The 126,961-nt window shown below is 38.6% G+C and overlaps 6 protein-coding genes, 1 long non-coding RNA gene and 1 other non-coding gene across 10 annotated transcripts; 4 read left to right on the plus strand and 4 right to left on the minus strand.

Moving 5' to 3' along the window:
* Positions 1-30,589: 30,589 nt before the first annotated feature.
* On the plus strand, positions 30,590-35,950 carry LOC130729238 (factor of DNA methylation 4). Its single transcript, XM_057580915.1, has 7 exons — positions 30,590-31,754; positions 32,424-33,339; positions 33,571-33,752; positions 33,878-33,946; positions 34,029-34,313; positions 34,983-35,198; positions 35,511-35,950. The coding sequence occupies exons 2-7, from the start codon at positions 32,424-32,426 to the stop codon at positions 35,742-35,744; spliced, it is 1,902 nt and encodes a 633-aa protein (XP_057436898.1). The 5' UTR covers positions 30,590-31,754; the 3' UTR covers positions 35,745-35,950.
* Positions 35,951-37,011: 1,061 nt separating this feature from the next.
* LOC130729239 (expansin-A6-like) lies at positions 37,012-39,221 on the minus strand. The gene is made up of 3 exons (XM_057580916.1): positions 38,935-39,221; positions 38,528-38,846; positions 37,012-37,812 (listed from the first exon to the last, which is right to left on the minus strand). Exons 1-3 carry the CDS (start codon positions 39,092-39,094, stop codon positions 37,503-37,505), a joined length of 789 nt encoding a protein of 262 aa, XP_057436899.1. The 5' UTR covers positions 39,095-39,221; the 3' UTR covers positions 37,012-37,502.
* A 20,518-nt stretch (positions 39,222-59,739) lies between these two features.
* On the minus strand, positions 59,740-63,295 carry LOC130719249 (uncharacterized). The gene is made up of 7 exons (XM_057569884.1): positions 63,287-63,295; positions 62,747-63,195; positions 62,538-62,629; positions 61,884-62,459; positions 61,313-61,667; positions 60,620-61,161; positions 59,740-60,098 (listed from the first exon to the last, which is right to left on the minus strand). The coding sequence occupies exons 1-7, from the start codon at positions 63,293-63,295 to the stop codon at positions 59,740-59,742; spliced, it is 2,382 nt and encodes a 793-aa protein (XP_057425867.1).
* Positions 63,296-87,558: 24,263 nt separating this feature from the next.
* Positions 87,559-91,400, minus strand: LOC130729240 (RHOMBOID-like protein 1). Its single transcript, XM_057580917.1, has 6 exons — positions 90,747-91,400; positions 90,372-90,535; positions 90,041-90,204; positions 89,659-89,918; positions 88,199-88,325; positions 87,559-88,012 (listed from the first exon to the last, which is right to left on the minus strand). The coding sequence occupies exons 1-6, from the start codon at positions 91,061-91,063 to the stop codon at positions 87,896-87,898; spliced, it is 1,149 nt and encodes a 382-aa protein (XP_057436900.1). The 5' UTR covers positions 91,064-91,400; the 3' UTR covers positions 87,559-87,895.
* A 594-nt stretch (positions 91,401-91,994) lies between these two features.
* TRNAG-UCC (transfer RNA glycine (anticodon UCC)) lies at positions 91,995-92,066 on the plus strand. The gene has a single exon. It is a non-coding gene; the product is annotated as a tRNA-Gly (tRNA).
* A 4,270-nt stretch (positions 92,067-96,336) lies between these two features.
* LOC130719256 (uncharacterized) lies at positions 96,337-97,723 on the plus strand. Its single transcript, XM_057569890.1, has 2 exons — positions 96,337-96,835; positions 97,152-97,723. The coding sequence occupies exons 1-2, from the start codon at positions 96,337-96,339 to the stop codon at positions 97,721-97,723; spliced, it is 1,071 nt and encodes a 356-aa protein (XP_057425873.1).
* A 1,887-nt stretch (positions 97,724-99,610) lies between these two features.
* Positions 99,611-108,328, minus strand: LOC130729241 (uncharacterized). Of its 2 annotated transcripts, none has more exons than XR_009015915.1 (3): positions 107,871-108,328; positions 100,384-107,128; positions 99,611-100,228 (listed from the first exon to the last, which is right to left on the minus strand). It is a non-coding gene; the product is annotated as an uncharacterized LOC130729241 (long non-coding RNA). The 2 variants fall into 2 exon arrangements; XR_009015916.1 differs by having other exon boundaries at positions 100,368-107,128.
* Positions 108,329-114,877: 6,549 nt separating this feature from the next.
* Positions 114,878-120,730, plus strand: LOC130729243 (telomere repeat-binding protein 5-like). Of its 2 annotated transcripts, XM_057580919.1 has the most exons (11): positions 114,878-115,227; positions 115,936-116,027; positions 116,263-116,460; positions 116,563-117,436; positions 117,541-117,756; positions 117,849-117,902; positions 118,000-118,079; positions 118,438-118,679; positions 119,124-119,450; positions 119,715-119,778; positions 120,286-120,730. In XM_057580919.1, exons 3-11 carry the CDS (start codon positions 116,380-116,382, stop codon positions 120,445-120,447), a joined length of 2,100 nt encoding a protein of 699 aa, XP_057436902.1. In that variant the 5' UTR covers positions 114,878-115,227; positions 115,936-116,027; positions 116,263-116,379; the 3' UTR covers positions 120,448-120,730. The 2 variants fall into 2 exon arrangements, with proteins under 2 accessions (XP_057436902.1, XP_057436901.1); XM_057580918.1 differs by lacking the exon at positions 115,936-116,027.
* Positions 120,731-126,961: the final 6,231 nt, after the last annotated feature.

The following is a 126,961-nucleotide window of genomic DNA, read 5'->3' on the forward strand; positions in this document are numbered from 1 at the left end:
GGCGATGTTGTTTTTCATCCAAGACAAGAAGAAGATCTGCCTTCCCTACTTCCTGTTCTCCTACTTGAAGGAGTGTATCCGGAAGTCTAGGACTACTGCCTCCATCAAGTCAGCAATCAAGTATATCCCTTTTGGGAGACTGTTGTCTGATCTCTTCATTGAGAGTGGCCTCATTCAAGATCTGGTCAATGCTGGATGTACAGAGGATCTGACCACCATTGTCAGTGATGTCTTCACTGCGAATTCTCTAAAGAAAATGGGCCTAGTCAAGAAGAAGATTGCTCCTGCCCATGAAGACACATCTTCTGAAATCAGAAGTAGAAGGGTGCCTCTGAATGACTACCCTCTGTGGACACAGGCAGACAATCCTGAAGCCATTAGGTGCTATGTTGAAGACCTAAGGGCTCAAGGCTATGAAATTGATCTCGATGAATTCTTCAGCAGACTGCCGCCAGCTCCAGAGTTTCCTTCTCCTACCAAGAAGAAAGTTCAGAGGAAGATGATCCTAGAAGAATCTTCTGAGGAATCAGATGTCCCTCTGACCAAAGGGAAGAAGGCTGGTCAATCCAAGAGAAAACATGATGAAACCAGCAAGCCAGATGATGGTGATGATGGTGATAATGAGGATGGTCCTCCTTCTCCTAAGAAGAAGAAGAAGCAGGTTAGAATAGTGGTGAAGCCTACTCGGGTGGAACTAGCTGCTGAAGTGATCAGAAGGATTGAAACTCCTGCCAGAGTGACAAGATCATCAGCACAATCAAGTAAGTCTGCAGTTGCTTCTGATGATGATTTGAATTTATTTGATGCACTCCCCATCTCTGCCATGCTCAAACACTCTTCAAATCCACTCACTCCCATTCCTGAGTCCCAACCAGCTGCACAAACCACCTCTCCACCACATTCCCCAAGGTCTTCATTTTTTCAACCTTCTCCAACTGAAGCACCTCTCTGGAATTTGCTCCAGAACCAACCATCTAGGCCAGATGAACCAACCTCACCCATTACCATCCAGTACAACCCATTAACTTCTGAACCCATCATCCCTGAGCAACCAGAGCCTAACCAAACAGAACCTGGACCCAGAACCTCTGATCACTCTGTCCCAAGAGCATCAGAACGTCTGGCTCCCAGAACCACGGATACAGACTCTTCCACAGCCCTTACACCTGTATCCTTCCCAACAAATGTTGCTGACTCTTCTCCTTCCAACAACTCTGAATCCCTTCGAAAATTCATGGAAGTTAGAAAAGAAAAGGTGTCTACCTTAGAAGAATATTATCTCACTTGTCCAAGCCCTAGGAGATATCATGGCCCTAGACCTGAACATCTAGTTGACCCAGATGAACCTATCTTGGCCAATCCTTTACATGAGGCAGACCCTTTGGCTCAACAAGCTCACCCTGCCCCTGACCAACAAGAGCCTGTTCAACCAGAACCTGAACCAGAACAATCTGTGTCTAACCACTCCTCAGTTAGATCACCCCATCCTCTGGTTGAAACTTCAGAACCTCACCTTGGAACCTCTGAACCAAATGCTCAAATGTTTAACATTGGCTCTCCACAAGGTGTCTCTGAAGCTCACAGCAGCAATCACCCAGCCTCTCCTGAAACCAACCTCTCTATAATTCCTTACACTCACCTCCGACCCACATCTCTCTCTGAGTGCATCAATATTTTCCATCATGAAGCTTCATTGATGCTACGCAATGTGCAAGGTCAGACTGACCTAAGCGAGAATGCTGAACATGTGGCTGAAGAGTGGAACAGTCTGAGCACTTGGCTAGTGGCTCAAGTTCCCGTTATGATGCAGCTACTGAATGCAGAGGGAAGTCAGAGGATCGAGGCTGCAAAGCAAAGGTTTGCTAGAAGGGTGGTTCTTCATGAACAAGAACAGAGACATAAGCTACTTGAAGCTATTGAAGAAGCCAAAAGAAAGAAAGAACAAGCAGAAGAAGCTGCACGTCAAGCAGCAGCTCAAGCTGAACAAGCCAGATTAGAGACAGAACGACTTGAAGCTGAGGCTGAAGCTCTTAGATGCCAAGCACTTGCACCCGTAGTTTTTACTCCTGCCGCTTCTGCTTCCACTCAAGCTCCTCACGCTGCTCAGAATGTTCCTTCCAGTTCTACACAGCCAAACTCGTCCAGACTCGACATTGTGGAACAACGTCTTGACACTCATGAGTCTCTGCTGATTGAAATGAAGCAAATGATGATGGAACTTCTGCGTCGATCTGATAAACCCTAGCTTTAGGATCTCTTCGTTTTGATTTTTTTTTCTTTTTCTTTACCTGTGTTTTATTTCGTTAACCTCTGGTTCTTTCTCGTTAATCTTTACTTTGCTCGTTTGTGATTATCTATGCATATATATATATCTGACATTATGTTTGCAAATTTTTTTATTATTCATCATAACCGCTTTTACATCATACAATTTTTCTTTTTCCTAAAATCCTAGAATGGAGGATCCCTCCTCATTCTTCTGCACTCCTGGCGCTGCTCTGACCTCTCCTTCTCCAGACGCTCCAGTGCATACTGGATGTTGTTGAGCCTATCTTTTAGCTCATTCCTCTCCAGAATCTCTTCTGCAGTCTTGAGCTTCTTTTCCAAGATCTCTTTTTCTTCCAGCAGCTTTAGTTCAAGCTGGCTGAGTTCTTGCACCTCCTCCACGAAGGCAAGAAATTCCCTCAAGTCTCTCTTCAACTCTGGACGCAGGTCCTCCTCCAGCAGTGTCCGTGTTAGCTCTGAGATGGTTGTTGTACCCTCTGGATGCCTAATGTTGAGGAACAAGTCCTCCTCAAAGGCTCTCTTTCTCAGCTCCTCTAATGCGATCATGTATGATGCCATTTTTCTCTGGTATGATGTTGTGAAGCTTACCCCTTTCTCCAACGCTTTATATAGGCTTCACTTTCTCTCTGAAAGTTAATGCTCCTACAGTTTCTCGAGGTTAAGTTCTTGGTAACTGATCCTTCTCTTTACTCTTTTGGCCGGTGGTAAACCGTTCCTCTTGTGCATTAACTCTTCTGTTTATTTCGCCTAACTCTGATTCATGCATCGTTTTAATTTTCTTTAAACTTAGACCTTCTCTAAGGGGGAGTACCTTGTACTTCAAGCTAAGTTTTTCACACCCCAAGCTTTTTGCTTATGACAAAAAGGGGGAGTAAACCCAGTTTTTGATGTGTAAGATGTGTTAGTGTGATTTATTTTTCTTTTGGAGAATTTAAGAGTTCCACCTTTATGACCATAGATGTGTCACTGGGCATATACAAGGAATACATTTCACTTCTTATGAAGTGATTTTTGTTTGACTCTGATACCCAAGACTCTGATACCTTGTCCGTGACTCTGATTACTTATGCGCTCTGATTACTCTATTTTCATCTATGTCATAAGTTTTTCACTCTGAACTCTTATATCATTTAGCTCAGAATCTAGACTTTACTAACGTTTTCATCAAGTATTAGATTCAGGGGGAGCTAAGCTCAGAATCAAGCAGTGACTTGAATTCAGAATGAGCAAGATAAACTATTCACATCAGGATAAGTTTTATTCTATATCCCTAAACTCTGAGTGAATTCGGTTTATTGTTTAAGAATTGTTCATCAAAAATCTTAGTTTTGTCATCATCAAAAAGGGGGAGATTGTAAGATCAAGTTTTGATCTAGTAGTACAACTCTATGTTTTGATGATTACAAGTTAACCTTTTGATATGAACAATTGTGGTACTCTAACGTGTTTTTCTGAGTGTGCTATTTACAGGCTCTGACCTCTATTTAATCTCACACAAATCAGAAGCACTGTGCTTAAAGAGTGTCCCAAGCAACGCTTTCGCATTCACCATGTTCAGTATGAACAGTGGAAAAGCTTCAGAAGTTCTGAAGTTATACAAACTCTGATGTGGACTCAGTCACTAGAAGTTCTGAAGATCCAGAAAGTCTGATAACCAAGAAACACTGAAGGCTCAGATATTCTGATGGTGTAGAAGAATCTGAAGATCCAGAAGCTGATTAGTGAAATTCTGATGTCCAGAAGCAAGATACTCTGAAGACCATGTACTTCCCTCTGAGTTCAGAATCAGAAGAAACAATGGTCAGAGGATCTGGGCTTTCCCTCTGACTCTGATCAACCGGCTTCACAAGTTCCAACATGAAGCTTTCCCCTGATCAGAAGTCTCCTAGGTTTAAAGGTCAAGTCGCTATCCAAGTACAAAAGCAACTGTACCTTCCTGACGACCTACCTAACAGTCTCAGACACAGCAGAAGCTGGATTTTCCAGAACTGCCCTCCAACGGTAGCATTTCCCATGCAACGCTCAACCCTAATCCTTGGAGTATATAAAGAGGCTGAAGACTGAAAGAAGCGGCTAGAAGCATTCACATACGCGCAAGACAAATTCAAATTCTTCTAAGCTTTCTTTCATCTGAAATTCATTGAGTTTACTATTAGCTTTTTAGAAGCAAATCTCTTGTAAACAATTCTTTGATAAACAGTTTGTTTAGTTCCTTTAGGAGATCAAGGTTGATCGGATCCTAGAGAAGACTAAGAGAGTGAATCTTAGTGTGAGCTAAGTCAGTGTAATTGTTAGTCACTTGTAGGTTTCAAGTGCAGTTGTAACTCTTACCTGATTAGTGGATTGCCTTCATTCTAAGAAGGAAGAAATCACCTTAACGGGTGGACTGGAGTAGCTTGAGTGATTTATCAAGTGAACCAGGATAAAATCCTTGTGTGCTTTTCTATCTCTTATCTTTAGCACTTAAGTTCTCGAAAGATTTGTCAAAATCTTTAAGGTGGAAGCTTTATCTTGAAAACGTTATTCAAACCCCCCCCCCCTTTCTACCGTTTTTCATACCTTCAGAAGATACAACGGTCAGAGGATATGTGCTTCCCTCTGACTCTGATCAACTGGCTTCACAAGTTTCAACATGAAGCATTCCCCTGATCAGAAGTCTACTAGGTTTAAAGGTCAAGTCACTATCCAAGTACAAAAGCAAATGTACTATCCTGACGACCTACCTAACATTCTCAGCCAGAGCAGAAGCTGGAATTTCCATAACTGCCCTCCAACGGTAGCATTTCCATGCAGCGTTCAAACCCTAATCCTTGGAGTATAAATAGAGGCTAAAGATTGAAAGATGCGGTTGGAAGAATTACACACGCGCAAGCTATATTCAAAACCTTCTAAGCATTCTTTCATCTGAATTTATTGAGTTTACTATTAGCTTTTCAGAAGCAAAGTCTTTGTAAATATTCCTTTCTTAAACAGTTGTTTAGTTACCTTTAGGAGATCAAGTTTGATCGGATCCTAGAGAAGACTAAGAGAGTGAATCTTAGTGTGAGCTAAGTCAGTGTAATTGTTAGTCACTTGTAGGTTTCAAATGCAGTTGTAGCATTTACCTGATTAGTGGATTGCCTTCATTCTAAGAAGGAAGAAATCACCTTAACGGGTGGACTGGATTAGCTTGAGGGATTTATCAAGTGAACCGGGATAAAATCCTTGTGTGCTTTTCTATCTCTTATCTTAAGCACTTTGTTCTCGAAAGATTTGTTAAAATCTTTAAGGTGGAAGTTTTATTCTGAAAACGTTATTCAAACCCCCCCCCCCTTCTACCGTTTTTCATACCTTCAGACACAGCTTCGGCGAGACGAAGTCATGTAAGGGCGGTGACGTCAATGCGAGAGTATGAGGCTCCATTTGGTTTCCATCACCTAGATATCGTGATATCATCAGCCGATTTTGAGGGAATCAAAACACATAAGGACGATCCAATGGTGGTAATGGTAAGAATCAACAGCTTCAATGTGCGTAGGGTTCTTTTAGACCAGGGAAGTTCTGCAGACATTATCTACGGTGATGCATTTGATCAGCTGGGTTTGACAGACAATGACTTGATGCCATATACTGGGACTTTGGTAGGTTTTTCATGGGAGCAAGTTAAGGTGCGCGATTACTTGGATTTGAACACGGTTTTTGGTGTTCATGAAAACGCCAAGCTTCTGCGTGTACGGTATTTAGTATTGCAGGTTGTGGCATCCTACAACGTCATTATTGGACGGAACAAGCTCAACCGTCTTTGCGCGGTGATCTCGAGGGCTCACCTGGCGGTGAAGTACCCTCTGATCTGTGGAAAGGTGGGAAAAATCGCAGTTGATCAAAGGAGAGCGGGGGAGTGTTATAACAACTGTCTTAGCTTATATGGAAAAAAGGGGGCGGGCGAGGGACACAGGTGCCACGAGATTGAGCTTTTGGGAGGCGAACAAGAGGGTCCAAGCGTGCAAGATCAAGAGAAGGACGGACCAGGAAGGCTAGAACAGATGATCGATCGAAAGATAGAAAGGCTGAGAAACGGTCAGGGTCAAAGAAGGCCCGGGGGCAAGACAGGAACGGACGGACAGTTCACGGATGCGCATGCGGAAGAGCGCTGGGTGAATGTGATAGCAGGTTTAGAGGAGTATAAGTTCAGCAGAGGCGTGCTCGCAATCAAACCCAGGCTCACGACCAATCAGGAAAGGCGCCTGGAAAAGCTGATAAAGGACAATTTTGACCTCTTCAGTTGGAGTCAAAAGGACGCGACGTTCTGGAGATTGCCTAGATTCAGGAAGCCAACTTTTTTTGGGACAGGACGGAAAGAAGGAAAGGATAAGGGGGCAGCGGAGCAACAGGGTTTTCAGCGCGGGGGTAGAGAGCAGAAGGTAGGGAAAAGGAGCCCGACTTGCCACCGCGCGGATAAGAAGAAGGGGAAAGCGGGGTATTGGAGACCCGTGGGGGCGACAATTGTTAAACCAAGGGCAACTAAGCGCAGCAAGGGAAAAGTAAGATAGGTGAGGACCCGCGCTACCTCGGGGCGAGCTGGCGGAGGGATCAACCCTACTATGACAACGACTGGGAGGCGAGCACGTCAGGGACAAAAAATGAGGAGCTTGGCGTGGTGCTCTAATTTGGGAAAAAAGCCAAGGGCAGGAGCAAGGATGCGGCGAGAAGGCGGAAAAATTAGGATAAAAATAAAGATGCACTCTTTTTCTCCATTGCGGAAGTTTTTTAATGAGGCATCCCTCAATACATGTAAAATCTCATTTTACAATCAAATACAAAAAGGATATTCTCAGCAATACTCCTAGCTCGACTGAATTATCACGGTCGCCCGGTGGGAAAATTTCCCTGAAGGTGGCGATCCCAACACGACCTTGATGTCTGAGGATCGCTCCGGAAAGTCCGGCGCGAACCGCTGCTACACGATTAGCAACTCAACCAAAACGTCACGGTTGCCTGGTGGGAAAAATTCCCTGAAGATGGCGATCCCAACACAACCTTGAGGTCTGGGGATCGCTCCGGAAAGTCTAGCGCGAACCGCTGATCACTTGTTGGCCATGTGTGCGGATAAGTTACTTATCCCAAAAGTCTCCCCGAAATATGGGCGAGCAAAACCTCCCCGAAATATGGGCGAGAACCCAAAGCTAGGCTAAGTCTTGGGCAACCTATATGGCCATTGGGCCCCAAGCAGTCATAAGTCCTCGCCAGGAATGTGGAGGAATTCGGGGACTTGAATCAGAAAAAAGAAGGAGGTGGTGACTAAACTTAATGAGATTGAAAAGAAGGGGGAGGAGGCTCCTTTACAAGCGGCTGATCTAGTTCAAAGAAAGGAATATGGTGCTGATTTTTGGAAGATATCGAAACAGATTGAAGCTCTAGCAAGGCAGAAATCACGAATTAATTGGATTAGAGAAGGAGATGCAAACTCCAAGTTATTTCATCTCATGATGAACTTCAGGCTTAAGGTTAACTCATTTTCCGGTCTCAATATAAATGGAGTTTGGAGCGAGGATCCAGTTTCAATGAAACAAGGGGTTGCAGATTTTTTTAAACGGAAATTCAGTGAAAATCATTGGGGCTCCCCCAAACTAGATGGGGTCCCATTCAATATGTTGACCCATACCCAATCCCGCGAGATGGATGTGGTGTTTTCTCTAGCTGAGATCGAAGAAGCTGTTAAGGGGTGTGGGGGGAAGAAAAGCCCAGGTCCCGATGGAGTAAATTTTAAATTTATCAAACAGTTCTGGTCAGTTTTGAGAGATGATTTCAAGCGCGCGGTGGATGAATTTTATGCCAATGGTGTTTGGCCTTGTGGTATCAATGCTTCTTTCATATCTTTAATTCCTAAAGTTGACTCCCCTCAAGGTCTCCGAGATTTTAGGCCAATTTCATTGGTGAATTGTCTGTACAAGGTGGTTGCTAAAGTTCATGCTAATTGGTTGAGGAGGGTCTTGCCAACATTAATAGATGAATGTCAGTTCGCGTTTGTAAGGGGCAGAAATATGCTTGATAGTGTACTCATTGCTAACGAGGTGGTTCATGAAGCGAAAAGAAGTAAGAAAGCAGTGTTTGTTTTGAAAGTGGATTATGAAAAAGCGTATGATTCGGTAAAGTGGGATTTTTTGCTTTATATGATGCGTAGGATGAATTTCAGTGCAAGGTGGATTGGGTGGGTTAAGAGTTGCTTGGAATCCTCTTCGGTTTCGGTGTTGGTGAACGGGAGTCCTTCAGTGGAATTTAGAATGGAAAAAGGAGTTCATCAAGGGGATCTGCTAGCTCCATTTTTATTCACCATTATTGGAGAGGGTTTGAACGGGCTGATGAAACAAGCAAGCACTTGGGGAAATTTTCTAGGTTCAAATTCAGACCTGATTCAGGGCCTACTGTCTCACTTTTACAATTCGCGGACGACACGCTATTTATTGGAGAGGCTTCTCTTCAAAATGCTTTTACTGTTAAGAGCATCTTGCATTGCTTTGAATTAGTGGCAGGCCTAAAAGTGAATTTCCATAAAAGCAAGGTGGCAGGGGTTAGCGTGGATGGTCGAATTTTACAGAGCATTGCTGCATTGCTGAATTGTAATCAAATGTCTCTCTCTCCCCTTCGTTTATCTCGGTCTCCTTGTGGGGGGAAATCCGAGCAGATTATCATTTTGGGATCCAGTTATTCTTAAGCTGCAGAAAAGATTGTCTAAATGTAAGCAAAAATGGCTCTCTTTTGGTGGTAGAGTTTGCCTAATCAGGTCTGTGCTTTCTTCAATTCCGTTATATTTTTTATCATTCTTCAAAATGCCGGTAGGAGTTATTAGTAAATGCAATAGTATTTTAAGGAGGTTTTGTGGGGTGGTGCGGATGGGTGTCAGAAAATCTCTTGGGTAAAGTGGTCAGATATTTGCAAACCAAAGAGGGAAGGCGGTTTGGGGATTAAAGATTGGAAGGTATTCAACTGGGCGCTTCTTGCTAAATGGAGGTGGAGAATGCTGAGCGACAAAGGCAGCCTCTAGTGCAGAGTATTGGACGCTAAGTATTCACGTTCTGTAAAAAGAAGCGACTCAAGGTGGTGGAGGGATATTAATTCAGTTTGTTTCGGCTCTGGTCAGGGCAACTGGTTTAACGAGGCTATCTGTCGCAGAGTAGGTGATAGTAGTGAGGTGAGGTTCTGGTTTGATGATTGGACAGGGGGCGGAAGCCTTAAAGAGAAGTTCCCAAGGCTTTTTAATCTCTCTTCTCAACAAAATGACACTGTCAGTTGTATGGGGGAATGGCATGAGGGTTCATGGGAATGGAAGTTGTGCTGGAACAGAAATTTGTTAGAGAGGGAGCAGGTCAGATTAATTGAACTCCAAAGATGTTTTGCTCGCTTTTCACCAAAGGTGGGGGTTCCAGACAGATGGATATGGATTAAGGAGGGTTCTGGTACTTTTTCGGTATCTTCTGCTTATGAATTTCTGTCTGGCTTCTCAGTTGGATCCTACGAAGGCATATTCGAGTTACTATGGGCCTCCAAGGCCCCGTCAAATTCAATAGCTTTAGCCTGGAAAGTGTTGCTCAACAAGATTCAGACGAACTGAGAAAAAGGAATGCGCTTCCAGCTACTGTTGATGTTTCTTGCGCTGTGTGCTTAAATGCAGAGGAATAAATCGCTCATCTATTTTTCAGTTGCCCGTCGAGTTGGTATGTTTGGAGCGGAATTTTACGATGGATTGGCTCAATTGGGGTGCTTCCATGTGATGGAAAATTTCATTTTATTCAGTTTTTGAACAATTGTTCGGGGAATAAATCGTGGAAGAGAGTTCTTTCTCTGATCTGGATAGCTACGGTTGGAGTGATTTGGAACACTCGTAATGGTATAATATTTAATGAAGAGGAGGTCGATTGGAATAGGCTTCTTGATTTAATCAAATACAAGGTGTGGTTATGGATAAAAGCAAAGGATGTCAATTTCAGCTATTCCTTGATCGAATGGATTTCAAATCCTGTTTCTTGTGCTGATGTCTTGTAAGCTGGTCAGTTTGTTGTGTAGGGCTATGTCTACATGTTTTGCTCCTTCTTAGAGTATTCACGATTTGTTGTGGGACTGTTGGCAATTTGGATTTTGCTGCTAAATTATGGTTGATCACTTGTGGTATCATGGATTTGGGAATCAGAAATTTTTAGGAATATATTAATTGCTGGTTGTTGGTGCAGGAACTTTAAGGGGCCGTAATTTGCTGGTTGATTGGGCCTATTATGGAAATTTTGTTGCTGGTTGCATACTATTAAGCTGAAGTATTTTGCAGGAGGATTTGCATCTGTAACTAGTTGGAGTTTTATTCAAATCATGGTGGAGTTTAGTTACCTTTTGAGACTTAATCATGCTGTAATGGGGACTTGTCCAGTCCCATTCCTTATTGTTGGGGTCGTTGATACTATGGTTTTGGGTGGTAGAACTGTGTCTCTGATTTCATTAGTCGGAGGGTTTTGTAATTTCTTCTTGGGGGCGTCATCTTGGCTTTCTAAAATTTGTACTCTTTTTCCTTCACCAGGTTTTTCCCAAGGGGGTTTTCCTGGTAAGGTTTTAATGAGGCATGTTTTATTAAGCTTGCCTCCAAGGGGATGGGGGGTTTTTCTTTAGCTTTCGTGCTGTAAGTTCTTAGTTAGTTGCTTCTTTTTTCTTTACTATTCTTTCTCTTTGTATTGGGTTGAAGTACCCCTTGTGCTTCATTCAATATATTCTTTTGGCTTATCAAAAAAAAAAAAGTCCTCGCCAGGACAAAACAGGCAAGGCCACACCTGGTCTTACGGGAAATACGGTGTGAATAAAGCCTCGGTTCAAAACTGAGCAAAAGTCCTAGCTTTCTATGGCACACACTCAAAATCGCTACACGACGACTAAACCCAAAGGTGTAAAATGAACGAATGGAGAAAATATAGCAGCGCGATGAATAAAATAAGACAAGTGAAACTATAGCGAAATTTTGTTCATGAAACGCAAAACAACATTAGGTACAAAGGGGTAAGGAAAAGTCAATACATAATATTCAAGTTACATTAACATTCTTCGTTTTCCCTTCGTTTTCAGCAGCCGCAAAGTATGCGGCGTCGAAGCCAGGAGGATCTTCAGGGCCGACCAAACCCTCGGGGTAATCTTCTTGAAGGCTCCCATTCCGCTGAGATCTATTCCCTCATAAAGGTACTGGACCTGGGCTTTGGCGAGGAAAAAACTGTGATTACGCTCCTCTACAGCCTCAGCAGTAGCTTCGACCTCCAGCCTCGCTCGAAGGGTTTAGGCCTCAGAGACCGCCCGGGTCTCCATTTCCGCAATGGCTTTGATTTTTGTCGCGAGTTGATTCTTCACGTTAGCGAGAGTCTCATTCGACAGCGCCAACTCGCTACGCAGGGACGCTATCTCCTCATCCTTGGCGATACAGGCGGCCCTACTCACGGCGATTGCCTCGTTCTTCGCCTCCAACTCCTTCTGCAAATCGTCCCGCTCGTCCTAAAAATCCTCCATTATCTCTTCACAAGCGGATAAGTCGGCCTCGCGACCGTGCATCTCGATTCCCGAGTTGGTCAGCTTAGTTACTTGGGTCGTCACCTGAGTCAGCAACCTGTCATGCTCTCCGTACGCCTCAAGTGTGGCGAGACGATACTTTCAGTCTTCTAGCGGAGCTTTTCAACTGCAGTCGCAGAGGCTGAATCCTGGGATAACGGGGCAAAGAGACACCCCGCACGACGGAGGCTTGAGATGGCTTCTTCTGCCACGCCATCAAGGTCGGAATTCTCAGTTCCTCTCATATTATCAAAGAACGGATCAGACAACATGAAGTCGACGGGAGTAGGTTGCTGGTTTGGAGGGGAGTTTTCTTCCTCGGCAACGTTTGGATGAATGATGGCAGGAGAACAGGGGCGAGGGGAAGGAGAGACAGTAGAAGCTTGGTCCTTGTCATTATGAGCCGTTTCGTGGGTTGGGGAAGCCCTGGGAGAGCTTACCTCAGCTTGTTGGGATGCGTGGACAGAAGAGGATGTTGTTTGAGTAGGATCGGGAGCGGCGTCCTCAGAGACACCATGGCCAATGGGAGTCTCTTTAAGAATTGGCGAGGTTTCCACCTCACTGCCTTTGGGGTCCAGTACGTCCTTGCCCGCCACATCCTGGCGAGAAACAGATGATTTGACGGTTTTGACCCCATTGGTCCTCTTTTTCCTCTTCTTCAGCAGAGGGGGGGCAGCCAAAGTTTCTCCGTCGGAGCCAAGGTCAGCTTCTTTGGATTTGTGGGAATCTTCCGCCAAAGAGGGAAGAGTGGTGTTGATGGAAGAACCCGGCGCCGGCTCGTCAGTCACCGATGGAATGACAGCATCCTGCGCGGGTTCGCTAGACCCAGGAGCTGCAGCGTGTGGCATCGCCCCGCCGGCCTCAAGAGAGAGCGGAGGCGGCGCAGGCTCAACTGATGCAGATCCGCGGAGGGGGCGGTGGTACCGGCGTCCGCAGCAGTGTGTTTCCTCTTACTTCCGTTGGTGTTGAAGACGGGAGGAAATTCGAAGGTTTCGGCGGCCAGAGCACGCTCCAGTTCGGTTTTAGTGAAGTTCATTCCTCCCAGGAATGAACCAAGGGTGTTCTTGCGAGCGGCCTCGAGCAATTGGGAGCACTCAAGGACTAGAAGCCCAACGAGAAAGTTAAGGATGATTTTATCTCCATCACTCAGCGACGCATCTGACGGCGGCAGAACATCGCGAGGGCTCTTGGTCCAGTAGAAGGGAAACAGGGCAGTCCCGTCCCGAAGGGTGAAAGCCTTAGCATAAGTGGGATGCACGGTTATGCGGAAATACCGGCGCCCGGGTCCCATCTTGACGTTGCTCTTGTAAGGGTGGAGACGTTGGCGGCCTGTGCGTGATTTCAGGGAAACCCACCCTAGGGTTTTGGTCTTTAGAGACTTTGGCTCCACGGCATAGAAGTAAAAGAAATGGGCGGTTTTTGGTTCAAGGCCAATGGCATCGCAGAGAATCTCAAAACAACGAACGAAAGCCCAGGCGTTCTGATGTAGTTGGCAGGGGGCCACGTTGATTTCCCTCATGACTTGGCAAAGGAAAGGGGAGAAAGGCAGTTTGATTCCCAGATCAAGGAACAAATATTCATAGACATAAAAGAAGTGGGGTCTCTCCATACCATGATCGACCGCACGATGCTGCCAGGGTCGGCGAATCGATAGGCATCTCCCCGTAACAAGAACTTCCTCGAGAGATTTCTCATAGCAAAGCCCACCAACTTGGCGGGCCAACTCAGTAACAGACTCATCAGAGGACAATTCAGAAGTTTGGCAAATGGCCTTTTGGACGGGGGATTTATCCGCAGACCCTGGGAGGGTGGCAAACACCCGGTGCCAGAAAGCGGTGATTTCCCCCTCGCCCAGGGGGGGTCCTCCGCAGGGAGGAAGGTCAACTGGAGGCGGAGGTGTAGGGGCTGTGTTTCGGGATCGAGAAGATTTTTTAGTACGGCATGGGGAAGTCATTATTGTCGAAGGAGAAGAGTGGAGTGTGTAAGATCAAGTTTTGATCTAGTAGTACAACTCTATGTTTTGATGATTACAAGTTAACCTTTTGATATGAACAATTGTGGTACTCTAACGTGTTTTTCTGAGTGTGCTATTTACAGGCTCTGACCTCAACTCAATCTCACACAAATCAGAAGCACTGTGTATAAAGAGTGACCCAAGCAACGCTTTCGCATTCACCATGTTCAGTATGAACAGTGGAAAAGCTTCAGAAGTTCTGAAGCTATACAAACTCTGATGTGGACTCAGTCGCTAGAAGCTCTAAAGATCCAGAAGTTCTGATAACCAAGAAACACTGAAGGTTCAGATGTTCTGATGATGTAGAAGACTCTGAAGATCCAGAAGCTGAATAGTGGAAACTCTGAAGTCCAGAAGCAAGAAACTCTGAAGGCCATGTTCTTCCCTCTGAGTTCAGAATCAGAAGATACAATGGTCAGAGGATCTGTGCTTTCCCTCTGACTCTGATCAACCGGCTTCACAAGTTCCAATATGAAGTATTCCCCTGATCAGAAGTCTCCTAGGTTAAAAGGTCAAGTCGCTATCCAAGTACAAAAGCAAGTGTACCTTCCTGACGACCTACCTAACGTTCTCAGCCACAGCAGAAGCTGGATTTTCCAGAACTGCCCTCCAACGGTAGCATTTCACATGCAACGCTCAACCCTAATCCTTGGAGTATATATAAAGGCTGAAGATTGAAAGAAGCGGCTAGAAGAAACTAGCAAGAAGCAATACACACGCGCAAGACCTATTCAAAATATTCTAAGCTTTCTTTCATCTGAAATTTATTTAGTTTACACTCAGCTTATTTAGAAGCAAACCTTTGTAAACACCAACCTCAAACAGTTGTTTGATTTTCCTTAAGGGACCGGGTAGGTCAGTATCCTTAAGAAAACTAAGAGAGTGAATCTTAGTGGTGATTCCTTTAGGAGATCAAGGTTGATCGGATCCTAGAGAAGACTAAGAGAGTGAATCTTAGTGTGAGCTAAGTCAGTGTATTGTTAGTCACTTGTAGGTTTCAAGTGCAGTTGTAACAATTATCTGATTAGTGGATTGCCTTCATTCTAAGAAGGAAGAAATCACCTTAACGGGTGGACTGGAGTAGCTTGAGTGATTTATCAAGTGAACCAGGATAAAATCCTTGTGTGCTTTTCTATCTCTTATCTTTAGCACTTAAGTTATCGAAAGATTTGTCAAAATCTTTAAGGTGGAAGTTTTGTACTGAAAACGTTATTCAAACCCCCCCCCCCTTTCTACCGTTTTTCATACCTTCAATTGGTATCAGAGCGCAAGTTCTGATTACCACACCTAACAGTGTTCAGTGATCCGGGCCGGTGTGAAAAACAATGGCTGCCACCACCAGTGAAACTCAAAGAGATGGTTACAACGCAAAGCCTCCTATGTTCGATGGTCAAAGGTTCGAATATTGGAAAGATAGACTGGAAAGTTTCTTGCTGGGTTTCGATGCAGATCTCTGGGATATTATTGTGGATGGCTATGAGCGTCCAGTTGATGCAGATGGCAAGAAGATCCCAAGGTCAGAGATGACTGCAGAACAAAAGAAGCTGTACTCACAACATCACAAAGCAAGAGCAATTCTTCTAAGTGCTATTTCCTATGAGGAGTACCAGAAGATTACCGATCGTGAGTTTGCTAAAGGCATTTTTGATTCTCTGAAGATGTCTCATGAAGGAAACAAGAAAGTCAAAGAATCAAAGGCATTGTCTTTGATCCAAAAGTATGAATCCTTCATCATGGAGCCAAATGAGTCCATTGAAGAAATGTTCTCCAGATTTCAATTGCTTGTAGCTGGCATACGACCTCTCAACAAGAGCTACACAACAAAAGATCATGTCATAAGGGTCATCAGGTGTCTTCCTGAAAGTTGGATGCCTTTGGTGACTTCAATAGAGCTCACGAGAGACGTTGAGAATATGAGTTTAGAAGAACTCATCAGCATTTTGAAATGCCATGAGCTGAAACGCTCAGAGATGCAAGATCTGAGGAAAAAGTCCATAGCCTTGAAATCCAAATCTGAAAAGGCTAAGGTTGAGAAGTCAAAGGCTCTTCAAGCTGAAGAAGAAGAATCTGAAGAAGCATCAGAAGATTCTGATGAAGATGAGCTGACTCTGATCTCGAAGAGACTCAACCGCATCTGGAAGCACAGGCAGAGCAAGTTCAAAGGCTCTGGAAAGGCAAAAGGCAAGTATGAGTCTTCAGGCCAGAAGAAGTCTTCAATCAAGGAAGTCACATGCTTTGAGTGCAAAGAATCTGGGCACTACAAAAGTGATTGTCCAAAGTTGAAGAAAGACAAGAAGCCAAAGAAGCACTTCAAGACCAAGAAGAGTCTGATGGTGACATTCGATGAATCAGAGTCAGAGGATGTTGACTCTGATGGTGAAGTCCAAGGACTCATGGCCATTGTCAAAGACAAAGGAGCAGAGTCAAAGGAAGCTGTTGACTCTGACTCAGAATCAGAAGGAGATCCAGACTCTGACGATGAAAATGAGGTATTCGCTTCTTTCTCTACCTCTGAACTGAAACATGCTTTGTCTGATATCATGGATAAGTATAACTCCTTATTGTCTAAGCATAAGAAGCTGAAAAAGAACTTATCTGCTGTTTCTAAAACTCCTTCTGAACATGAGAAAATCATATCTGATTTGAAAAATGATAACCATGCTTTAGTTAATTCTAACTTTGTGCTTAAGAATCAAATTGCTAAGTTAGAAGAAGTTATTGCCTGCGATGCCTCTGATAGTAAGCATGAATCTAAGTATGAAAAGTCTTTTCAAAGATTCCTAGCTAAAAGCGTGGATAGAAGCTTAATGGCTTCAATGATCTATGGCGTAAGCAGAAATGGAATGCATGGCATTGGCTATTCTAAACCAATTAGAAATGAGCCTTCTGTGTCTAAAGCTAAATCCTTGTATGAATGCTTTGTTCCCTCTGGTACCATATTGCCTGATCCTGTACCTGCTAAAGTTGCTAAACATCCTCTTAAAAAGGGATCTTTCTCTATGACTAAATATCATGCAAATATTCCTTTAAAATATTATGTTGAGACACCCAAGGTGATCAGAACCTCTGGGGTAACTAACAAAAGAGGACCCAGAAAGTGGGTACCTAAGGACAAGATCATCTATGTTGCAGATATCCTTGATAGCTCCACTGAAACACCAATCATGGTATCTGGACAGTGGATGCTCGCGTCACATGACGGGAGAAAAGTGTATGTTCCGAGAGCTGAAACTTAAGCCTGGAGGCGAAGTTGGCTTCGGAGGAAATGAAAAGGGTAAAATTGTTGGTACTGGTACTATTTGTGTAGATAGTAGTCCATGCATTGATAATGTTTTATTGGTAGACGGCTTAACACATAACTTATTGTCTATAAGTCAATTAGCTGACAAGGGTTATGATGTTATATTCAATCAAAAGTCCTGCCGGGCTGTAAGTCAGATCGATGGCTCTGTTCTGTTTAACAGCAAGAGGAAGAACAACATTTATAAGATCAGATTATCTGAGTTGGAGGCTCAGAATGTGAAGTGCCTTCTGTCTGTTAATGAAGAGCAGTGGGTATGGCATAGACGGTTAGGGCATGCCAGTATGAGAAAGATTTCTCAGCTGAGCAAGCTAAACCTTGTCAGGGGCTTACCCAATCTGAAGTTCGCTTCAGACGCTCTTTGTGAAGCATGTCAGAAAGGCAAATTCACAAAAGTCCCTTTCAAGGCAAAGAATGTTGTCTCAACCTCAAGGCCGTTGGAACTTCTGCATATCGACCTTTTTGGACCAGTGAAAACTGAGTCTATAGGTGGCAAGAGATATGGGATGGTTATCGTTGATGACTATAGCCGCTGGACATGGGTAAAGTTTCTAACCCGCAAGGATGAGTCTCATGCTGTGTTCTCTACCTTCATTGCTCAAGTGCAAAACGAGAAGGCTTGTAGGATTGTGCGTGTCAGAAGTGACCATGGTGGAGAGTTTGAGAATGACAAGTTTGAGAGTCTGTTTGATTCCTAAGTCTTCTAAGTGTCTATTACTTGGTTATTCTGATAGATCTAAAGGTTTTAGATTTTATAATACTGATGCTAAGACTATTGAAGAATCTATTCATGTTAGATTTGATGATAAGCTTGACTCTGACCAGTCAAAGCTAGTTGAAAAGTTTGCAGATTTAAGCATTAATGTTTCTGACAAAGGCAAAGCTCCAGAGGAAGTTGAGCCAGAGGAAGATGAACCAGAGGAAGAAGCTGGTCCCTCTAACTCACAAACTCTGAAGAAGAGCAGAATCACTACAGCTCACCCTAAGGAATTGATTCTGGGCAACAAAGATGAACCAGTCAGAACCAGATCTGCCTTCAGACCCTCTGAAGAGACCTTGCTGAGTCTGAAAGGATTGGTGTCCTTAATTGAACCCAAGTCCATAGATGAAGCTCTTCAGGACAAGGATTGGATTCTGGCCATGGAAGAAGAACTGAATCAATTTTCCAAGAACGATGTTTGGAGCTTAGTGAAGAAGCCTGAGAGTGTCCATGTGATTGGAACGAAATGGGTATTCAGAAACAAGCTAAATGAGAAAGGAGAAGTAGTCAGAAACAAGGCAAGGCTAGTTGCTCAAGGCTACAGCCAGCAGGAAGGAATAGACTACACTGAAACATTTGCTCCGGTAGCAAGACTGGAGGCAATTAGACTGTTGATCTCCTTCTCAGTAAATCACAACATAGTTCTACATCAGATGGACGTAAAGAGTGCCTTCCTAAATGGTTATATCTCAGAGGAAGTATATGTTCATCAACCCCCAGGTTTTGAAGATGAAAAGAAACCAGACCATGTGTTCAAATTGAAGAAATCACTCTACGGTCTGAAGCAAGCTCCCAGAGCATGGTATGAGAGACTTAGCTCATTCCTTCTGGAGAATGAGTTTGTAAGGGGTAAAGTAGATACAACTCTTTTTTGCAAGACTTATAAAGATGATATCTTAATTGTGCAAATTTATGTTGATGATATTATATTTGGCTCTGCTAATCAATCTCTATGCAAAGAATTTTCTGAGATGATGCAGGCTGAATTTGAGATGAGTATGATGGGAGAATTAAAGTACTTTCTGGGAATACAAGTTGATCAAACACCAGAAGGAACATATATCCATCAGAGCAAGTACACTAAAGAACTTCTGAAGAAGTTCAATATGCTGGAATCTACAGTGGCCAAGACTCCAATGCATCCTACATGCATTTTGGAGAAAGAAGATAAAAGTGGTAAAGTATGTCAGAAGCTCTATCGTGGAATGATAGGTTCACTTCTATACTTAACTGCATCTAGGCCAGACATATTATTTAGTGTTCACTTATGTGCTCGTTTCCAATCAGATCCAAGGGAAACCCACTTAACTGCTGTTAAGAGGATCCTAAGGTATCTGAAAGGCACCACTAACCTTGGCTTGATGTATAAGAAAACATCAGAGTATAAGCTTTCAGGTTATTGTGATGCTGATTATGCTGGAGATAGAACAGAGAGAAAAAGTACTTCTGGAAATTGTCAATTTCTGGGAAGCAATCTAGTCTCATGGGCAAGCAAGAGGCAATCAACCATTGCACTATCAACTGCAGAGGCAGAATATATCTCAGCAGCAATATGCAGCACTCAGATGCTCTGGATGAAACATCAGCTGGAGGATTATCAGATCCTTGAGAGCAATATCCCAATTTATTGTGATAACACTGCTGCAATCTCGTTGAGCAAGAATCCTATCTTGCATTCAAGGGCAAAGCACATTGAGGTAAAGTATCACTTCATTAGAGATTATGTGCAGAAGGGCGTACTTCTTCTGAAGTTTGTTGATACAGACCATCAATGGGCAGATATCTTTACAAAGCCCTTAGCAGAGGATAGATTTAATTTTATTCTGAAAAATCTAAACATGGACTTTTGTCCAGAGTGAAGATGGATCAGAACCTCTGACTATGATACTTCTTGATCAGAAGATGTCTAGTCCAGAAGGTAACTCAATCAGAGTGTGTGTGCCCACTGGTACTGACTCTGAAGCTGAGACAACAACACGTGTGTCAGAATTTCTGATGCATAATTCCTTGTGCCCGTGTGACAGTCTGTTATGAGTGCGTGTAGATATGCTTATCTCATGTGTGTGATTGTGTATTTTACTGTTACTATCTATCTTTAATTTTCAACCGTTGATCTTAAAGTGCTTTTTGAATCAACAACGGTTATTTGATAAAACCCACTATACACACACGTTCTCGTTCACTTCCGGTTTTCACTCTCGCACTCTCTGCTTTTCAAAACCGCCTCTTTCGTGATTTCTCTCTCGATCTCTCTTCATCCTTCAAACTTCATCTTCTACCTCAAACCTTCAACCTCTTCAAAATGGTAAGACAAACCAGAAGATCTACTGCAGATACACCTCAGTTCCCTCACATGGAAGTTGGTTTGGCAACGGGTCAAAGGGGCTCTGAGAACCCGGCACAAGAACAAGTTCAAGCTCAAGAGCAGTTTGTTCCTATTGCAGAACGGGGCTGTGCCGTTCACTGCGTATTTGCTCCTGAGGAACTCCAAGTCCTGGCAGAATGGAGATTCAACCTCGACAACCTGGCTGCAAATGGGTTTGATCTTCGTCCTGAAGTCCAAGCTCAAGGTTGGGGAAACTATTTCAATCGACTTCGAGGACCGGTGTATGAGAAATTGGTAAAGGAATTCTGGAAGCACGCAGACTGCGATGACACTCAGGTGGTCTCTCACATTCTTGGCAGGAAGATCATTATCACTGAGAAGTCATTCGTGAATCTGCTACGAGCAGAAACTGCTTATGGGTATCGGTTCCAACTGACGGAATCGAAGCTGAAACCCAGCACCAAGGACATAGTCAACAAGGCCCTGTACACCACTTTCAAACCGGGCAAGACAAGTTACAAGGTGATGGATCTTCACCCCAAACTCAGAATCTGGCACAAGATCCTGCTCAACTGCATCAATCAGAGACCGAAGGGCAGTTCCCCAGATTACATCAACTTCAACCAGAAGGCGATGCTGTTCTTCATCCAAGATCAGGAGAAGATCTGCCTTCCCTACTTCCTGTTCTCCTACTTAAAGGAATGCATCCGGAAGTCTCGCACCACCGCCTCCATCAAGTCTGCAATCAAATATATCCCTTTTGGGAGGCTGCTCTCAGACTTTCTCATTGAAAGCCACTTGGTGCAAGATTTGATCGATGCTGGTTGCACAGAGGATTTGAGCACAATTGTCAGTGATGTCTTCACTGCAAACTCCTTGAAGAAGATGGGCTTAATCCAGAAGAAGATTGCTCCTGCTCATGAAGACTCATCTTCTGAGATCAGAGGAAGAAGAATGCCTCTGAATGACTACCTTCTGTGGACTCAAGCAGACCATCCTGAAGCCATCAGATGCTATGTTGAAGACCTCAGGGCTCAAGGATTCGAGATTGACCTTGATGATTTCATCAGCAGACTACCACCAGCTCCAGAGTTTTCTTCTCCTCCCAAGAGGAAAGCTCAGAGGAAGATGGTTCTGGACGAATCTTCTGAGGAATCTGATGTCCCTCTGGTCAAGAAGACAAAGAGAAAGCCTGATGATGGTGATGATGATGATAGTGAGGATGGTCCTCCAAAGAAGAAGCAGAAGAAGGTCAGAATCGTGGTGAAGCCTACTCGGGTGGAACCAGCTGCTGCAGTGGTCAGAAGGACTGAACCTCCTGCCAGAGTGACTCGATCATCAGCACATACAAGTAAGCCTGTACTTGCTTCTGATGATGATTTGAATTTATTTGATGCACTCCCTATTTCTGCCTTGCTTCAACACTCCTCAAATCCCCTCACTCCTATTCCTGAATCCCAGCCAGCCGAACAAACCACCTCTCCACCACATTCCCCAAGATCTTCCTTCTTTCAACCTTCTCCTACTGAAGCACCTCTCTGGAATTTGCTTCAGAACCCAACCTCTAGGTCAGAAGAACCAACATCTCTCCTCACCATTCCGTACGACCCATTATCTTCTGAACCAATCGTCCATGACCAACCCGAGCCCAACCAAACAGAACCACAACCCAGAACGTCTGATCACTCTGCTCCCAGAGCATCAGCACGTCCTGCTGCCAGAACCACGGATACAGACTCTTCAACAGCCTTCACACCTGTATCCTTTCCAACCAATGTTATTGACTCTCCTCCCTCCAATACCTCTGAATCAATTAGAAAATTCATGGAGGTTAGAAAAGAAAAGGTATCTGCCTTGGAAGAGTATTACCTTACCTGTCCAAGCCCTAGGAGATATCCTGGCCCTAGACCTGAACGTCTAGTTGACCCAGATGAACCTATCTTGGCAAATCCTATCCAAGAGGCAGACCCCTTAGTTCAACAAGCTCACCCTGTCCCTGACCAACAAGAGCCTATTCAACCAGACCCTGAACCTGAACAATCAGTGTCTAACCAATCCTCGGTTAGATCACCTCACCCTCTGGTTGAAACTTCAGACCCTCACCTTGGAACCTCTGAACCCAATGCTCCCATGATTAACATTGGTTCTCCTCAAGGTGCCTCTGAAGCCCATAGCAGCAATCACCCAGCCTCTCCTGAACCCAACCTCTCCATAATTCCCTATACTCACCTTCAACCCACATCTCTCTCTGAGTGCATCAATATCTTCTATCATGAAGCCTCTTTGAGGCTCCGCAATGTGCACGGTCAGACTGATCTCAGTGAGAATGCTGAAAATGTGGCTGATGAGTGGAACAATCTGAGCACTTGGCTAGTGGCTCAAGTTCCAATTATGATGCAGCTCCTGCATGCAGAGGGCAGTCAGAGCATTGAGGCTGCAAAGCAAAGGCTTGCTAGGAGGGTGGCTCTTCACGAACTAGAACAGAGAAATAAGCTTCTTGAAGCTATTGAAGAAGCCAAGAGAAAGAAAGAACAAGCAGACGAAGCTACACGTGTAGCAGCAGCTCAGGCTAAACAAGCCAGACTTGAGGCAGAGCGTCTTGAAGCTGAGGCTGAGGCAGAGCGACTTGCACCAGTTGTGTTTACTCCTGCTGCTTCTGCTTCCATTCCAGAACCTCAAGCTGCTCAGACTGTTCCTTCCAGCTCTACTCCGACAAGCTCATCCAGACTCGACATCATGGAACAACGTCTTGACACTCATGAATCCATGCTGATTGAGATGAAGCAAATGATGATGGAACTTCTGAGACGCACTGACAAACCTTAGTTTTTAGGATCTCTTCTTTTTCTTCTTTTTCGTTAACTTTGTTTTCCTTTTGTTAAACTCTGTTTCTTTTTATTTATTTATTCTCTTTTGTTCGTTTGTGATTATATATGCATATATATCTATATACTTATGTCACATATGTTTGCAAAAGTCTTTTTTATTCATTGTTCTATGTTTACATCATATTTCTTTACATCATATAATCTAGAATGGAGGATCCCTCCTCATTCTTCTGCACTCCTGGCGCTGCTCTGACCTATCCTTCTCCAGACGCTCCAGTACATGCTGGATGTTGTTGAGTCTGACCTTTAGCTCATCTTTCTCCAGAATCTCTTCTGAAGTCTTGAGCTTCTCTTCTAAACACTCTTTCTCTTCCAGCAGCTTGAGTTCAAGCCGGCTGAGTTCTTGCACCTCCTCCACGAAGGCAAGAAATTCCTTCAGGTCTCTCTCCAACTCTGGACGCAGGTCCTCTTCCAGCAGTGTCCGTGTCAGCTCCGCGATGGTAGTTGCACCCTCTGGATGCCTGATGTTCAGGAACAAGTCCTCTTCAAAGGCCTTCTTCCTCAGCTCTTCTAGTGCTACGTTGTATGATGCCATTTTCTTCTTACTGAAAATTATTCGAGGTGTGAAGCTTACCTTTCTCTCCAACGCTTTTTATAGGCTTCACTTTCTCTCTGAAAGTTAATGCTATTACAGTTTCTCGAGGTTAAGTTCTTGGTAACTGACCCTTCTATTTACTCACTTGACCGGTGGTAAACGTTCATCCCCTGCATTAACTCTTCTATTTATTTTCGCCTAACTCTGATTCTTACATCGTTTTCATTTTCTTTAAACTTAGACCTTCTCTAAGGGGGAGTACCTTGTACTTCAAGCTAAGTTTTTCACACCCCAAGCTTTTTGCTTATGACAAAAAGGGGGAGTAAACCCAGTTTTTGATGTGTAAGATGTGTTAGTGTGATTTATTTTTCTTTTGGAGATTTTAAGAGTTCCACCTTCATGACCATAGATGTGTCACTGGGCAAATACAAGGAATACATTTCACTTCTTCTGAAGTGATTCTAAGTTGACTCTGATACCCTAGACTCTGATACCTTGTCCATGACTCTGATCACTTATGCGCTCTGATTATTCGTTTTTCATCTATGTCATAAGCTTCTCACTCTGAACTCTTATATTTTTTTTTAGCTCAGAATCTAGACTTTACTAACGTTTTCATCAAGTATTAGATTCAGGGGGAGCTAAGCTCAGAATCAAGCAGTGACTTGAATTCAGAATGAGCAAGATAAACTATTCACATCAGGATAAGTATTATTCTATATCTCTAAACTCTGAGTGAATTCAGTTTAATGTTTAAGAATTGTTCATCAAAAATCTTAGTTTTGTCATCATCAAAAAGGGGGAGATTGTAAGATCAAGTTTTGATCTAGTAGTACAACTCTATGTTTTGATGATTACAAGTTAACCTTTTGATATGAACAATTGTGGTACTCTAACGTGTTTTTCTGAGTGTGCTATTTACAGGCTCAGACCTCAACTCAATCTCACACAAATCAGAAGCACTGTGTATAAAGAGTGACCCAAGCAACGCTTTCGCATTCACCATGTTCAGTATGAACAGTGGAAAAGCTTCAGAAGTTCTGAAGCTATACAAACTCTGATGTGGACTCAGTCGCTAGAAGCTCTGAAGATCCAGAAGTTCTGATAACCAAGAAACACTGAAGGTTCAGATGTTCTGATGGTGTAGAAGACTCTGAAGATCCAGAAGCTGAATAGTGGAAACTCTGAAGTCCAGAAGCAAGAAACTCTGAAGGCCATGTTCTTCCCTCTGAGTTCAGAATCAGAAGATACAATGGTCAGAGGATCTGTGCTTTCCCTCTGACTCTGATCAACCGGCTTCACAAGTTCCAATATGAAGTATTCCCCTGATCAGAAGTCTCCTAGGTTAAAAGGTCAAGTCGCTATCCAAGTACAAAAGCAAGTGTACCTTCCTGACGACCTTCCTAACGTTCTCAGCCACAGCAGAAGCTGGATTTTCCAGAACTGCCCTCCAACGGTAGCATTTCACATGCAACGCTCAACCCTAATCCTTGGAGTATATATAAAGGCTGAAGATTGAAAGAAGCGGCTAGAAGAAACTAGCAAGAAGCAATACACACGCGCAAGACATATTCAAAATATTCTAAGCTTTCTTTCATCTGAAATTTATTTAGTTTACACTCAGCTTATTTAGAAGCAAACCTTTGTAAACACCAACCTCAAACAGTTGTTTGATTTTCCTTAAGGGACCGGGTAGGTCAGTATCCTTAAGAAAACTAAGAGAGTGAATCTTAGTGGTGATTCCTTTAGGAGATCAAGGTTGATCGGATCCTAGAGAAGACTAAGAGAGTGAATCTTAGTGTGAGCTAAGTCAGTGTATTGTTAGTCACTTGTAGGTTTCAAGTGCAGTTGTAACAATTATCTGATTAGTGGATTGCCTTCATTCTAAGAAGGAAGAAATCACCTTAACGGGTGGACTGGAGTAGCTTGAGTGATTTATCAAGTGAACCAGGATAAAATCCTTGTGTGCTTTTCTATCTCTTATCTTTAGCACTTAAGTTATCGAAAGATTTGTCAAAATCTTTAAGGTAGAAGTTTTGTACTGAAAACGTTATTCAAACCCCCCCCCCTTTCTACCGTTTTTCATACCTTCAGAGTGAAGATAAGGTAAGATGCTACGGTAAAAGTTTTTGGCAGGATGTAAGGATCTCAATAAAGGGCGAGTGATGGAGCAAGGGGGATTTTAAAGCTAAAGTGGGCAACAGTTGGGAAATCGTGTCCCATCGTGGTAAGGTGGAATGATTACACTAGGAGAACGTGACGCGGTTTTTGGGGGAATGGGAACGGCATAATAAGTGAAAAATTGCAACCGTTGAAGTTCATTGGTTTAAATTCAAATTGGCAGGCTTTATTGTGATTTGAAGGGACATATCAAAGATAGTGGTTAAGATTTTGTAAGATCCGTTGGACTTTGTGTTATCCTAATGCGTTACATGTGGTTTACACGCGTCAATTTATCGTGGTCCACGGAGATCATTGCTGGAACAGGGCGAGGAATCCAAGCGCTATCGCCACAAGCCAACTTGTGGACTCATGGGATCAAAAGAATCCGCCGGGAAAGTCAAAGAATTAGTCTTAGGTTCTAGTTATCAAGCCATGTTGGCAATAATTTCAGGTCGTTAGGGTTTGGCTTTAGGTAACTTACTCATAATTGTCGCCTTGTATTTACTTTTTCTTTAAAAGACACACTCAGCTCTCATGCTTCGAGCTCGGTGTCTTGTGGACTGGGCGAGACCCTAGGGTCCCTCGCCTAGGCGCGCCAGCCTAGGGCGACGCGCGAAGCCAGAAAGTTGGGCCTTCTCCCTGAAGGCCCAACTGGCCCATTAGAAGGCGTTAAGGGTGTCAAGCCCAATCCTCGAATCTATAAATAGGGAGCGGTTACCAATTGTAAGGGACTCTAGGCTCATTTGAGAAATAACAACTTGAAATTCAGTTACTTTCTCTCTCTAAGCGGTTACGCTCTCACTCTCTCTAGATTCTCACTTCACGATCCTCTCACTATGGAAACCGTACCTCATCTTTATGTTCTTGGATATAACAAGTCTGAAGGCTCTGCATCTACAAACTTGGCATGCCAAAAGGCATGTCTCTCATTGCTGAGAAAAACTTGCCACCATATTCGACACATGGTGTGGTCGAATGACCCCAACAATTGCCTGTGAAGGCATTGGGGTGGTTGCACTATTGGTACTTGTTCCTACAACTTCTGGACCACTTGTGGTCGAAATGGGCGTGGATAATGGCATTTTTGCCATTACAGATGCAACCCCACTCTGCCCTGGTGTGCTCGTGCCAGGATTTGAAGTGGGACCATTGATCCCAACACTTGCTTCGTTTCAAGTTGAAGTCCCTAGATTCGCAACATTTGAACCAGGGGGAGAATTTCTGTGCCTAGTGTTCACCATGATGAGAGTCTTGTCACTCCTTAATTGCATAAACCAACAAGCACACACAAGTACAACTTTCACAAAGCACTTCGGCAAAAACTTAGTTTTCACAAAACTATCCCACTGGGCGTGCCAATTTGTTTACAGAGGTTTTTGATAAACAAATAAAAGAGAAGCGATTGTAAAGTTCTTAAATGAAAACGCTATCAGAAGTGAATTTGCAAACGAAAAATGAAAGTTAATGACAGTTTTTTATTAGAAAGAACACTGGAAGCAAAAGTGCAGGAAAGCAAAAGTAAGAAACTGAGAAATAAACTTCATTGCTTGAATAATAAAGTACAAAAAGTTGATTACAAAGCATGAACAAGAAATCGAAAACATGGTTAGTTCAAACAATCATGTGCTCAGTGGCAAACTCCATTAGCTCATTGAGTCTCATTCATTCGAAAATTTAGAGCTTTTTGAGTGTTTTTCAGAGGGTAAGATTGCGAACCCCTCTCTGTTTGCTAACTTTGCAATTTTATAGGCATTCTTCCACCACGTTTGCTCTTCTAGAAGTTGCCCACGATCTGGCATTTGCTTTATCGCTCGCAGTGCAGAGGCCACGTTCTCTTCCATCCCACGTTCTTGGCAGTTAAAAAGATGGTGGCGACCGTTGGTCGACATACCCGACTTTGCTGATGCGCTTGCTTTGTCGAAGACACCACCTTCTTTGATGGCGTCGATATCTTCACTTGCCTATTTTTACCCCTTGGTTGCACTAGACTTCCACACTTAACCATTTTTCCACTTTCTGCTGCTAGTCCCCCTCATGGCCATTCTTTGACACACATACTTCTTTAGCTTTATCGACAAGGTGAAATTTTAGGCCAACAACCCCACATGAATTTTTATTAATCAATGAAAGAGTGTTGCTATCATTTTTCTAAAACAAATTAAACATGTAAATTTTATGTGTGAGATAGCAACTACACAAAATTTACAAACTTCCATTTACCCATTTGCGGTTGGGTTTCTATACACATCATGAAGCATTATTTTAGTAAATTATTTTTTCGAAACATAATATTTTAGAGTTCTTGTGAGCATTTTCTGCTGCTATTTTATTTTAGTAAATTCAAATGCGAACTAATGTTTTCATGAGGGAAATCAAAGGAGTAATGGAAATAAGTCAATAACTAATAGAAATTGATAGTCTATCCTCCTTTTGACGCTCTGTTGTGTGCTATATCATGGAATCTTTGGAAATGGCGGAATTCTTTTGTCTTTGCACAGGAGCCATGGCATCATGGAGAGGTATTGCAGCGAATTTTAGTTGATGTCCAGGAGTTCCGGAGATAGGGGAGGATTACAACACAGGGAGATGAAGTGCCCTGTCTTGGCGGTACGTGGGTGTCTCATTACACTGATGGCAGTTGGCAACCGCGTGAGAGTAAAATGGGGAGCGGTGGTTTTATCCGAGATGGAATATGGAGATGGGTTTCCGGCTTTGCTAAGTCTCTAGGTGCTGGAAGTGCTTGGAAGGCAGAAATCATCTCGGGCTCGAGCACGCATGGGAGCTTGGCTTCCGTTCTGTAGCTTGCTATGTTGATTGTTTGGAGGTCCAACAGGTGCTAACTAGCAGCTCAGAGGCTCATGATCATTGGTATCGTGAAGAGATTTTGGCGGTGCGCGCGTTATTGGCGAGAGATTGGACAGTAACCATTGCTCATGTTCCTCACGAGCAAAATATGGTTGCAGATGCTTTGGCAAAGCTTGCTGCTAGTGAAAATTGGGATTGGAAGGTTTGGAGCACGCCTCCATCGTCAGTGGTGCCCCTGCTCTGTCAGGATGTAGTTGCTTAGTAGTTTTGTTTTTTTTCATCTTCCCTTTGTAACCAAAACAAAAATTCATGCCATCATTTACTATTACATCTCTCTCAACTACCACCTCATTTTTTCTCCAATCACAATTTTCACCAATTAGTTGGCCAGAAATTATTACTCTCTCTTTAATATAACTCAACATTAAATAAGAGTGTTTTAGTCAAATTATATCATTAATTAATGAACTTTTAAACTATGAGCATAACCTTAAACAACAATAGTTTTGCACGAAAGAGCAAACTTGTTCTTAAAAAGGAAAAATTATATCTCATGAGTCTTTTCCTCATGAAAGCCGAAAATAAATATGAAAGTAAAATTACAACTAATGGACGTACCTAGTTTATTATTTTTTTTTTTTGAAATTGACGTACCTAGTTTATTGGTACAAAAGGATTTGCACATTACAAGAATTTTTCCCAAGTAAAAATATGAATGTTCTTAGTTTCTTTACACACAAAAAAAACATTAAAGCATCTCACGAATGAAATTGCAATTAGCAAACACCAAAAGTTAGAGCTATGCCTATATGGAATCTAGTTACTATTTTTGGAGGGGATGTGGAGAGGAATAGAGTTTAAAACACTTGTTAAATTAAATGTACCGAAAAAATAAATACAGACCTTCCAAAATGTAAGTTGTTTTAGAATTTGTATTATATTTTAAAATATAAGTTGTTTTGCAAAACTAATGCATTTTTTCTTTCTTTCTTTCTTATATACTCTCATTTAATATTATATCTCTTAATTACCACCTTCAATTTTCACCTATCACAACTCTCACTATCCATTTAACCAATAATAACATTTATCTCTCCTTAATATAAACAACTTTAAATAGGGGTATTTCAATAAAAAATATTTATCAATTAACGAACTCTTGAACAATGTGTATAAGTACAACCTAAAATAACCTATATTTTGGAAATGGAGTAAGTTTTTCAATTAAAATTAAAACATGAAGCTTGACCTAATGATCTTTAAAATTCAATTTTGATTTTAAAAGGAAAGAAAGAAAAAGTACAGTAATTTTTATGTCATAATCTTAAAGTAATCTTTTTTTTTTGACAGCATAATCTTATATTATTATTATATACTATTAATTGTTTTGGGAAAAGGACAAAGTTTCGATGAGGGAAATATCAAAGGACGTGACTTAGAGCAACTCCAATGCTAAAGTTTCTTATTTGGTTTCTTACACACTATTCAGCAATATTCTACACTATTTCTGTGGGCCCGTATTGACACATCAGACTTAAGGAACTCCTAAGGAACTGAAGCAGATTTTGCTCCAACCCATGGTTTCTTAAATTACTATTTCAAGGGTCCCACCCGTGTCCCACCATACAACATTAATTTATAATATATATTTTCACTCATTTTAGATTTAAAATTTAATATTAAATCAATGTTATTAATATTTATAACAATAATTCTTTTTTGCAGTAATCTAATTTAAAAATAATTTTAATTTTCATCAATTTTTAATTTAAATTAAAATATTAAATCAATAATTCAATTTTAATATTAAAGACCGGTCAAACCGGTCACTTTTACCCAAACCCGTCTTAAAACCGGCTCCAGACGGTCAAAACCGGTCTGGAACCGGTCCCAACGGGTGGATGACCGGGTGAACCGGTCACCAGCTATAAAATCAAATCCCCCAACCTGTTGATGAAACCCTAGCCTCCATTCACCCCCTTCCTCTCACGCTCTCAATCTGCTTTTTCTTCCGTTCATGTCTTCTTCCTCTTTTCTTCTGAACTTCTTCTTCTTCTTCTCTTCCTCGCTCTGTCACTTCTTCTTCCTCCTCTGACTTATGGGTTCAAATCCTCTCTCCCTCACTTCTTCTGTCTCTCTGGCCTAAGCCCTCAACCGGCCACAAATCCGCCCCCAACCGGCCACCACCGCCACCAAACAGCCACCTTCCGCCCCCATAGCCCTTGTTTCATACGCTCAAAGGCTTTGAGCTCGCAAAGGAGCTTCCTTTTCCATCAAATCCGACATCCCCATCACTACCCGTCATCAACTTCACCAGATCGGAGCAAATCGGAGGTGGTTCCTTTTCCACCAGATCGGAGCTAATGTGGTTCCTTTTCCACGTGATCGGAGGAAAGGAGGTCACTTTTCACACATGCACTACAAGATTCGAGCTTCCATGAATTTTTATTTTCTCTGTAAAAATTTACTTTTCTGTTCTCTGTAATTTTCAAAAAATTAATGATATTGTTTTTTTTCAATTTCATGTCTTCCTATTATGTTCTGCATATCTGTGTTGGGTTCAATTTCATCTTCTTCTAGCCTTCATCTTCATTCTGTTGTATTCCCACGAAAATCAGTTGGGTTTTGGTGAGAGAAAAAATTATTTTTTAGTGCTAAGAAACTAAAAAGCAAAGTTCCTTGTGGAAGGAACTTTGCACTGTTTGTAAGGAACCAAACTGCCACCTAGATCAACTCCAACGCTGCCAAAAAAAATAAGAAACGGTTCCTTACACCAGCGTTGGAGATGCTCTTACAGTCTTACACCAATATGGAATGTTGAAAACAACCACAACCCAGAGAGACCAAGAGTCAAGAGTGCATTACGCACACTGCCACCATTTCATTTCTTCTCTGCACTGCGTAACAAACACTGAACCAAAATCCTCTCTCTCTCTTTCTCTCTCTCTCGTTTCAAAACCCTAATCCTCCAATGCTGGTGGTAGTGGTTGAGCCTCAACCAACGGCGGCGAAGTCGCTTCTTCGTCTTCTCTGATTCTCTCTATTTCTTGACCGTTTTCAACCACTTTTCTCTCCGAATCCCTCATTTTCCTCAACGTATCGTCAAACACCAATCTTCCACCACAAGGTAACATTTCTACTTTACTATTTCGTTGTGTGAATCGCCTTCATGGACATAAAAGGAACAAAAATCAGTGATGATGAACAAAATAGGAATATTATTCAGCTTGATCTTAGTCTGGTTGTTCCTTTAATTACTTGCTTTAATCAAAATTAGTTCTACTCAGCTGTTGTTTTTTTTCTTCAAGTTATGCTCTGTTGCTAGTTAGGGATAAGCATTTCACTTCATTCACTCTATTCAGTTTCTGCTATAGTAGATAAAAGTTTGTTCTGTATCAAATTCAAGTTTTTTTTTCCTTTGATTCAGTATCTACCTCTTGTTTATTTTGCTTTTGATGATTGACCTGTTCTTACAATGACTTCTAGTTTATTGTGAAGTACACTATAAATTGTTTTTCTTAAGCATATTGTGTGTGGGCTAAATGTGCATAAAAGGGAAAATCATTGATGATAAACTAACTTGGAATATCTTTCAGCATGATAGGCATCTTCTTTTTATTTTTATTACTTTCTTTAATTAAAATTAGTTGTATTCATTCAGTTGCTAAGTTTATTCTGCATTAGATTCAATATTTGTTTTTCCATGGCTTTGAAGTTACTTGGCCTAGTCTTAGTATCTTGCTCTTGTTGTCGTTGGTGTTTGATGATCAACCTTCTCTTACAATTTCATTTGCAGATGTCTCATAAATCAAAACGTAAGCGCGAGTCTGACTTCGATTACTACGAGGGCAGATATTATAAGGATTTGAAGGATGATTACTATCAATTGAAGATATCTGATTCAACGTATAGGTGTCCGTTCTGCGCAGACAAGCAGGATTACACTTTGCGTGAGATCTTGAAACATGCCTCACGATTTTCCAGAGGATCACGGGGCGTGAAAGATATGGCAAAACACTCTGCTCTTGAGTTGTACATTGAAAAGTATCTTGATGTGAAGCCTAGAGCAGAAGTTGTAAAGCCTACAACAGAAGCTGCGAAGCCTACCCCAGAAGCTGTGAAGCCTACCCCAGAAGCTGATAATAAAGGCCAATTATTTGTTTGGCCTTGGATGGGCATTGTTGCTAACGTTCCTACTGAATTTAAAAATGGAAGGTATGTAGGAGAAAGTGGAAGCAAGCTAAGGGACGAGTTTACACTGAAAGGATTTAATCCTTTGAAAGTACATCCACTATGGAACCGCAACGGTCATACAGGGTTTGCCATTGTTGATTTTAATAGAGAGATGGATGGCTTTTTCAATGCCATGAACTTTGAAAGGAGTTTTGAAGCAGAGCATTGTGGTAAGAGAGATTACTACATTACTAGACAGCGAGGGGATAAACTATATGGTTGGGTGGCTCGCGATGACGACTACCATCAGAAGAGTATAATTGGTGATCACCTTCGGAAAAACGGGGATTTGAAAACTGTTTCTGGAAAAGAAGCAGAAGACAAGAGGAAAACATCGAAGCTTGTCTCCGGTTTGGTTGATACCTTGAAAACGAAGACTAAGGAATTGGAAAACGTAAGGAGCAAATGTGATGAGATCAATGTGTCCCTGAACAAAGTGATGGATCAGAATAAGGAGATGACTGAATTTTATAATAATGGTATGTTAAAACTTAAACTGAACTGTTCTAGTTCATCTTAGTTTTCTTTTCATTCATTTGTTTTTAATATCAACTACCTCACCATGTGTCTCACTGAATTGAAAGTGAAACGCTCTGGTTGTTATGACTATTGTCGGAGATCTGTTTTACTTTGTGTGAATTGGTGTTGTTGCTTTGATGTTTTAATCTTTCATGGTAGCTTTCACAGTGTTTCGTCTTTTGTTCCATTAGAAACAAAAAAGATGCAGATGAGTGAACGTGATCGTTTGGAAAATATTCTGAAGGATCATGAAAAGGCCAGGTTGGAGCTCGAAGCTCAGAGGAAAAAACTTGATGACCGTGAGAAGGGTCTGCAAAAGCGTCAAGCACAAAATATAAATGAGAGAAAGAAACTAGATCTTGAGAAGAAAAATGTACTCTATCTTGACTGTTTAAATTTATGGATAAGGCTGTATTTTGTGTTGAATTCCCAGTACAATCCCCTCTTATTTTAATAGCTTCATACTGATGAACTTTGTTCTTTGTATTTTATGTGCAGAATGAAAAGGCAATAATGGAGCAAAATAAGGCTGATGAGAAGATGATGCATTTGGCTGAAGAGCAGAAGGCATGGAGTCTATTTTATTCTGTGTAAAGTAGTTAATCAGTTAACCATTATGGTTTTGACTAATTGTGGTTTGACATTGCAGAAACAAAAGGAGAAACTGCATAGAAAGATTCATGAACTACAAAGAGAACTCGATGCCAAACAAACATTGGAATTGGAGATTGAACGATTGAGAGGAGCTGTTCTGGTAATGAAACACATGGGAGAGGATGATGTGGACGAGAAGAAAAAATTGGATGCAATTAAAATGGAACTGCAGGATAAGGAGGAGGAATGGGAAGGAATTGAACAAATGCATCAAACACTTGTTATCAAGGAGCGCAAAACCAATGATGAGTTGCAAGATGCTAGGAAGGAATTAATAAGTGTATGCATGTTTTATCCGCATATAAATTTGAACCTCTATGCTTTTATTGTGCCTTTAGGTTTTCAACTCATCTAATGGTCTGAAAATCAACTCTGGGTGGTGAAGGTCTTCTCTAACTAATCTTTTTCTAAACCGTGATTGAGTGCTTTATTTGTGCAAAATACGTTATAATTTTAAGCATAAATTTAATTGAAATGCAAATTCATATTTTACTTTTAGCAGAGTGCCAAGTTTCAAATCATGAAGTTGGAATTATATTTGGGGTACTGACATAGGTGATTTGATTCAATAATTTACATTGATCTGCTTATATGTATTTTAGTGCACAAACAATACATTATTTGTTTTAACTCTACTTTCTAAAAACGAGGAATTGCAGTTTTTTATTGGTATTATCCTGTTCTCTAAATCTTGTGTTTGCTTGGTTCTCCTCTTTTTTCTATAAAATTTGGTACAATTCGGTCAGGTCTATTAAAGACCAGATTTTTGTTATTACCTTTTTAGTTAATTTGCAATATTATGCAATGCTTGTTCCACATAATGGATCTGTGGCTTACACTTTCTAGCAAAGTAAGCTCTAAAAATTCAGTTAGTTTGTTGGTGTTACTGTTGCTGCCCTAATTTTGTTCTTTCTATTTTATTCAAGTAATCTGATTTCCTTGTTCACAGAGTATAAGGAAGACAACAACAGCTCGGGCTAAAATTTTTGTGAAAAGAATGGGGGACCTTGATGGTAAGCCATTTATAAAAGCTGCTAAGAGAAAATTTTCTGGCGATGACGTGAATATCAAAGCAGTGGAGTTTTGCTCAGAGTGGGAGGATTATCTTAGAGATCCAAGCTGGCATCCATTTAAAATTTTAACAGATAAAGAAGGAAAATCCAAGGTAAAATGACTTCCAGAATAACAAGTGTTGAAAGGGAAGTTATGTTTTTATTAATAGGAACTTTTTGTGTTGTCATTTTTATTGCAGAAATTACCTGAACGCCTGCCTCATTATCCATGTTAAGTAATACTTTAAAAATATAATGCGTCATTTGGAAATAGTTAATAAGCATGGTAGGTTTTAGGGTGTTGATTAGAATTAAATTGGCTGAAAAAGGTGTTAGTCGTGTCTTAGCTCTTAGCTGGCATGTTTCTTTCCCTCATGTTCCCAGGCACCGAGCATGATCTGATGTATGTTGGTTATATTATTCAGGAAATCTTGGATGAAGATGACGAGAAAATCCGGATTTTGAAGGATGAATTCGGTGATGAGGTATATGAAGCAGTGACTACTGCTCTGAAGGAACTAAATGAATACAACCCTAGTGGTAGATATCCTATTCCAGAACTCTGGAATTTTGAAGAAGGAAGGAAGGCTTTGTTGAAGGAGGGTATTGAACATATACTCAAGCAATGGAAATCAAAACCAAGGAAAACACGAGGCTGAGTTTGGGTGTTTTGAATTGGGACCGACTTTTAAGCTCTTGCTCTAACATAATTGGATTTGGTTCAAAACTGAGATACGAATACTCAGTTATAGGATGACTGTTGCGTATAATACTGATTATCAGAATATGCATTTTTTTAGCAGATTATGTTTATGGTTTTTTGTGTTGATACTTGCAATGAATGAAACTTCAATATGGCTTCATATATCAGGACTACACTGCCGAGTCAGTGATGTCAACTGTCTCCCATTTTTTGTTGGGTAATTGAGATGGGAATATTGTAAAACTTTATTTGAGTTGGGACTTGAGGTGGAATTGCCTTGTGCAAAGATTTGGGTTGTGTGCATGCAGAGAGTGACAGCATCTGCAAAGAATTCCAACGGTCAAACCAGTTATGGAGCAGGGTTTTAATATGTATTCGAGAAGTGACTTTAGTCATATGCCCAATTTTTGGTTGCATTAATGACCCAGTATGGTCCTTCCCAGTCAAATTTTCCTTGTGATGAAATTGTCTTTTGATATTGGGAATTTTATTGGAGTGTGGCCTTTTGCTTTGCAGCTTCTTCTCAAATAGGGGCATTTTTGTTTGTCAACAATTCCAAATGATGAGATTACATTCCCATTGTTGGCATGGTTGATTTTGGACTCTCCAAGAGGGTTCGCTGACCTTGACTGTTATTATAGCGCCGACTCTACAAGGCAACTTGAAATGCCCCCAGTATTGGAATAGGAAGTGATCCTGTCCCTGCATAAAATGTGTTCAAATTGTTTGTGCCAACAACTAACAACCTCTTCTATTCTATTCAAGAGATTGCTCTAAAGGTAACTTTAGGTTGGCCGCTACCTAAGTTATTGTTAAATAGAGTCCCATTGTCTCTAGAATTCCTAATCTTATGATAGAAGGACATAGGAGGTAAAACATAAAAGAAAATCCTATTTACAGGATAGGAAAACCCTTACTAAAGAGAATAAAAAAAAATCTACTACACTGGATACAAAACCAACTATGAGGAGGGAAGCCCCTTATGGTGAGGGATGCTGAAATGTAAACTGTGCACTGCTTCTGTTGCAGGGCGGCAATGCCGGAGAGAAATAGCGTTCTGCTAGAGTGAAACAAATAAATGAAGTAAGATTTGATTTCAAATTATTAATTGTAGAGTATAGTAGTTGGGGTTTTTAATTTTGGTGATTGCCATTTAGTTCTAGACAATCATGCACCATCTGCACATCTCCTTCTTTCAAGTTTCAACAAACATTATAAAAAGGTTGAACTTGAAGAGCATAAATGTATTAACCATAACACACCTTTCTCAGATACATTGAGTATAACATCAGTTTAATAACACAACACTAATTAGCCGCGGGCTAACACTTTTGTTAGCCGCTTCAGCATTTCCTATGCTCTTCTTCTTTCCAAGTCTACAAAACAATACAAATTGAAATGCACAACCTCAAAGGCACGAACCCCAAAAGTCAACAAATTGTCACAAGAAAGCTGTCATTCACTCACTGGTTCTAGTTCACCCAATCCATCTATATTTTTAACCTTTCTCTCTGAACACATTCACAGTCTCCGAAACATCCAGTCAAAAAAGCAGCAGCATCTGCTACGAAAATGGGCGCCAGAAGGGGGTAAAATAAAACCGTAAATAGATAATTGGTGGGAAACCATGACAAAATGGAGTGTTGTGCTTTTCACATATTAATATTTTAAAATAAAAAAAGTGAAGTTGACTGGTGACCGGTATAGTGAGTTATTAGACCCGGAAATTCTTCCCGGTGAAAGTTTGACCGAATTGCCAATGTGCCGGAGCAATGTTCCAGGAGGTGGACGTGCGACGGTCGCTGGCGGTGACACGGAATGACAGGGCCTGGCCCACCAAAACGGCGTTTGACTGCCAATTTTGACCCCAGTTCCTACTCATCGGCATCCAACCGGTTCGGGTGCCCTTCACGTAGGTGCGCACAACATCCCCTGCACCCGCGACGTTGCTGATCAGAACTAGGTTGAAGTAACGGAAGCCGTTGATTGTGAACCTGATCCCACCAGGCTTCCTGCATGGCACCCTGCGTAAATATCAACCAAACCAAAACACTCATTAGTCATTTATCATCAATAGGGTATGGACCCATAAAGCAAAACAACCACCACTTCAAGCATAACTAACTACATTCACATTTCACACACCTTGCTCACAACTCACAAATATAATTTAAATATCTTGTTCACTGCTCTAAACATATTTTTATCAAACAAAAAAACCTTTTGGTTGACTAGGCTACTATATCTATGTTATTGAAAGAGATTGTTTCTCAACATTTCTCATTTAATATATAGATGATGTATCTTATGATAAAGGTGATGTTATGTGAAAAAATGAGAATAAATCACAACCGTTAGATTTAATCATAAACTGTCCAGAAAGTCACATAACATTTTTAAGTGATCAAATGATCACTAAGTTGTTTTAATCTTAATCATTCATGATTAAATCTAACGGTCACGAATTATTCTTATGTATATATTTCTCCTCTTAAGAAAAATCTCTCATATGTTAGAATTAATTTACTGACCAATAAAGCTATTCTATTGGTGAAAAGTTCTTCATTGGCGAGTGATTCAGTGACAAATCTCTCATATGTGAGTATCGTTTTCTTAAGCAAAACTTAATGGTTAGGACTAAAATAAATATTAATATTATATTTTTAGGAATTGAAAACTAAATGAAACCAACATTAACTAAATTTTAGAATCAGGAAAAGAGTGAAATGAGTTTGGTACCGGCGATAGGCGACGGGGACGATGCCGGCGCGGTACTCAGCGATCTTGAGGAACATGGGCATGGCGAGGTCAAAATGTGGGCGAGGAGGATTGCACCAGCCACCATTGTCGTTGGGGAGAGCGTAGTTCGGAGGGCAGAAGTTAGTGGCGGTGATGAAGATGGAAGGGCTGCCGGAGTGACACCACTGCTTGTCGTTGGCGCACTTGATCTCAAAGCAAGCACCGCAGCTCAGGCCACTGTTGAAAAGCGCCGTGCTCAGCGCCGCCGTGTTCACGCCGTACCCTTGGCTATACAAGTTTCCATACCCACATGCTCCACCTGAAATCAACAATGCCAAAATCAATTTATGTGTAGTTATGCATAGACATAAATTGAAAATTTAGCAACATGTTACAACATTACATACCCATGGTGCCTGAAGCATCAGAACCTCCATAGAAGGTAGCATGAGCACCTTGCCAAGCACCACCAGTGTAAACCCCTGGAATTCTAGCCTGAACCATCCACATTAAGGATATGAGTGAAGCCATGTAGAGGCAGAGCACTCTGGCCAGGAACACTGCCATTTCTTGTTTTCTTAGTTTTTTGCTCTCTCTTTTTGGTACCAAATTAAAGAAGAAAATTAGAAAAACTAGGACAAATGTGGAAATGAGAGAGAGATTTGATAATGAGGGTGAGTGGGCAGTGAGTGGGGGATGGAGGAGTAGTTATAGTCTGCAATGCAGGGGCAACATTTGGAAATCTCTCCTTTTTTTTTTTCTTTAATGCTACTTTTTTTCTTGGGTGAGGATTTTTCTTGGTCGGATTTTGGTTGAGGATTAAATGCCACCTTTATGTAAACATGAATATTTTTTCTTTGCATTCATATTAGTAACTCAGTGGCACTGCATTCTCCACACAGTGGATAACACTTTCCAATTGCATTTCCACCTGTTCGGTTCATTGTGGGCTCCATACCACATAACATAAAAAGGAAAATGATTAATTCATACAAAATAATTTTGAGGAGATTTTTTAGGTCTATGATGGATTAAGATTAAGGTGCTTGTTGTTGTACCTTAAACCAGATCAAGGTATGGTATCTAAAATGATTTGTATCAATAATATACATGATTTAATTGAATCATACATACTCTAAATGATGTGTATCAATAAAAAAACATGCTCTAAATTTTAAATGTTAATAGTTTTATCATTATTTGCAAAGTAATCCTCCATATAGTCCCCAACTGTTCTTCTTCCTTGCATTGCCAAAAATTTGTTTCAAAACAGAGGTGTCGGGCACCATTGTTCCCCGATCACGATCTCCAGATGTTTCCCTTTTTATCATCAATAAAACTTGATGGCTAAAACCCTATTTCACATAACTATAATCTACTAAATCACTTAATGCGGGTATTGTACCCAAAATAATTTTTGGGTACCACAGAATTCACCCCAATTATGTGTATCGTATATTTTTATAAATCTTAAATTTTATATTATTATCATTATTAGTAAAATAATATTTCAGATAGTTTTATCAGTTTTCTCTTCTGGAACACAAAAAAATTGTACTCTCGTAGATGCGTTGGAACATTCATCATTGTTTTCATCGTTATCTGCCACTATTTTCTGATGTCGTCATTTCTATTGTCAATAAGTATTGACAGTTAAAATTCTACCACACATGACAATCAGGGCCTGTCCCGACATTTTGGAGGTCCTGGGTTAATAATAAAAATGGACCCCTAAATTTTTTTTGGAGAAAGTTTAATGGGAATACTAAGCCAAAAAAGGTCTTTACAGCGGTTCGGACCTTTCGCCGCTGTAAAATAGTTTACAGTGGTAAAAGCGCTGTAAAAGATGGACTATTTACAGCGCTTTTTTGAGGAAAACCGTTGTAAAAAATATTCATTTTTTTTTTGAGGCCCCTTCTTTTTGGAGGCCCTAGCTGTGGGCCTGCAATAATCTACTGAATCACTTAATTAGTTAATTTTGATATTACAACAAATATATACAGAAATCACTAATTTTTTATTACTATTTTTTTAGTTTGTGAACTTGTAAGCATGCTTTATTTTTTGCATGTATATGTATGCCATTGATATTTTTTTATGAAATTAAACTATCTTTTCGAGTTTCTGAGATCATATTAAGTTGATAAACCTCTTACAATAAATTATTCTCTCTACACACCGCTTAAGGATTGAACCATCGAAAATATTTAAAGAGTTTAACTATCTACTAATTGTGGTAGATTTTATTGGTTTCTTTGATGATAATTTCCTCATTATCATCCATTGCACCTCTTAACTTTTAAAATACTTTTTTTTTCATGTGAGAGTAGTAAAGGATAGTGGGAAATGATCTAAAATAACGCGTAAAAAAAAGGAAATAAATGAAGGAATGGGAAAAAGGAGAAAATTAAGAACAGGAAAGACAGGAGAGAATGTGAAAAGGACAAATAAACGAACCATATCTTGTGAGAAATTCCTTTCTCCATTGACAGTCACAGCAGCAACTCTGGAATCAGCTGACTTTAATGAGGTGTACGTAAAAAACTTTCAATAATATACAGTATCTCCCGTTAATATTAGCTACTACACATGTTTTCATATTCAAAATGTATAACTAATTTATTATTAAAATATTATTATGAATTAACAGAAAAAATAATATAATTTCACAACAAATCATTCATTTCGTGCCAGCAAAACCTTGTGTACTTTAGTAAACCCTAATGATTTAATTTTGAAGCAGGGTTCATAAATAAAAAATAAATAAAATTTGTTCATAGTGTTTTTTTTTTTCGAACTCAATTTGTTCATCAGTAATGATATATACACACCTCATTTTTAAAACATTTCTTTTCCATCTCTTTTTGTTTCTATCTCTCTCATCTTACCATTTATCACATCTCATTCTTTCTCTCTCTTACTTTTCATTTTCTTTCTATCTCTCTCATCATTCCACCTCTTCCACCTCAAAAGAGAGGTGTGTAAGTAACATTATTCTTTGTTCATAGTGTTAAGAGGAAGGAAGTGAGATTCTGAGGCGTGATGTGCGGGGTGTGATTAGAGTTGGTGAAGCCATAATGATATAATTTATGACACAAATCAATCGTCAACGACAAAGATGTATGACGATGATAAAAAAAATGGTACTGAAGATATTTAAAATGTTTTTATAGTAGTACGTTAATTAAATAATATTTCAATTGCGCCTAATGCTATTTTTTAAGGACGAGGTTTTTCAAGTTAAAATAATTTAATTAAAAGGTGGTGGGTCATCTCCTCACCTTAATCATCGCAACGGTCAATAGTCTCTAACTGTAGGTGGGCCACACAAAAGTGTTTTCAGTTTTTCACCTTTACCACTTGTTTAGTTGAGAGAAAAACAATAGTAATATTTAAAAAAGGGTTAATTGCAACTTTGGTCTCTGACATTTACCAATTCCACGATTTTAGTCTCCACCTAATTTAGTTACACGGATGGTCTCTGATTTTGCTGACCGTCTGCAACATTGGTCCTACCGTTTATTTGTTTACGGAGTAGGTTTACGTGGATGGTTACTTAGCTAATGTGGAAGTCGAATTGGAGAGAGAAAGAGACCAGCAACTGATTCAACATTCTTTCTCGTCTCAAGGGACTCGTCCGTTCTTTATATCTTCCCTTTTCGCTCAATCTCAAGCACTTCGAAACATCTTCCTTACGATGCTCTGTTTTTTAAGGAGGAAGAGGGTAGAAGATGACCGTTGCAGGTCTCACGTGCTTCCCTCTCTCTTCAGTCCTTCATTCTCTCTCTAATTGGACATCCACGTAAGCCTCCTCCGTTAAAAAATAAATGACAGGACCAACGTTTTAGACAGTCAGCAAAGTCAGGGACCATCCGTGTAATTAAATTAGGTGGGGGACTAAAATTGTGGAATTGATAAATGTTAGGGACCAAAGTTGCAATTAAGCCTTTAAAAAAACAAAAACAAAAATGTTTTGTTTATGATTGTTTTCCACCTCCACATTAGATGGTACTAGTTCCGTAACCCGTACGTTGCACGGAAATTTTATGTTGTAATATTTTAATAAATAAATAATCTATTCTTGTATAAGACAACCCTGTAAAGATAGATGAAGAGAAAAATGAAATAAATAATTGTAATTGTAATTGTGTTGTGTACATCAAACATTTTCAAAAACTTCATTAAAATTACAGTATTGGTCTGTTGTTTGCCCGCCACATCGAGTATACAAAGTTTAAGACCTTTTCTTGAGCGTACTCTAGAAAGAGCTACATATAACTGACCATGAGTGAAGACGAGCCTCGGAAGGAAGAGTCCAACCTGAGATAGTGTTTGTCCTTTGCTCTTGTATATGGTCATAGCAAAGCATATTGCAATTGAAAACTGTCTTCTTCTGAATTTAATTGGAAATTTGGAATCAGAATGAACCAAGTCCATTCTTAAAATGTGCACTTTGTCATTGACATTTGTTCCCGTGATAACAGTTGCACCAATAAAACGTTCACAAAGTTCGTCCACAATTAACTTGGTTCCATTGCATAAACCTACTGCTTGGTCTATATTTCTCAAAAGTATTATTGGAGCCAACTTTCAATAAAAGTTTGTGGTTAGGCATTCTTGAACTTTTAGTGTCGTTCAAAAATTCGGTGGTAAACCACTCACCTTGAATTTCAGAATCCTCATCAGATCGTAAGGTAGAGTCGGAGCTCAGATATTCATGCTCTGGTGCAGCTATCATCCCAAGCATGTAAGTGTTTATCATTTCAACAGCCTCTAGTGTATGGGCCAATATTGCCCTATCTTGAAAGAATTGAGGGTCTTTCATTTTGTGCGCAAGGTCAGGATATGTATATCTAATCAATCCCATTAATGAGTCAGAACTATTTGGGATGAGCAGATCTGGCGGGATTTGGATATCGTACTCTCCTGCTCCGGAATCTGGATGGTTGTCATTTCCAATTTTAAGAATCCAATCTGCAAAGTCTTTGATTTCTTTTGCTTCTTCAGCCGTCTCAGCTGCGGTTAGGCGCATGTTCTTAGTCAATTTCATAACTTTGCAGTGTTTCCACAATGAGGAAGAGTTTACAGTAGATTCGACGATTTCCTGCCTACTACCTCTAGTTATTACAGGTAGTATTTGTCTAAAATCACCTCCAAGTGTTACTACTTTCTCTCCAAAAGGCTTATGGGTGTTATCTCATTTTTTGACCTCAATAAATCTCAGAGGGTAACGTCTAAAGCTTCGAAACAATACTTTTTCAACATTGGAGCTTCATCCCATATAATAAGACTTGTTTCAAGTAGAAGCTTTGCTCGTAGACTTCCCTGCTTTATATTACATGTCGAGGTCTCTGTAGCATCTAATGGAATGCAGAATTTAGAATGAGCTGTTCTGCCTCCAGGCAAGAGTAATGATGTTATGCCACTGGAAGCAACAGTAAGTGTAAGATCAAGGTTTGATCAGTGGTTGCATCTCTATGTTTTGATGATTACAATTAAGGTTTGTGATGATGAACAATTGTGGTACCCTAACGTTTGTCTTTTTAAGATGTGACAAACAGGTTCTGAATCTGACCCAAGCGTATTCGTTCAGAAGAAGAAGAACCAAGGGTTACTAAAAAGAGAGCTCTTTCACCTACCATGTTCGTTTTGAACAGTGGCAAATACTTCAGAAGCTCTGAAGATGGAAGCTCTCAAGAAGTTCTGAAGAACTCAAGTCAGAAGTTCTGAAGACCAGATGTTCCAGTGGAACGGTCCAGAAGCAGAAGACTCAAGTTCTGAAGACTTGCTGTAAGACCCAAGTTTTTAAGCTTAGAATAAGTGGAAGAGATTTCCATTTACGATTAGGCTTGATGTATCGTGAAAGGAAACCTGAACAAGAGTTTACCAAATGAAATAAATTTATGAAGGAGAAAGTTCAGGAAAGGTCAAAGGATCGTATCGAAGTCGATAAAAGTTATAGCACGATCGTTTTACGCTTAAACCTAGGTCAGAAACTCTAATATATAGCTAATTTTCATTTATAGGCACGATGGAAGTTAATTCCAAAAATCTTCAGAGAAATGTTAGAACTTCTCTTTTTCCATATATCACAATCGTTTCGAGGCGAAACTCTAGGATCTACGAACGTCCGATTCCAATCATCGGAAGTTTGCCGAAAACGAATCCCTGGTATTTCAAAACCCTAGAATTTCTCGACGATGAAGACTTTTTCTATTCAGAGCTTCAAATGAATATTCTACACGCGTACACCCATTTCTCTTGATGATTTTAATCTTTCTTCAGAAGGAAGTTTTCTATTCCGACATCCGATGCAAAAAGCAACTTATCGGGTAAAATAGTTTTATACCGACTATGCTTTAGTTGCCAAAAATACAAAGAGACCTCATTTTAGTTTTGGAATTCTTTCGCCAAAACATATCTATTAATTCACGGAGTATGACGCCGGAAAAATCAGATTCGCGAAACTTTCATTTTCCCGCGAATTTCCAACCTTTATATATAGCAAAGAAAGGAAGAAAAACTCAAATTTTCCTCCATTTTCTTCATCAAGGCCGCGAGTTCTACAAGGGAGGGAGAAGAGAAGATTTTCTTCATCGTTTGCTTGATCGTCGATCAATCAGTTGCTACTTCAAGGCTTCGAGGTATAGTCGCTAATCCTTACCTCTGATCGCTTTTTCCATAGCTTTTCTGTAGAGTTTTCTGAGCGGATAGTTTATGGGTTTTTGCAAAACTATCCTGAATCTTTCATTTCTGATTCTAAATCTCTTCCTTATGCGCCCAAGATCACTTCTGCTGGGTTAGATTTTCCGTTATGTCGCCGGAATCAATTTTAGCCTTAAATACCCATTTTTGGAGTTTTTGAGGTAAAGCTTCAACCTTTAGGCTAAAAACTATCGCCTTAGCTTAGTGTTAGTAGGATTAGTTGTCATAAACGTCGTTAGTAACGTCCCTGCAAAATTTGGTTTTTGGGATTTCAGTTTTGAAATTTCTAAGTTAAAAATCATGACCAAAATACCCCTGCGACAGTTTTTGATCCGATAATTTTTCCGAGTTCAAAATACCCTTAGTTACGGCTAATGAAAGCATAGGAACCAAGTTTGATCGAAGAAAAATCGAGCCCCACAATTGTGAAAAGTGGCCGAGCCCTATAGGGGAGGAGGGGGAAAATTCCTTTTCCGAAAACTTGTCCTTTCGCGCTAGATTATCGTACCTCGGAGTATGAACTACTTCGTGTAACCTTAGTGAGCATTGATAGCTTAGTTTCCGATAGATTTTGATAGAATTCTGTGGTTTTACTTTAAAGGTTCTTTTGAAGAATTTCCTGAAGATCAAGGAGCTCATTGTGAAGGAACGTTTGAGGAGAACGCTGGAATAACTAGAGGTAAGGGCAACTTACCTTACTAGCTAATGCTTTAGGTGTCGACGAATTCGACTTGATTTATTGTTTATGCACTTGTTTGTGATTGACTGGGAAAAGTTTTCTGAGGCTTCGGCTGACAATGTAGATGATTCATCTACTGAATGTTTTTGGAGATTGACTTACATGCTATGTGCTATGTGGGTAATCTAGGATGTGTGGTGCATGCCTTATATGCTAAGTGCTATGTGGTTATTGCTTAGTATGTTGATATATGGCATGTTGATTGATGGTGCTGAGTTATTTATGCTTTAGCATTGAAATCTGAGTTTCTGAATAGTGAGAATAGCGGGCAGGTCATGCCGATTTTATTTTGAGAGTTTTGGAGAAAGTTTGATAGGACGAATGAGATTCGGGACTTGTTATGGTGTTTTATGGATCGAGACATTCTCTGGTGTCATTTGGGGATTAGGAGATCCCGAGAACTGATAGGATTTGAGATAAGACTAAAAGGATACTATTTTGTAAAGAAAACTCATAAGACATTAAACAACCTCTAAATCTTCAAATAATGATAATAAACTCGAAAGGAAGCTTGGGATGCAAATCTTAGTTTTTGGAAAACGAGAAGTGTCGTCGGATCCAAGTGTTGAGGAAGTTGAGAAGTTTTGAGTATGTTGATACTCTTGTGCTGTTGGAGCAGCGGGGTTTGTTGGGCTATCTGAGGGATAAGCCGGGAAATTGATAGTTTCCGAGTATGTTGATACTCTTGCTCGTTGAGCAGTTTTGACCATCGGATGGAGATGAGTCGGATGATTTGGAGATCATCATGAGATAATGTTTATGCCTTCGGGTACAGTTTATGCCTTCGGGTACAGTTTATGCCTTCGGGTACAGTTTATGCCTTCGGGTAATTCGGACATCGACGGGGGATATGATCGACCGTAAGGTTAGGATCGACCTGTTGATTGTCGGGCATAGCGGAGGGAAAAGTCGACCCGCAGGGTTAGGACTGATCCGGCTATGTCAAGGTTGTAAGTGACACTCGGGGGTTATGGTCGACACAATGCCAGTGTTAGGACCGACTCAAACGTGCCCAGCCTATTCTTTCTGGAACCGTCGAGAGTGACGTTGCATTGACATATCATGCACTCTAATTGTATCGTTATGTGTTTTGATGAGTTGATGTTGATAAACATCGTTATGTGTTTTGATGAGTAGATGTTGATAGATATCGTTATGTGCTTTGATGATGGAATTGTACTAGAGTGTTGATAACATGCTATGTTTAAACCTTAGGGTAGACAATGCAGAACTTATATGTATATATATAACATATATATATCTATACCCCTTATACTTTACCTGTTGTCTTGTATTCTCTATACTATATTCCGTAAGTTGACCCTTGCGCGGGCTATCTGTGTTTGGGGGGCTATGTATGCCCTTTTTGTCAGATGTCGTCGATGGATTCTTTCGTGATTCTTCGTCATTCGGGGAAGACCCGGAGCGAAATGACTACTACTGAGCCTTTGACGTGGACCCGGACTTCATGCATGACCAGATGAGAGTCGATGATGGAAGTATGGGGGATGGGTGTTTAGAGTCTACTAAGGTTGGGTGTTAGTGTCCTAGCTCTGACTTATTCTTATTTTTGGAGGGCTTGTGTTGCTGACACTTGACCTATCATTTTGGGGATTGTACATTTTGCCTACGGGCGTTACACTTTTCTACTTTCCGTCACTGGAGGTTACTCGTGACGAGGTCGCTACTTACAGCGGGGGATGCTATATATATTGTATATTAGTTCTGTTGCCTTTCGCATTTGGGTTTTATTTAATTCAGTCTTGTCTTAGTTATTATCAAAAAAAAAAAATATTTACGTTTTTCCGCATTAAGTTTACTTTTGGTTACTAAAGTGACGCCACCGAAATCGGGGTGTTACACTTGCAAGAAGTTGGTTCTGAAGACCCAAGCTATTCTAGCTCTGACGATCAGAAGCTCTGAGGAACGTGTTTAGAAGCAGAAGTTGCAAGGTCAGAAGAATCCAAGCTTCAATCTGACGATGATCAGAAGCTTCACCAACGTTCTTCTGAAGCTCCTTGATCACAAGTCAACTGGTGAAAGGACAGGTCGCTATCACAGTACAACGTCGTACAAATCTCAGTCTGTCCGCCACCTACCTTGTACAGCCTAGCAGTCTGATATCACAGAATTACCACTCCAACGGATAAAACCCTAGCAACGGCTACATCACAAGTCTTGGAGTATATAAAGGCTGAAGAAAGAAGAAAGAAGCTAAGAAACTTTGTTGAAAACATTCAACATATACGAACCATTCTCTTAGCATTATTTCTTCACTATTCTTAAACATCTGAGTTTACTATTCGCTTGTTAGAAGCACTTATTGTAAACCCGAAACCTTTTACATCACATTGTAAAGTTCATCAAGAGACCAAGGTTGTCGGATCTTGAGAGAACTGAATCAAGGCTGGTTCAGTATTTAGCTACTCTTAAGGGGATCGGTAGATCAGCTTCTTAAGAGGATACTAGTGAGAAAATCAGTGTATTGTTAGTCACTTAGCAGGTTGCAAAGTGCAGTTGTAACACTCATTGATTTTAGTGGATTGCCTTCATCAGAAGAAGGAAGAAATCACCTTCACAGGTGGACTGGATTAGCTTGAGCTTTTATCTCAAGTGAACCAGGATAAAATACTTGCGTGCTTTACTTCCTATCATTCAGCACTTAGTTTTTATCTTTGAGTTTTGAAAAAGCTTAAAAGTATACCCGTGATTCAAAAACTATATTCAAACCCCCCCCCCCCCCTTTCTAGTGTTTTTCGCACCTTCAATTGGCATCTGAGCTCCGGTTCTGATTTTAACACCTAACAGTGTTCAGTGATCCAGAACCTTGTGTGAAAAACAAACAATGGCCCAAGCCAGTACTTCCGCTGACAACAACAACAACAACAACCAACTCAGAGCACCAATCTTTGATGGTGAAAAGTTTGAGTACTAGAAAGATAGAATAGAGTGTTATTTCCTTGGCACTGACCCAGATCTCTGGGATATGGTCATTGAAGGCTACACTGATCCAGTAGATGCTTCAGGAGTGAAGATCCCCCGTTCTGAAATGACTGACGCTCAGAAGAAGCGTTTCAAGGATCATCACAAGGCTAAGTCTATGCTATTCAGCTCAATATCATATATTGAGTATGAGAAGATCTCTGACAAAGAAACTGCTAAATCCATCTTTGACTCCTTGGTCATGACGCATGAAGGAAATGAAGAGGTCAAGGAGACCAAGGCTCTTGCTCTCATACAACAATATGAGCAGTTTAAGATGGAATCTGGTGAAACCATTGAGGAGATGTACTCAAGGTTTCAAACTCTGATTGCTGGAATCAGAGTGCTAAACAAGGGCTACTCTACTGGTGATCATGTCAAGAAGATTATCAGAAGTTTGCCTAAGGAGTGGAGAGCTTTTGTCACGGCCCTGAAACTCTCCAGAAATTTGAACTCGTTGAAGTTAGAAGAACTCGTGAGTCATCTCAGAAGCCATGAGATTGAACTCAAAGGGGACAAGCCTCAGAAGAAAGACAAGTCTATTGCTCTTAAGTCAAAGTCTGACAAAGCTAAAGCTTATCAGGCAGAAGAAGAAGATTCCTCTGAAGAGCTATCAGATGCGTCTGGTGATGAAGAACTATCTCTTTTCACAAAGAGATTAAGCAAACTCTGGAAGAACAGACACAACAAAGGCAAATGACCAAAGAAAAGTTCAGGAATATATGAATCTTCATCTGGTCAGAAGAAATCATCTGGAAAGGAAGTCACTTGCTTCGAGTGCAAGGAATCTGGACACTACAAGAGTGACTGTCCCAAGTTAAAGAAGGACAAGAGACCAAGAAAAGTTTTCAAGATGAAGGCTCTCATAACCTTTGATGCAACTGATTCTGATGAAGCTGAGTCAGAAGAAGATGAAGCTGTGGAGGCTCTGATGGCTACCACCAGCAGAGGTGGTGAAGCTTCAGAAGATGACTCAGACTCTGACAATGACGATGAGGTATTCTCTAATTTTTCTATATCTGAGCTAAGAACTGCCTTATCTGAAATAATGAAGAAACATAATGTTCTGCTAAATAAGCATAAAGAGCTTAAAAGGAAATATGCTGTTAAAACTAGTTCTTCAGAAGTCCATGAGAAGTCAGTCTCTGAACTCATGGAAGAAAACTATACTCTTGTTAATGACAATGCTGTTCTTCGTGCTAAAAATGATGTGCTAGAAGACCAACTTGCATCATCTGATGTTAAGTATGAGACAAAATATGAGAAAGCGTTTCAAAAGTTCCTTGCAAAGGGCATAGACAGAAGTCTTATGGCTTCAATGATCTATGGCATGAGCAGAAATGGGAACAGCGGCCTTGGCTACTTTCAATCCATGAAAGATGAGTCATCTGAGCCCAAACGCGAACCTTTGCATAAGCATTTCGTTCCCGCTGACACTGTCATTCCAGAAAAGGTTACACCAAAGGTGGTGAAACCAAAGGGAAAGTTTAAACTTGATATGTCTAGATATTATACTCAAGTTCCTCTGCATTATCCTCCTGTTGCACCCAAAGTTCCAAGAACTTCTGGGAAAACTAACAAGAAAGGACCCAAGATGTGGGTACCTAAAGCAAAAATTATTCCTGTTGCAGACATCTTATGCAGCTCAGTTAAGACACCTGTCATGGTACCTGGACAGTGGATGCTCGCGACACATGACGGGCACAAGGTCTATATTCCAAGAACTGACACCGCTTAAGTCAGGAGGAGATATTGGCTTTGGAGGAAACCAGAAGGGAAAAATTATTGGAAAAGGTTCCATAGGAGATGGAAAAATTCCAGTCATCAATGATGTACTTCTGGTGGAAGGATTATTTCACAACTTTCTCTCCATAAGCCAAATTGCTGACAAAGGTTACGATGTGATCTTCAATCAAACCGGATGCAAAGTTGTTAGTCAAACAGATGGATCTGTTTTGTTTTCTGGGAAGAGGAAAAACGATATTTACAAAATCAGATCTTCTGAACTGCTATCTCAGAAGGTCAAGTGTCTCATGTCAGTTAATGATGAGCAGTGGATCTGGCACAGACGCCTAGGGCATGCTAGCCTCAGGAAAATTTCTCAACTTAGCAAGCTAAATCTCGTCTGAGGATTGCTTCGTCTGAAGTATTCATCAGAGGCTCTATGTGAAGCTTGTCAGAAGGGAAAATTCACCAAGAAGCCATTTAAAGCAAAGAATGTGGTATCTACAACAAGACCCCTTAAGCTACTTCACATTGATCTCTTTGGACCAGTGAAAACTGAATCCATTGGAGGAAAGAAGTATGGGTTAGTCATTGTAGATGACTACAACAGGTGGACATGGGTAAAGTTCCTAAGGCATAAAGATGAAACACACACCATGTTTACCAACTTCATCACTCAAGTTCAGAAGGAGTTCCAAACTTCAGTGATCACTGTCAGAAGTGATCATGGTGGAGAATTTGAGAACAAAGCTTTTGAAGAATTGTTCAACTCTCAAGGAATCTCACACAACTTCTCATGTCCTCGCACTCCCCAACAAAATGGAGTTGTTGAAAGAAAGAACAGAACTCTTCAGGAGATGGCTCGCACCATGATGCAAGAATCAAGTATGGCCAAGCACTTCTGGGCAGAAGCAATCAACACTGCTTGCTACATCCAGAACAGAATCTCCATTAGACCAATTCTAGAGAAAACTCCTTATGAGCTATGCAAAGGAAGACAACCTGACATCTCTTACTTCCATCCATTCGGAAGTACTTGCTTCATGCTCAACACTAAGGAGCAATTGGGTAAATTCGATTCTAAAGCTTTAAAATGTTATTTTCTTGGTTATTCTGAAAGATCTAAAGGTTTTAGAATTTATAATATTATTCATCAAACTGTTGAGGAATCTATCCAGATTAGATTTGATGATAAGCTTGGCTCAGAAAAGTCAAAGCTGTTTGAAAGATTTGCATATTTAAGCATTGATTGTTCAGAAGCAAATCAACCAATGAAAAACCCAGAGGATGTTGCTCCAGAGGCAGAAGCATCTGAAGATGCTCCAACAACTTCTGATCAACTTCAGAAGAAGAAAAGAATAGTTGCTTCTCATCCAGAAGAACTGATCATTGGCAACAAAGATGCTCTCGCCAGAACCAGGTCTATGCTCAAACCTTCAGAAGAAACTCTTCTGAGTCTGAAGGGGCTTGTTTCTCTCATTGAGCCCAAATCAGTTGATGAAGCTCTTGAAGACAAAGGCTGGATTCTGGCAATGCAAGAAGAGCTAGATTAGTTCACCAAGAATGATGTATGGACCTTAATGCCCAAACCCAAAGATTTCCATGTCATAGGAACCAAGTGGGTATTCAGAAACAAGCTGAATGAAAAAGGAGAAGTAACAAGAAACAAGGCAAGACTGGTGGCTCAAGGCTACAGTCAACAAGAGGGAATTGATTACACTGAGACCTATGCTCCTGTAGCAAGGCTTGAAGCTATAAGGCTACTGATCTCCTTCTCAGTAAATCACAACATCATTCTCCATCAGATGGACGTCAAAAGTTCCTTCCTCAATGGCTACATCTCAGAGGAAGTGTATGTCAAGCAACCTCCTGGCTTTGAAGATGACAAACATCCAGAGCATGTCTACAAGCTCAAGAAGTCACTCTATGGATTGAAACAAGCTCCCAGAGCGTGGTACGAAAGGCTCAGTTCCTTTCTTCTACAGAATGAGTTTGTAAGGAGTAAAGGTGACAATACTCTTTTCTGCAGAACCTATAAGAATGACATTCTTATAGTTCAGATTTATGTTGATGATATCATTTTTGGTTCTGCTAATCCCTCCTTGTGCAAGGAATTTTCTAAGTTAATGCAGGCTGAATTTGAAATGAGCATGATGGGAGAACTTAAATACTTCCTGGGAATTCAAATAGATCAACGACCAGGAGTCACCTATATCCATCAGAAGAAGTACACCTTGGAACTTCTGAAGAAGTTCAACATGAGTGACTGCAACATCTCTAAGACTCCAATTCATCCCACATGCATTCTTGAGAAAGAGGAAGTTTCCTCTAAGGTTTGTCAGAAGCTCTATCGTGGAATGATAGGCTCTCTCCTTTACTTAACTGCCTCTAGACCTGATATTTTGTTTAGTGTGCATCTCTGTGCTAGATTCCAATCAGATCCTAGAGAGACTCACTTAACTGTTGTTAAGAGGATCCTCAAATATCTGAAAGGAACCACTAACCTTGGCTTGATGTATAGAAAAACATCAGAGTATACACTTTCAGGTTTTTGTGATGCTGACTTTGCTGGAGATAGAGTGGAAAGGAAAAGCACTTCTGGAAGCTGCCATTTCCTTGGATCAAATCTTGTATCTTGGTCAAGCAAAACACAGAACACAATTGCTCTATCAACTGCTGAAGCAGAGTATGTCTCAGCTGCCACTTGCTGTACACAAACCATATGGATGAAGAACCATCTAGAGGACTATGGATTGTCTATGAAGAAGGTTCCTATCTACTGTGACAACACAGCTGCTATCTCACTCAGCAAGAATCTTATTCTACATTCAAGAGCAAAGCATATAGAAGTAAAGTATCATTATATTCGTGATCATGTTCAGAAGGGCACTCTATCATTAGAGTATGTTGATACTGACCATCAGTGGGCAGATATTTTTACTAAGCCCTTAGCAGAAGATAGGTTTTTATTTATTCTTGAAAACCTGAACATGGATTTTTGTCCAGAGTAAGGTTTTCCTCAGAACTTCTGACCATGGTACCTCTGAAGTCATCAGATGTTACCTCTTCAGAAGTTACTCGATCAGAAGCTCTTAACCCACCGGTTAAACTTCTGTGGTAGGCAACAATACACGTGTCACTTCATTTGTGACATAGTTCCTTGAGTCGCGTGGTGTATCTGCTATAATGATGATGTCTACTCTTCTCTACTATGCTATTTTCAGACTATCTATTTTATAACCGTTGATCTTGCCTTTAATTTCTTAAAACTGTCAACGGTTACCATTAAACCCACTATATGCACTGTCACACACGATCTTCCACTCACTTACACTTACGGTTTTGAAACTCTTCGTGTGCATTGCATTCATTCATACTCCTCCCTCCAACATTTCCCCTTTCTCTCTGAACCCTAAACCTCACTCTCTGAGAATCATGGGCAAATCGAGGAAATCCAAGGTAAATGTTTCTGCTTCTTCCAAACAAACTGCCGAAGAACAAGAGAATCAAAGATTTGAAGAAGCACAGAAGATTCTGAATGCACCAAATGTAGTCACTTGTGCCAAGAAGGTAGAAGAACTGAATGTGTGCTGTGAAGCAAGAGTTGACTTCGACAATCTGGCTGAACATGGGTTCGACATCAGGGATCAGGTCAACTTACAAGGGTGGTCAGGCTACTTCAATAGACTTCGTGGTCCGATTTATCACAAATTGGTTGTAGAGTTCTGGAAGAACGCTGTCTGCAACGACTACTACGTTGTTTCTCATGTGCTGGAAAAGAAGATCGTAATCTCAGAAGAGTCCATTGCAAAGCTGCTGGGTATGGAGTTCCAGCAAGGTAAAAGGATTAATAACGTTGATGCAAATGTTCCTAGGATGAGGAACGTGGTCAACAAGGCGATTTATGACAACTGGGCTCTGGAGAAAACCAAGTACAACATAAAGGACTTGAAGCCTCAGATGAAGATTTGGCAGAAGATATTCATTACCTGCATTCACCCCAGAACTGGTGGAACTGATTACCTTAATGCAACTCAAAATGTAATCATGTACTACATTTCTAAGGGTGAACCTATCTGTCTTCCATTCCTTCTCTTCAATTATCTGAAGGAATGCGTTGAGAAATCAAGGACCACAACTGGTTCTGAGAACAAGAGGTTCATTTCTTACATTCCGTATGGAAGGCTGCTGTCAGATATCTTCGTCCAGAATAAGCTTGTTAAGACCCTGTCAGACCTTGGACTTCATGATGATCTGGCCATGTCTATTGGCGATGCTCTCATTGGAACAAAGTTGAAGAAAATGCAGATCATTGAGAAAGTTCAAGTTGCTCCCAGAGAAGACACTTCTGATGAAGTTCGTCAGAGGAACTACCCTATTGATGATTTTCCCCTCTGGTCCAAAAAGGATAATCCAGCATGCATTCTGGAATATGTGAGAATGCTCAGAAGACAAGGAGATCCTATCACTCTTGAGGAGTTTGTCAAAACACTTCCTGAAAGTCCTCCTAAGTTGGCAACAAGGAAATCAAGGAGAGCAACAAGCAGCAAGCCTTCAGATTCTAAGGGCAAAGGGATTCTGACAGAGGAACCTACAAAGAAGAAACCTACATCCAAGACTGTGGTCATCAGGGAACCCTCTCCTGAAAGACCTTCCAAGAGAACCTTAGTTCAACCACGTCAAGTGTCTGAATCTGAAAGCTCTGAAGACACATGGGAAGATTCCTCAAGCGAGGAAACTGAAGATGATGATATTCCTGTGGCTAAGAGAAGAAAAGTTACTCTTGAGGAAGAGGAAGATGAGCAGGATGACCATGAGATCATCCAGAATGTGCTTCAGGTTATAAGGGAATCTTCTGACGTTGAAGAATCAACTGATTCTGATGCTATTCCCTTAGTGAAGAGAAGGAAGCTTCCTTTGAGGGGTCCACTTCAGCAGAAAGAGGCAGAAGCAGAGCAAGCATCTGAACCTGCTTCAGAAGCACAACGGGAAAGAAGATCTAAACGCACTTCTGATCCAGCAAGGGCTGGAAATCTTACCACAACCACATCCATCAGAAGTCCAAGTAAGGTAATTACTGAAAGCATTAACTCTGATTCTACTTTAGTAGTTATTCCTGAACAACCCCTGCCTATATCTACCTCCATGCCTACCTCAAACCAAACAGCACCCACTCAAGCTGAAACACAAGCTGAAACACAAGCTGAACCTCAAGCTCCTAAATCAACCATCCAAACAGCTACCACAACCATCCCTTCCATTCCAATTTACACCTCTTCCACATCCATCCCAACTGAACCAGTACCTCCTTTCAATTCCTTCATTCAAGGTATTGTTCAAAGTGAGGCTACCCTGAGAACCTTAGTTCAACAATTCACTCCCAAGCCTACATCCACTTCACACACCTTCCTCATAACCCAGACTGGTGAGATCCCTGCTGAGACAGAAAAGGAAGATGATGATGTTCATATCCTTGTACCGCCTTTCAATGTGAAGCCTCTTCAACAAGTAGCTTCCAACTTTGAAGATCAGCTTCAAGAGGTTCCTGAGACATCCTATGTGTCCCTGTCCAACCACTCTGCAATCAACTCCCAGGATCTGAGTTTCACCTCACCTGAGAAGACAGTTACCTCAAGGCAAAGGCCAGACACAATCTCTGAAGCTGAGCACATGGATAAATCATATCACTCAGGCATAGAGAAGGACCATGAGATTGAGTCCACTCCTTCGGAACAACTCAAACCTGATAGCTCAAACGCTTCAAGCTCCAATGCTGTCAGAACTCCTCAGCCTGTTCTGACCTTGGCCACCTCCTTCCAACCTCAGAATCTTACTCAACTCATTCAAGGATTCTCTGAAGAGGCCACCAGAAGACTGAATTGGCTGTATCAGGTAACTAATAATCAGTTTGATGCCTCTCTGGTTGATGGTCTATGGTCTGCATTTGAAAGATGGTCAGAAGGCAAAGTTCATGAACTTCAGAAGCAACTTAGCAGGGAGAAACGACTAAGAGTTCATGATGCATCTGAGAGGGCCTATGAGCAAAGGCAGAGAGTGCTGCACAGGGTTTGTGAACCCTTGAGAAGAGCTATGGCAGAAAGATCATGTGTTGTCTCTGAATGCACCTCAGAAGATGCTGGAAGGCCTTCAGCAGAGGTTGAAGAAGAAAGCTCTGACGGTATAGTCATTCTGGAAGATGCAAATATAAATGAAGTTGAGCAGCAAGGGCCAATTCAAGTTGATACTGCAATGTCTTCAGAAGCTGAAGTTGCTGCTCATACACAAGCTCCAGAAGTTCCTACCTCAGCTCCAGCTCCAGAAGTTGCCATTCTTGCTGCCCGGATTGACAGGATTCAGGATGATCAGTAGAGGTTATTTCAGATGGTTGAGCAACAAGGACATGTTCAGAATGAGCAAAGCAAGCAAATTCAAGAGTCCTCAAGCAAAATGGAGGCAATCATGAAGTATTTAATGGACAACCTTCCCTCATCTTCCAAGCCTTGAATCCCCCACATCTATCATGCATGCATTTATTCATTATGACTGAATTTATTTCATGTTGACTGTGTTAATTTTTCATTCTCTGATTCAATGCACCGTCCATTTAGTAACTCCCATGCGTTTATGATTGATAAGTTTTATGCATGTTTTTCTGTTACTTTTCTTCTTTATATTTACTGCGTTCATCTTCCCCTTCACCATTCAATCCCATTCTCCTCCATTCATATCCATTCTCCTATCTTCTACATCAAAATGACAACTGTCGAATTGATTTCTGGACTCAAGACTCTGGTATTCAACCAAGTCCTTCCATGGAGTGTTAATCTCTCTTCTTCTCAGATTTCTCAAGCTCTTGAGAAGATTGAGAATCTTCTGAAATGCTGGCTCACTTCTCATCAGACTCACTGTCTTCAGAACCTTCAAGATGTTCTGAATGACCTCCTCCGTCTGACCAATCGCCGGAAGGACGTTGAAGATCAGCTCCAGGGCATTTGTATGCTTCTGGAATATGAAGAAGATCACAATGCAGCAGATCAAGAGGCTGTCCAGGAGAATGTTGCCTTGAAGGAAGAACTGGCTACTCAGTTAGCCTCAATTGATCAGGACATTCGTCCCCTCCACCTTCAACTTCTCTCCATGAAGAATTCTCGAGCCTTCCTATTTATCTAGGATTAGTCTTCTTCATTCCTCTCACTCCTCTGTACTTCTTCTCCATTCCGTAATAATAACATTTCTTATTTGCCTCACCCTCTTGTTATTGTTATTGTTGGTTTTGTCTTTCACTCTTTTTGATTATGACAAAAAGGGGGAGTACATAAAATGGTTTTGATAAATTTTTATATTATATAAAACCAGTAGAGGAGAACAAGTATCAATACTTATAGCACATAGATATTGTCAAGCGTCTCAGATAAGGAATACATTTTGTTCATATTCTGAACTAATCTTGCTTCTGACGCCTTATTCCAATTAAATCTGAACAAGACTCTATGTTATTATGTGATATACGCTAAGTTTTGAACCATCACTTCTGATGAGTATACATCCCTTCAAGCGTAAATTCTGATCACATAACCAGACTCCGAATCTAGACTATTCACCAATTCATCAAGTCATAGATTCAGGGGGAGTCAGGGGGAGACCCTAGCTCAGAATCAGGTGTCATCCCAGATTCAGAAAGAGCAATGCAAACCGTTACACAAGGATAAGTTTAATCTCTGATCTTTTCCTTCATGTGTATTCAGTTTATTGTGTAAAAATTGTTCATCAAAATACTTGTTTTGTCATCATCAAAAAGGGGGAGATTGTAAGATCAAGGTTTGATCAGTGGTTGCATCTCTATGTTTTGATGATTACAATTAAGGTTTGTGATGATGAACAATTGTGGTACCCTAACGTTTGTCTTTTTAAGATGTGACAAACAGGTTCAGAATCTGACCCAAGCGTATTCGTTCAGAAGAAGAAGAACCAAGGGTTACTAAAAAGAGAGCTCTTTCACCTACCATGTTCGTTTTGAACAGTGGCAAATACTTTAGAAGCTCTGAAGATGGAAGCTCTCAAGAAGTTCTGAAGAACTCAAGTCAGAAGTTCTGAAGACCAGATGTTCTAGTGGAACGGTCCAGAAGCAGAAGACTCAAGTTCTGAAGACTTGCAAGAAGTTGGTTCTGAAGACCCAAGCTATTCTAGCTCTGACGATCAGAAGCTCTGAGGAACGTGTTCAGAAGCAGAAGTTGCAAGGTCAGAAGAATCCAAGCTTCAATCTGACGATGATCAGAAGCTTCACCAACGTTCTTCTGAAGCTCCTTGATCACAAGTCAACTGGTGAAAGGACAGGTCGCTATCACAGTACAACGTCGTACAAATCTCAGTCTGTCTGCCACCTACCTTGTACAGCCTAGTAGTCTGATATCACAGAATTGCCACTCCAACGGATAAAACCCTAGCAACGGCTACATCACAAGTCTTGGAGTATATAAAGGCTGAAGAAAGAAGAAAGAAGCTAAGAAACTTTGCTGAAAACATTCAACATATACGAACCATTCTCTTAGCATTATTTCTTCACTATTCTTAAACATCTGAGTTTACTATTCGCTTGTTAGAAGCACTTATTGTAAACCCGAAACCTTTTACATCACATTGTAAAGTTCATCAAGAGACCAAGGTTGGTCGGATCTTGAGAGGACTGAATCAAGGCTGATTCAGTATTTAGCTAGTCTTAAGAGGATCGGTAGATCAGCTTCTTAAGAGGATACTAGTGAGAAAATCAGTGTATTGTTAGTCACTTAGCAGGTTGCAAAGTGCAGTTGTAACACTCATTGATTTTAGTGGATTGCCTTCATCAGAAGAAGGAAGAAATCACCTTCACAGGTGGACTGGATTAGCTTGAGCTTTTATCTCAAGTGAACCAGGATAAAATACTTGCGTGCTTTACTTCCTATCATTCAGCACTTAGTTTTTATCTTTGAGTTTTGAAAAAGCTTAAAAGTATACCCGTGATTCAAAAACTCTATTCAAACCCCCCCTTTCTAGTGTTTTTCGCACCTTCAGTAAGAACAATTAGTCATTTGGATCTAAGTGACGCCGATAAAGTGTTCCACACAAAAGTCTTTCCAGTTCCACCATATCCATATAAAAAGTAGAAGCCTCCTGAGTTTGACAACACAGATGTGACAACCCTCTCATATACAGACTTTTGCTCAGGTGTAAGCATACTAAGCAACTCTTCATATTGTACCTTTAATGCATCTTTGTCATAGTTTAATTCATCAACAATAAATCTATTGTCAAATTGCAGGACTTCATCATCTTCTGGAGTTGGCAAACATGGGTAATCATTTAATGACCTACCATTTCTTTGGAGCAACTTCTCAATTTCAATGACACATAAATTTTTCAAATCAACATCTGCGATTCGTAGGCCTACAGTCGAGAATAAAGATTAACAAATTATTTTTAACTTTATTGAATAAAACTTATGTTGTTCACAGATAATTCATTAATTATATTGAGCAATGTGATTTTTTAAAGTTTTGAATTTCAATTAAATTAAATTCAAGCAATAATTAACTTATTATAACATCATTTCAAATCTTAATAATATCACTTGTAAAATTTCGTACCTGGATTATGCAATTCTTTTCTTCTATGGTGTAGAATGTCTTCTGATAAGAGTAGCCAGCATGCTTGCCAAACATCAATAGGTTTTGAGATTGAATTCATCATCAATATTCTTACAAAGAGTTTCCTCATTTGTTCTCCGGAAGCTAAATCAGAGACTTCTTTAATTGCATCAATATATTCTTTGTCATCTGTTAGCAATCCCAATTGATCGCATGCTTCCTTAAAAGTATCATATGTTATTCCCTTCACTGTTCTGATACTTCTATATGATGTACAACCCTAATGTATAGTTAGTAGGATTCTCATGTAATATAACTCACCGATGTCAGGAGGGATATACTGTAGTCTGCCAATTTTAAAACCCCTCTTTCTTGGTTTCCAGATTCTATCTTTTTTATGATAAACAAATCTACTGGAAAATTCAGCATATGTTAAATCCTGCCTTTCTCGGTAATTTTCATTAGCTGCAAACCAAGCCATAAACATTGTGGATTTTGTACCACTATTTTCTAGAACATCTCCAACGTCTTCGTCATCATTATAGTAAACCAAATATTCATTTGGGAAATGAAAATTTAGTTTTTGCACAGACGGCCATCGTTTGTGTATGGTAAAGCCAAATGTTCTCCAAGCTACCTCACACGGAGATAGATAACGACAATCATAATATTGCTTTACCTCATCCACTGGCTCTTTCGCTTGAGTATCGTTGTCCTTATGTGAAATTTCAAGCATTGCTCGGTCTGCGCCTTTGTTGATATATTTGAACAAATATTTTATAGCATTGGACTTGTTACAATACTCCACATTTATGTGAGCTTGATACCTCATAAGGAGCGTGGGATTGTAAGGCACAACATACCTGCAATGTTGGTTATGGCGAATATAGATTACAATTGTAATAAATAACATATCTGATATATTTTTCATTTTTTCACGAAGTTATATTTTTTTAAATTGGTATCAATTTAGTTTACTCGGAATGCATATTACATTTGTAAAAAATTACATGCCTGTTATCTATTTCAATGTCTTTTTTCTTGATTACAATCCCTGTTTGCCTTCTTTTATACTGCGGATAGCCTTCTTCGTCAATCGTTGTGGTGTTTTGAAATTTTTTTGGAAAGAATTTAGTGCACCTACACTTCTCCATGCATGGTGATTTTTTATTTGTACTACCACACGATCCATGGATCATGAAGTTAGAAACTACAGTGTGCAATTTGGGATATAACACTGGATCAGGAAGCTCGGCAGAGATGACTTTGTCAATGTCGTCCCCAATTTTCAACTCATTTTCTCCTTGCAACCAAATCAGTATGTGCGCGTGAGGAAGTCCTCTTTTCTGAAATTCAATTGTATACATACCTAATAAAACATATTAATGATTAAAAAAAATTCTGTAACAGCTTCACATCATGTAGCTTATTCTAAATTAGAAACATATTCTTTTTCTAAAAAGATAGCAAAAAAGTAGAATAATTCAAAAGTTTTAATTGATTAGAGACGTGGAACATGTTAACTGAGCAATAAATTACACAACATAAGTGAGGCATAGTAATGTAGTGAGAATGTATTACGCACCTGCATCCACTTTTCCAAATAAATGACCATTTTTGAAATCTTTCATCAGCTGATTCACCTTCATCTTAAAAATGCGAACTAAAATATATGGACGCTCATCTGGGCGAGATCCTCTCGACTCAACAAACGACTTGATTTCTTGCCAATTGGCGTTGCATGTCATAGTTATGAACAAATCTGGATATCCAAATCTCTTGCATATTGCCATAGCGTCTTGACAATTATTGAACATGTATCGTGTGCTTCCCATATATGAAGCTGGCAATATGATGCGCTTTCCAGTTGTTGTAGCATCGGTGTCGCCCCTAGCTACTGCATCATGTAATCCAGAATAAACCTCAGCTCTGATCTTATTTTGATTAAATCTCACCCAATTTAACCGTTGAGATTCTATCATGGTATATGCATCAACGATAAATTGTTGAAAGAGTCGTCCAACACGAATTACATTGTCGTATTCAATGCGTCTATCCTGAATACGAAAAGCAACAAAGTCTTTAAGAGTAACTGAGTCCCTTTTGTTATATTGATCCTCCACGACAGGTTCCCTGTATGGGATGTCTTCTTGATAGCCATCTTCTCCATATGGAAATAACAAAGGATACTACAGGGGGATGTAAGAAAAATGATTCTCGTGCAACCTTGTGAATGTACCTGTAGTGTCCTTTACAACAACATCTCGTTCGCAGTCTAATCGGGGCTGGCCCAAATTCCAAGAAGAATGAAGCAATGGTGGATGGAATAGTCTGTTATAAATAATGGATTATCATTATTAAACAACCAACAATCAAGAGGACGAAATCTTTAAAATTAAAATATAAATAGCTGACAAATAATGAAAGGGAGAATTTGAACTTACGAACTGGACTCCTGAAGCCTCATAAGCCGAAAGTCTAACAACGATTTCAGAAAGTTTTCTCTTATATGTGATAACAACTCGGCGACCGCTACCCATTTTTGTTATAGTAGGAATGTCTTTGTTGTTAGTAAAAGGAACTAAAGCACGAAGAAACTTAAGATTTGTATGGTTTGTGACAACAGGCCAACCATGGTACTTAATTTCATCAAAAGTTTCATCATAGATAGATATATTAAAAGTGGACTTTCTTATTTGACAAAAAAGTACCCAACAATTGTAATTGAAATTGTAGAATGAACAGAGGCCAGTCCATCCATCGGTTATTGCAGTATAACCTTCATGAACTTCGTACTTCAAAACTTTCGTTTTTCCCAAAGGGTCCACAGTGTACAATGTCCCAGCAGTCTGAAGCTTAAGCCTCATAGAATCATATTCACTGATCAACCCAAAGTCCTGCAAATTAAAACGAAAACTTTAATAATATTGTCGGTAATACAAAATATCTAAGACCATTTTCATAAGTAATTGTAGGTAAAGTACAAACCTTCCCCATGTGATGTTGAACAACAAAATTCTGCATCTCAATGATTAAAACAAATACAAGGCAGAGAAAAAAAATATCGGCCCAGACTTTTTGAGTGGGTGGTTGAATTGATATGACCAAATGGATTTATATAGGATAATATGAAAAAGGAGGGAAAATTTTAAAATGAAATAATTTAAAATTTTCAAGAAATAATTTAGTGATTTGGACCGAAAATTAATCATTGACTTATAGAATTAAATGGGGTAAAGAATAAATCGTTTCCACAGAACAAATAATTTAAATATCAAGCGAAATTTAAATTTAAAAGGTTCTGTTACTTGAAAAAAAAATTGCTCATGTGTTAATGTTTAAAAGGTATAACCGCGTGGACCAAATTAAATTTAAAAGGTTCTGTTAATTGAAAATCAAATTCCTGGAACGTAATTTGTGGCTTTGATATTATTGTTTTTTACTTTTGGATGTAATTGCTCATATTTTGTTTTTTTTAAAAGATAATAAGATGCACAAATTGTGGAATTGCACTATACACGGTTTTATTTCAAACTTATTTGATATTATTGTTTTTTACTTTTAGATATAATTACTCATATTTTGTTTTTAAAAAAAAATAATAAGATACACAAATTGTGGAAAACGTGTGCAAAATTAATTCTATAAGTCAATGAAAACATGTGCAAAACCGTGTGCAAACAAATTGGCCATTAAATTTCAAATTTATGTTTGTTTCCAAAATTTCCTAAATGAATGCATATTTCCTAAATGTTGAAATAAAACCGTGTATAGTGCAATCAAAATAACATTTATTTTTTGATTCAAATATTTATTTATTTATTTATTGCTTTATTTATGTATTAATTAATTTCGACCAATCAAAATTTAAGGATTTGGACCAATCAGCGAAGGCCATGTGGAAATTCGTTGAAACCAACCAATAGAGATGTGACATGTGGAAATTAAAAAGCATTATTGTAACACCCCGATTTCGGTGGCGTCACTTTAGTAACCAAAATAAACTTAATGCGGAAAACGTAAATATATTTTTTTTTTTTTATAATAACTAAGACAAGACTGAATTGAATAAAACCCAAATGCGAAAGGTAACAGAACTAATACAAAATACATATAACATTCCCCGCTGTAAGTAGCGACCTCGTCACGAGTAACCTCCAGTGACGGAAAGTAGAAAAATGTAACGCCCGTAGGCAAAATGTACAATCCCCTAAGTGATAGGTCAAGTGTCAGCAACACAAGCCCTCAAAAATAAGAATAAGTCAGAGCTAGGACACTAACACCCAACCTTAATAGACTCTAATCACCCATCCCCCATACTTCCATCATCGACTCCCATCTGGTCATGCATGAAGTCCGGGTCCACGTCGAAGGCTCAATAGTAGTCATTTCGCTCCGGGTCTTCCCCGAACGACGAGGAATCACGGAAGAATCCACCAACGACATCTGACAAAAAGGGCATACATAGCCCCCCAAACACAGGTAGCACGTGCAAGGGTCAACTTACGGAATATAGGATAGAGAATACAAGACACCAGATAAAGTATAAGGGGTATATATATATATGTTGTCTACATACATATAAGTTCTGCATTGTCTACCCTAAGGTTTAAACATAGCATGTTATCAAATCTCTAGTACAATTCCATCATCAAAGCACATAACGATATCTATCAACATCTACTCATCAAAACACTTAACGATGTTTATCAACATCAACTCATCAAAACACATAACGATGTTTATCAACATCAACTCATCAAAACACATAACGATACAATTAGAGTGCATGATATGTCAATGCAACGTCACTCTTGACGGTTCCAGAAAGAATAGGCTGGGCACGTTTGAGTTGGTCCTAACACTGGCATTGTGTCGACCATAACCCCGGAGTGTCACTTACAACCTTGACATAGCCGGATCAGTCCTAACCCTGCGGGTCGACTTTTCCCTCCGCTATGCTCGACAATCAACAGGTCGATCCTAACCTCACGGTCGATCATATCCCCCGTCGATGTCCGAATTACCCGAAGGTATAAACTGTACCCGAAGGTATAAACTGTACCCGAAGGTATAAACTGTACCCGAAGGTATAAACGGTACCCGAAGGTATAAACTGTACCCGAAGGATAAACGTACCCGAAGGCATAAACGGTACCCGAAGGTATAAACTGTACCCGAAGGTATAAACTGTACCCGAAGGCATAAACGGTACCCGAAGGTATAAACTGTACCCGAAGGCATAAACGGTACCCGAAGGTATAAACTGTACCCGAAGGCATAAACGGTACCCGAAGGTATAAACTGTACCCGAAGGTATAAACTGTACCCGAAGGCATAAACTGTACCCGAAGGCATAAACGGTACCCGAAGGTATAAACTGTACCCGAAGGCATAAACTGTACCCGAAGGCATAAACTGTACCCGAAGGTATAAACTGTACCCGAAGGCATAAACTGTACCCGAAGGCATAAACGGTACCCGAAGGTATAAACTGTACCCGAAGGCATAAACTGTATCTCATGATGATCTCCAAGTCATCCGACTCATCTCTATCCGATGGTCAACACTGCTCAACGAGCAAAGAGCATCAACATGCTCGGAAACTACCCGTTTCCCGGCTTATTTCTCAGATAGCCCAACAACACAACTGCTCCCAGAGCACAAGAGTATCAACATACTCAAAACCTCTCAACTTCCTCAACACTTGGATCCGACGACACTTCTCGTTTTCCAAAAACTAAGATTTGCATCCCAAGCTTCCCCGAACGAGTCTATTATCATTATTTGAAGATTTAGAGGTTGTTTAATGTCTTATGAGTTTTCTTTACAAAATAGTATCCTTTTAGTCTTATCGCAAATCCTATCAGTTCTCGGGATCTCCAAATCCCCAAATGACTCCAGAGAATGTCTCGATCCATAAACACCATAACAAGGCCCGAATCTCATTCGTCCTATCGAACTTTCTCAAAACTCTCAAAATAAAATCGGCATGACCTGCCCGCTATTCTCACCATTCAGAAACTCAGATTTCATTGCTAAAGCATAAATAACTCAGCACCATCAATCAACATGTCATATATCCACATAATAAGCAATAACCACATAGCACTTAGCATATAAGGCATGCACCACACATCCTAGATTACCCACATAGCACATAGCATATAATTCAATCTCGAAAACAGTCAGTAGATGAATCATCTACATTGTCAGCCGAAGCCTCAGAAAACATTTTCCCAATCATACACAAACAAGTGCATAAACAGTAAATCAAGTCGAATGCGTCGACACCTAAAGCATTAGCTAGTAAGGTAAGTTGCCCTTACCTCTAGTTATTCCAGCGTTCTCCTCAAACGTTCCTTCACAATGAGCTCCTTGATCTTCAGGAAATTCTTCAAAAGAACCTTTAAAGTAAAACCACAGAATTCTATCAAAATCTATCGGAAACTAAGCTATCAATGCTCACTAAGGTTACACGAAGTAGTTCATACTCCGAGGTACGATAATCTAGCGCGAAAGGACAAGTTTTCGGAAAAGGAATTTTCCCCCTCCTCCCCTATAGGGCTCGGCCACTTTTCACAATTGTGGGGCTCGATTTTTCTTCGATCAAACTTGGTTCCTATGCTTTCATTAGCCGTAACTAAGGGTATTCTGAACTCGGAAAAATTATCGGATCAAACACTGTCGCAGGGGTATTTTGGTCATGATTTTTAACTTAGAAATTTCAAAACTGAAATCCCAAAAACCAAATTTTGCAGGGACGTTACTAACGACGTTTATGACAACTAATCCTACTAACACTAAGCTAAGGCGATAGTTTTTAGCCTAAAGGTTGAAGCTTTACCTCAAAAACTCCAAAAATGGGTATTTAAGGCTAAAATTGATTCCGGCGACATAACGGAAAATCTAATCCGGCAGAAGTGATCTTGGGCACATATAGAAGAGGTTTAGAATCAGAAATGAAAGATTCAGGATAGTTTTGCAAAAACCCATAAACTATCCACTCAGAAAACTCTACAGAAAAGCTATGGAAAAAGCGATCAGAGGTAAGGATTAGCGACTATACCTCGAAGCCTTGAAGTAGCAACTGATTGATCGACGATCAAGCAAACGATGAAGAAAATCTTCTCTTCTCCCTCCCTTGTAGAACTCGCGGCCTTGATGAAGAAAATGGAGGAAAATTTGAGTTTTTCTTCCTTTCTTTGCTATATATAAAGGTTGGAAATTCGCGGGAAAATGAAAGTTTCGCGAATCTGATTTTTCCGGCGTCATTCTCCGTGAATTAATAGATATGTTTTGGCAAAAGAATTCCAAAACTATAAAGAGGTCTCCTTGTATTTTTGGCAACTAATGCATAGTCGGTATAAAACTATTTTACCCGATAAGTTGCTTTTTGCATCGAATGTCGGAATAGAAAACTTCCTTCGGAAGAAAGATTGAAATCATCAAGAGAAATGGGTGTACGCGTGTAGAATATTCATTTGAAGCTCTGAATAGATAAAGTCTTCATTGTCGAGAAATTCTAGGGTTTTGAAATACCAGGGATTCGGTTTCGGCAAACTTCCGATGATTGGAATCGGACGTTCGTAGATCCTAGAGTTTCGCCTCGAAACGATTTTGATATATGGAAAAAGAGAAGTTCTAACATTTCTCTGAAGATTTTTGGAATTAACTTCCATCGTGCCTAAAAGTGAAAATTAGCTATATACTAGGGTTTCTGACCTAGGTTTAAGCGTGTAACGATCGTGCTATAACTTTTATCGACTTCGATACAATCCTTTGACTTTTCCTGAACTTTCTCCTTCATAAATTTATTTCATTTGCTAAACTCTAGTTCAGGTTTCCTTTCACGATACCTCAAGCCTAATCGTAAATGGAAATCTCTTCCACTTATTCTAAGCTTAAAAACTTGGGTCTTACAATTATGGCCCACTTTGGTGGATGGACTTTATATATTATTAAGATGAAAAGATTTTGGGTTGAATATAGCTCAAGTTGTAAGAGTTAGGTGACATATGAATTAGGTGGGGGAGATTTAAAGATTAATCTCTAGAATGTGCAATTTATATTTTCGATGTACCAAATAAGTAACCAAAAGAAGATAAGTATGAAAGAAAAAAAAAAGGGTAAACTCTCATTTTGGTCTCTCAATATGTTCACTTACTACAGTCAAGTCCTCATACTTTGAAAATAGTCTTTAATTATTGTCCTTGAATTTGTCACCGTCGGTCAAGTCGGTCTTTGATTGTGTTTACTTTGCATATCATGGGCCTTACTCTTGTTGCATAAGCCTTACATCTAATATGGACCAAACACAGACAGCTCGCCCCAATACCTAAGGAGTCTCACCATGTTCCCTATAAGTTTTCTCGACTAGGGTGCTAGCTTAGGGCGTGGCTCCCTATCCAGTCCAAATTCTCACGAGGATGAAGTGAGTCTTTATCAGCGTTTGTCGATCTTCCTTCCCTTCAACTTTAGGTGTGGCTCCTATCCAATCCAACTTTATTAAAAACAAAATTGTTAATATTATGAATTTTAAATTGTTACTCACACGTTTATGGCAATCGCTTGTGCTCATTTTGCGACAATAATATTGTGTGAAATGACATTGTTGTTTGATCCTCTAATTTTGACTCCGAGTGATTTTAGTCTCCTAATAAAATTTTCAGCATATTTAGTCACTCAACTTTTTAATTATTACAAATTAAGTTCTGCGATCTTTTTTTTGTTCACATCTAGAAAATGATTGTATGTCTTTTCCAACAAATATCTACTATTCTAATAAAAACTCTAGATTCTCTTTTTTTAAGAAAACAAATCACAAATTTAATCATTGTATACATTATTATCATCAAACCCCACACCTCACTAATTAAACTATTAAGTTTCAATAAAAAATAAATAAATCTCAATTTCACACCTCTATAAACTCTAATCTCGTGGCCCCCTGCAGAAAACAAGGATTTAAGGCGTGTTTGCCTCACCAGTTTAGCAACCAAAAGGAGTTTTTTGGCCTTCACTCAGCTTCTGAGACTAAAATAACGTATGAACAAGGAAAACACCGGGACGTTTTTGTGCATACCACTCCAAACCAGATAATCAAACATCACATTTCAATCCCTTCTCCTGTGTGTGCCTTAGCATCGCCTGTGACGCCATCACAAAATCAACAACTTACGTGTTCTCCTGGCTGTGAAGTTCCAACTGATTCTGTAACACCGGGTTTGGAAAAAACGCCAAATACAAATTCCTCACAAAAAAATTTACAGCGTGGTCGACCAAAAGGAAGCAAGAATAAGCCAAAACCTTTGCCTGTTATTTTTTAGAGCCTGTACAGGGTGAAGATGGAGTGACGACACGGGCTCAGAGAACTTGGTTACTCGGAAAGCAGTTGGGTTTGAGACCGCGAGGCTCGGAAGCGTTGATGCTTCGTGGTTTAGAAGCTCAAATTCGCCAAAACCATCCCCATCTTAATTGACATGTCAGGCTCATGGTTCTCTTAGAATGTTTGCGGCTTAGGCGGATCAACAAAGAGGGAAGTTGTGAAGAGAGCAGTTTTACATTGGTTCTCCAGCTTTGCTGTTTTTGTTTGTTTGTTGCTGGTTCCTTTTTGCTGTCATTTTATTTGCTGTTGTCACTAGTGCTGTTTGTTGCTGTTGCTGTTAGGTTGTGTTTTCCTGTTGCTGTTTGCTGCTGGTGCTGATGTTGTTGTTGTTGTTGTTACTGTTACGAAATTGACTGCTGTGTTATTGTTGCTTACTGCTGTTGTTGCTGCTGCCTGTGTCTGCTGCTGTTGCTGTTAATAAATCGTTCTGGCCTGCTGTTGCTGCTGATTTACGTGGGCTATGTTGCAAATTGAAGTAGATTTTGTGATGTAAAGGGTCAGGGTTTGAGCTAGTGCTAATTTTTGGTTTCAAGGATTGTAGTGCTTATTTGTATTAGTGCAGAATGACTATCCCATGATTGTGGTACTCTTTTTCCTTGCTTGTTTTTTATCCCATTGGGTTTTTCCAAGTAAGGTTTTAATGAGGCTCCTTCTTGGGATTTCAACTATATCATTCTGTGGGTTGGTGGTGGGTTTTAGCACAGCTCAGGTTTCTTTGTTGCTTTTGGTTCTGTTATTTCAGATTGTACTTGGCTCATGCCTAGAGTGTTTTCGGCTCTGGGCTTTTATAATAATATACATTCCATTTTCAAAAAAAATAAACTCTAATCTCACATCCTTGATTAAAAAAATCCTTCAGAATTTAATAGTTTCACTAAGTTTTTTCAAAATTTATTAGTTTCACAAAATAATTACTTTTAAAATTGTATAGTATATCAAATTCATCATAAACACGAAAATACTTGTAAAGAAAATGAAGATTTACTGATTTTATGCACATGAAAATTGAAAGAGACCAAATTGGCTTTAGCCTAAAATATAGTATCAAACTTTACATATAAGACAATATCTCTAGTACCCACATAATATGAATGGGTTATGTATCTTTTTACCTTAATGTGTAATGTTATCCTATGTTATAAACTTTTGTAATTTACAATTTAATCCTATTATTTTAAACAATAGACTAAAGAATATTGAACCCTCTTATTTTAAAAGTGTTTACGTTGTGAATCTAAAAGACTAAGCTAAGAACCAAGAGAGAATTCTAAATGCAATCTTTTGAATATCTCAATTTTTTCTTCTTCTGATAAGCTTGCATATCTCGGCAAATATAGCATTTACAAATGTCTTTTAGGTAACAAATAGGCGAGTCTTCTAACCCTAATTCAATTTCCTCTTAATCACGAAGCTATCGAGTGTCGCGATCCAGGAAAAGTGAGTTGTGAGATCCTTAACAAAATATCTTAAAATAAATAAGATAAGTGGACCGACAAGTACTAGAGGTTGCCCCAGCAAATTGAGATTGCCAAGCATTTAAGGTCGCAAAGCCCGTGGACATAAGATCCTCCATGAGGCCTTACTTGATCATGTCGCCTCGTTCCCATCTGGCTCTATTTCTTTGGTCCATTCGTCGATAAACAACATTAAGCCAACTATGCGATCATTAATCCATGTCGCTCTATACCAATCCACAAACAGACAAACTAACAAGACATCTCGCATAAAACAATAAGACGAAGTGTGTCTTCTTCACATAGTCATCATTTTTCATCGCTCATGTTGTCACTAGCTCGCTCATTCTAATTGAGAAAGGGCACCATATTAACGCCCAATATATAATTACCAAGTCTATTTTCCCTACTTTGCAGCAATATATATTGAAAAACGCGCGCTACACCTATGTCATGGGTTTGGAATTTGTTATCACCCATAGAATGCAATTGACACCAACTCATACTGAACTGGAGGCATTACAGTTTAACATGAGCTTTACTTCAATTTGCTCGCTTTGCTGAGAGTCCAAAATTCCCCTCCTTTTCATGTCACATGTAATGTAATATTTTTAGAAAATGAGAATGTTCCAAAAGAAGGAATCAAATCATGATGTACAACCAATGAATGAATGAGAATATATGTGGAACAAAAAAATTAAACAGGAAATGGTCATCCTCAATCATCTTTTGTTATTATTGGGGCATCCAATGGTACTACACTACTACTACATTTTACCTTTCTATATAAACTTTATTCAAATAGATTTTCTCACATTTTTAATGTATATTTTAAATCTGTTAACAACAACTAATTAACTTTAGCTTAGCAGTTTATAATTTTTCAACTTGAATTAATTTTGTTTGCTTTTTGTGGATTTGGTGCATACGGGGGGGGGGGGGGGGGGACCAAGTGCTTCATGAAGCATGATTGTGCAGAGCTACCCCCGTTGCTGTGATTATTAAGCGTGCCCATGTGCTCAACTCCGTAATAAAAGCCTAAACTTCTGTTGCAAAAACTAAACAGGAAAATGACCCTCCATTATGACCCAGTCTAGTTTTAAACCATTTTCGTTAAAGTCTCACATTTATTGACTAAATAATTTTTTATTAAAATATAGCAATTTATATCTTGAGATAATTTTGGAGAAGAGTTGAGTTATGATATATACACATCTCTCCACTCCTTTTCTACCTTCATTTCTATCTATTTCTCTTTTATCTATCAATTAAATCACCTATGACATCTTCACTTTCTCTCTCCTTTCTTCCTATCTCCCTCTTCCTCCACCTTTCTACACCTCTAAAATGAGGTGTGAAGATATAATTATTCAAGAAGAGTTAGATTTGAATTCTAATTTCTATGATGTTATGGGAACCTACATATCATCAATTTTTTCTTAGACTAGAAAAGTTAGGTTGGTGTACTTTTGGTTCGACATTAGTGCAAAAGCAAATGTAATTTTATGTATCTCAATTAAGGTACTCATGTAGAAGTTAGGATTTGATAATTTGATATGTTAAACTCAACATTGATCTTCTGCAACAATTTTCTCTGTAGCTCCATAATGCAAATTGTTGTCCCACGGTTTTTACGTACATTAAATAATTCAGATTTATTACTAAAAAGTTAATTTGATCCAAAGTCTTAAACATTCGTTATTCTACTTTTGCAGAGGCTGCACAAATGATTCAAATTACGTTGATGATTTTAATATCAATGAGAGAAGTAAGATTTTATCACGTTAGCTTTAACATAAATCCAGACTGAATTCAACATAAATCTAAACTCAAGTTTATTTTTAATGATTGGAAAAAATAAATAACAAACTACAAAGTTAAAATATCTTTGGAGAAAAGGGGAACCACGGTCTGCAGGGTCTGAGGGTTCTTCAAAACTAGTAAAAACACACTGCAAGCTAGCACCAATCTTAACAAGACAATCAATAGGAGTGTTGGCTTCCCTTGGGATATGATGAAGGCGAATCTCTCAGTTTCTCGAGATTAAGAGGTGAATGTCCAAGAAGAGGTTGACATAAACATGGTACTAGAACCTCCTTTGCTTAAATGTTTCCACATCTTCCAAGCAATCAGACTCACAGTAAGCTTTTCAGACATTAAACTGCCAAAGCAATTGAAGACTTATCTCCATGGCGTGAAGTTCAGCTACCAATAGGTCACCATCTTGGAGCCCCACGTAAAGCTAGTGTTTCCAGTCTCCATGGGAGTCCTGAATACACCTCCCCTACCCATACAAATTTGAGCAAGGCTAAAATCTCTGTCAACAATATTGTTTTAATATGCGTCTGAACCCCTCTGCTAGGGTTCCTGGGTCTGGCGATGTGAAGATGGCTGCGGCAAATCGGAAGGACCTGTCGGCTGCTCGTGGCGAGGGCATCGTGGACGGAGAGGCAGACGGCGGTGAATTGGACGGCGAAGCTGATGATGGAGCGGGCGGAAGCCACGACAGAGGGAGGAAGGTTTTCTCAGTGTTCATCGATGGAATCGAAGAGAGCATCGGTTATCTTCACCTCCGTGGTATCTGCTCAAAGTTTGGTGAGGTTATCAACCTCTTTGTTCAACGACAGAGAAAGGTTGGCAGGTTCTTTCGTTTTGGCTTCGTACGGTATGGGTTTCGAGAGCAGGCGTTGAAGGCGATTCAGGGACTTGATGGGTTTAAGTTGGGCAAGGTCTCTCTTTCGGTTTCCATGGCGAGGTTACCTCGGGTTGTGGGTTCTGGTTCGTGCAATTCTGGAAGGGGGGCGCAGGTCGTTTCTGAGCAGGGGAAGCTTCCCTCTGATTCGGTCCAACAAGGAAAGGCAGGTAATTATCCTACCCCTCTTTCCTGGCGTGATATTGTCTTGGGTCGTAGAAAGGCTAGCTGCTTGTCTTCTCCTTCTTTTGAGGATGAGTTGCGGATGCTCGACGGTGTTGGGTTTTTGGGTTGTGAGGGTTGCAGAGTTCCAGACAGGTTCCTCTTTCCAGAGATTTTGGGCGCGGGTTGTGGTGTGGACGGTGTTGTGAGCGATCTAGTAGGGGGAGGTGATGCCGTGCAAGGAGGTCTTTTGATGGATTCGACTAGGATGGTGCATTGGGCCAGTGTTGGGTTAGGAGCTGTTATGTAGGGGTTCTGGGAGAATGGTTTGTTTTCTCTTCTTCTACATGGTCTTTCGGCTGGAAGGTGGAGCAGAATCTTTCAAGACTGTGCTGGTCTTCGCTTTAACTTGTCTGCTGCCCCCTCCTTTAGGAGTTTGGTTGTTCTGAGAACCATACCTCTCTTGTTCTCGCTTTTAGTGGGTGTGAGGCTCAGGTTTGGGCTTCCGGAGAGCAACGAGTCCTTTGATTTGGTCACCGCAGGTCCAGGTGATGCTGCAGAAGAAGCTCTTCCGCTTCAGGTGATTTTGCCGTTGCCTCCTCTTTCCCCGGGTTTGATTACTGGGGCGGGGAAGTCGCTGGTCCTGCGCCTGAGGATGGGCTTTCTCTGGAGGGTCCGTTTCAGCCTCCCCGTCGACGCGAGCGTCCTAGAAAGGATCCCTCTTGCAAGAGGACTCGTGCTCTTCACTCGGCTAGTGAAGAGGTTCGGGGTGAGCATGAGGTAGGTCTCTCGTCTTCTCCCGTGTCGTTGTCGATCTCTGATCATGCTAGTGGAGGACGTTACTTCACGCGTTCGAAAAAGACGTGGCTTGTTGGAAAAGTCTTGGGGTTAGAGTTTGAGGGAAATGATATTGATGCTATTCGGGGTTTGGAAAAGTTGTATGAGGATCATTTCGAGACTTGATTTTCGTTTGTTTCTCTCGGGCTTTGTTTTTGCTTTTGCTCGGGTTAGGATTTTTTCGGCTTAGAGGGGTTTCTTTTGTTCGTCGGGTGTCTCTTTTATTGGGGTCTCTCGCCCCTAAGAGCTTGTTCTTAGGGGGTTTTTTTTGTGGATAATAATATATAATCCTTTATTTTTCAAAAAAAAAAACAACGGGTGAAAGAAAGCCTTCCGGTGGTAGAGACCAACGAACACGCATAGAGAAGACTATACCCCGCTCAAGATGTTTGTCTAAGTACGAATCGTAATCCAAACTTACACTTATGTGTAAAAGGAATAATTTCTTAACTAAATATTTAAATAATATACTTCAGTCTCTAACAAAGCCAACATGTGTTTCCGATATACCAAAAAAAACCCACATGACTCTAACTCCTTGATTAATCATTTGCCATCAAGGTAGTCAGGATCGGGATCCTACGTAGGATTGAGAGGGGATAAAAAATCGAAGATCGGAGGATCGGATCGTAAGATCCTACGAGAAACGCTAATATGTATTTAATAAAATATACATGTACAAAAAGTCACATATAGAACAAAAATTATTCATGATTAACTATAAGAAACACAAATTCTTATGTTTCTTAAAATATGAGTAAAGACATAATGATAAATCCATAAGTTAATTAATATAACATAAGAGTATAATATCTAAAACATTACTCACGATTCAGCATAAGAACTCATTCTTAACAAAAGAGTAAAACATCCACAATAAGTTCATAACATAAGACTAATAACATATAATTCAAAATAGAACTAGGTTTGGAATTGGTGGGTAAAAGGGTATTGAGTATTGACTATTGAGTAAATTAGTGGGTCAAACCAGAAAAAATAAAATAAAAAACTCAATTAAAAGCGAACTAGGGTTTGGAATTGGTGGGTAAAAGGGTATTGAGTATTGACTATTGAGTAAATTAGTGGGCCAAACGAGAAAAAATAAAATAAAAAACTCAATTAAAAGCTGACCCATTAAAAGTAGGATCGAATAGGGATCCGAAGATCCTACCTCAAAGATCTCGATCCTAATACGACCCACTGGATTTACGATCCTTGTCACGATCAAGATCGAAATTGCCCTTGCAAATCGTAGGATCTTACGATTGAGTAAATTAGTGGGCCAAACGAGAAAAAATAAAATAAAAAACTCAATTAAAAGCTGACCCATTAAAAGTAGGATCGAATCGGAATCCGAAGATCCTACCTCAAAGATCTCGATCCTAATACGATTCACTGGATTTACGATCTTTGTCACGATCCAAATCGAAATTGTCCTTGCAAATCGTAGGATCTTACGATCTTACAATCCAGATCTCGATCCTGACTACCTTGTTTGCCATTGGTTAACACAATATTCTACTGCATTTTACTCAAATTTGTACTAAAGAACGGAACAAATTACATAGACCGTTGACCTCAAAACTTGAAAATCTAATTGTTGTTCCATTCTTTTTGTTTGTATCATATTTGTCAACAATTCCATTTCAAATTGTACGTAATTTAATGTCCCTAACTATACTATTTCTTTATTTCAAATTTGATAGAATGATGATTCCGTATTAACTAGGTACGACGGAAACTTGGCGTGAGCAAATAAATATGCTTTGGGAATGTTTCTCATTGGACGTTATCAATCAAAAGCATTTTTATATATACTCCTCGTTCTAGATAGGTTTACTTTACTTGGGTGACTTGCTAATAAACGAGGAGGAAGAACTGTTTTATCTCGTGCCTCAGATTCCTTTCCACATGGAAGTAGATGGATGACAACAAAACTTTTTGCATATAAAATGGAAGGCAAGCCTGCAATAGCATAGCACATTAACCATTGACCAGCATGAGAAAACTAGATTAGTTCACTTACGTATGATTGTTAGTTGGGGTGTTTAAATACTATTCTGGTTGGTCGAAATTGGCACATAGAATTTAAGCAACTCAAGTAGAATTTGCTCCAACAATAGTTGCTTATTTTATTTTTAGTTGGGTCCCACTATACCTCATATATTTATATTATTTCAAGGTCATGACACAATTCAAGTTAATGAGTGAAAAAGAAAATATAATTTTTTAGTTAAAAAGTAAGAAAATGATGAGAATAAGTAACGTTGCTTAAGTGCTCAAACTGGATTAAACAACTCCATTAAAAATGCTCTTAGTTAAACAAATGTTGAAATGCCCGTCCTTGTTTAAAACTACCTGCAGGAGTGCTTTCCTCGGCATAATTTAACCTCTACCCAAAGTTTTTTTTTTGTAGTAGTGTACTGACTACTGAGCATACCATTGGAGAGTTGACTAATTCTCTATGTATTCACTAGTTAATACTAAAGATTTTAAATTGGCTAAGTCTTAAGAGAAAGAGAAGTTTAGAAGGGATTTGCAAATAGAAAAGAGTTATACAAGACTCAGATGAATGATAGATTTGAAGTGCAAGGTTCAGAATGCACCAGCCCACGTTCAAAGACAGTTTGTAGAATTTATGTTTATGTGTTTGTTGTTATGCCAAGTGTATGACTCTCGGTGAAGATCCTCCGAATCTTATTTTCTCTAAATTTTTTGCAGTGGACAAATATTGTCAGACCGTCACAAATGTTGCTGCATAATATTGGAAACATTTGTGGCGGTTTTAGCGGCCACAAATTTTCACTGCAGAAAATTAAGAGAAAATAAAATTGAGAGAATCTAAGAAGTTATTTTCAGGTTTCAATGTTGTTCCTAGAGTTAGCTAACAGTTATTTCCTTCTAGTATTATAATATTAGTTTGTAATTCAAAAGGTTGAATATATTCCTAATCACTAAAACCTCTTTTGTATTTTTTGTATTATCATTCCTTTTCTATTTCTTTATTTCATGAACTTCTTGTTTTGGTTCTAGTCCCTTCTGACTAGTTTCATTCCTTTCCTCTTTTCATTGTATTCGGGTTAACACCTCTTGTGTTGTTTTGAATGTAATAATTTAACTTATAAAATAAAATAAAAACTAAAACCTATGAAAGGTCTCACGTCTACAGTTACGTCAAATGACTTTAAGGAGTGTCAAATATATTTTCTCCCATCTTTTTACAATTCTAGTCATTTAATTCATGTTCATCTTCCGTTTCTTTAAAATTTGTTGCATGTACGTGGAATTTCCCTCAAATTCATTTTCGTTGTTGTATTCAAATCAATGCTCACCGGAGCATCACTCACCCAAGTTGTCATCACACAACTTGTTCTTAATCTTAGTTCTTCAACTTAGAATTCCTTTCAAGTCTTTGGACTAAATTCTAACACAAAAAGATAAAAAGATTACTTTGAGAGTTTGGATTGGAATTACCTGCGCTAGAAGACTAAAGACTCAATTTCATTGTGGTGAACCACCGTGGATCACTTTTATAAACACCATCCGATATATTATTAAACAGTTCAATGGCTTAGATTTAATTTAGTTTAAAATTACATTTACAATAATGTCATTTTCCTCCACCCTCCAGAAGCTTCTTACCCGACGGCACCTCCTCCAAGCTCTCCGGCATGACGTTATCATCTCCAGCAGCGACCCCAACCAAGTTCGCCGCCATGAGCATGAACAAGTTCAATCATCTATTTCACGGCCTCTGTTCATGTGAATTTTTGAGGAAAAAGCTTAGACTTTACTGATAAATTTCTTTTTTTTTGGGTCCATAATTATCATCCATTTCTGGCGGCACCTTCGCCGGCACTGCCCCACAACTTCTCCAACGGCGAACCCTGCTCCTCGGCTCTTCCTTCTCTCCCTCCCCTCCCCCTCCACCGTTTCCCTTCTTCCCCTCACCTCCATACCCAACACCGTGCTAAGCAACTGAATCATGTGCACATGCAATTATTCCTATGTCAACCCAAAGCCACCAGCAATTCGTAAACAATATTTAATAAGAAATCACAAAATTAAGAATTGAAAGAACCTAGGAATTTATGTTTAAGAGAAGACGGAGAAGGAGAGAACCAGATATGTTGCTTCTTTTCCCTCCTAAACATGGAGTGATGATGCATAATGCACTTGAAAGAGAAAAAATGGTGGAAAAATAGATTCTCGATGGAGAAAGTGAAAGGGAGATGGAGAGGGGGCGAATTTTAGGCAGTTGTGTACTTGTGTATTTGGGTTTTTTTTTTTTTCTGATGAAGGGATAGACAAGGAAATAATGAGGGAAGATGAGGATATTTCCGACTTTTACCTTGAAAACAGTAAGTTTTTTTTTTGATAGGCAAATGTTAATTGTTAGAAATGTTAGTAAATTAATCCCTCATCCGGATTCGAACCCGGGACCCTTCACCCTTTACCTCACTCAACCCTTATGTCCCTAACTCTTTATCACTTGAATTATCTTTCGGAGACCTTGAAAATAGTAAGTGTATCACGGTGGTACACTTCTCAACTAACTCACGGAAGACTTCGTCTTTCATTGTGCTCAAGTCTACTCAAAACATGTTTAACAAAAAAAAATCTACTCAAAACAATAAAAGACAAAATAGACCCCTCTTTACTCTTTAAGAACACATAAAGAATCATAAATTGTAAATTAATACACTTAAAAATCCCATAGATTTTTTTTTATAAGCTAAAAATCCCATAGATGCCTATATCTAGTCTCATATTGTTACTAAATAATTTATTTATTTCACACATAAACATACATATACATATACAAGGATATGCATCTCAATTTGAAATAAATTGGATTGCACTGTAAAATTGATAGGGTGCTCTGTTTGGATATATATTGTTATCAATTCAAACAAAGTTATTATGTATTTTAAAATAAAAGTTAAAGAGATTAATGGATATGCACCGCCAGTGTAAAGAAGTTTTACACTGACGTTCAATCACATTATGCCACATAAGACTAAGTAGTTACAAATCTTTTTAATTTTAATTAGTAAATTAATAAATTGCTGATGTGGCGGAAATCAATTGGGTGCATGTGTAAAACAAGTTTACACTGTCAGTGCATCTCCTATTTTCTCAAAGTTAAATGTGATCTTCTTATGAAAATAAATGAAAGTTAGTTTATGATGCATTTAACTATATCTTTTTTGTATAGTAAAATTTGGTAGAATGGAGAGAAAGCACCTCCAGACGACCGGGCAGGACGCCAGTAGCGTGCTGGCGGAGGCTAGCAGAGGTCCACTCCTAGAAGGAGCGCCGAGGGATCTCCTCAAGGAGGGTTGTCCACCAACTGAGATTTTACTGACTTCAAAGGGATTCGAACCCTCGGCCTTTGGGAGGTGAGAGATAAACCCGGAACCTGAAGCGAGTTGAATTTAACTATATCTAAACACACGCTCATAAAGCAAGAGTAAAGGAACTAATTGATTAAGGGAGAATGAATGGGTGTTATTCATAGCTAATACGACGGCTTATTAGGTAGGAAAATCGGGATTATATGGTAGCTGACTACTTTCATTTGCTGACTTTAATTTGATTCCATTTTTTAAGGGAGTATTTTTCAAGTTTAGTGACTCTCTTTTTTGCTTTCCACAACCACCATAATTCTAAGTTCTAACATGGTGCAATACCGAGCAAAATCTTGAGATTGAGAACAGGGGAATTTGGTGCCACCTATTTAGGCGTGATTGTTGGAAGATTGGACCATGTATTGATTTATCAGTTCATTGATGACTAAATGCATTCCACAAAGTGTTTCCCCCTTTTGAATTAAAGTAAATCTATAGTGGCTGGGTTTGTAATTAGTTGAATTCTCTTTAACTAAAAAAAATGTTTAAATACTTTGAATAAAGTTAGTCAACAAGTCTCCACTGTATAAGCATCTTGTTATCAGTCATTAGCAAGCAATCATGAAGACTTCATATTAGCTAATTAAGTTGACCTAGAAGTCTTATAATTAAATCTCTCTTGCCAATTTTGTATAGCATGTTTGAAATTCATTTTTAATTCATTTTCTTATGCTCCTCAATCCAACTTGACCTTCGTTGTGTTGGCTAATGGTTTGAAATTGAACTATTGAAGCATCAATGTAACAATGACAAAGAAACTATCCGTAATAGAAATTTAACACTCAAATCAGTTTAAGATCGAGCACATATAAACAGTATACGTACTTTAATTACTGTCAATTACCCTTATTTATCTGAGTTTGATAGTACTTATTATCTTTCCTGTTAGTAAGATTATGAGATATAAAAGAAAATTAAAATTTTCTCTTATTTCTTAACTATATGATGAAAAGAGCTTCTTTGAGATGACTCAACATGTGGTTTGGAGTGTGGAACACATTGTACGAAGTTATTTGAACCCAAAAGATTGGCTGGTTAGAGTTTTTAAAATCAATTTTTTCTAAAAAAAAATTACTCCAATAACTTCTCCCGAAATTAATCCTCCTCCAAAACCTAAAATTCTATCATATTTCAAACACACATGCAATGGTGGTGTTGCATCTCTGAAATGCACTAGTGTATATGGCACATGCACATTTGTGACAAAGGGAAGGCATTGATGACTAATTTTGGCTTATAAGGCTAGGTCTAAAGATTGCATATGGTGTGTGGTGAGATGAAGAGTAGACACACAACCACTATCCAACGGCATGTGAAGAAGATGAGATACTCCAGTCTCCAGCAAGTTGCAACTAATTGAGCTTCTAAGTTTTATCCACTTCAATCCTTATCAATATTGATGTTACTTCCATGTGCCCTTTTATTAAATAATGAAAATAAGGCCCACATGAATGCAACTTGTTCGTCAATATTTGAGGCAATGGTGTGACCCAATAATGAAACCACTTCACTCAAACAAGGAATGGATTGGCCGTTGACGTCAATCAATCTCATACCCCCAACCAATTTTTGAGTTTCTAGTTGAGTGATATTTCCAAATCCATTTTAAAACAAAAGATAACATTTCATTTTCTGAAATATTCTGAGCAAGATAATGGAAAAATAAAAAGAGATTTTAGTAGAACACGACATTATGGGCTTGTTTTGGCTTTTGGTTACTAAAAGGCCACTATTTACCTGAGACACTGTTGTTGTTCCTGTAATTGGGAATGAATGTTCCTGCAGGGTACTGTGGGGTTAGGGAGATCAGTTGAGGGAATCAAATGTTGAGAAGCAGTTTCAGTAAAGAGGGGACAACATTGGCAGTCAAGTGGACAAACAAACCCATACATTATTCTTCCCTTAACTTCAAGTAACTAATTCCAATTGGACAGTTTTATTATGTTTGAATCATTGACGACTGTATTGAGAACGAATCTTGAAAGGACAAATGCGTATCGAAATAACCTTTCTATACACAATATTTGTAGCATTTCTTGCAATATTCCTTTGTAAGACTCAAACTTCAACTTAAGACATCTACCATTTGAAGCGCCTAATTATAATATATAAGTTAATTTTCACTTATAACACTACAAGAAAAGTTTTGTTTACCAATGGTCTATTACTGACGGCTTGGCCGTCGGAAAGGAATTTTGGGCAAAAAAATAAAATAAAAATTAAATGTTCAATAGCCCTTGGTAATTTTGGCGGGAAAATTTAGTGCTCTATTATTAAGGTCACAACTGTCGGTAATCTGGCACGTAATACCGCGCACTATTACTGACGACTTGTTTTCTTTTGCAGTGAATTTGTTGGGCAAAACAATTGACCGCCAAAAATACCGACAAAAAATGATGTCTGTAACTTATAAATACCCATTCAAAAGTCGTCGGGTAAATAGCCAAGTTCGTCCCTGAATGTGTCCACCGACTTCACATTCGTCCTTGAATGAATTTTATTCATCTCGCGGTCCCCCAAAGTGACAAATGTCTGTCACTTTAGTCCTTGACGTTAAAAAACACTAACAGACGTTAACAAATTCATTTTTTATATTTTTTTACCCATGTGAAAATCATTAATTTAAATTTAAAAAAAAAATTAACTAAAAAATTGATTAATTAAAAATTTAAAACACAAAATCCTAATCTCCTTCTCATCTTCTTCAGCTTACTCCTTTTTTCTTCATCTTTGCATCATAACCCAGTTTTTTATCATAACCCAATTTTTCATCTAAAAAAATCACCATCTGCATCTGCTTCTTCATCTTTTCTTCATAACCCACCCAGTTTTTTTACTGAAACACAACAACCCCAATCTCCACAATCTCGTAACCCCCATATCCCCAACCTCTTCTTCCTCCTCCACCAAAACTCAAAATCCAGGTCAGAATCCAATTTCATAGCAAAACCAGATCAAGGGAACAGGAAGCTTAACGATAAATCATCACCACGCCCGTATGTGTTTCATCATTCTCAGACCCACAATGAACCCTAGCTCTCCCTTTCATGATAAATCTGGCACCGCCCCTTCAAGAACCAGAGGGGGATCAAGAACAAGAGAGATGAAGGATCGAACCTGGACGCTGAACGTGAACCTCACGCCTCCAAACACTTCGACCTCGGGTTCAGATATGGTGGCGGTGATAGTGTTGGGGCGGCGAAGAACCCTAAGCGGCCGCGTGAAGGAAGGAGAGGGGAAGAGAAGAAGGTTGGGCTTGGGGAAGACGGACCATCTTCCATGCAGTCAGCGATTGAGCCGCCAGATCCAGATCGGGGTTTTCTTTCTCTCTCTCAGCCACTCCTTCTCCTTGCTTCGTTTGCTCTAGCTCCCAAACATGTTGTGTGATGGGGTTTCTATTTTGTGATTGTTGGGTTTTTTTTATTTGTGTGAAAAGTGGGATGGATCTGTGGCAATTTTCACTTTCTTATGTTCAATTTCGTGCTTGATTTGTTGCTGTTGTGGGATTTTGTTGGGAGGGGGGTTCGGGTTCTGGTTGGGAACATGTTCTGATCCAAGCTGACATTGGATCTGAATTCAGGAATGCATTATTATTATTTTTTCCAGGAATGCATTATTTTAATGGTGTTGGAAGGTTTGTGGTGGGGAATTGGGTTGTGGTGGAAGGATTTGTGAAGATGATGAAGAAGATGATGAGAAGAAGGAGATGAAGACCAGTGGTTCACGTTAAGAATTTTTTTTTCTGTTTTATTTAATTAGATTTTAGTTCAATTGTTATTCTAATTTACTTAAATGATTTTTCAGTTTTAAAAAAATGAATTTGGTAACGTCTGTTAGTGTTTTTTAACGTCAAAGACTAAAGTGACGGACGTTTGCCACTTTGGGGGACCGCGAGATGAATAAAATTCATTCTAGGACGAATGTGAAGTCGGTGGACACATTCAGGGACGAACTTGGCTATTTACCCAAAGTCGTCAGTAAATATCATTGGTTTAGGCTGTCGAAAAACTATATATAAGCTTATTGGCCTCGTGTCTCTTACTGAATCCACTCTAGTGTTATCCATGTAATTTTTATTTGTTTGTTTGTATTTAATTTTGTTAATTATTTGTATATTTTGTATTGTGTTGTAAGTTAATTTTGCATTGTGAATTAGTTAATTATATTATTTTATAAGATTTGTACACGAAATTTCATCGTTAAATTTTTTGTTAAGTTGTATATTATATTTAATTTGTGTGTTTATTGTTTGATATAATTGATCTTTAAAATCAAGATTTTTTAAAACAGTCATCTGATAAATGGACCAACAACAATCATAGGCTAATGAGCGTTCTACAAACGCTTCGCTTTGTAAGTATGAGTATTTTGTTGACTTAATATCATTATGTGCTATTTTAATTGTAACATATTTTATATGCTAGGGGACTGGCTTGCCCGACAAGGGGCTCGTTCTCATTTGCCTGGCTCGCTGAGAATTGAAGCTCCTCCTTCAGAGCTTCAAGTTCTGCTGTTGAAGGATTCATTAGGGGTTTCTTAGTTGTTGTTTTGTTGTTTGTTTATTTTCTGAAGCACCAAACAAAATTATATTATAGGGTTAAATAAGTTTTTAGTCCTTGAACTATAGTGAGAATTTAGTTTCCGTCTCTATATTAAAATTTTGATGGTTTCCATCCCTTAACTTGATACACTTGTTGGTTTTCGTCATTTGACCATGTTGACCACTTAAGTCGTATGCCAGCTTGTAGGTAAATGCTGATGTATCAGTTAATTAGCCGGCTTTTATTGTTTTTAATCACATGTAGGAAAATGATTTAAATTTGAATTAATTAAATAAATAAAATCAGCAATAATTTTCTGAGACAAAATCAGCAACCATTATTAGAGAAAAAATCACAAAATAAGCAACCATGATCTTCATCACCTGAAATTGTCGGTCTCACAGCTAAGTTTGCATCATTGAAGACCAAATTGACGACGAACTGAAACGGGAAGACGACAATAAAAAGAAAGAGAAGGACAATTATGAAGAGAGGACTAACCTAAAATGAAGATGAAAAATGAAAAAGAACCTGAATTAAAAAAATAATCATTACCGACGGCTCGAATCATCGGTAACTTCCCACGGTAGTGACTGTTGATAGCTATGAACCGTTGGTAATTACTGACGATTTTGGTACAGTCTTCGGTAATACCAATGAGTCATTTACCGAAAGCTCATTGGTCGTTGGTAAAACATTGATACCGACAGTTTTAGTGCGTACCGACGATTTTTAGCCGTCGGTAATCTGTTGTTTTCTTGTAGTGTAGATCCTTATGTGACCCCAGCCCAAAAGTCTTGTTGGTTTGTACCCTTCGCTCTACATAGTACAACAGAAAAGATATATTGATGCTTGGTGCCATGGCAATTCTCATTCAACAATTATAACTATGAATTGATCTTCATGAGTAAATACCAGAAGTGTTTCAAACTCAGACCCTTTTAGGATCAGACAATTTCCGTAGTAAATGGACTAGGCGATTGTCATGCCAAATCGCCAATTTTGCCAAAGATTGGACCATTTTATTTTGGAAAAGTAAGCAAGAAAGGTTGAAAATGTATTGTGAGCACTAGGATGATGCCGTGGAGTTGATGCAGTAATGCAGTCATCTCATCATTAGCCTTGCCCCGCATTCAACGTTGGACCATTTTCTACATCAAAGAACCAAGGATTCGGTATGACCACAAATTAACAGACAAGATTGATTTTGCAGGAAAGCTTTGCTATCATATTTCATGTTCACATGCCTTAGGATCACGGTGTCATGTTGTCTCTCTTTTCTTTGTTTCTCATTTTTAGGTTCCTAAGATTGTGGAGCAAGCAACTTCCTACTTTATAGTTCTTTTCCATATTCCTAACTACCATACTCGAGTATATGAACTATGAAGTACCAATAACCTCAGCATCATCATATATAAATGAAACTGCTTGTGATAAAATACACTATGGGGCCACAGAATCTAGAAAATGGAAGAAAAGAGTGGGAAAGTATTTCAGGTGACACAGGGCAACAATGAAAAGCATTAACCACCCACCCTACTAGCATCAAAGTGATAAATTCACTCAACCGTCAAAAGTTAGGCAACACATTCATTAGATATACCAAAAAAAGTGAAGTTAGGCAACACATTCATTCGACAAGAGTGTTGAAAACAACTGATATGTTAACTTTGTTCCAACATGGTTAAACATAATTATAGGATTTTATCCTATCAAGGCATCAATTAGGGACAATGAACCATTTATTCTTAAAAGCTCAAAAGTACCAATAAAAAAGACATCGAAATTCAGGTTTCTCAAGGTTCTATTACACTGTGTCTATAAAGAATGGTACTCTGAGTCATGGTTCTCTAATGTGAAAACTGCACGTAACATTTCACATGACACTATCATGTTGAAATTTTATGAGTTCTGATAAGAATAGAAATATTTGCTTTTTTTTAGGTCAATCGAAATATTTGCTTGATGTTAGGCTTGGAACTTGGAAACTCCAAGTCCTAACAACCAAACAGGCCAAAGTCACTCAGACCCAAAGGCCCCAAACCCAACCGCACCAGGCCCATTCGCCACATGATCATTCTCTTGGATCCAAACAGATGGTAGTAATCCAAAAGCAATTGACTCGATGGATGTCATACCATTGCGGCATTGCCTACACCTAATATTGAATAACCTACCCTTAATGACCTAAAATCAGTAACAATTTATACATCCCATGTCTGCTAATCCTAACATGGATTCCATGCAATACTCTCAAAATTGTAATACCTCTTCCTAACTTAATTTGACACTAGGAGTTCTCTCAAACCTTCAATTTAAGTACCATGATTACTGGCAGCAATGATTAGTTTAAACAAGTCTTTATATGCGCCTAATCACCAATTGACATTATAGTACCTTCATTTCTTTAATAGACTAATCACTTGGTGCTAATTTTTTTTTTAAACTCAGTAGACTATTATTTTTTAAATCAACTCAGTAGACTCTAGTTGAGCTTTATTTGTCTTTATCATTTACATAATTTGGTCAGTGGACTACAAGAAATCTGAAAATGCATTGGTTAGTGGATTCTTGCTCTTTCATGCTCAATACACATTTTCTCATGTACTAGGACTTATTAAATTTGCGCCATGGTACCAAACATACTAATATGTCATTCAGTATGAACCCCCGATGTCACATTTAGAGATGAAGCCTAGATAGGAACATCATAGTGATGCACATATCAAGATTTTGAATGACTAGCAAAAACTAAAATTTTCATGTGAGATACTGTTTAAACAAAAAGAATTTACCTGTAAGCTCATAATCTAAAGCATGCAATTTGTTTTTGGATCCATCCATTTGACAGCATTTACAATCTTTAAGAGTTAATTTTCTTTTTAAACCAAATACAACTTCCACTCCTCCCCTCTCCTGCTACAAAAGAATAATAGCACACAGTAATTCATAACTAAGAGATGGAAATAGCGCTGACAAGAATATGCTCACGATGGCGGACATATCAACCATCACCAATCCAGAAGAAAGAATTTCTCTGCACTACCAAGAATGAATCATATGCACAAGTTGTTGACTGACATCGCACCACGAAGTGGTTCATGTGTGTCTATCAACTGCAAAGTTGAGAACATAGTTGTTGAGCCTCAGAAGAGCTAGGCAGAGGAAACATGTCACTTTTCCCATTGCTCAAGCATGTTATGTTGAGTTGGTTTCCTATTTGTGTTGTCTGCAGCGTCACAGCAGAGAATATTTAGTATCAAAACCAATTCAGATAAAAGAAGTACATTGTACAACAATCTCCTTTAATGTTTGGAGTTATCAGGCATTAAATCATCAATAGATTTGGCGGTAAAATCATACATTTTCCTTGGAAGCTGCATGGATGGAAAGTAATCAAGAAATGAGCACTCACCTCACAGTAAATATTTTGATTTTGGCAGCTCCATTTTGAGGTAGGGACACAACTTAAATAATGACACCAGGAGCAACGATCATTCATGTCAACACCTCGAAGGAGCAAAACCAGCCCAGTAATCAATCTGTTAAAACAATTCAACTTTCAGATTTGAGCACAAAGCACCAACACAGATAAAATAATAATAAAATAAACATCACATCAAAATAAATAGTATATCAGACGCCATAACATTTAATCAATATATTGTAGTAGTATGGACTAGTAAATCTCGCTGTTGATGAGAAACAGAAGCAATATGTAAAAATGACTCCCAAAGAAACTATTGAAGAGAGACTGCAAGTTTAATTCCCCCCTCTCCAAAAAAGAGTTCTTTATAGGAGACATATCTAAGAGAACCGTTCTAGTGAAAACAATTAATCCTGAACTTACAACCATATATGGTGATGGCCTCTCATCATGGGCCTCCAATGAGAGTATACTACAGAAGGGATAAAAGTGAAGGTAGGACAGAAAATAATGTGGGAAATGGTGGAGGGATGTTTGTTACTAGTGGAGAGAAAACTGTAATTGTAAATCCTCAGAAACCTGATGTGGCCGTAGGAGATAGGAATACAATATAATGGAGCATAGGGAGACATGAATATGAGGGAATGGATTGAGGTGTTGGAGAAGGAAATTATTGGCATAGTTGTGGGTGGCTTCTGCCAGTGCAGACAAGTTATTCCTTTTCAGAGGCCATTTATTCCTTTCTAATTTCTATATTTGCTGCATTTTTCCTCTGTAACTAGAGCTCTGTTATCTGGAATGTTCCTCTTAATTCAACAGTAAATATAGCTCCTATCATATGGATACTCAACATTTTCTAGTTTCAATTGTTTTACTTAACTATAATGTTGATCGTTCACTATAATTATATAGTCAAAAGCAATTATTCTCATGTTCAACTTCTCTCACTTGATACGCATAGCATGCAAGCATGCACATGGGGATCCACTTACGGTTGGGTTTGCTGAATTCATGTTCTATACACAATTATTAGGCGGAGTAAATCCAGTCAGGGTTACTCTTAATGCAAGTGGATGTGGATCCCCACCCATAGCTAGATATAATTAAGACAGAAGGGAAGGACAGAGCAAGGAGGATCAGGAACCATACTAAAATGATAGAGAAGAGAAAACCAGGAAAAACAAAATCAGAAAGAGAGCCATCCACAATATACATGTCTGACAAAGAACCCCCATGCAAAACCCAGAGCAGACACTCAAATAGAAGCTAGAATAACAACCCTTTCCCGAAAATAACTTCAATCTTAAACAAGCGAAGTTTTTGCCAAACAAGTATTGAAGTCCTAATCTTGTGTAAAGACCTTCTCATAGATATCAAGGCAATTAGATACGCTAACAAAGTAAAAGGTAAATTTTAAAAAAGAAAGAAAAAATTGAATGAGGACTTACCCAGCAGTCAGTAATGTGAAAGAGATGATCCACAGTGCATACTGATAAGGTTTGTGCTTATGTTTCACAGAAGGTGCAGCATACCCAGCACTATGATTTCTTTGGCTAATCCATTTAAACTGTGGACGAATCAGAAAGACAAACCCAAGAAGAAAGCCGGAGACAAATCCTCCAATGTGTGCAAAATTGTCCACATGTGGAAGGATCCCAACAGCTAAATTGATTACAATAATGACCGTAAGAGTCAACAACGCTGCGAACTGCAAAACAACACAAAAAATAAAACGCAAATAAATAAAATAGCTGCATGTGGCACAAATGCAGAGTGGATTATTTTCTAGGAAGCACCATCGAATTTTAACAAAATTATTGTTTAGTTCACCTTATTGGCATATATTGTCCAATTTATTAATAGCTCTGACAGCATCCCTCCTAGTAAGCCAAATAACGCACCGGAAGCACCAACCGAGATGCCTGATTGTATGAATAGAGCAGACAACAAACTCCCTCCAAAACCAGATATCACATACACAAATCCAATTCGAACTGCAAAGAAACAACCAAAGTAGATGATATTACAATCTGAAACTGATAAGTGAAAAAATGTTTTTTATTCATTTAGCTGCTCAAATCAGTTTAGAGTTTCCCTCAATGGTCATGACAATTTCTCGTGATAAACTTGAACAATGCAAGGATAATTACCAGGACCATACCAAATCCAAATTCTTGCTCAAGCCGAATTCCGATAAAAACAAGACTCAACATGTTGGCAAGCACATGGACGACCCCACCGTGCAACCACATGCAAGAGAAGAGACGCCAAACCTGGTGTCTATGAACCACTTTATCAACTTCCATAGCACCCATCTTCTCTAATCTGAACAAACAAAAATTACATATCATGAAACCCCATAAAAAACACAACTACCTACAACTTAGCAAGATAGGCACAACACAAGTACACATCCATTAATCAAAGCTATGATGACCCATCACAGAAATTTCAAAGAAATGATGTTCAAAAAAAGAAAGAAAAACCAAGAATCCATGACATTGATGAAGGAATGGAAAGAAAGAAAAGAACTCACGTGGAGGAAGAAGGACCAAAGAGGGGATTCTCCTTGAGGGGCTGAAAGGAGAATCTACCCAGAAACGAAGCAACGCAGGAATCACGCAGGGAATGCTTAGGGCAATCATTCACATACATGGTGACAAGAAACACGGCAATGTTGGCCACCACAAAGGTCGGAACAAGCCACGGGAACCACCGCTTGAAGAGGCTGAAGTCGCGATCGGGAACGGGCGGCGGAGGGCCCCGTCCGGGGTGAGCGGCGGCGGTGTCCCCATGGCGTGGATGAACCTTGACCTCAAGACTGGTAGCACCAGATGGGTCCCTCCTCCCCATGATCCTCCCTGGTTCCCTTTCAGCCAAAGATTTCAAGTTTCTAACACATTATTGCAATTACTATAATTATTGATGAAAATAAGAACAATTTGGTTTGGTTTGGTTGGGTTTGGTTTGAAATGATGTGTAGGTTTTTGGGGTGAGGGTTTCAGAGTTTACCAGAATCCAACAAGGCTAAGCCAAGTTAAGAATTTGGTTGTTGTTTTTGTTTGGTACTTGCTTGCTACCAATCTGTCTGTAACTGCTACTTTGGTTTATTTCTTCCTCAAATCTTCTAATGTTTTGTTTTTTCTGACTTGAGATTCAAATTTACAGATTCATTTTTTTATTGAATAGGTACACTACAAATATATTGTGTTGCTGTTTGCATTGAAAATTGAAATCTTCCAGCTATTTTATTTTACGCGTTTTTTCCCTTCCCCAGCTGTATTATGCTTTTGTTACTTCCCAAGGAAAACAAAAACAAAAAACTGAAAAAACAATTTGTGGAGTTTTTTGATGCATTACATATGGCAAATATAGGGAAAAATGCCTGTTTTTTAATAAGTAAGATTAATTTATTTAATTTAATAAAATTTTAGAATTTAGAATTTTAGAATACCTTTACTCTTCTAAAATAAGAAGAAAAAACCTTCATTACCTACCAAACAACTTTTTTTTTTAATAGTACCAAACAACTTAAAAACTATCAATTTTCTTATTCTCTTTTCTCTCTTTCTTTTAATTTCTTTTTTTGGTGCTTCGGAAAAATTTTATTTTTATTTTTTAACATACCATTAATTATTTCATAAAATAAGGAAACAAGAATAAGACCTTTTGAAAATATGTTACAATCATGTAAATTTTGAATGACATTAGATTTTAATCATTAGATTTACAATAAGAGAAAGGTTGCTAGAAAAAGTAAAATATGAAATTTATTAACAACAAAGCGTTTGTAGTCCAACGGTTAGGATAATTGCCTTCCAAGCAATAGACCCGGGTTCGACTCCCGGCAAACGCATTTTAGGTTTATTATTCCTTTTTCCAGCCGCTTAAATTAGCTGCCCTTTTTTTTGGCACCGAACGAGAAAATGGGCCTATTTCTTGCAAGTGTTGGGGTCATATTTTACACCTTAAGTTTGGCCCATTATTAAAATGCATTTGATGTAGGATTGTCATATGGTTTGACAAAAAAACGAGGATTGTCATATGGTTTGTCCAATTATTTTTTTGGCTTTTTTCATGGGGGATAGCTTTAGCTTCAAGGCACTGGGCTTTGTCATTGGATAACCAGTTTCTTCAGCTTCAGGTAAAAATCGTTTCTCTTTTGGCCGAAGCTCTTAAATATTCAACCATTCCTTTCAATACCAATAGGGCATACACGACCCGACTCTGTTCTTTAACTCGTCTTGGCTCAAGTCTACTAAACCCGCACTCCATTGGATTTTGTCAGGTCTAGGAATTAGTTCAGGTTTAAAAATTGAACTGACAAATATTTAGGGTAGTGTGAAAGACGAGCACAACCCGTCTCATAAACACTCCTTACTCACTAGCTACAAAGCATGACTTTTTCGGAACTATGCAAGGAGGATTACAATTTCCTTGACATCACACGAGATAAAATTTCATGTAATTTTAGCTTCAAGTCTCCAGCAATCCGTCTCATTAATAGTTATTTTAGAACCTTGTGCCATGTAAAGTTTAATACAAATGATGTATAATTCTTATATAGTTCATTAATAGGATTAAAAATTATTTTTTACAAAATTGAAAAGATTTATAATTCTTTGGTGACAATTGAAATTGTCATTTAATTTGTCTTTCGAGTCATCTCAAGTCCGTTCTTTTGAGACCCATTCTTTACTAAACTCGCACTTCATCAAGTTTCTTTAGATCTAGGGATTCAAAATTTAACTGGAACAATATTTAAAGTTAGGTGAAAGAAAAGATCAACTCATCCTAATTTTTTATTTAAACATCTAACGAGAATTAATAAATTTTAGCAGTAAATGTTTTTTTTTGAAACAACATTCAAGGTTGCTCATAAACCACAATAGAACTGAAAATATTCCTAAATACCACTGCTTTTATATTTGTACTAGTATTTTTTACCCGTGCGATGCATGGGGGGTTTCATTTTTTTATTGCGTAAAATTTTAAAATCCGTGTTATTGTTGTTATATGTATTAAAAGATAATGGACATTGATATTAATATCACTCACACCTATCATTATCATCCCCCAATGTGTACCACACTTGAAAGTGTGTTACATTTTCACTACCGCTACATATTAGGGTGGTTGGTATTAATAAAGGTGTGTGTAGTACTTTTTAACATTGGCAAAAGATAATTTGCCGATTAATAAATGATAAAATTTAATTTTGGATATAAGAAAATATTAGTTTGTAAGTATTTTTTTATGATAAATGTGTTTGTTTTTCTCTTGCAGAAAATAATTTATTATATATATATATATGTGTGTGTGTGTGTGTCTTTTCATCATTATTTATGTCAAACAATAAACATATGAAAAGAAATCTAAGAAATAAAAGAGTGTAAAAAAAAAGAGAAAAAATGACAATACATTAGAGTTATGTGAAGTAAATTTGATGTGCATTTAGGTAATTTTCATATAGATTTTTATTTTTTGTTTCATGTGGAATGAAAGAAACTTTCCCCTAAGAGATATAACCTCACAGTGATATGGATGTTCTCGACTCGAACATGATTTCCTTAAAAGAAAGACGTCTAACCCAAAAAGAAAGTAATTTTAATTTTTTTTTGAGGTAACAATAATTTTCATATAGAATAATGGCTTAATCCTCATATTAGTCCCTGTCTTTGTGTCGCCGTCTGAACCAGGTCCCTGACCGGTAAAAATTGTGGATTAAATCCCTCTCTTTTAAAAACGTATGGAGCCAGTCCTCGCCGGAGCTCTGAGCTCCGGCGAGTGATGATATGGTATGCTGACTGTGTAAATGAAGCTGACATGACACTAAAAAATAATAATAATTAATTTACACATAATATAATTAACATAATTAACCTAACTCTAATTCTAAACCAAAACTAATTAAACAATCTTAATTCCCCCCAACTAATCCTAATTCCTTAACCAATTACCCCAACTCATCTTCTTCAGACTCAGAAACACAAAAGCTCACTTGTTCCACCTTCAGCTGAAACATTTGACCCACAATTTATCATCATCGTTTGTTCCAGTCAAATCAACAAGCACAGAAAGCACAAACCTTGTTCTTCCAATTAAGGTTTTGGTCACGCTTTTGGCAACAACAGCAACAACAACCTATGAACTGTTATCACGAGATCCAGTTGAAACCGAGAAAAAAATGAAGAAGGAGAAGATGAGACAGTGTGAAAAATGTTGAGGGTGGGGGTGGGTTTGTTTGCTCCGGTGAGTATTTTTTTTTTTGAACAGCCAAATTAATGAATAAAAAAGGTAGCATTAAGGGATGCTACAAACCCATGTACACAACAAGCGCCATATCAGTACAGGAAAAACAAAAGAGTACATGGGCTAGTAAAGAGAGAAGACACTAGACTAAAAGAGACAGCAAAAACCAATAAATGAAGCTCCCGTGGGTTTTTAGGGTTCGGTTGGGGGTTTGATTCTGGGTTAATGGGTTTGATTTGGAAATCTGGATTCTGGTCATGCTCTGGTCTTCCTTCTTCCTCTCCTGCAACTTCTGGTTATGGGTTATGCTACTGCAACCTCTTTTCATCTCCTCCCCTTCTTCATCATCTTCATCCTCAATCCCTCCCTCACACAAACCAAAAAAACCCAGATCTGAGCAGATTGCATCCAATGCAGATTTCGTGTTTTTGTTTTCCTTCGCCAAAGCTGGACTCGGTGGTTAGAGAAGAGGAACGAGTGAGGAGAAGGGGAGCGGAGGGGAGAAGAGAAAAGGAAGTGGAACGCGATTGAAGATTTTGTGTTTCGTATACCTCAGATTGTGGAATTCCAGATTGTGTTGTGTGAGGTATACGATTGGGCATTGGGATAATTTGGGGGAAATTAGGAAAAGATTGGGAGGAAATTAGGTTATGTGAATTAGTTTAGGGTTAGGATTAGAAATACTTAATTTATGTTGATTAAACCTTAACTTTTTAATTTTTAATTTTTTTTAAAACCACATCAGCATTAGTAATACAGTCAGCATGCCAAATCATCACTCGCCGGAGCTCCGGGCTCCGGCGAGGACTTGCTTCAGACGTTTTGCATTGATGAGGACCTTTTCCACAAATTTTTCCGGTCAGGGACCTGGTTCAGACGGTGACACAAAGACAGGGACTAATTTGAGGATTAAGCCTAGAATAATTGTTGATTGAGCACAAAAACAGAAGAAATTTTTTTTGGAAAATATAAACAGATTTTGACTCGAGAAGTTTTAATTCAAGTCCTAGTATTGTGACCTGTGAAATACACAGAGATATTCATTTTTGTTTATAATGTGTATTTTTTTTCATATTCTTAGTTATTTTTATAGATTTACTAAAAGAAGAATCATGAATTAAAATAATAAAATTTATTTTAAATATAAGAATTGTTGAACCTACTTAACACCGGTGCTGTTATGCCTGAAGCCGATGAGTTTAGGGGATGTTCTTGGGAGTTTATGCATCTTGGAGTTCTGGCAGATTTGTTTTACGTTTTTTTAAGTCAAGAAAAGATTTTTACTTGAATATCCAAATAACTTTACTATAGAGTATGTATATGAATCTCACATAAAAAAGAAGAGCTTACCTACAACAAATTGACGCCCTTGACTGACTAAATCCCAAAATAATTTGGACACTTGGTATTTTCATCATTGCACCTTGAATTGCTCTCCGTTGCAAGGCCTTCAGAACTTTCACGTAAGCTACTTAACGCTCAATTCCTAGTCTTCCATCAAACATGGTTCCTTTCAACTGTGTACCCAATCTCGAACTTCATCATCAGCATCCCAAGTTTTTGATCATACAAAGATGAACTATCACAACTAAAATTTCTTCGTTATTTTCTTGGCTTAAGTACGCCATCATCTAGTCTGTGTATAAGCCTCAAAGTGTACACACCAGTTGATTGCCTCCGCAATTTTCATTCTAATTTTAATAAAGTAAACCTAATGATTTAGGAGAGTCTAAAAAATTTAATATAATCAATCAATGTATGAAAAAGACTCACGTCGAATCGTGTATTGCAACATCTATATGCCTATTTGTCTTCCCATCCTTTTCACCTTCTATTAATCCACCTTTTTTTATAATATATTTAAATTTTTTGCAATGAAACAGTTCAACTGCTCTGCTAGGGTTTCCTTATCTCAAACTACCAAGCATGCCTCTTCTGATTCCATTGGTGACGGCTCAAGCTCTGATGAAGAGGATGACAATGAGGGGGATCAGGGTGAGGGCGCTGCGAGGATGGTTGATGCTGCTGTGCGTGCTGAACGTCCTTGCTATCCTCTTTTCATCGACGGGATTGCTGATTCAGTGGACTACTTCCAGATGAAGGACCTTTTTAAGCAACACGGTATGCTGACAAATGTTTTTCTTCAGCGTAAGAGGAGAAGCGGGAGAAAATTTCGCTTCGGATTTGTTCGGTACGCCAAGAAAGAAGACGCAGTTAAAGCCATGGAATTTTTGGATGGTGTTAGGTTGGGTGGTGCTTACATCTCAGTTAAACCTGAGATTTCTGCTGGAAAGAAGGGGAAGAGTTCTAGTCGCAGATGCTCTGTTCCAGGAGTTTCCCTTGCGTCGGAGATGTTACCCCGCATTCAGAGGAGTCAGCTTCCTCGGGGAGACCAGCCTGCTCTGCGTCATTCTTGCGGGCGGTGTTGAGTTACAGAGGAAGGTTAGTGAAGAGGCAGGTTGGGCATGGGACCCGCTTCTCCCACTTGTGCCCAATCTTGACAATTCAGGAGCTCTTAATTCATTGGTTTCTCCAAGGCTAAGGCTTGTATTCAGAGACTGTTCAGTTTCTTTTAGGAAGGGGTTTTTGAATTTGAAATTTTCATTATTTTCACCCTTTGGAACTAGGAACAATTTTTTACCTTGGCTCAATGATTTTTTGATGCACCAATCTGGTTTTCTATCCGTAGCTTTCAAGGACCACACCACCTCTGTTTTTGCGGCTAGCGGCTACTTGGAGGCAAGGGAGGTTGTTGGGGATCCGGTTCCCGCTCTATATGATGTTGGTTCTTTGAGTTGTGATGGACAAGGCTCTTTTCATCCATCGCATTCTTGTTTTGAGGTTGGCGCGTGCTCTGGTAGCGGTTCCATTCCTATTAGGGATAATCTTGATTGTTTGGAAGTTTTTTCAGATTCTGTGTGGGAGGAGGATGTCCTCGTGGTGGATGCTGCTGCATATGGTCATGATCCCGCTCTTGATTTTTCTCCTCCTAGGCCCCGTCCTCGTGGTCGCCCTAAGAAATCTAAAGCGGCGAAGGTGGCGAGTCCTCGGCGGCCTAGGAGTCGACCCCGTAAATCGGAGAGTGTGACTATCGCTAATGTGCCGGCCCCGCGCAGTCCTCCTTCTCCTTCGGGTCCTTATTTCACGCGAGCAAAGAAGGCTTGGCGTCTTGCTCAGTTTGCAGGCATGTCTTTCCCTGGTAGTGATGAAGATGCTATTCAAGGGTTGCCGAAGTTATTAAAGAAAATTTTCCTTTTATGAGGTAGGGTGGTTGTTCTCTTTTCTTTTGGGCTGTTGTGTTTGTTCCTTGGGTGGTTTGGTGTTTTTTTCCCTTCCTTGTAGTTTGTTCTCCTTTTCGTTTATTAATGAATAACTCTCTTTTGCTCTAAAAAAAAATATCCACCTTCTTTGAACTAAATGCCCAATAACATGTAAAATAAAAAAAAGGATAAAGATTGATAATAAACTACAATGTGAGCATCCAATGCTGTTGTTGTATGAGAAGTAACCTAGAAAGTATTAGTCATTAGGAAATCCCGTTTTGCTAGATTTTTTAGACCGTCTGGTTGGGTTTTGGTTGGGTCTGCAGGATCTTAGAGGGTATTTTTTGGCTGGTTTTGCTTTTTGGATCCCCTTTGAGAGGGTGAAAATTAAAACCGACATAAAACTTCTAGCCATCCATAATGTTTTAGTACAAAACAATAATACACCAAATAATAGAGTGTAGGAAGTCATGCAAAAGGTCATGCAAATTTCTCCTTTTTACGCATCTCCCAGAAGAAATCATAATTTCAATCTATAGAGGAAAAGAAAAACAAATTAGTATAAGTTTATTATAAAGATAATAAAAAATTGCTTGGAAATTTTATCACTTGGCATTAGTGGAAGATTAAAGGATTAATAACACTCAAATATTATTATAACAACCTCAATTATTCATTCAATTACTAAGTCAAAATAAAAATAGATTAAGTTGTATTTAAATGATTTCTTTCAATTTCAATTTAATTAATATTTTAACCGTTATGTTTTTCATGAACATTAGCTTTATGAGTAAATGATGTTTAAATAATTTTCTTTCAATTTAGATTTAACTCTATATTGGTTTTAGTTTAAAATTTCAATATTGGATAATTCAAATTCAAATTCAAATTCAAAGATTTTTTTTAAAAAATAAAATATTTGTATTTATTTCAATTTGAACTTTTACCTAAGTCTAATTCATATTTATATATCTGATATTTCTTCCTTAAATAGTAACTCATTCTATTATTATTTTTTAATTTATTAATTTAAATAATTTTTAATCAAGTTTCATATATTACTCTTATAATTTTAATTTTTCTAACACTTTCGCATATCTCATTTATTCAACCTTAACACTACAGTAAACAAAGTGTGTGAGTGTCATAAATAATATTTATTCATGACATTAATTATTATAATTGCTAATATAGAATGGAACCTTAGGAATTTACATTTTATAACTGCTAAAAATTTATTGAATGAACTTCAACTTTATACCTTATGCCTCTTTACTATCCAATTGTAAGTTTTACCCAATTCCATGTAAATGATATTGTTTCAAATTACATGACACTAAGATTTATCAATTAGTTATAAGATATAAAAAGTATTATTTATATTTTTATGTCTTGGCTTGCTATTATTTTTTATACTATTAACATATAAAATTTTCCATCAACATCTCTATAATATTCTTCAACCCATTATGTTATCAATTTTAGTCTTAAATTTTTATTATATTAATAAATAGATATTAGTATGCACAACTTTTACTATTATAATTTACTAATAATATAAATAAAAATAAGTAATGTACCAATGAACTTGAACATTCTTCTATCAAATTTAAGCAAATTTTCTAGATTTAACATATGCACAACTTTTACTATTATAATTTACTAATAATAAAAATAAAAATAAGTAATGTACCAATGAACTTGAACATTCTTCTATCAAATTTAAGCAAATTTTCTAGATTTAACATTGATTTGGAGTAATTTAAGTCGATGCAAGAACATAATGATTTCAAGGAACTTACAAAACCTTGATGAACAAGTTTGGGTTCTTTAACCGTTGTCTCTTTAATTTTTATTCAACCCACGCCTCTAAAGATGTATATGTCTCTATTAAAGTTGGATATCCCTCCTTCTTTTCTGGTACCGATAGAACAAATCATTTGAAATATTTAACTCAAACTCTTGTCAAGTATAGAAGAATATATGGATGGGACAAAATGATATTAATTTTTAAGGATAAAAAAAGTATAAGAAGAGTAAAGCCGGAATAGATACAACATCAGGTAAAGATAACAATCATGATTTGGAAGCTTGATCATCCTCATCACACGTATCATTATTGTTGCAACAACTATCCTTCAAGGGTGCATTTTCCTAGTCAATAAAGTTTGCCTTCCAAGTTGTTCAACTATGGAAGCAAGAATCCTTCATCTTGGTTATTTAAACCAAATTGCAAACACAAATTCTTATTTTTGTGTTTCAAACCCATGCAAAAAATGGTGCAAGTAGAGTCCTCGTCCAACAAAATGCCAAAAAAGGTGTAAGTTGAGTCATTTCCCAACAAAATAGCAATTTGTAAATTCAAGCATGAATGTTTAAGGAAAACTACATTTTAAAGGAAAAAATACAAACTTATTAATTATTTCTTTACACAATTGTCTCGCTTTGCTTGTTTCCTCATAACACACTCATTTGTCCTCTTCTCCACTCGCACAATTGGAACCTGAAATTAAGAAAAACCAAACGATAATATTCGAAATTAGAAGCTCAAGCCTTTGTATACCCACTCACTTTAAAAAAAAATGAGAAAACATAAAAAAAAAAAAAAAGAAGATAAAATAGAAGGGAAAAGCAAAAAATACATGGAAGAACATTCACCATTTGGAAGCTTGATCAAGCTTGAAGGGTCAATGATTGATCTAATTTAAACCAAATAAGAAGCAAAATAAAGGTAAGAAAACCACAAAAAATAGTATGGAGCAAAGGGGTATTTATACTCGTAGTTTAAGGTTTAAAGAAGATTGAAGGTCTAAAAAACTGAAGAAGATTGAAGGCCTCTTCAAAGGTTCTAAAAAATTGAGCTTAGTGAATTCATTTTGGAATGCCAAAAGACAATGAGATTACTATGAAACTGACTTTTCTCCTGAAGCTGAAGAGTTACCACAAAGTTATCAACGGCTAGGACTGAATCTTTGAAAAATTATGTGGATTTTTACTAAAATACCCATGCTGAAAATTAGGTTGTAGTGCAATAGATTATTGAATGACCAGCTTGCCCTCAAGACTGCAGAAACTCTGCTTTTATATATAGTATAGATAGATAGATGTCATTCATTAACCTTTTTCACGATTACAGTACTTCAAGACTTGTGTAGGAATATTCAGGGATCAATCCCTGGATGGTGTAATTTATCTTTCCGTTATACCAAAAAAAGACTTGTGTAGGAATGATTTGGTGTGACTGAATAGTTCATGACTTCATGTCCAACTTTCTGGCATCAGAGAAATTTATTCATGTTATCGCCACACTCACTCTCACAATTCAAATATTCTACATTTAAGTTTGCAATATGTAATAAAAAGTTAGTTACGCACCACATTTAAGATTGCAAAATATAAAAATGCGGGACATTGAAAAAGAGGATTGTGATAGGTATCTTCTATTCTCATGGGAATGAAAGTTACATTTAATAATATCTTCTCACTTATATAATTCAATCACCTGTTTTTTGAACGAAAAAAAAAAACAGAAACAAATGGACTACAAATATTAGAAGACAAAATTGGATGAAGCCCAAAGAGAAGGCAAAAATAGGTAGATAAGTGCTTTTCAATGCAAAGTCGATTGGTGGTATGAGTTTCAGGGACTTTGAACTCATGAACACGGCCCTGTTAGCAAAATAAGCTTGGAGAGACTTGGAAAATCCAAATTCGATATGGGTTAAATCCTTAAAGGCACTGTATTTTCCTAATGACTCTTTCCTAAGGATAAATAGGAGAAGAGCATCTTCGTGGGGGGTGGGGAAGCCTACTCCATGGTAGAGACTTCCTCCTTAAACATGGGCTCTGACTTATAGGGGATGGAAAAAGCGTTGACATCTGGAAACACAAATGGACCAGCTCGGGTGTCATTCTAGGGGCTGGCCAATCTCATCAGGAAATGTTGGTTGAAGAGTTAATGAAGCCTGAGGACAGAAAGTGGGACACTGAGAAAATTTGGCAGATCATTCCTAACCATAGAGTCTACGAAGTCCTTAATACCCCCATTAGTTGGACACAACAAAAGGACTCCCTAATCTGGTCTTTCAACAAGCAAGGAGTGTAGCTACTTTGTAGCTATTAAGAGCTCTCATCCTCGTATGATGGCCTCTCATCTAGGATGGATTCGCACAACCTGTTGTGGAAGCATATTTGGGGTGCCTCTCTTCCCCATAAAATTAAACATTTTTTCTGGTCAGTTTTCAACAATGCGATCGTCGTTAGGAGTAACATTGTTCAAAGACATATCACAAGGGACCCAATCTGTCCCATTTGCCATAGCAAAGATGAATCGGCAGCCCACGCTCTCTTGTAGTGCAATTGGACTAGACCAGTGTGGTTTGGTTCCTTTTTGCAAATCAACCCTAGCACTAATCCAGAATTGTCTATGCGATCTTGGCTCTCTCATATGATCTCTCAATTTGGCCAGGATAAGGACCAAGTGGCTCATGCTTTCTCATCTCTGGGTTTCCTTTTATGGGAGATTTGGAAAGCTCGCATTAATGTCGTGTTTTATAACTCCCTCTTGGTACCTATGCAAGTCATCATTGCAGCTCACATTGCGCAACAAGAATATCAGCAAGTAGCAGCAGCCACTAGCCACCGCGTGCCTCATCCAAAGACAACAAGAGGACAAAGTACCCATTGGAAGAGACCACCAGAGGGTTTTATCAAGTGTAATTTGGATGCTACTTTCAAGAACCCAATGAACAAGCAGTAGGAAGTATTATTCTCAGGGATCATGATGGTTACCTGTTGACGGGCCACACTAGGTGTAACACCCTCTAAACCCCGTATAAATATTATAGCTTAAATCAGAGTAAAATGCATAACATAGAGGGTGTCACATTTATTCTCCAGAAACATAACTCAAAACACCTGTCATGCTCATAATAAATATATAAATTTTCCAACTTTAATGTCTCAACATCATATGCATAGCACAACGGATTTATTTCAACTCCAAAATTTAACATAATCCAAAAATAAATAAAGAGAGTTCATAAATTATCTCATAACATTCAGGTACAATACTAAACGTTTCCCCGTGTTACATAACAGAGCATGACTCCCCTAACTAAACCATAAATGAAAGATTAGCTCCTTCAACTAACCCTCGCGAGAAACTCCACTATCCCCAGTACCTGAGCGATGTCGCATAGAACATCATTCCAACAGAAGGGTGAGAACACATATCATGTGGATAAGCATAATAATAAATAATGTAAAAGTTTATCTATGTTCCACATAAATTCTTCACACTCCACTAACAAATACTCCCTCCGTTCCTAATTATAAGACCTAGTTTCAAAATTTTCATGTTCCTAAATATAAGACCTCTTACAAAAATCTAGTAAAAGGTTTTGTACTCTTTCATATTCACCCCTCACATTAATTGTATGTTTTCAATTCCAAAGTTACCACCTACCATTAATTACTACTATTCCAACTAACTATGAATGCAATGATTATTAGTGAGAGAAAATGACAAAGGGTAAATAGGGAAGAATGTATGCATTTTTAAAAAACCAATACACTAATTAGTCACATTAAGTGTTTTCTTAATAAGCGCAATTTTTTGGAATAGGTCTTATATTTAGGAACGGAGGGAGTAATAAATTAGGTAATTTAATATAATCAATCAATCTCACAGTTATGACAATACTCAATAATTCATAGCATCAAGTAAGCAAATATTATTGTATCCAATTACCACAACATCAAATCCCAAAAAAATATCACAATTATCATTAATTATCACCAACAACTCCCTAACACATATGACTCAAGTGAGACCCGTGTAAATGTCTTTGGTACCAAAGTTGTTATCCTTAGCGGTATCACTGCGTCCACTCCAGACAGATAACCACCAATCAAGCCCTCGCTCTAGGCTTTCAAAACCGCTCCAGTTTTGGGACAAGTCACTAGCCTCCACGAGAACTAGCAAACATTGCCTCTTGACAACTATGCAGTGTATTGTGCAAAACTCAACTAGCATATGCATATTAAGACCATCTCCAAGTCTTAATTATTTTAGCATATTCATCACCATCTCAACAATTCAAATCATCTCCAATTTCACAAAACACACACTTACATGTTATCAATCACACAACTTGCAATCACAGTAACTTAACAACTTAACACATAACATCAATTCAGAAATAACATCATATAATGAACTATTAAACATATGTAAATTAAATATAATTCATATATAACAGGTTCTGCAACTATTATAAAAAAATTGGATTCTTCCTAATTTTCCCCAAAAACTTGTCATCTCCTTGCACCATCCTTCTCATGCGCGCGCTACCGCGCGCACCACTACCGACATGCGCCACCTCCATCGCGCGCAACCCTCGCCATGGCCGCGCGCCACTGCGCCTTGCGTATCACCATGCGCGCGCACCACATCTTTTTTCGAAAACAACATTTGCACCTAAAATGACTAATTTTATTCAAAACGGTTATAAATTGTACAGCAAACTAGGCGAAATTTTAAATACCTCAAATACACTCTGAAAAAATCCAATATTTTAAACATGATTTCCTATACACGTTTTCTAAATCTCTTTAAATTTTCAAGTCGAAATTCAAAGTACAAAATTCATGAAAAATCTAACACTAACAGCAGTTCGTGAGAAACGAGACAACTTAGCCTATCCTCACTAATACGCATATAACTCGAGCTATCGACGTCGGAATGACGTGAAAACAGCGGCAAAAGTTTTATAACAGAAAGGGCTACAACTTTTATGAAGACTACTGTTTCAAATTCGGTCATTAACACAGCTCAAAATAGGGTTCTAGAGCTCGTAAATTTCTGCAGCCTCATGCGCGACGCGCTACCCCCTCTCTTCCACCCACAATTCATAACCCTATATTCAACTATCCACCTTCAGTTTAGAAAAAATTGCATCCTAGGGTTCCTAAATCAGGCTTTCTATCATTATCCACTATCATACCAATCCAAAGAACATGAATTCAAACCCTTACCTTTTGAAGATCAAATTCTAGGTTTTCTTCTCTTTTCTCCCCTTCTCTCTTTCATGCTTCTTTTCTTCTGCTCTGCTAACTCCTCCAATTCTCAAATTCTGATTTCACTCTTTCTATTTCACTCCTAACCCTAAAATAGTCTTAAAATGGACCTCACTCCCAACTACTCACTTAATTATCTAATAACTTCACTTAATCGCCTTATTATATAATAAAATCTCATAATCACCTTATTATATAGTAAAATCACCTATTTATTCAAATCACTATATAACCTAATAATAATTAAAATAAATTAATAAATATTCTACTAATCGGAAAATGGGGTGTTACACCAGGAATTTCTATGCAAAATCCCCCTTGATGGCAGAAGCAGTAATCATGCGCAATGTTGTAGCTTTTGCTCAGAGCATGGGGTGCACTAAAGTCCTGTTTGAATCGGATTCGCTCCAGCTGGTTCATGCCCTTGTAGAGGAATTAAAGAACAATGTGAGATTAGAAACATTGTAGAAGACATAAAAGTCATGAGACAAGTCTTCTAGACTTCTGGCTTCTTATGGACTCCTCGTGAAGGGAATGTTGTGGCACATCTAGTGGCAAAGTTGAGTAAGGATAACATAATCCACAACTCCTGGGTATGGAACCCCCCACAAGCTATTCAGTTTGCTCTAAGCAAGGACATAGATCTCTCCCGTGCGGGTCCCCGATGGATCTATCCCCACCTTCAACCCCTGGTTCGTGACTTCGTCCACCTTCCAGACCTGGGGAGTGTTGAAGCTCTTTCTGACTTCAGTTTAGCTTAGCGTTTAGTGGCCCATCTTCTTATGTGGTTTCTAATGTGTGTGGTATGGTTTTTTTTTTGTGCCATTATCCAACCACCTTGTTAACAGAATTGGATAAGAGCCTTGGTAGATATTTGAGTTTAATGCTAGCTGCGTTTTTGGCTTGTTAGGTACCACCAGTAGTCTTTCTCTGTTCAAAGCATGTCCTTGTGGGACTTTAGAGCTTTAAGTGTTTCAACTAGCAAGCTTGCTCTTTAATGTCTCTTTTCTAATAGCTTGGCTGTTTGTTGATCTGTGTTTGTGTTCCTAGCCTTGGGCTATCACTGCTTGTACAGTTCGGAGCCACAAAGCTCCATTTCCACCTTGTTGGTTTAATGACAACATTAACCATTGACAAAAAAAAACATATTACAGTTCTGGGCAATAGCATGAAAATATGAATTTGAAGTGCGTGTCGTGCTCCAAGCTTGAGCGAAGAGAAAAATAGTCGAGTTCAAAATCAAAGATCTCATCTAGAAAAATAAATTTTAATATATATATATATATATTATTGGTACAATAGCTAAACAAAAAGAAAATGAGGTTATACCCTCAAAGAGACTCCAACTCGAATAAAGTCCCTACTAATAATATCAACAAGTGTTGGGTACCAGAGTAGCAGAATAATAACACAAAACTAAAATAAGAGATGAGGGAGAAGGAAATTGACACACAATATTTACGTGGAAAACCCTCAATAGATAACGGAAAAACTACAGGCACCGGTAGAAAAGGTTTCACTAAGTGAAAGAAATTACAACACTTCTCTCTAAATACAAGGAGAGAACAAATCATACCCTCTCTTAAAATAGAAGAACACTCTCTAGGAGAACCTCACAGGAGAATATAAATTTCTTTCTCTCAACTTTTCTCTCTATTACAATTCTCATTAGAATTGCTTGATGTTGGGATGTTTCTGAAACTAAGATGGTGTGCTCTATTTATAGGCTTTTAGACTTCCCCCTTCAACATCTTGAAGAGCCATAAAAGTGGTTTTATCATTCTTTAAGTCTTTGTTGATTTGCATGATGTCATCTACTTGCTCGTCAATCTTTATCAATTTGTCAACAATCGCAACTTTGCTTCATGATTGTTATCTTGTGGCAGTGGTAATTAATAGCAACTTTCGTTAACAATCTCCCACTTTAAGTCACTTTAGTGCGTTTGCAAAATTTCTCTACCTTACTAGTTTCATGTTGCTTACATTTTTATAGACCATGAGAGGACCAACACCAAGCAAACTTGTCAGAGTTGATTGGCTTCGTCATTACATCTGCTAGGTTATCTTTGGTGTGAATTTTCTACATATCCACGCTTCCTTCTTCTACTACATCTCATAAATCACACACCATCACAGCTATCATAGATAAAGTATAAGAGTTGTAACTCAGACAAACATTAAAATCAAACAACACACACAAGGACCTAAGGAGGGTCCAACACCCATTTATTCATACTATCCTCCATCCTGAGTTGTTGGCATCTCCCCCCTTTACTTGTATTCCTTGTTACTTGTCCGCCTTGACCTATTCATGTTGCTTCCACTGCACAAAATAATAATCACACAAATATATTATATTTCTTAATTAAATTTCTTTCTTTGATTAGTTTGATTAATCCATTTAACCAATTAAACTATTTTGAAGGTTCATGTCTTAATGGAGCTGTCCAAATCCCTATTCATGGTCCAAGATAGGTCATAGACTGTCAAAGTCCCCAATAGGTCATTCAAGGTCCAAAATCATGTCTAAAGTCTCATGATCCTCATCATCATAGGGCCCTTGAGAAATTTAGGTCCATAATTCATTAAATTCATCATATTCATGGATCTTATACATCAAGTCCTTATATTCATTAAAATTTCTCTTATTTTGCAAAGTTTCATGGTTGGATACATCCCATACTAATTCTTTTCTAATAAGGTTAAAATCTCCTTAGTTAAATTATATAGAACATTTCTAACAAGTTTCAGAGCCAGAATCCATGGTTCCTCCATGTTCATGTTCATCACGAAGAAGAGAAAACAGAGAAATTTAGATTTCTCTTTTCCTTGGCTTGCAATCAGTTTATGGGTTATCAAAGCTTTCCAAAAGGTTTATAAATAAAATCCTACAACCCAAAAACTAAGAGAGCATAGACATAACTTGAAAAACCATAAAAATGAACATGTACAGGTTCTTCTTTGTTTAATTTGAAAACCATAAATTCAAGGCTTAAAAACATGTTTTTTTTATGTTGGATTATCCTTAAAAGAGGCTCACAAATGAAATCGGAACGAAAAATAACCTAAAAACACAAGTTCAGGAAATTCCAAAATAGAGCTCGCCGGAGAAGATGAAGATGCGGCGGAGCTCACGGCAGCGATGGTCGCCGGAGGTGAACCAGTGGTGGGAATGGATTCTCCTCCCTTCTATAAGAACAGAGGTGGTGAAAGCGTAGGTATTGGAGCTCAGACAAGGGAGAAAAACACGTTTCAATGTTGGATTTCTCGCCGGAATCTGGAAATTTCAAGAACACGATGAACATAATGAAGAAGAAATGATTCAAATGAGCCCAGAACTTCACGAAAATTTCCAGAATTGACTATTTAGGATACCAGGAACATGATGGTGGTGTTTTTAGAGGGATTTGAGGAGGTTTTCTTTGAAGAACATAAATGAGGAAGATGATGAGTTTTAGAGAGAGATTTAAGGCTTCTTTTTTGTATATCTAAGGCTATAAACATACAGAGTTTCTATAAAACTGAAGAGGAGCCTTCCTTTTATAAAGGATTTTGAGAGGGATGAGTGGCATGAAGAGGCTTCTTCATGTGCCACTTAACCATGGGTTTGTGACCCATAGGTGACCTTATCTTTGCCCAAAGGTCCTTGAAATGGAATTTGAGGATTCTTGAGGAACCTGGAATGAAATTGGAGTATTTTTGAGGTCTATCATGCAATTTTCTTATTTTTAGAGGTTATAAATTAATTAGTAAATAATTACATTAGACTAAAATCTAATGTCTCATAAATTAATTAAACACTAATTACTTGATTAATTCTTTTTTTTATGATCTTTAATCTAGTTAATTATTAAGCTTTATTTACTAATTACTTCGACCTAACTATATACATACACACTCATCAAACAATAATAACAACAATAATTACTATAATAATAATAATAATAAGATTATCAATATAATTCCTATGATTTTAGTAGGAGAAAAATGAGATGCTACAATACACACACATACATATAAAAAATTTAATGGAGGAAAATAATACAAATAACATTAATTTTTTGCTATGCAAACAAACAATATATAAACTATTTAACATGGATTTATAAAACAATAAAAAGTTTATGGGAGCATTTGCCCCCAAAGCCACCAATGTGGATCCGTCCTTGCCCACATCCTATAGTCGCGAGACTAATTCCACGCTCCACAGTTAAGAACTAAGTGGTAGAAGATTGGTCAAAGAATTTTTTTTCTTTCACAAGAATTGAGAATCAAATGTCAACCACTACTACTGTCAAAAGTATAAATATATGGTTCCCATTTCAAAAGAAATGAATATATGGTTCGATCCACCATATTAGTGATTATAATGATAATGACTAAAGAGTAAACTATTTTAAAAATTAATGAAGTTCAAAATAAATCAAAAAACGTGGATCTCCTTCCAACAACGCATCTCAAGCGGAAAGCGATGGAGACGGCAGCGAGACAACGAACGATGGAGACAGATCTGACCGGAGGAAGTAAAAGCCTTTCACCAAAGCGGAGAAAAAGCAAAGGATGTTTCCAACCCGGTTCGAAGGAAGGAGAAAGATGTTGTGTGAAGTGGCTACTCAAGGAGTGACGACGACGACTTGGGGAAGGAGAATAATGTCCACCGTTGTTCGATCTTCACCCTTTTTGTCATGGCATTTCTGACGGCGTTAATTATCTCCAGGTTTGAGGGTTATTTGCATAGATTGGGAGGGTTTTTAATGTCTTCATTCAGAGACAGAGGAAGATTGGGAGAACCCACAAGTTCGGGTTTGCTAGATTCTCTTCTCTGGAGGTTGTTGCATATGCGATTTACCTCCCCGATGGGTTTCGTCTAGGAGGAACGCCACTGTCGGTGGCGTGGGCGAGATTTCTGCAGCGTGGATGTGCTGGTCCGGGGGTGTTTGCAGCTAGAGATCAGAGTTCGTCAGAGTATGTTGGGGTTCTTGTTGGAAGCAGGGAAGTGGGGAATCGTCGTTTGTTGCCTATTTTCGAGGATGAAGAAATGATGTTTTCTGGTCTCTTCAGAGATGGCCCGTCGTCCCCAAGGTTCTCAACCTTGGTTCTTTTCCCAAAAACCTCTTCTGCGGATTTTAGGGGTTTTGAGGCGGTGGAGCCGGAAGACGTGTTGTTGACCTCCTATGGAGGTTCTGGACACAATGGGTTGAGGGGCCTGAGCCTTTTGGGTCTTCTCTGCGATGTACCCAACGCTGTCCCTTGTTGTTCTTTGCCTGGTAGCTCTTATATTTCCATCTCTTATGAACAAGGGGTTTCTCATTAGGGGTGTTCATCGGATTGGATCGATCCGATGAAACCGACGAACCAAACCAAACCAAAGCAATTGGATTGGTTTTTTTTGTTATTCGGCTCAAAAACCAATCCAAGCCGATAAAAACCAATGAAGATTGGTTTGACTCACGATTTCAAAAATTAAAAATGAATAAACCGATGAATCGAACCGAAGATATATATTTATTTTAAAATAGCTTAATCCAAAAACCAATGTATTTTTTAAGAAATGTTTTGAAGAAATATTGTTTATGTTAGACTTTTTATGTTTTTATGTTTGTTAGACTTATTATATTTTTTATTATTATTAATTTGTACTGGTACTAATACTAAACACTACATTAAGCATTTCTGCATTGTTAAGTACTCAAGTTGTTGATTATGGATTATAAATTATGGATTATGGATTAAGCTATGATTGAGTTATTGATTTACCATTTTTATGCATTGTTAAGTTGTTAATCATATGTCATTGCTATATATTTAAAGTTGTGTAATTGATATTAACAAAAAAAAATTGTGAAACCGATGAACCGAACCGATGCAAACCGTTCATCATCGGTTTGGTTTTGAAAACTTTTTGCTAACAATCGATCAAAAACCGAACCGCGAACACCCCTATTTCTCATGATCTTGGGTCTTCCTTACCCCGAGATCAAGTGAAAACCCCGAGGACCAGGGGAAGACCTAAGAAAGTTGAGACTGGAGGTAGAAAGAAGCAAGGTGCTAATGAGAGCTTTGATGCTGCTGTGACAATGGAAGCAGGCTTTACTGATGCGGAACAGATAGAGAAAGAGCTGATGGTGTTTCCGGCGGAGAAGTCAGAGCCTATGGCCTTTTGACCAGAGCGAGGAGTGTCGTTTTGATGGAGAAGCGCTTACTCGCTTAGACTTGAGGTATGATTGCTCTGATGATATTCCTCTCTTTCAAATTGCTAATGAGATCAAGGCGCACAAAGCTTCTCAGTGCCGTTGAGGGTGAGTTCTGGATTGTGGGCGGGTTTTTCTAGGTCCTTTAAGAGCCTTTGGGTAGTGTTTTGAGAGAGCAACATTTGGTTTTTGAGGTTGTTGTATCTATTTGTCGTTGTTTTGGGTTGGTTTTTGCTCTTTTTGGGATGGTCAGTCTTGACCGTGTGCATAGTTTTAAAACTCGGTTAGTTTTTTGTCAGACCGGCGAGTCACCCATTTCATTTTTTTAATTATTTTTTAAAATCTTTTGTTAATGGGTAATGCATGTGAGGCCCAATTAGACTAGAGTGGTGCTGGCTAATTATTATTTAATACGGTGGACCTTTCATTATTTTTGTAAAGTCTGTTAACAACATTTTATTGTTACAGTGAGCTTTTTTTTTTGAATTATGCTAACAATATGATAAAAGTGGACAAAAATTAAATAATTCTTAAAATATGGTGAAAAGGAGGACTCGAACACGGGACTTGTAGGAAATATTGGAAAACATGTACCACTGGACCGATGTTATTTGATTATAACATGTTGTCTAAATTTATACCTTAACTTTGCATTGTAATGGATATTTTTAGAATATTTTAATATAGACCGAGTCAAACAGTCCGCCCATTAACCCACTGGTCCGACCAGTTACTCATTGACTCAGTACCTCGGTCGAGTCGACTACCGAGCCGAGTCTTAAAACATTGACTGTGTGGATTTTTTGATACCTTGTTGAGGAGATTGTATACCCTCTCATTATTATTATTATTATTATTATTATTATTATTATTATTATATATTCTGTTAAAAAAAATTAATGAACACGGAAATGTAATATCTTAAAAATTAGGACTATATAAAGCTAAATCTTAACATTTTTATTAGGATTAAAAATATATTTTACCATGAATATTATCAATATCAATCAATATATATTAGAAAAGAAGAACTTCTATCAGGCTGATTTAGTGACGTGTCATTTTCATGTTAATTCTTAGTGACATGTCATTCCCACGTTAATTCTCATTAAAAAAAATCCACGTGTCATTTTCAGGTTAATTATCATAAAAAAAAATACATTTTTAAATACATTTTTAATTGTCATTTTGTGATTGTTTTGTTTAATTTCATGTATGCTTTAGTATTTGTTGGTGGTTTCAGTCATGCTTCCATATCTCTTAAATAAACTAATGCTGTGATGCTTCCTCTTATGCAACCCTTATTCTGAATGTATTTAATCGGCCAATTAATAGCAGACGTACATGCTTTTATCATTCCCATTGCAAGTTTATTTAATTGCATCATTGACTTCCAGTTTTGGCTGCCAAAACTTCATCAACAATGTCAGTGAGAAACTCTTTCAGAAGAAGAGACGTCCAACAAATTTGACCCAGGATCCTAGTTAAAGAAATGAGATTTAGGTAAGATACTTATTCATATGATTGCTTTCAATTCCATATTTTGCTATTTTTCTTATTAATTAATAGCTTTTTTTTGTTGTCAATTGTAAATCGCTTTTAGACATAGCTATAGTCTTTTTTATTTTGCTTTACTAGCTTTTTTTTTAATTAGTACATGGGTTAAAATTCTAAATTTGCTTAACTAAAGGTCTGATTCTATATGATTTTCAAGCAGTTTCCTATTTGGCTCAAGAATGTTTGGGGTTATGGTCCGGGAACTGCATCCTTATACATGTCACATCCATGGGTATAAGTTGTACTCATAGCTGCATCTTTATAACTCATAAGTTATATTTAGTTTGGCTTCATAACTGATACTTGAACTTTTGCTTAGTGGGAAGCAAGCCTTAACACAATTAATGAGCTGAATGGAAAGGGAATGTGGGTAAGGAGAATGTGGCCTCTGCTCTTGCTCACCTTTTTTTTGTTAATTCAATTATTTTCCACTACCTAAACATTATTTCATTGTTCCTCTCAATTTGTTTTGTCCATCTCACATGTGCAATGTAAGCTCTTGCTTGGTTTGCAACTTGGTTTTGTATTTTTTTTCTATAACAGATGCATCATCTTGCACAATTTAAGATCCTTCCTAATGATGTAGAGTAAAAGAAAGACATTGATGCTCTCAATTACCAAAGAAGCATGACGATGATTGATGATCTGTGATGGATTTGCAAGAAAAGGAGCCTGAGTTCTACACCAAGGATAGTATAAAAGGTGTTATTCTAAATACAGTTGGTGGCTACTATACAGCTTTAAGGGACCACACTTCTTGATAAATGGTGGCAAAAAAGAGCACGCAAAGATCAATGTTTGTTGTAATGGTGTTTCAAGGTGTTGTCACCTATGTATAAGTAAATTTTAAAATCTTCTTTTTAACTTTAGAGATTTGTTTATGCATATGTAACGTGAGATATTGTTTTATATATAAAGTATCATTATATTTTTTTTAAACAATCATTATATTCTAAACTAATTGATTGATATTGTGTTAAATTACAAATAAAATCAAATGAGATACCAACCGAATGCATTCAGTTATAAATGGAGAGGAGAAATTTCTGCACCAATAATTTATTACCAAAACAAATCTTTGGCTAATTTAAAAATTTTAAATATGAGAAACTTTTTAATAAAATATTAAAATATTCTTTTTAACTTTAGAGATTTCTTTATGTATATGTAACATGGGATTTTGTTTTATATAAAGTTATCATTATATTATTTTAAACAATCATTATATTCTAAACTAATTGATTGATATTATGTTAAATTTCAAATAAACTCAAATGGGATACCAACCGAATGCATTCAGTTATAAATGGAGAGGAGAAATTTCTGCACCTAAAATTTATTACCAAAACAAATCTATGTTGACTAATTTGAAATCTATGCAAAATTATTTTTGTCAGTTTAAGGTCCGTAAATTTTGTACAAAGTATGATATATTTCATAAATTTTGTAGGTACCCTGCAATATTAACTCAAACTTGGATGAGTTCAAATAAACAAAATGATGTCATACTTTATGATTTATTTTTCACAACCCTAATTTGTGCTACTATGACATTCTTTTTTTTTCCATGATTAATATGCGTTTATCATCTGCTTTATTATAATTGTTCTTACATTCTTAGTATGTTAAATTTTTTAAAATTCAAAATATTGATTGATGTATCAAATACAATAGACACATTCTTTTTTTCATGATTAATATGTGTTTATCATCTGCTTCATTATGATTGTTTATACATTCTTAGTATCTTAAATTTTTTTATAATTTAAAATATGATCGATGTATCAAATACAATAGACATATTACCCGTGCAATGCACTGGGTAAAAAAACACTAGTTATTAAAATATTTAAAAAAAAATTTGTAATGCACGATGTAAACAAATATATCTTAAACATATATTTCAAAATATATTTTACCATTTTAAATGCAAAGATGAAGATTAGTAATTTAAAATTGATGGATCACGAGCAATAGAATATTCTTTCGTGATCTCTTATCCAATACATCCCTTATATTTTTACGACCTCCCTTATCATTTTTCTTTTTCTTTCAATTTCTCTCCTAAAAGATTTTTTCATTTTCATTAGCTGGTCAAACTTCACAATAAAAATAAAAGAAAAACGTGAGTGAGCGAGCGTCATTCGCGATCGTGCGGACGAGAAGAAGTCACAGGATTCAAACAAGATCCACGTGTCAGAATCCCATGACCGAATTGCGTGGAACCGGTCTTAAACCATCCACCTACTATATCCGGTGTCTCCCCTGCAATCACCGATAGCTCCGGTGACACGCGGTCAATGCTTATAAACTCTTGGGGTTTAAGGCATAGCTTCGTGGTTTTCAGAGGGGTTTTACTTTTCTCGCTCAGATCACAAGATGATAACAACAACTTCAGATTTCAGATTCTGAGACACAACAACAACAACAACAACAACAACAACAACAACAACGCAATCTCACACGTGCATCACAAACCAAACCAATTCCTCAAATGGGTCTTGTCTCAATCCATGTTTTCTTGCATAAATGAGACAATTCTTGTCTCTGATGGAGTTCTTTTCGGTTTGAATCCTCTGATCTCACATTTGCCTGAAAATTCCATGAATTTGCCGAAATTTCAGTTCTTTGGGGGTTAAATTTTTGATCTGTCATCAACAATCTGTGTTAAAAGGTGACCAAACATGTTTAACTTTGATGGGTTTTGTTTTGTTCATACCCAGAATTTTGTTTGTTTGTTTTTTCTTTTTTAACTGCTGGGTTTATCCTTGGGGTTTGTGATTACCTTCGTTCTGGGAAAAAGATGAAATTTTGACGTGTGATTTCATATTGGGTCTGTTTTGTGGTTCCTGAACAAAGTTTTTTCTGATATCTTACAATACTTGGGCAGTTTCATTTTGTGTATTCCCTTCTGCTTCTATGTTTCCTGCATCCATAGTTTGGTTGATCCTTCATTTTCTTCAACTTGAGCTTGTGATCAGTTGATCTCTGATTTCATGTCTGCACATGGTGGCGTATGCTTTTTCGCTTTTGGTTGATGAATTGGTTGTTTTCTGTGATGGATCCTCATCCTGGATTTAAGATCGCTTTATGGTTTTATGATCGCTTCTCTTGAACTTGTCTGGAATCTGGTCTCGCTTTGGAATCTCTTTAATTGTGTGCTTATTTAACTTTTATGTTCCATAATTGTTTGGTATTTATGTTTGCAAATTATATCTTACACTCAGCTGAATTATCTTCTGTCTTCATCTGTATCTGTTTTCATTTTCTTACTCCTACCTTCAAAGGTTTTATCTTTTTTGTCATGCACCTATTTTCCCATTTTATAGAGATGAAGTTATATACATACATATATATTTAGTCAATGATCTTCGTCGTTAAGGTGCTTGGATCCAGAGGAAGAGACTGAATTGGCTCCTAGGAATGTCCTATTTGGTTTCGTAAGGATCGGGGGCCTCAAAACCTCAACTTCAGGTTTTGACATATGGGTTGAGTTTTGTTGCATAACAAAATGTAAACTGTTGAAATATTGTTTCTTGCAAGTGAAAAAGATGAATTTAATCTTTCTTCAGAAATATTCTGTCTTCTCGGGCTCCATTGGTTTGAAAGAGTGGTTTAGTGGAGTTTATTGTCTATCAGACAACATGCTTTATTATTCACAACTTAATTTAGTAGAGTGATTCTTAATTTGGTGTACATTTATTTTCAGGCTTTCAAATTGAGACTGGTGGGGTCAAGCGAGTATTCAAGTATTTTGCACAATGGATATTGGGTTACTGATGTTATGCGTTTAATCAAATCCTTATTTTGACATGGTTCCAGCGATATGGTGTTGCAGAAGAGGCTAGATCATAGATTTAATGGCTATCAGGTGCCAACCAAGCCCCGAGCTACCCGCTCCCCTAGGGTAAATAAGTTCTGCTTCTCATGGGGTGCTGATTAATACTATCTATTTATTTTATTGATTATGAAAACAATCAATGTGATTTTTTAATGTGATGTTTTCTAGGGGAGGGCTACATTTCAAAGAAAGGTGGAAGACAACCAAATGCTCGCATTTGAGTTATTGGCCACCGTAGCTGGCGATTTACTGCAAGAGAATCAGAATCCTACCACTTCTTGTAATGGATCATCAGAAAAGGATCAGGGTGGATTTGTTAAAGAAGAAAACCAAGATGCAAATAAACCATTCAAAGCTGAGCTTTCTGATGAAGCAAGTTGTGACAGAAGATATCAACAATTTGTTAAAGAAGGGTGTCTAGATGCAAATATGCCATTGAAAGCCGAGCTCTCTGATGAGGGAAATAGTGATAGAAAATCTATCTCTAATCTATCTTCAGAAGTGTACGATAAACATTGCTGTATGAAGGAATACCTGCATCCTGAAATTGATGGTCATTCATTCATTACTTCTACAGTTACAAGTTCTAGTTGCTCGGAGAGGTTTTTGGCTGAGATGGTGGTGGATGAAAGAAGGCATAACGAAATGAAAAAATCTGCTTGCAAAGTTGAATTAGGTTCCACTGGATGTCCAAATAGTATTGGTTGCAAGTTAGATGATGATGCAAGTAAAGTAAATGACGAGCTGCATAAGCTTGAGAAAGTACCAATTGGTACTGGGACTGGTGTGTGCTGTTTTGAGGATCCCTTGGATGAAAAACCTCCGGCACTAATCAACACCAAGTTGTCTGGGTATGACGACAATGTACCAGTAGTTAGTAGAGATGATGACGAAAACTTTTCCGGGTGTGCTCACCCTAGTACCAAAACAAGGCCCTTTAGGCCAAGAACATGTATAGTTGAACAAAGAATAGGTAAAAATTTGGCTTCTAAATATCAAAAGGTTGCTCAAGAATCAAAGCATGATACACTTCCTAACAGTGGTGAGTTCATGCTTATCATATGGAATTTCTGGCTTTCTTGTTTCTTCACCTATGCTGCATCTTTTCTTGTTTACTAATCTGTTTTTCAATTGTAAACATGTTAGTTTCTGATGGAAATTTGAAGCCAGTTTATAGCAGTAGGAGGGACTATTATAAACGCCAAAGATCTGAAATGAATATTCCTTTCAAAAAGAGGAAGCTTTTTAACTGCAGCTCTGGTTCAAATTCTAACGGATTTATCAGAAGTGGCCGCACTTATAAGTCACCTGAGAATGACATGAATCAAGGTGTTTCTTATTCATCTTCTGGGATCAGCAAAGGTTTTGCTCTAAACAACCTCCTCGTATTCAAGCCACTGAATTTATTGGTCTCGGAAATCTGTTGCTAAACAAGTACCAAATATTTGATGCAGATCCTGGAATGGAAACACATAAGCACTCTGCATTACAATCTAGAAATCCTCATGGTATGGGAAGATTGAGGGGGTGATTCTTTATTACTCTTTTACTTGACTAATGTCTTCAAAGTGGTTCTTACACGAAGACATTTTTTCTTTTAATCAGTGAAACTTAGGATCAAATCTTTTAGAGTGCCAGAGCTTTTTATCGAGATTCCTGAAACTGCAACCATTGGGTCCTTGAAGGTATAATAAAATTCTATTCTGTCATATACATAATCGTCCTCTCTTGTATTTAGATGTGAATGATGGATGACATGAGACATCTGTTTGTGTTTTCATGGCCTGCTCTTTCTACCATGTGGTGTGAGAGTGATCGGATCAGGATCGTCTCAGGTGAAAACTTCTCATGACACTATCATGTTGAAATCTGATGTTTATCTCTCTCTTCATATGTACTAAATAAGTGAATCCCTCTGAATATTTATGAAGAGAGAGATAAACATAAAGTTTCACATGACATTGTCATGTAACATGGGAGGATCATAATCCGTGTGATCATAGTTGCATCTCTCACATAAGTGGCTAACATTTTGGTCTGCAGAGGGCAGTGATGGAGGCAGTGACTGCTGCACTTGGAGGCGGATTGCGAGTCGGTATGATTTTCCATGGAAAGAAGGTTAGAGATGACAGCAAAACTCTAATTCAGACTGGAATTTCTCATGATAACCAGCTGGATACTTTGGGCTTCACCCTGGAGCCTAATTCTTCAAAAAATATACCACTGACATGTGCTGCAGATTCTCTCCATGTTCTTGGTGGGGACATGCCTCAGTCTTTAATAGGGTAATGCATAGCCTCCAACTGAATGCATTAAAGTTCCCAACTACTTGGAACTAGAATAAGCTGTCACTGCTTTTTGGTTTAAATTTCATGGAAGGCGTGTTTGGAAATCCTTGTAAAAATGATTTTATAGCCATAATCAATTTTGGGGAGAAGCTTCTGTGGGGAGCTTCTGACTCTTAGATTTGATTCTGAGAAAAGAGAAGTTGTTCCTAACATGCTAGAAATGTTAATTATACACACAATATTTCCCTCTCATAACTCTCATAACATAATGGGCCAAACTCACTTTATATGAATCATGTGAGTTGCATTACATTTGCAACATAACTCATTTTCATAAAGAGCACCGAATATGGTGTTTAGTATCATTTTTTTTTGCATAGCCCATAGTTTTCTATAATTGTTATTTTTGTTTTTATCTAAGAGTAGATGATTAATATTCAGGCATCGCTCCAGTCCAGCTGTAACTCATGAGAGGATTAAGGGCTTCTCTAACATGTTACCTGAGCATCAAGTAGCCAGTTTAGGTAATTTTGTTGAAAGTGATCATGATTCAGCACCTTCTCCTATCAACACATCAGTTGAAAAAAACTTGAAAGATTCTAAAGAACTTGTTACTGTTCCTGAAATGAGTAAGGATGCACTAGCTGTGCTACCTGTGCACCAGAAATCAAAGCGAACTGAGAATGTTCAGCGTCGAATTCGTAGACCTTTTTCTGTTGCTGAAGTGGAAGCACTGGTCCAAGCCGTTGAGAAACTGGGAACTGGAAGGTAAGATCTACCCCAACTAAATAGTTATCCTTGCATTACATGTTTTTATTTTCTGTTTCCACTAATAATAACAAAAATGTTATTTTGTTTCCATTTTAGTTTTTTTTTGAATATTTGTATAAGTAATAGTGAAAACAAGGGGACACAATTGTACCTACTATCTAATGGTAAGAGATGGAAAAAAAGAGTCTTAAATCTGTTGTTCATTTTGTATTTTCTTTTGACAGTCCCTTTATAAATTTTTTTTTTGGTGCCAAAAATCAGGTGGCGTGATGTTAAACTTTGTGCTTTTGATGATGCAAAGCATCGGACATACGTGGATTTGAAGGTAAAAACTTAAGTGACCCTTGTGGATAAAGACATTCTTATTTAGATATTGTATCAAGGCAAGTAATTGCTTTTGTATTAGGTAAGCTATCTATTGCTTCATTTGTCCTGTTTCTCTCTCTGATTGGCACTGATTGAAATATTTTGTCCCCAAATTCTGCCCTACCAATAATTTTGTTTTACATATCAGTTAAAAATCACCATGTAAGTTTGTAACTCCATTAGTGGGACATGAAATTGAGACACCATTTGGGAACAGAAGATCTTGATCCGATTAGTACCTGTTCTATGTGAATGTTCATTGCCTAATGCTCTTTGTCACTAGTTTGGTTTATCACTTACCAAAATAGAATTTGATATATAAAAGTTTAAACAACATGTTTGTTCTGTTTTGCTATGAATAAAAGAAGAGCAGAGCAAGGTCACTTTCATTAGCATTATCAATTTAGTTTCCTTATTTAGCATGGCAAAAGTGTTGGCATGTGAATATTGGTATGGGATGGTGCAGGATAAATGGAAAACATTGGTGCACACGGCAAGAATATCACCTCAGCAGAGGAGGGGGGAGCCAGTTCCCCAAGAACTTTTGGACAGGGTCTTAACTGCCCATGCTTATTGGTCCCAACAGCAGAGTAAGCAACAGCCAGAAACTTGCCTTCTCCTTCAATGAAAGGGGTTGTCAGCAGCAGCACATGGCTTTGTAGATAGGTTGGGTGTGCAGGTTTATGTCCCTTTTGTAGGGGGTTGTTATCATTTCACTTTTTTTTTTGTATCTATGAAAAATATCTGTTTTATCACTTTATCTACCATGTAAAAATTGGTGACAAGGAAGAAAGTGAAGCCTGGAGAGAATTTGTGACATTCTCTTTACTCTCATGGAGAGGGCTCCTTCTTGTAAATGGTTGATGCAATAAAGAGCTTGCCAATTGTTATGTTTCAACATTTATCAGAGATATGACTGATTTATTCTCACAACCGACAGTCATGAGACTAATCCTTTCAATGTCTGGAAATCATATTAAGTGTGTATGTCTCTCCTAACTAATCATTTTTCATATACACCGCCCAATGATCAAACCCTTGACTAAATCATTTAGAGCATCTCCAATGCATAGTTGCTAGTTGGGTTGCTTAAAAACTATTTCGGTGGGTCCAGACTGACACATAGGATTTAAGCAACCCAAACAGAATTCGCTCCAACCACGGTTGCTTAGTTTACTTTTAGTTGGGTCCCATTATACCTCTTATATTTATATTATTTCAAGGTAATGACACTATACAAGTACATGAATGAAAGAGAAAATATGATTTTTTTAGTCAAAAGTAAGGAGAGAGAAAATAAGCAACCGTTGCTTAAATAAGCAACCGTTGCTTAAGTTTAAGCAACCCAACTGCCACGTCATGTTGCTCCAGTGGTGCTCCAAAATAAGCAAGGTTGCTTAAGTTGCCAGCTGGATTTAAGCAACCCCCATTGGAGATTAGGGATGGCAATTTCCACCTGTATATGGGGATCCCCGTGGGGACTGCCCCGTTTGGGGCCCCGATCCTGGGGAATTTTTCCCTGTGGGGGTGGGGATGGGGACAAAAATCCCCTCGAAACAAATTTGGGGATGGGGATGGGGATCACCCTCCCCGCCCCGCGGGGACCCCGCCCCGTATATATATGTAAAAAATTAATAATACCTTTAGTAATCAAAGTCAAGTAGGTAATAAAAAATATAAAGTATCATAGCCAATTAATAATACCTTTTGTTATGAGATTATAGATTATTTCATATTTGAAAGTTTATATGTATTTATGCTTGTTTTTTTTTTTTTTTAGAAACTTTGATTAATGGTTACTTGAAGACTTAACATTTTGGCGATGACTTGACTGCGGGATGATTTGTATTTTTACAGAGTTTAGACTTTTTTCGGCGTTGACTTTTGAGATATTTTGGACGATAGACTTCACATTTTTTTGGATTGAATGTTGAATTTTATATGTCAATTTTCTTATTTGTAGACTTAATGTTATGAATTTTGATCAATGTTATTTGAACTTCAATATACATTTTCATGGAATTTGACATATTCTATTCTCATCTGTGGTTTCTATACATTTGTGGTCCAGGAAGAAATTTGTGTATTTTTTATATTTAATTTAGTTTTATTATATTTTTAATGATGTGTTAATGGTCCCCATGGGGACCCGTGGGGAGGTGGGGATTGGGGATGGGGTGAAAATTTACCCCGCCGTGGGGAATGGGGATGGGGACGGGGACAAAAGACAGATGCGGGGACGGGGATGGGGAGCCACTCCCCGCCCCCGCCCCGCGCGGGTGCCATCCCTATTGGAGATGCTCTTAGGAGCTTAGCTATCTATAAATTCAGTAAATTCAGTTGAGACGGTTAGTGCATGGATTTACTTATTGAGCCCAACCACATGCCTTAAAGTCATACTTTAAAAGAGTCTTTTGAAGTAAAACTAGTCCTAATTTAATACTACTACAATATCTTTTATAATCACTCTTTACACGAGTTAGTTGTAAATTGAAATAACTATTGTATAAATTGAAATAATTTAGTAACTTTAAATTTTTTACTCTTCAAGATAAACTAGTAAACCATCTATGTATAATAAAAGTTAAATTAACTGTTTCCTTCAGTATCTTATCGATGACGTGGTCAACTTTCTGTAGGGAAAGCTCTTTTTCGCCTACCTAGACCTTGACGAATCACGAAACTTTATTGTATGCTAATCAGATTTTAAATCCAATCCAGTGCTTATGAATATGTTTAGTCTTATCTTAGAGGTATGGATTAAGATACATATGGTCTCATGGCCTCGGATGCTTAATTGCACTATTAGTATCTCATTTATCCATTTGAGTGTTTGGTGTTAAAAAAAAGTGAATTTTTTCACACAAATGAAAAGTGTTGGGTGTCTGATACTATTCTGGACTGGGCGAGACCCCAGGGGCCCTCGCCCAGGGACGTTTGTCTGGGGCGACGCACGAGCCAGAGAGTTGGGCCTTCTCCTAGGAGGCCCAGCTGGCCCACTAAGGGTGGTCAGGAATGCTAAGCCCAGCCCCAAGTCTATAAATAGGGGGCGGGTATCAATTGTAAGGGACTTTGAGCTCATTTGAGAAATAACAAGCTTGAAATTCAGTTACTTTCTCTCTCAAAGCGGTTACGCTCTAAACTCTCTCTAGATTCTCACATCACGATCCTTTCACTCTAGGTACCATACCTCATCTCTATGTTCTTGGATAGAACATTTGGCGCCGTCTGTGGGGATCGGTAGATTTCGATTCCCAGACTACGTGGATTGTGATTTGGTTGAGAGAAGTTTGATTTTCTGAGCAATTTTCTTCGATTTCTGGATTTTCTGTTGGATTCCTAGTTTGCTAGTGACGTTTGATGGAGACACGTCGTCGACGACGCGATGGAGAGCAGGAGCAGCGGCGCGGTTCGCCACCGCATCGCGTGAGAGGCAGGCCGCGACGCGAGCAGGTTCACCGCGAGGAAACTGAGCAACTGACTCATCATCCACCTCCACCGCCTCTTCCTCCTCCTTCTCTGACGCCTTCGCTACCTTCTCCGTCGTCCTCACCGGAGCAACAGAGGTCACCGGAGCACACGCCAGGAGTCTCAGGAGAAGGAACACCGCTACCGCAGGCTCCAATCACCGATCGAGATTGGAGGCGCCTGATCCGCAGTGTTGATGATATACGATAGCGGAACGACTATCTGCAGGAGCAGCTTGGGCATTATCGTTTCGAGCAGCAAGACGAAGGAGAGCGAGAGGCAGAGGCCGTGGCGGAGTTTGAGCCGTTCTCAGCGGCGGTGAGGGAGGTGGCTATCCCGGACAATATGAAGAACATTGTTCTTGAAACGTATTGAAGGTATGAAAAACGGTAGAAAGGGGGGGGGGTTTGAATAACGTTTTCAGAACAAAACTTCCACCTTAAAGATTTTGACAAATCTTTCGAGAACTTAAGTGCTAAAGATAAGAGATAGAAAAGCACACAAGGATTTTATCCTGGTTCACTTGATAAATCACTCAAGCTACTCCAGTCCACCCGTTAAGGTGATTTCTTCCTTCTTAGAATGAAGGCAATCCACTAATCAGGTAAGAGTTACAACTGCACTTGAAACCTACAAGTGACTAACAATTACACTGACTTAGCTCACACTAAGATTCACTCTCTTAGTCTTCTCTAGGATCCGATCAACCTTGATCTCCTAAAGGAAATAAACAAACTGTTTATCAAAGAATTGTTTACAAGAGATTTGCTTCTAAAAAGCTAATAGTAAACACAATGAATTTCAGATGAAAGAAAGCTTAGAATATTTTGAATATGTCTTGCGCGTATATGTGTTTCTTTCTAACCGCTTCTTTCAATCTTCAGCCTCTATATATACTCCAAGGATTAGGGTTGAGCGTTGCATGGGAAATGCTACCGTTGGAGGGCAGTTCTGGAAAATCCAGCTTCTGCTGTGGCTGAGAACGTTAGGTAGGTCGTCAGGAAGGTACACTTGCTTTTGTACTTGGATAGCGACTTGACCTTTTAACCTAGGAGACTTCTGATCAGGGGAATACTTCATATTGGAACTTGTGAAGCCGGTTGATCAGAGTCAGAGGGAAAGCACAGATCCTCTGACCATTGTATCTTCTGATTCTGAACTCAGAGGGAAGAACATGGCCTTCAGAGTTTCTTGCTTCTGGACTTCAGAGTTTCCACTATTCAGCTTCTGGATCTTCAGAGTCTTCTACACCATCAGAACATCTGAACCTTCAGTGTTTCTTGGTTATCAGAACTTCTGGATCTTCAGAGCTTCTAGCGACTGAGTCCACATCAGAGTTTGTATAGCTTCAGAACTTCTGAAGCTTTTCCACTGTTCATACTGAACATGGTGAATGCGAAAGCGTTGCTTGGGTTACCCTTTATACACAGTGCTTCTGATTTGTGTGAGATTGAGTTGAGGTCAGAGCCTGTAAATAGCACACTCAGAAAAACACGTTAGAGTACCACAATTGTTCATATCAAAAGGTTAACTTGTAATCATCAAAACATAGAGTTGTACTACTAGATCAAAACTTGATCTTACATTTTCATCAACAATTCTCGCGTGTCGCGAAGCTACTCCTATGGTTGTGGGAACTAGTACGCTCCTGAACAAATGACCAGAACTCAGTTCAGACGTTTCCTGAGGAAGAGAAAAGCTGAAAGAGAAAGAGGTGGCGAGTTCCGTTCACTATGGGACATAAAGCCAGAAGACAACCCTCGAAATGAGCTAGTGTGGCGTCGATTATCAACCAGCTAGACCACGCCATCAAACAGGTAGCAATCGTGCCAGAGAACCCAGCCAAAGAAAAGGGCAAAGATGTTGTCGAAGATGAGGATGAAGACATGTTAGAGGATTTCGATGACAGTGATGGGGAAGACCTTAACATCATCTGCATAGTGTCTATCTTACCCGCTGAATTCGACAGAATCTCAGAGGTCACCGAGAGTGAAGAAGACTACTACGACGAAGAAGAGCCAGATGATAACCCCTTGTGCTACTACGTGATGCAAAAAGGATCCGTCGAAGACGAAAGAGCTATTTTCCAGAGACCAACGGAGCAGATGAAAAGCCATTTGAAGCCGCTATTCGTTTGGGCCAAAGTCGACGAAAAAGGAGTCAATAAAGTCCTTGTCGACGGAGGGGCCACAATCAATTTAATGCCTAAGTTTATGCTCAAGAAGCTGGGCAAAACTAAAGCAGACCTAATCCCTCACGACATGGTACTTTCCGATTATGAAGGGAAAACAGGTTCTTCCTTAGGAGCAATTATGTTGAACATAACCATAGGAACGGTAGCCCGTTCCACATTGTTCATTGTGGAAAGTGGGCTCCGAACTGGGAAGGCCCTTTCGCAGTCGAGAAAGTACTTCTAAACAACGCTTATTCGATTAAGGAATTAGGAGGTCGAAATCGACAAAATGACGATAAATGGCAAATACTTAAAAACGTATAAGCCAACAGTGCATGAAATAAACATCGAATAAGGAAGTAAAAGAGAATAAATTGCCAAACTCGAATGTTTTATTAATTAGAATGGAGCATTACAACTATGGCAAAGAAACTTTAAAAGGGAGGATTGGTCCTATAACTATCGTCTGGCCCTAAGAGGCTCCATGCGTCTTAAGACATCTTCTTGTTGGGTTTCCAGTCGCGATTTCTCCTGTCGAATATCCAGCTCTTCACGGGCGGTGGTAGAAAGCTTGTCCACTAAGGCTTTCAGAGCTCCCACATTCCCCTCAGGGTCCGCTTGGTTCAGAGCAGCCTTCAACGCTTCAAATTCCTCCATCTTCTCATCAATTTGGTGTTCAGCAAAGAACACTCGAGCAGTAAGCTCTCGGTTTCTTCATATAGGGGTACAGCTTCATGCAGAAGGCTCAAAAACTCCTGAAGAGGAGTTTTTACCGAGGCAATAATATTCCTCGAAAGAAGCTGGTTAATGAGCCCAGTAAGCTCTTCAGCCAAAGAAAGAGAGAGTGCAACTCCCAAAATAGGTCCTGATCAAAGGCCAAGCCCCGGATTTGGTTAAGAACACGACGGCTAGCCATGGCTGAAGGGTTTGTAAGAGCAGGGAAGGAATTCTGGAAAAAAGCAAGGAGAGTCTGAAAAAGTTACTGAAGAGAAGTAACCAAAAACGCTCTATTTATAGTATAACAACAAAGGAGTGCATTAATTAGTGGCAATCAGTTGCCAACTCTTTATCTTATGGTTACAGGCCATGTAAATTACCACTACCATCGTAAATAGCTTTGGCCTTTAATGAACAAAGACTTACATTGAATCAAGAAAACGTGGTATAAGATTGCAATAAATTGGCTTATTTCCCAGAAACCAAGCAACGACTACGTAAGGGGGTGCAATGGAGTTTGAACGGCGCAACAATAAGTGAATAGCCGTCAGAATAAATGCATAGTGGAAACTGAAAAGACTTGGCAAATTAAACGTCAAATTATATGGCCTACGTGCCAGAACCATTGTCGAAATATTACATGCAAATCGGCATCGAAAGCCATGGTTAGAATAGTGCCATCATTACATATTGATAAGAGAAAGTCCTAAAGCAGAAATTTAAAAGAATTCAAGCGATCAGCAAAGGCGGCAATCTTGGCATCGAGATCCTTCTTCACGGCCTG

The sequence above is a fragment of the Lotus japonicus genome, chromosome 1 (assembly GCF_012489685.1).
Source record: "Lotus japonicus ecotype B-129 chromosome 1, LjGifu_v1.2".
Lineage (NCBI taxonomy): Eukaryota > Viridiplantae > Streptophyta > Magnoliopsida > Fabales > Fabaceae > Lotus > Lotus japonicus.

Coding starts and splice junctions, on each gene's coding strand:
- LOC130729243 (XM_057580919.1), top strand. CDS start 116,380: ATGGTGTTGCAGAAGAGGCTAGATCATAGATTTAATGGCTATCAGGTG. Junction 117,757..117,848: donor ATCTTCTGGGATCAGCAAAG/GTTTTGCTCTAA, acceptor TATTTGATGCAG/ATCCTGGAATGGAAACACAT. Junction 119,779..120,285: donor GGACATACGTGGATTTGAAG/GTAAAAACTTAA, acceptor GGGATGGTGCAG/GATAAATGGAAAACATTGGT.
- LOC130719249 (XM_057569884.1), bottom strand. Junction 62,460..62,537: donor TGTTGTAAAGGACACTACAG/GTACATTCACAA, acceptor CATATGGAGAAG/ATGGCTATCAAGAAGACATC. Junction 61,162..61,312: donor GACATTGAAATAGATAACAG/GCATGTAATTTT, acceptor CCAACATTGCAG/GTATGTTGTGCCTTACAATC.
- LOC130729238 (XM_057580915.1), top strand. CDS start 32,424: ATGTCTCATAAATCAAAACGTAAGCGCGAGTCTGACTTCGATTACTAC. Junction 33,753..33,877: donor TAGATCTTGAGAAGAAAAAT/GTACTCTATCTT, acceptor TTTTATGTGCAG/AATGAAAAGGCAATAATGGA. Junction 35,199..35,510: donor ATAAAGAAGGAAAATCCAAG/GTAAAATGACTT, acceptor TATATTATTCAG/GAAATCTTGGATGAAGATGA.
- LOC130729239 (XM_057580916.1), bottom strand. CDS start 39,094: ATGGCAGTGTTCCTGGCCAGAGTGCTCTGCCTCTACATGGCTTCACTC. Junction 38,847..38,934: donor TGATGCTTCAGGCACCATGG/GTATGTAATGTT, acceptor TGTTGATTTCAG/GTGGAGCATGTGGGTATGGA. Junction 37,813..38,527: donor GTCCCCGTCGCCTATCGCCG/GTACCAAACTCA, acceptor ATATTTACGCAG/GGTGCCATGCAGGAAGCCTG.
- LOC130729240 (XM_057580917.1), bottom strand. CDS start 91,063: ATGGGGAGGAGGGACCCATCTGGTGCTACCAGTCTTGAGGTCAAGGTT. Junction 89,919..90,040: donor GGACAATATATGCCAATAAG/GTGAACTAAACA, acceptor GTTGTTTTGCAG/TTCGCAGCGTTGTTGACTCT. Junction 88,013..88,198: donor ATCAAAATATTTACTGTGAG/GTGAGTGCTCAT, acceptor GTGACGCTGCAG/ACAACACAAATAGGAAACCA.
- LOC130719256 (XM_057569890.1), top strand. CDS start 96,337: ATGAAACAGTTCAACTGCTCTGCTAGGGTTTCCTTATCTCAAACTACC. Junction 96,836..97,151: donor GTTACCCCGCATTCAGAGGA/GTCAGCTTCCTC, acceptor TTCTATCCGTAG/CTTTCAAGGACCACACCACC.